Here is a 137,501-nt window from a genome sequence, read left to right on the forward strand (position 1 = left end):
TGAGGACTGAGGTGGAGAAGTCCGCCCTTGCAGGGGCCCCCATGTCCTGCCCTCAGGGAAGCCCCTCCAGTGGGAACACTCACAATGCCCATGCTTGTGATGATGTTCCGATATGTTCTCCCTTACGCACACATACACCCAAAGCACGTATTCAGGAAAAGCCTTACAAGTGCAGAGAGTGTGGCAAGGCGTTCAGCCAGGACTCCAGCCTCACCATGCATTGGAGGACGCATGCTGGGGCAAGGCCATATTGCTGTGCCACTTGCGGGAAGGCATTCCTACAGAAATCTGGCCTCGTGTGCCACAAGAGGACACACACTGTGGAGAGGCCATATGTGTGTGGCTTGTGTGCGAAGGCCTTCTGCACGCGTGGTGAGCTGAGCAAACACCAGACAGTGCACAGCGACCAGAAGCCTTACAGGTGCTCTGTGTGTGGGAAGGCATACCGTCAGTCCTCCAGCCTTGTCATACATCGCAGGACACACACAGGGGAGAGGCCATTTGTGTGTGACACGTGTGGAAAGGCGTTCACCAGTCGCAAGGACCTCACTAAGCACCAGGTGGTACACACTGGGGCGAGGCCATACGGCTGCACCCAGTGTGGCAAAACATTCACGCAGAAAGCAACGCTCGTGCGCCACCGCAGGACGCACACTGGGGAGAAGCCATACGTGTGCCCAGACTGTGGCAAAGCCTTTGCTTCCCACTCCAACCTCACAGTCCACCGCACCATCCACATGGATTTGAAGCCCTACCAGTGCACTGAGTGTGGGAAGGTATTCAGACAGAACAAGCACCTTGTGCGCCACCTCAAGACACACCAAGGAGAGGCGGAATGTGGATAATGGAATGTGTGTGATAAATGTAGCAAGATATCCAGCTGAAGTTCCACCTTGACTATCCATCATAGGCTTCACTCACAAAAGAAGGCCTGCCAGGGAGTGTAGCAGGGCGCCATCCATCTAGGAATGGCCTTCAGGGCTCAGTCCCCACTGAATGTAAGCATGAGGGTGACATGAAATTGCTCCCAAGGGGTTCAGGCCTGCTTTCAAGTGCAGTACTTCCTGCTGTAATTCCAGTAGATAGTGAGTTTCAGGGCAACCTGAGCTGTATATCATGATCATGACTTTTTTGTTGTTGGTGGTGGTTTTGGGACTTGAATTTGGGTCTGGGTGCTGTCTCAGCTCAAGGTGAGCGCTCTACTACTTGAGCCACAGTACCACTTCTGGTTTTCTGAGTGGTTTATTGGAGATGTCTCATACACTTTCTGGGTTGGCTTTGAACCTCTACCCTCAGATCTCAGACTCTTCAGTAGCTAGGATTACAGGCATGAAGCCACTGAAACCCAGAATCATGACTCTTTTGTTAATAGTTTATAAGAATTGCTGTCACAAGCCATGTGCCAGTGGCTCACGCCTGTAATTATAGCTACTCAGGAGGCTGAGATCTGAGGATCATTGTTCAAAGCCAACCCACGCCAGGAAAATCTGTGAGACTCATCTCTAATTAACCACCAGAAAACTGGAAATGGCGCTGCTGATCAAGCAATAGAGCACTAGCCTTGAGCAGAAAAGCTCAAGGATCCAAGATCAAGCCCCACAAACAACAGCAACCAAAAAAAAAAAAAAAATGCTTCCAACAAGAGCAGAACACAGGAAATTGTGACATGTACACAGCAGAGGCTCAAATGCAAACCTCACTCAGTGGACATCAGATTTCTTTGAGGAACCCATACAGGCTGAGCACACTGACCTTCTTGTGACGACCAGGGGATCCATCTGCTCTCTTGTTCACTGTGGACTCTTCCCGATCTATCAGCAAAAGAATTTCAAGCCAAGAATACAACAAGATATTTGCAAAGGAGGCAGGGCCATCCAGAATCAAGGAGTTCACCAACCCTGATGATTCTGGGCTTTGGGCCTTTAGGGCTGAGCTCTGCTGATGAAATACCCACCTTGCAGGTTTTCCTGTGTGGGGCTTTTGAAAGGCTGGTCCCACCATTTTGTGAGGATTATTTCTATGCACACTCAGGGAAAGATGAATCTTCCTTCTGAAATCAATGAAAGGTTGTGCACAGCAGAGGGGCAGGAATGGTGTGGAGCTGGGGCATGATGTCGCCCATCATTGTGTATCCTTCACCCTGATACTGCTCTTTAGAAAAATGCACCGCACTGACTGAACTACAGGGGCCAGAGAGAACAGCACAGCATGGTGTTCGTGGGAAAAGTGAGCACTAGGCTACTGGAGATGTGACAGAAGTGATGTAGGAGAATGGCGGCCTCTGCACTAAATGACCATGGCTGTCTAGCAAAGACTGCTGACCCATTTTTCAATAAGGTGAATTTACTTGCTTCTTGAGATGAAAGAGAAAACGGTTTCTAGTGTGGGGAATTTCATCAGATCTTGAATGAGAACTTTGGGGTAGCTCAGTGTCAAGCACTTCCCTAGCAGGTGCCAGATTGAGTTCAAACCACAAGAACACAAAACAGAATAGCATTTTCTCAAGGATGATTAGATAGAACTGCTGCTATTTAATTTTGCTACTTCTCTATTCAGAACATATTCCTGTGTTAGTAAATAAAATACCTTCTTTAAAAAAGTACTGAACAACTCCTGATTTTTATTTAGATAAATTTTCCTTCATTTTTGTCTAATTCTTCCTGACAGAAAGCAATGACACAGGCTCTATAAAGGTTGAGGATCTAGAATGTTCATTTGAAATCACACCTGACACAGCTTTAGGAACTTCTAAACTCTGTCCCAGTGCTGTCCACACTGAGGGTACAATGTAGTAAAACAGCAATGCCACACAAGTGGTAAAACCAGCACCCAGCACATATTTCTATATTGAAATATGTGTGGTTGCATATCTAATGTTTCCCATGAAGCAGTATTCAACATACTACATAAGAAATACAATTTATAGATATTTCTAATAATAACTAGAACAATTTTGGGGTGCTGGTGGCTCACGTCTGTCATCAGAGTTACTCAGGAGGCTTGAGATCTGAGGGCTGTGGTTTGAAGCCAACCCAGGCAGGAGAGTTTGTGAGTGCCTGGATGTTATCCCTAGCTATTTTGTTCAAGGCTGGTGCCTTCCTCTTGAGCCACACCTCCACTACTAGTTCTTGTTGGTTAATGAGAGAAAAGACTCAGATTGTCTGCTCAGGAACCATGGTTCTCAAACCCCAACTACCTGAGAAGAAAACATGCTAAACACCAGTACCGGCCTTAACTGAAATTTAAGGCATACTTTTGAAAAGTACCTCCTTGGAGCCAAGATGGCAGAGAAGTGATAGGGAGAAACCCTAGCTGTCTATATCCAGAGACTTAGGGTCTTAACGTATACTTTTCCCCCACAAGATTGAGAACATAAAAATGTGTATACAAATAGAGAAACAGGAACAGAAAGGAAAAATTGCTCATAACTGGTATGCTACAAAGTTGGAAAACCACAAAGCACCTTCCCCTAACCCCTCATTCAGTGCCAACAAGGCTGCTAGGCCACAAGAGCAGCACCATGGCTGACTGGGACCCCAGGACCTGAGCAGTGAGACTGCAGCATCCAGACACAGAAAACTGCCCCAGACCTGGCTCCTGGCCAGGTGACACAGACCAGCAACATGTGACTGGGACGTCCAGAACCAGAGAACTTTCATATCACTGTCATCAGCCCACAACCACCTCCAGATCACTGAGTACCCTGCCGGGGACCCCTTCCCCATGGAAGACCACTGCTAGTGGCAACCCTGAGATTTGGGCTTGGACCCTTCTCTCCCACCCAAGAAGGGATACCACACTTGAAGAATACAGAAAGGTCAGAGCTCTCCCCCTTCCTCTGCCCCCCGCCACCTGTTGGTTTACAGTGGAAGACCACCAGGACTCACAGTGAAAGGCACTAAGACCCTGGGTCATCCACAGCACTGGCTATTGGCAGCACCAAACTTACCGGTTTGAAGTTAACACAAACTCCCGTGCTGCTTCAGAAGCCTACTCCTCCCAAAAGTTCCATGCCCAACCCAGAGGCCTGAATCCTGCCCTCCATCCGCTTCCTCCCCAAGACTGGACCAAGTGCTCACCTGGCAATGGAGAGCTCATTGGCCTGGGACAAGGCCAACATATTTCTGCAAGTGCTTGGTGGCTGGGGGACCCAGTGTGGGCTAGTTCACCCGGGGGGTGGCCAGCCCAGGCTATGCATGGGCCACCACCTGTCAAATGCTAGCATGCCAAGTTCACAACACAGTTCTGGCAATCCCTGAGCCCAGATGCATAAATCACAATGAAAGATTGAAGAGCCGAGTGCTGGTGGCTCACGACTATAATCCTAGCTACTCAGGAGTCTCAGCTCTGAGAATCACAGTTTAAAGCCAACCTGGCAAGAAAGTTTGCGAGACTCTTATCTCCAATAAACCACTCAGGAAACTGGAAATGGAGCTGTGGCTCAAGAGGTAGAGCGCTAGCCTTGAGATGAAGAGCTGAGGGACAGCGCTCAGATCTAGAGTTCAAGCCCCATGACCAACAAAAAAGAAAAAAAAGAAAAGAAAGAAAAAGAAAAGAAGTTCCTCAATCTGGAGAGAAAATCCCATCCACCTGAGAGAAACACACAGAACCCCTAGTGGAAAGGATCCCTAGTAGAGAGAAGAAACCCTTTTAGACATCCAAGTAAAAAGATTAGACTCAATAAGCAAGGAATTCTTTTTTCTTTTTCCGGTCATGGGGCCTGAACTCTGGGCCTGGGCACTGTCCCTCAGCTCTTCAGCTCAAGGCTAGTGCTCTACCACTTGAGCCACTGAGCCACCTTCCCAGCCCAAGGAACTGATTTTAAATGCCAATAAATCAGAGAAGGAGATACATTACAATGGAAAGATAATCGGAATCACTGCAGATCTCTCCACACAAACTCTCAATGCAGGGAGAGCATGGACTGGGATAATTCAAGCCCTGAAGTACCAACTCGAGCTGTGTGGGGAAATCTGTGGGGAACACAGGTAGCAAAGATGGCCCTGAGAGGAAGTTGAGTGGGTAGAGCCGGATTTGTTTAGGTTCAGTGTGTAAACAACTCATGGAAGCTTAGGTGCATGATAACATGTGGCCTTTTAGTGATTGGTTGGTTCTATTTCCTCCCCTCCCACGCAGTCTTTTGCTTTAAAAAGGGGATGCTCCCTGTTAATAAACGAGTTCCTGCTTGACTTGACTCCCCGCTGCATCTGATTGTCTCCTGGGCTAAGGGAGGCTGGGGAACAGGCCAGCGGCCGCACTTCGCACTTACCTTTCCTCGGCCCCCATCCGTCCAAAGATGGACGAAGACCCAACATCTGGCGCCAACGTGGGGCACGAAAGGAAAAGATACCAGCTGAGGCTAAGTGGTCTTTTGGGGTGAGTGAAACCCTAAGTATGGGTAATGCTATATCACAAAAGGAGGCAGCAACATTAGGCCTAGAAAGAGTACAGGAGGACTTGGAAAGGAAAAAGGAAAAGGAACAGGTCAAATTGGACCAGGAACGCACTATCTGTGCATGCAGGGGCGGAGGCAGCTACTCAGGTGCCCCTGATGGTCCTGGGCCCCCTCCCTATTCCCCTGATTGGAAGGGAGGTATGGTGCCCTACAAGACCTTCGAGAGGGACTTGCAAGACCAGACCCCTACCCCATGGAGGGGCCAAGGGCTGGGGAAGTAACCTACTCGGAGACCTCCTCTGGAAAGGAAGGGCCACCCAAGAGCCCAGACTCTCGGCCACAGGATTCGCTTCCCCAAGCGTATCCGGTCAATGTGGCATCAGGGGCTAACAGGCCCTTGGAATGGTATCCATGGAAAGCTAAGGATCTTAAAGAGCTCCGCCAGGCAGTGGTGGAGAATGGCCCAAACTCTCCCTTGGCCACAGCACATACAAGAGAAAGGACTAAACATTCACAAGCACATTTTCTTCAATGCTTTGCCACCTTGGGTCTACTAGCACAAGTTAAAACTTATAATGGACCCTGTTTTGTCAGTAAAGCAATGTCAGAGTTTTTTGACAAATGGCATATTAATCATACTACAGGTATTCCCTATAATCCCCAAGGCCAAGCAATTATAAAAAGAAATCACCAATGTCTTAAGGAGCAATTAAAACAAAAAGGGGGAGTTAGCCCCCTATATACAGTTAACATTTTCAATTTTTCAAAAGGGGCAACTGACTGGGGACTACTAAACCCTAAGCCCCAAGTGAAAGTCAGGTGGAAGGATAAACTAACCATCCCAAAGGGCAACCAGCCCTTGAGAAGCTCTTGTGTTCTTTAACAATTACAGATGGTGATACTCTAGCTGATGGCTGTCCTGACCTTCCGGAATCCACATCAACCTCAACGGGTGACCTGGGCAGTGATCAGCACTGGCGATGCAGAAATCATCAATAGCATCACAAGAGAAGCTGTCCCTTCCATCTGGTGGCCTGACCTTCATTTTGATCACCACCCTATGTCATTACGTATGGACTGTTTAAAACATATTTTTGTAGGAACTATCTATTTTAATGTTACCTGCTCTAATTGTTCTTTTACTAATTGCTTGTACAACCACCTTTTGTTATGCGTCCTGTAAATATGTCTAAAACCTGCTCTAGAACAAGCCCCACCTCTGGACTCTAAAGTGGCAAAGACTACTATCCCATCCCTGACTAATGTTAAAGGGCTAATGACATTGTTGGCCTGGGAATGCTTTTGCTGATGGTTTTTTTAGGCCTTCCTTGCATTATATGTGCACTGCAAAACTCTTATGAGCCAGCCAGTTACATAAGATCAAGCTCCAAGTGAATAAATTTCCCCCGAGAGGAACCGCAGCCAGAGATGGGTAAGAGGGGGTGCCGGTCTGACCAACCTAAGACAGGGCCTTCAGCTTTGCTCTGAAGAAGTTCCCGATGACGGGTAAGACAGACAAGGCGATCTACCCAACCTAAGACAGGTGGGTTTGCTTCTTTAAACAGAGATGGGGTATTGGGAGCTGACGGTAAAGTTTAAAGGTCATCTTGACCCCTGTGCTCGCTTAAAGGCATGTACAAGGAACTGGCTTACTTAAAAGACACCAGGTGCCCGGGATTGCTTTGCTATGTCTGCACAGTTTGTTTTAAATTTTACTGCTTGGGACATTTCTAACTGTGGTGGGGCTAATGTTTATTATTGTGCTGGGTGGGGATGAGAGGTAACTGGGACGGGCTCTTATGCACAAGGGACCTCCAACCCCCTGCATGGCCAAATGTAATCCTGTTAAAATAACCTTTACAGAGGAGCGGAAAAAGATAACTAACTGGGAGGTGAATCTACCATTAAAACAAAAAGGGTGAATATGTGGGGAAATCTGTGGGGAACATAGGTAGCAAAGATGGCCCTGAGAGGAAGTTGAGTGGGTAGAGCCGGATTTGTTTAGGTTCAGTGTGTAAATAATTCATGGAAGCTTAGGTGCATGATAACATGTGGCCTTTCAGTGATTGGTTGGTTCCATTTCCTCCCCTCCCACACAGTCTTTTGCTTTAAAAAGGGGATGCTCCCTGTTAATAAATGAGTTCCTGCTTGACTTGACTCCCCACTGCATCTGATTGTCTCCTGGGCTAAGGGAGGCTGGGGAACGGGCCAGCGGCCGCACTTCGCACTTACCTTTCCTCGGACCTCGTCTGTCCAAAGATGGACGAAGACCCAACAGAGCTGGTGTATCTACTGAAGCTATCATTTATATTTGATGGTGAAACTAAAACTTCCCATGATAAAACTTAAAGGAATTCATCAACATTAAACCAGCATAACAAAGAATACTAAAGGAAAGTACACAATCTGAAAAAAGCATCCCAAGTCCAGGAAACATATCAAAAGCCCATAGAAGACCTATTTAGTAAGGATAGGAAGAGTAGCAAAATACAAGAAATGAAAAGGCAGGAAACATGACACATATCTCTATAATAATTAAACATTAATGGATTCCAATCCCCAATCAATATAAAAAGAGCAGGAGACTGGATCAAACAAAAAACAAAACAATATCCATCCATTTATATTCTCCAAGACATTCAGATCCATCAACCTCCAAGTGAAGGATGGAAAATGAGCTTCCATGCAAATGTATCTGCAACAAGGCAGGAGAGCCATAATGAAATCTGATAAAATAGAGCTTTTATTAAAATCAGTACTGAGAGACAAGGAGGTCATGACATATTAATAAAGGAAATGATCCATCAAGAGTCAATTACAGAGGCTGGGAAGGAGGCTCAATGGTAGAGCGCTTGCCTTGCATGCATGAGGCTCTGGGTTCAATTCCTCAGCACCACATAAGCTAAAAGAAAAAAGCTGGAAGTGGTGCTGTGGTAGAGCGCTAGCCTTGAGCTGAAGAGCTGAAGAGCTGAGGGACAGCGCCCAGGCGCAGAGTTCAGACCCCACTACCGGCTCCCCCCCCCCAAAAAAAAAAACAGAGTCAATCACAGAGGTCAATATCTATGCACCAAATAATGGGGAACCTAAATACCTCTAAAAAATAACTTTGGATTTCCAGAACAGAATAGACCAAGAGATTTTATTTATTTATTTATTTTTGTCCAGTCGTGGGGCCTGAACTCTGGGCCTGGGTGCTGTCCCTCAGCTCTTCAGCTCAAGGCTAGCACTCTACCACTTGAGCCACAGCACCACTTCCAGCTTTTTTCTTTTTGCTTATGTGGTGCTGAGGAATCGAACCCAGGGCCTCGGGCATGCAAGGCAAGCTACCTACCACTGAGCCACTTTCCCAGCCCATAGACCAAGAGATTTTAATACCCCACTCTCACCAAAGGACAGGTCAACCAAACAAAAGATAAGCAAAGGAGTCTGTGAACTAAATGACACCATAACCCAAATAGACTTAAGAGACATCTACAGAGTTCTCCACCCAACAAGGGCCCAATTCACATTCTTCTCAGCAGCCCATGAAACATTCTTCAAAACAGATCATATCATAGGACACACGAACCCAAACAAATGACACAATTCCTTGCATCCTACCTGACCACAGTGGAATGAAACCCGTTCTCAACAACAAAATATACTGCAGAAATTACTCAAGCACATAGAAACCAAATAAAGCAAGATGGGATAAAACCCTGATCACAGAAGAAATGGATAATGACACAATTGTAAGGTTCAGTCTGTGAAGCAGCTGGATGGACTGTGGTCATTTTCAATCATGGGGTGTTTTGATCAGTATTAGAGCTTTGTTTGATTATTGTTCTGCAACTCTCTTCTCTCTACTCTATTCATATACATATGTAATCTGGAGAATACAATGTAATATAATTTACTTTACACATTATATAAAATCTCCATACCAGTTGCCATTTATTGTAACCTGAGTCCCAACTAGTCACCAGTTTTTGCAGAGATTGTAGCCATGTCCAAGGGTAGTCACTAGCATCTTCCTCCTCCTGGCATGTCTTGGAAATCCTCTCCCCATATTTAGTGTCACTCCATTTCTTTTCTAGAAAGGTCAGGAGGTTGCAGCTGTCTGAGCTGTGGCTTCCTCTGGGAAGCAGTGACTGCATGGGTCGTGCCAGTGCCGCATGGGGTCACCCACAGGGCTTCCTGCTCCCTGTGTGGGACGCTGGTGCCCCAGGGATCCTGGACACGAACTGCACAAAGTCCGCAGTAATCACCTCACAGATGCTAGCAGGTTTACTTCTTAATTGTCACCTGGGAAAAGACTTCCAGAAAGTTCTGGGCTCCTGAAGTCTGCACGTTGCCAGTACAGGCAAGAGGAGAGGAAGTCAGCTCCCACTGCACCCCGCACCCTGAACTCTGGGCCTGGGCGCTGTCCCTCAGCTCTTCAGCGCAAGGCTAGCGCTCTACCACTTGAGCCACAGAGCCACTTCTGACTTTTTCTGCATATGTGGTGCTCAGGAATCAAACCCAGGGCCTCATGCATGCAAGGCAAGCACTCTACCATGGGCCACCTTCCCAGTACTTATGGATATTTCTGAGTAATTAATTGGAGATAAGAGTCTCACAGACTTTCCTTCGCAGGCTGGCTTTGAACTGGGATTCTCAGATTCAGCCTCCAGAGTAGCTAGGATTACAGGCACCCAGCTGAACTTACATCTTCATCGCAGCATTGAGTCACAAGACACAGGGACACAAAGTATGGACACCAAAACAGATGGATGGAGAAAATACTTCCATGGAACAACATCTTGAAGATAAAATGTGACTACATCCAATCAAGCACTGAAGAAACATTCCCTATCCAGGATGCAATGACGGTATATCAAATAAGAGAATAAAGTAATAGAATTTTTTTCTGGTGGGGTTGGTATTTGTGGACATTTTCCCCATATAGTCTTCAATGTCTTTGCCTCATGAAGCACAGCGTGATTCTGAAATTGCGCTTCATTGTCATGTTTAATATTCCTATGCAACCACATCTTGCAATATAAAAACCTGGGCTGGGCTCTGGTTTCACATGTGCCATTGCTATTTTATCTACACGGACCCTAACGGTGTGGAGAACAGCACAGGGACGAAGAATTTCTGTTGGGAAAAATTTGATAGAAATGAAATAAAACTCATCTGGATAGAAATCGTCAATTGCTCAGTAATTCTTTTCTTTTTAAAAGGTTATTTTATGAACTGAAGCATGGACACACTGTGAAAAGAGCAGCAGCAAAGTTTAACTGGAGTAGTTCTGTATAACCATCCTCAAGAAAATGCTATTCTGCTCGTGTGTGTCCTGAGGTTTAAACTCAAGAGCCTGGCAGCTGCGGGGAAAGTCTCCAACACTGAGTGACCCTAAAGTTCTTGTTCCACATCAGATTACTGAAGTAACAGGCCGTAGACATCCCAAAGACCACCAGGGAGCCGTTGCCGATGTATAGTCATTAGCGGTTATAGGATAGGATAAATCATACATAGCAAGCATATTATAGGTTGGGGTAGATGGGGCCAATCACAGGAATGCTGAAGGTGCTATTCCTGGACTATTTCCTGTCCTAAATTGCGTCCTGACAGAGTTGGGAGGTAACTGGTCAGGGCGGGCTGAAATTCCTGGGCAGATCAGGACGGTCTGATTTCTTAGTTATTTTTACTGTTACATTTTCTTGGAACACGAACTGACACTCGTTTTTCAGATAACAGATGTTTTCCTTAGAGTTTCTGAAATCACTGCCAACTTATTTTGGCCTCTCACTTACATTCTCGACATTTTTTTTTTTTTTGCCAGTCCTAGGCTTGAACTCAGGGCCTAGGCACTGTCCTTGAGATTCTTGTGTTCAAGTGTAGCGGTCTACCACTTGAGCTAGAGGAACCAGTTCCATTTTTTTCGGTGTATGTGGTAGCGAGGAATCGAACCCAGGGCTTTATGCATGCTAGGCGAGCCCTCTACCACTAAACGACATTCCCAGCCCCAAATTCTCTACTTTTGAAATACTTGTTTCATGTCAAAATCAAGATGAATTCGTCTTCTTAGAAGACCGGTCAGTAGTCTTTGCTACACAACAGCCACAGTCATCGTGTGCAGGGACCACCATTCTGCATCACCTTGGTCACATCCAGTCTTCCTTGCGTTCATGATCCATGGAGAATAAGTCTTTAACGGCTACGCAGGCAACGCGTGGATGGCTCACGCCTTGCTGCTGTCTGGCGGGGCTTCTTTTGGGTATGAAGCCTGCGATGGCACGTGAAGTTGGAGCGCCGGCTGCACACCATGCCACATATGTCACATTCGTACGGGCCCTCACTGATGTGGATCTGTTGGTGGCGCACCAGATTCGTCTTCCGGGAAAATGCCTTCCCGCACTCTGTGCACTGGTGGGGCTTATGTCCTGTGTGGATGGCAAGGTGGCTGTGGCGTTCTGTCTGGGATTTAAAGGCTTTCCCGCACTCACTGCACACGAACGGTCTCTCCCCGGTGTGTGTCCTCTGGTGGCGCGCCAGGTCATTTTTCTGTGCGAATGCCTTCCCGCACTGGGTGCACCGGTGCGGCTTCTCCCCGGTGTGCGTCCTGCGGTGCAGGAGTAGGGCGCCAGGGTAGCCAAACACCTTCCCACAATCCTCACACTTATATGGCTTGCATCTAATGTGAACAGCCTGGTGTGCTTCACGGGATCCACGCATGAAGGCCTTGCCACACACACTCCGGAATGGCCTGTCTCCAGTGTGCATCCTGCTATGCCGGAAGCGGCTGGAGCCATAGGTGAACCCCTTCCCGGACTTGGCACACTTCTGGGTCTTGTGTCCAGTGTGCATAACCTGGTGTGCTGCGAGAGTAGCAGGCACTCGGAAGGCCTTGCCACACTTTTCACACACATATGGCTTCTCCCCAGTGTGCATCATGCGGTGCACAGTGAGCCTGTTGGCCTTGCAGACCGTCTTCCCGCACTTCACAGAAGAATAGGGCTTCACATCACTATGGCTTCGTTTGTGAACCAAGAGACGAGAACGTGTGGAGAAAGCCTTCCAGCACACGGTGCAGTGGTGCAGCTTCTCCCCAGTGTGGCTCAGCCGGTGCCGCTTCAGGACCGAGGGGTATCTGAACACTTTGCCACACTCCCCACATTTGTGACGCTTTCTCCGAGTGCGTGCTTTAGGTGTTTGTGAGGGCAAGAAAGAACAAATGGAAGCGTTATCACCTGCAGGGATGATGTGCGTGTTCCCACTGGAGGGGCTCTCCCAAGAGCGAGACATGGGGGCCTTTGCCAGGGCGGATTTCTCCACCTCAGTCTTCACCCCTGGCCCTTCACACAGGTACGGCGGGAGCCCGCACAGGCACTCCTGGAGGGGCCGTTCAGGCACAGGCTCGTGGGCTGCTTCCCCGCATGACCCCCACCCTCCTGTTCTCCTCCGCCACTGCCTCTTCTCTGTCAACCACAAGCACCCCTTTAGCAGAAGACATTCTGTAAGTCCACCCCTTCAGTGCCGCTGCACTCCCACTCCCACTCACGTGGAGCTTTCTGAACTTCTTCCCCGGAAAACTCGTCAGTGCCTCCGTCATCATGACTTTGGGATATTTCTCCCCTACCGCTGCCCGCACTGGGTGGTAATTCTTTAATTACATATCTAGGAGACGTATCTGCAAAGATACAAAGTTCCCATCTGATTAATCAGACAGTTAAGCATTTCACACTGAGAGAGAACAAATATTAGACACATAGCAAATAGTAGACACACATTGAGGAGCCCTTTGAACTCTGAGAAATATAAAGTCCAACATTTAGGAACACAAAAGGAAGAGGATTCTTTCATTGGAAAGTCAATCATATGGAATCCAAATTAAGAGAAGGTAAGCTGGGCAATGGTGGTTCACAACTGTAAACCTAGCTACTCAGGTGCCTGACATCTGAGGATCACAGTTCAAAGCCAGCCTGGGCAAGAAAGTCCGTGAGACTCTTAGCTCAATAAATCACCAGAAAGCCAGAAGTGCAGTTATGCCTCAAACTGGCAGAGTACTAGCCTTGAGTGAATGAGCTCAAGGACATAATCCAGGCTCAGAGTTCAAGCCCCATGACTGACACCCCCCCCCCAAAAAAAAAAAAAAACCCAAACAAACAAAGAGAAGATAAGCTTTATTTCAAACATGCATCCTAATCAAGTTGAGCGGAGAACACAGGACATTCTTCCTTGGGACCCATGGAACACCTCACTACCAAAAACTATATGGTGATTATCATAACCAAAGGGAAAAGAAATGCTATCTACACCACACTATGTACAAATAAACGCCACGTATCACACAGTATATTGTAATGATTCACAGCCCACAGCACATTACAGCCAAATCAACAGGCAATATCCAATTGCAAAGCAGAGGTGGGTAATTCAGTACAATCAAAGAAAAGAAACAAAAACAATGGAATATGTGCTTTAAATTGCCTACAGGCACTCACAGCAGATTGTAATATGAACAGGAGATATCTAGCACTTATGTTACACAATACAGGCTGATTACATTTTGGTACTAGGCAAGTTACCAAAAAAAGAAACAGTAACCCGGGATAAAATAAACAAATCCTTTCCCCTTTGAAAAGAAAACAAGAGCTGGGAATATGGCTTAGTGGTAGTGTGCTTGCCTAGCATTCACAAAGTCCTAGGTTTGATTGCTCAGTAACACATGATAAAGCCAGAAGTGGCTCAACTAGTAGAGCGGTAGCTTTGAGCAAAAGAAGCTCAGGAAAGCTGGGCGCTGGTGGCTCATGCCTGAAATCCTAGCTACTCGGGAGGCTGAGATCTGAGGATCACGGTTCAAAGCCAGTCTGGGCAGAAAAGTCCGAGAGACTCTTATCTCCAATAAACCACTAGAAATCCAGAAGTGGCGCTGTGGCTCAAGCAGTAGAATGCTCACCTTGAGCTGAAGAGCTCAGGGACATCAACCAGGCCCAGAGTTCAAGCCCCACGACAGACAGACAAAACCCCAAAAACTTGTGTTGGAGAAAAAGCACAGAATATATGAAGTGGAATGTCCAGCCATAGCTCTGAAGGAAATGAAGTCAGAGAATATAGGAGATGTTGGGGTACTGCACACCCACCATTAGCTTGAGAGCTAGCCTGGGACCGCTTCAAAGCACACATCAAATGCAGTGGAGACACAGAATGGCATATTACTCTGCAGAACAGGGCACAAGTGGGGACATTCTAAAGTCCTTTAGGGCTCACAGCAGTGACACTTTGGTTCTCCTACACAAAACTTCCACTTGTGCCCAGGTTCCCCAGCTCCATTTCTGCTGCACATCTGAGCTCTTACCTGCGCACACACGTTTGGCTCGTTCCCAACCACTTAGCTCTCTAGGAGTTGTCACGTGGCTCTGTGCCATCCAGGGCTCTTTCCTGAGCTTCAACAGCGAAAGCACACTCACGCTGGGAGGGGAGACTCCTGTTTATAGAAAAACAATGCACTGTGGTCTTGCTGGAATCCCCAGTCCCATGCTTACAGGAAAAAGGGACATCACACATGGATACAAAGGATAGTTCACACATTCAGCAGACTGCCTCCATCTGAACACTTCAGAGCACACTTTAATGTGCAGACAGCAATGCTAGAACTACTGAAGTACCCAGTTTCAGATGCCCCCTCACAGACCACCAGGGACCACGATCAATGCAAACATCAAAGAGTCATTTATTGCAAGCTCGAGCCTGCAATAAACACTTGGTAACCGGTGACACTAAGAGGCCCTGAGCACAAAATTAGCATAGCTTTTATAGTATTGAACAAACAAGCTCACAAGTTCAGGGGGTTTCCACACAAGCAGTTACATAATTGGTTAAAAATTGCATAATACTGAGGTTTGAGTCCACCTTGACCACACTTCCCTTTTTCTGCTGGAACAATGGGCAATTGCTCTGTTTCTTAAAGGTGGGCAGGGTTGGTGGCAACCTGCGTTTTTTTCGAGAACTGTTCCTCTTTGGAGGTTATTCTGAGGGCAGCACAGCTACAGGTTGGTGGGGTTAATCTTAAAATGGAGTTACTTTAGCTTTTTACTACTAAGTCAGAAGAACAAGGAAATCCATCCATTGAAAGTCGGCTGTGGGATGAGTGTGGTGTCACCTGTGTGTAATCCTAGCACTCAGAAGTTCAGGGGAGGTGGCTCAGTGGTAGAGCGCTTGCCTTGTATGCCTGAGGCCCTGGGTTTGATTCCTCAGCACCACATAAGCAAAAAGAAAAAAGCTGGAAGTGGCGCTGTGGCTCAAGTGCTAGAGCGCTAGCCTTGAGCTGAAGAGCTGAGGTACAGCGCTCAGGCCCAGAGTTCAGGCCCCACGACCAGACCCCGCCTCCCCAAAAAAAGAAAAAGAAGTTCAGGGCAAGTTGAAGGGACCTTTTCTTTAAAAAAAAAAAAGAGGAGGTAGAGGGGAAGAAAGGAAGAAAGGGAGGGAGGGAAGGAAAGAGGGAAGAAGGGAGGAAGGGAGGGTTTGCCATAGTGCCTGAGCTGTAGCTCAGGACCTGCCTACGATCTGTAGAGAGGTCCTGTCTAGATGTACAAAGTCCCATAGAGGGAAAGGAAAGGAAAAGAAGAGGAGCGGAGAAAGGAAGAGAAGAAGGGGAATGGAAAAAAGAAACAAAGTAGAAGAGAGAGAAGCCTGCTGTAGCTGACATGCACATGAGCTCACTTAAGCTGTGGGACACAGAGATGCATCACAGGAGCAGGGCAAAGGAAGGGCGTGAAAGTCTGAAGGTGACATTAGCACGTTCCCATCTCTGAGTCCACAGAGCTTTACATCTAGTCATGGAGACTGGGGGCTATCCAGGCATTCAGGGGAAACCAAGGCCAAGAGTAAAATTCCCGACTTGTGCAAGGAAGGGAGGGGTGCTCACCCACAAAGACCAGGTTCCTGTAGGTGTCCAGCATGACGTCCCTGTACAGAGCGCGCTGAGCCGGGGTCAGGCACCGCCATTCCCCCCGGGTGAAATCCACCGCCACGTCTTCAAATGTCAACTGTCCCCAAGGAGAAAATCCAAAAGCATTTCACACACACACTCCCATAGACTCAAAGAATTATATGGAATTATAATCAGATGCCTGCCATGACCCAGCAATCAACATACCAGGGACAGAAGGAAGCTTCAGGATGTTACAGTTTATAATGCTGTCTTTGATAGGACATGGAATGGGAAAACCTACATGGAATTGTACATCCAAACATTCTTCTGAGAAAGTGAAGAAATATGATCTACTGTGTTAAAAAGAACCCAGCCAGGCACCAGTGGCTCACACCTAGAATCTTAGTCACTCAGGAGGCTGAGATCTGAGGATCACAGTTCAAAGCCAAGTAGAGCAGGAAAGTCTAAGAGACTCTGATCTCCAATTAACTGAACTACCAAAAAAGACAGAAGTGGGAATGGGACTCAAGTGGTAGAATAGCAGCTTTGGGCAAAAGACCTCAGGACAGCACCCAGGCCCTGAATTCAAGACCCAGGACTGGGGAAGAAATAAAAAAGAGAACCCAAAGCTGAAAAGAACAACAGCAGAGAGGTTTCAGCAAGAACACAGGAACACTTGGTGGGTGATGCCCTCCTGTGCCCATGCCCAGTGGAGGGGACAGGGATGAGGGAAGGCGTGGGGGATGTGAGCACACGTGGCTTGCAGCACCCAGGCCAGCTCTGTGCACAGGAAGGAGACGCCACACGGCTTTACCTGAGTCACAACCGCCATCCCTGCTCCTTGTCTTTCCTCCTCCTCCTCAGGTAATATCACTTTCCAGAAGTCAGTCCTGAGTGCTGAAAATATGCTGTTTAATGCTCACACCCAACATGCACTCCTTGTGTTCCAGCCCTAGCCCAGGGAGGACCTCACCGTGGGGAAGATGGGGTGGTGGGGAATGCCGGTCTTGGGGCTGGAACTCAGGAACTGGGCCCTGTGCCTGAGCTTGTTTCCTCAAGGCTGGTGCTCTACCACCTGAGGCATAGCTCCACTCTTGCTTTCTGTTGGTTAATTAGAAGAGTCTCAGGGAGGATTGAAGAGCCAAAGTCACTGAATGAAAAAGCACCAAGTACACAGTCTGAATCCCAGTCTGTGACCAAAAAACAAAACAAAACAAAACAAAAAACAATCTTTCCTGTTCAGGCTGACGTCAAACCCCTCCAACCTCACATCTCAGCCTCCTGAGTGGCAAGGGTTACAATCATGAGCCCTGCTCCCTCTACTCTCCTTGTAACTAGAGACTCCTCTTTCCCATGGACCAAATGGCTCTGCCCAATTTCAAATTGTTCTCTCCTCCCTCCTGGAAGTGCTCTCTGGTTTTCTTACACCCTGTTACCTATGTGATGTCTTGGATCTTTCTGGAGATGGAGATTCTGCCTTTCTCCATTTGCTTTCCTCTCTGCTCATGTCACTGAATCTTTGCAAAGACTGCACCCCGTTACTACTTTGTCACCTGCTATTGGGGCTCTCTCTTCTCTTCCTGTTTTCCTGATTTTCTTTCAGTCTTTCTCCTGATGATCCTTTGCCCTCACCTTCATACAGCCCCACCTACAGTTCAAGTGTAAGGAGGCAGGTCCGAGGTTCTCCTGTACCCCTCATCAGTGAGGGAAAGGATGGGGAGGGGTGGCAGTGCAGCACAGGGTAGCCTAGAGGGTGAGTTGGGGTAAGCTGAAGTGGGTAGGGGTGAGGTGAGTTGGGTATGGTTGAGGTGGGTAGAGGTTTGGTGAGGTGGGTAGGGTAATGTGAGGTGGGTAGGGGTGAGGTGAGGTGAGTTGAGGTTGTTAGGACTTGCTTAGCCTAAAGATCTTCATTTTGTGCAAACAGCCATTCTGTTGTTTATTCAGTAAACACAAGCTAACCCAGCCCTTAAAGGAACTGACTCAGCCTAGAGGAACTTACTTTGAAAAAGGAGTGCAGGAAACCAGTAAGATTTGGTCAGCTAGTTCCTGAGAACAGAGAGCAGAAAACAGGGCTGTCAGACCAGTAGAGATGCCCAATCAGTGAAAAGCACATAAGAACCTCCCCATTTCTGACCAATAAAGATGAACACCAGCTCCTGGCAGCTCTGCTCACGGTCAGCTTGTGGTGTGCGTTCTGCCCTATAAAAGCCACCAGTGAGATTGGGCAGGTGGCTCTCTCCACAGAACCAGCCTTGCCTGGGTCCGTGCAGCTTTCCATGCTTGGTGAGAAATAAATCTCTGACTTTCCCTTTCTATCAGTCTGGTTTCTCTGATCAAGGACCCCAATAAGGTGAGGTGAGGTGGGTAGGGGTGAGGTGAGGACAGTAGGGGTGAGGTGGGTGGGGTAGAGGTGAGTAGGGGTGAGGTGGGTAGGGGTCAGGTGAGGCAAGGTGGGTAGGGGTGAGGTAAGTTGGGTAGAGGTGAGGTGGGTAGGGGTGAGGTGTGGTGGAGTAGGTAGGGATGAAGTGAGGTCAGATGGGGTGGGGTGAGGTCAGATGGGGTGGGGTGAGGTTCGGTGGGTAGAGGTGAAGTGGGTAGGGGTGAGGTGGGTAGAGTGGGGGGGGGGGGGGCTGGCCGGTCCCCGCCGTTGCGCGAGCTTCCAGAAACCCCTAGAAGACCCCGGGGCGGGAGGAGCGGCAGGCGCCCGCTCGGAGCCCGCTCGGGTTCCGCCGACCCCAGGTTCTGAGGTCCGCGCTCGGCGCCGCCAGCACAGCCGCGGAGCCCCGGTCACAGCGCCCACCCGCGTGGGGTCCGCGAGCCCCGCCGGCCGCGACGCGGGGCCGCTTCGGGGCCGGCACCGCGGGCCCCGGAGAAGTTCTCCTGCCGGGGACCTCGGACCCGAGCCTCGGGGGTGCGCCGGGGGTCTGCGCCCGGGGACCCTCAGCTCGTTACGGGGTCCCGGAAGGGGGGATCGGGCCCGGAGGCCGGGGCGGGAAACTGGAGGCCCGGGCCCGGTCGGAGTCGGAGCGGGGCCGCGCCCGCCGACGCGGGGCCGCCAGGGTCCCGGCGCCACGGCCGCGCCAGGGCCGGCGGCGGTCAGGGAGGACCCGCCGCCGACCCAGACCGCCGGGCAGGAGAGCCGTGCGGGCCGCGCACACCCGGAACGTACTTACTCTGCACTTAAGGAAACTCGTGGTCCAGACAGTTAGCTCCTCTCCCCGGACTGAACTTCCTGGTCTGAGGGGAGCTGCGCACGCAGCCAGGGAGAACCGCGGGCGTGGGCGGGGCAAACGACGGTGGGGGCGCGGCCAGCAGGGGCAGGGCACAGGACGAGACTGTACTGGGACAGGGCGAGTGGGCGGGGAAGGGCGGAGCCAGAAAAGACCGGGTGGAAGGGGCCTGCCAGGAGTGTCAGGAGCAGAGGGGCGGAGTCAGGGCGCCGAGGGATGGGGGCCCTATGCTGAGCAGACCATTCTCAGCTCTGGTGAGTTTTCCTGTAGCATGTCTATTACAAGGAGCGAAAATCACAGGGACATAAGTTCGTGGCTGTGGTGAGCCTGAAAGATTAAAAATTAGAGTTGCATTTTATAATTGCTAACTGCTGATTTTGCTTCTGTAAACTTGCTTGCGCTAGCACTGACCCTTCCCCTCCCTGGAAATAAGTAAAAAGTTTCAGAGTCCAGATGCCGGCCCTGGGACAAGGTCTGTAGTCCTAGGTAAAGAACAAATGAGTATGTTCTTCTAAGTTCCTGTTTGGAAATTCCCCAAATGGGACCCAAGATAAGGACCATCTGGCGAGTCCAGCAAACTAGGTCAAATGTCAACCAATCACAAGCCTGTAACTATGTGAACTCCCCTCCAGGGTGACCGCTCCCCATAGATTTGCCCTGAGCCAACCATTTTACGAAGAGTGTTACAAAATTTCCGGTGTAGCAAAATGATTGCTGGAGTACATGGTGATTTTTAAATTGGGCCAATCCCGGAGCACCTGGTGTCTTATGCTAAGCCTGTGGTTTTTGCCTTTAAAAATGCCTGTAACCGCTGCTCGGGGCTCTCTGACCAACCGGGGCAGAGAGCCCGTTTGTGCAAACGCTGAATAAATTCCTCTTGCTTGTTGCATCTGCTGGTTTGGAGTCTTGGTTTCTGGGGCGCCTTCCCGCAGACGAAAGTATCCCAGGAGTCTGGGGTCTTTCAAGCCTACCCTGGCGAGGTGGGGAGGTTCTGATCTCCTCCTCTGCCGAAACTGCCCGCTGTCCTCCACCTGAGCTAGGTGCCAGCTGCCAGGAATCCTGGCGCACAGGTCACTTATATTTTACACCCTGTGATTTCATTTTACAGTTCTTAAAAAATTGTTACTATAACGGTGATGTACAGTAGGGTTACAATGAGGAAGTCAGGCAAGGACATTGCTTGTTGAATAATGCCACCCTTCCCTCCTTCTCCCCAGATGTTGCCTCCCGTCCCCACCCACAAGTTCTAGACTTCATTTTCCACATTTTCCAATGAGGACCACTGCTGCCTTTGTTCACCCTGTCCCTCCATTTCTGTGCCTCCCCTTACTCTCTCAAAGACAGATAAACAAGTAGAACAAAAAAGGAAAGAAAACAGCAAAAAATTTCTCCCTGGGCGCGGTGGCTTATGCCTGTAATCCTAGCTTCACGTCGTTAATGGGTTGGGAAAAAAAAGTCTACTACATTAGCTCAAAGATCAGAATTAAGCTTTATTTTAGAGGAGCTCAACTGACCAGCCAGGGACACAGCACAGACTCGGGAGCTGAGACTGTGACCCTGTGCTGCCAGAAGGCAGGGATTTTAAAGCAAAAAACCCCCACCATCAAGTGTTATTTTGCAAGGCAAGTAAGTTTCCAAGGATAAAACGCAGCAGTTAATTTTTTTTTTTTAAAGATTTACAGTACAAAAACATGATACAGGCTCACTATACAAAAACAGGATCCAGACACAGACAGCATTTGGTATTTCTGGCCAAACAGGACATGGCCCTTAGCCCCAGTCTGACTGGGATTTAGCAGAATATTTTTCCCTTATGCAGCAACCTCAGGGAGGAGTGAATTGAGCTCTAGGTCAAGGTGGCACTACTTTGGTCAAGCTAGGCCTCTACACTCAGGAGGCTCAGATCTGAGGATCGCGGTTCAAAGCGAGCCTGGGCAGGAAAGTTCATGAGACTCATCTCCAATAAACCACCAGAAAAAAACAGTTCTCGGGAAAACCGCAGGTTGCCACCAACCCTGTCCACCCTTAAGAAACAGAAAAATTGCCCAAGTATTCCAGGAACAGAACAGAACAGAATGGTTTTGCAACCATCGAACCATCAAACGTGGACCAATAGTTCAGAAAAAGGGCAGTGCGGTTAGGGTGGACTCAAACCTCGGTACATGGGCCAATAAAAAATGACTATGCAATCTTTATAAATGTTCACCAATCATGTAACTGCTTGTGTGGAAATCCCCTAAATTTGTTAAATGCTATAAAAGGTTGTGCTGAGTTTGTGCTTGGGGCCTCTTAGCATCACCCGTTACCAAGTGCGTGGGGGACCAAGCTCAAGCTTGCAAATAAACGACTCTTTTGCTGTTTGCATTGGTTGTGGTGATCCTTCGGGGGTCCCGAGTCTGTGTACAACACAGGAAATGACGAGGTTTTTCTTTTTTTATCAGTTGTGGGTCTTGAACTCTTGGCTTGGGCACTGTCTCTCAGCTCTTCAGCTCAAGGCTACCCTGTACCACTTGAGCCACAGTACCACCTCTGGCTTTTTCTGTTTGTGTTACTAAGGAACCAAACCCGGGACTTCATGCATGCTAGGCAAACACTCTACCCCTGACCCACGTTTCCTACCCTTGATAAATATGATTTCATATGCTCATAGGCATTGAGCTTCTGTTCTCCTGAGTCTCCTCCTTTGGTCTCACTGAGTGTGGATGTCTAGAGACCCATATGAGTTATCATGTCCCCATGTATCTTAGCTCTAGCTTCCACAAATGAGAAAATATGTGCTGTTTTTCTCTGAGGTTGGCTTACCTCACTTAACATTGTTTGTTCTAGGTCCATCCATTTCCCTACAAATGATTCCAAATGATTTCTTAACTTTGGTCTAAGTTTCCATTAACGTAAAAATAAATATTCCATAGCCCATATGCATTATGAATAGTTTTTTTTCTCTCTCTCTACCAGTCCTGGAGCTTGAACTCAGGATTCTGTTCCTGTGCTTTTTCACTCAAGGCTGGTGCTCTACCACTTGAGACAATGTGCCACCTGTAGGGGGGAAGGGTCTCCTAGACTGCGTGATTAAACTGAGCCAAGAAATTGACCCCTTACTGAAAATAAAGAGAGATGCAGTCATGGGAAACCATAAAACGTATTTCACAGGCACTTTGGGCCTATCTCATTCGCCTAATTAAAATTGTGCCTGCTGTGTGACATTGTGTGTCTCCCCATGATTAACTGCCCCCTGCTTCAAGGATGCAGGTGCATATGTTGTTTCTGGAATGTACAACCCTGACTTGCTTACAGTTTGTGCTTTTATAAACTATGCCTTATCCCTGGTTCCAGGTCAGTTACAGCTCCCGAGGCTGTGCTGGTCAGCTCGCTGCATTCTAATAAAGCTTCTGCTCCCAACTTTGTTCTCTGTGGTGGATTCTTTGTCTTACTCCATTACACATCTCTGGCTCTTTTCCTTATTAAATGGAGATAAGAGTGTCTCAGATTTATCTCTCCAGGCTGGCCTGGAATTGTGATACTGACCTCAAAATTACTGGCATGAGTCCACACCCAGTTTATAAATGAACTTTGCAGGGCTGGGAAGGTGGCTCAGTGGTAGAGCACTTGCCTTGCATGCATGAGGCCCTGGGTTTGATTCCTCAGCACCACATAAGCAGAAGAAAAAAAAAGCCAGAAGTGACACTGTGGCTCAAGTGGTAGAGCACTAGCCTTGAGCTGAAGAGCTGAGATACAGTGCACAGGCCCAGAGTTCAGGCCTCACAACCGGACCTCCCTCCCCCCACCCAAAAAAAAAGAACTTTGAATATCTGAGAAGTTAACATGTAACAATTGCACTATAAGACTTCAAGTATTGCCAGGCACTGGTGGCAAACGCCTGTAATCCTTGCTACTCAGGAGGCTGAGATCTGAGGATTATGGTTCAAAGCCAGCCAGGACAGGACAGTCCTTGAGACTCTTCTCTCCAATTAACCACCAGAAAACCAGAAGTAGAGCTGTGGTTCAAAGAGCACTAGCCTTGAGCCATAGAGCTGAGAGACAGTACCCAGACCCTAAGTTAAAGCCCCACCACCACTAACCAAAAAAAGGTTTGACACTTGATATTAGATTTTGTATTTTTCCATTAAATGCCTTTTGATGAATGACAATTTTATATTATAGGGAATATGTAACATTCTGAACTATGCCTGCCTTATTAAAAAGGTGTTGAGTTTACCTAACATACGCATTCTCTCAGGAGTTTGTCATTCTAAGAGAGCCTGATAGTTGTTTACAAAGCAGCTAACAATGTCTCAGAGGTATTCTGGGCTGAAAACTACTATTCAAATGGACTACTACCTCTTCTTTTGAATGCTCCTTAACTTGAAGTGGGAGAGTCATACATGGGGCCTGACTGGGTCACAGGGACTTGCCCGAGGCCCTGACACGAGCCTATCCAGCAGAGTGTGAGAAGAAATCCCCATTATAGCAACTGAAATTTAGACACACCGATTCTCCACAGCATTAAATATGTCAGGGAGAATTACTCTGGTCTTTGGTACAAGAATAGTTCTGGTAAGAATAGATTATAAAACTCTATTACTGGCTTGGAAGGTGGCTCAATGGTAGAGTGCTTGCCTCACATGCATGAGGCCCTGGGTTCAATTCCTCAGCACCACATAAACAGAAAAAGCCAAAGTGGCGCTGTGGCTTAAGTGGTAGAGTGCTAGCCTCGAGTGAAGAGCTGAGGGATAGCACCTACTCCCAGAGTTCGGGCCCCAAGATCGACCAAAAACAATAACAAAAATGCTGTATTACCTGGAGGTGTACCTCTTAATATTCTAAGAAAAAAAACATGATTTTAGCCAGGCTCTCAACTGTAATCCTAGCTACTCAGGAGGCAGAGATCTGGAGATTGAGTTCCAGAGGCGGCCTATGCAGTAAAGGCGTGAGCTTCTTATCTCCAATTGACCACCAAAAGGCCAGCTGTGGCTGCTATGGTAGAGCACTAACTAGCCTTGAGCAATAAAGATCAGGGACAGGGCCTGGTACCTGAGTTCTTATTTCAGAATCTGTTTTAAAACAACTAATTATCAAAAGCAGACCAAACAGATTTTCAGAATTTCAGCAGCCAAGTACCATGACCCTCTGGTTTCCTTATCACATGAATCATACCACAGAAGTCATGTTCTTCTGCTGTTCTGGTGTCCATCTTAGAATTTAAACTCAGTGCCTGGGTGCTATTCCTGAGCTTTTCTTTTTAAATATTTTTTGGTCATGGGGCTTGAACTCTGGGCCTGGGCGCTGTCCCTGAGCTCTTCAGCTGAAGGCAAGCACTCTGCCACTTCAGCCACAGCACCACTTCTAGTTTTCTAGTGGTTTATTAGAGATTAAGTCTCATGGACTTTCCTACCCTGGCTGGCTTTAAACTGCAATCCTCAGATCTCAGCCTCCTAAGTAGTTAGGATTACAGGCGTGAGCCACCAGAACCCGGTGGTTTTAGAAAAAAATATTATGAAGGGGATGTTCAGAGGATTTACAGTTAAATAAGCAAGTCAGGTAATGAGTAGATTGTTACCTTTCCCTCACTCTCTCCCAGGTTTTGCCTCCTATCCTCACCCACAAGTTGTAGAGTTCATTTCCCAGTGTCCAGTGAGGAACACTGCTGCATTTGTTCACCTTTTGTTCCTCCATGTCCTCTTACTGTCCCTATTGAGGCCTTGCTTGACCCAAGTAACACCATCTTGATCAGGAGCTCACTTCACTCTTCCCCTCCTCCCTGAAGTTGCTGCATAAGAGAAAAATATTCTGCTAAACTGCAGTCTGATTGGGGCAAGAGCCATGTCCTGTTTGGCTCAGAAATACCCAGATGTCTGTGTAAAGATCATGTTTTTTGTGCTGTAAATCTTAAAACAAAAAACCTGCTGCGTTTATTCTTGGAAACTTGCTTGCCTTGTAAAACAACACTTGATTGTGTTTTTTTTTTTTCTTTAAAACTCCTACCTTCTGGTAGGACAGGGTCAGAGTTGCAGTTCCGAGTCTGTACTGTGTCCCTGGCTGGTCAGTAGAGCTCCTCTGTAAAGCTTAATTCTGATCTTTGAACTTTAAGTGGTGGACTCTTTCTCTTGACCCCACATTTAGCTGGGGGCTCGTCCGGGATAGAGCCCTTAACCATTTGGAGCAGCAGACTGTGGGTTCCAGTCCCACCAAATGGGCCCCATAAAGAAGAATCTCCTGGGAAAGCCTCCAGAGGTGAGTTTGTGTGTTTGAGGTGCACTTCCTGGTTGAGAGGCCTAGAGCAGAGAGAAACTGAACCCAGTATTACTCTCTGAGACCAAGGTGGTCAAGGGATGCCTTGACCTTCTATTGATTGCCCTCTTTGGGAGGGCTAGATTATTTTCAGGGGTATCCTAATACTTTTGAATATAATCAGAGAACAAACTTTAGTAATTTCTATGCCAGTGTTTGTTTTTGCTTTTGCTTGCTGGTTTGCTGACAGGTTTAATTCTTAACATGGGACAGGCATGTTAAGACTCCTCTCTGGATTTAGTTCTGCAACATTTTAGACTTTAGGAAAAGGGCAGAGAAGTCAGGAGATCATGTTTTCCCTGGTAAATTAACTTTTTTTGGGTCTGGTCGTGGGGCCTGAACTCTGGGCCTGGGCACTGTCCATCAGCTCTTCAGCTCAAGGCAAGCGCTCTACCACTTGAGCCACAGCGCCACTTCCAGCTTTTTTCTTTTTGCTTATGTGGTGCTGAGGAATCAAACCCAGGGCCTCAGGCATGCAAGGCAAGTGCTCTACCACTGAGCCACCTTCCCAGCCCCTTAACAACTTTTTTGTCACCTACAATGGGCAACAGTTAGAACCAGATGGCCTTCTACAGGCACTTTTAACTTGTGTAAGATTTATGCCACCCAGACTGTTATTTTTGGCCACAAGGGGCATCCTGAACCAGTCCTATATAGTGGCCTGGCGGTACTTGGTGGAAGAATCCCCCAGATGGCTCAAAGCTCACCTTCCCCCAGAGAATTGTTCCACAGTGGTTTGGTGTTGAAATCAAAAGTGCCCCTCCCAACAGAAGTTCTACAAACCCAAGGACAGTGGCGACTTGCCACCCCCCTACCTGCACTTTGAATAATCTCACTGTGACCTATTCTCAGCTTGGCATTCTCTGGCAGGTAGAATAGAGAAGTCCACAGGAGCCAATGGATCCCAGTTGTCCAGTGTAGAGGCAAGCTCTTGGCCTGGATGGTTTCAGCAAGAAGTCTTTCTCGTCTGATTGAGGTGCATATTTGAGCTTCTGCTGTGTGCCTGACAAGAATTTCTGTGTTCTGCTCTTGGTGACAGCTATTCTCAAACTGTTTAGAAAAATCAGGATCTTGCTATATAGCTCAGGCTGCTCTGGAACTCTCCATCCTCTTCTGGGGTGACAGCAGGAAACAGCCCACTCAGCAGAACTCCCTGCCTGCAGTTGTCATCCTTGCTTTTATATTCTGTTGAGGAGTCCTCAGAGGCTGCACAAGGATGGATCCTGCCCTGATGCGTTCACCCCAAGGTTTCTGTTGGGTCTGAAGCCTGCAATGGCTGAGTTTGGAACTTCAGCTGAACATCTGACTCCATGTGCCACCTAAGACACATGTTCTGCACAAATGTCTTCCCACATTTTAGCAGTTGCAGGGCTGGTGTGTGGACCCCAGTGGCTGCTGTGGTTGGGAGTGGGAATGTCAGGTTTGCCTCTCTCACCGCACACCTATGGCCTCTGCGACCTGCAGTGCACGAGGTGAGTGACACGGCGGATCTCCTTGCTGCACTCCATGCACTAATGAGGCTTGTGGCCGTTGTGCACAGCCTGGTGTTTGGTGAGGGTCTGTCGTGTGCTGAATGCCTTGCTGCACATGTCACAGGCGTATGGCTTCTCCCCAGTGTGCGTCCTGCGATGGGCTGCAAGACCGGAGGCATTCTTGTATGCCTTCACACACTTGTCACACCTGTACGCTTTGAGTCCAGTGTGCACAGTCTGGTGTGCATTGAGGCAGGTACGTTTGCTGAAGGCCTTGCCGCACACACTGCAGGCATATGGCTTCTCCCCGGTGTGCGTCCTGCTGTGGTCTGTGAGGTTGCTTTTCACAGTGAACGTCTTCCCGCACTCGGCACAGCGGTATGGCCTCTCCCCAGTGTGCGTCCTGTTGTGGCGCACAAGGCCACTTTTCTGCAGGAACCTCTTCCCACACTGAGCACAGCGGTGAGGCCTCTCCCCGGTGTGCAGCCTGCTATGTGTAGCAAGGCCAGAGGCATGGTTGAATGCCTTCCCACACTCAGCACAGCTGTACGGCTTGCAGCCAGTGTGCAAGGCCTGGTGTGCTGAGAGGCTGGAGCGCAGGTTGAAGGCCTTGCTGCACACGTCACACACGAACGGCCTCTCCCCAGTGTGTGTCCTGCAGTGCACAGCCAGGCCAGAGGCTTGGCTGAATACCTTCCCACACTCGGCACAGTGGTATGGTCTCTCCCCAGTGTGCTTTCTGCTGTGGCGCACAAGCTCAGTTTTATGCGTGAACCCCTTCCCACACTGAGCACAGCGGTGAGGCCTCTCCCCAGTGTGCAACCTGCGGTGCGTGGCAAGGCCAGAAGCGTGGCTGAACCCCTTCCCACACTCAGCACAGCTGTACGGCTTGCAGCCAGTGTGCAACGCCTGGTGTGCCAAGAGACTGCGGCGCAGGTTGAAGGCCTTGCTACACACACCACACACAAACGGACTCTCCCCAGTATGCATCCTGCGGTGCACGGTGAGGCTGTAGGCCCGGCTGAATGCCTTCCCGCAGTCAGCACAGCAGTACGGCCTCTCCCCAGTGTGTGTCCTACGGTGCACAGTGAGGCCAGAGGCCTGGCTGAATGCCTTCCCACACTCAGCACAGTGGTGGGGCTTCGTCCCACTGTGCATGGTCTGGTGATTGGTGAGCATACAGAGCGCAACAAAGGTCTTGCCACACTCGCCACACCGGTATGGCTTCTCCCCACTGTGTATCCGGCAGTGAACAGCAAGGCTGGACATGAGGCTGAACTCCTTCCCACACTCTGCACAGACGTAGGGCTTCTCGCCACTATGGCATCGCTCATGATCCAAGAGATGGTAACGTCTGGAGAAAGCCTTCCCACACTGTGTGCAGAGGTATGGCTTTGAGCTGTTATGGCTCCGTTGCTTGTGATCCAGGAGATGGGAACACATGCAGAAAGCCTTCCCGCACTTAGCACAGCAGTGCAACTTCTCCACAGTGTGGATCCGCCTGTGATGCTTCAGGGAACAAGGCTGACTTCCGGATATTTCTCCATGACCGCTGTCTGCTTTTAAGGGTAATTCTTTACTTACACAGCCAGGAGAGGTACCTGCAAGATATAAAATGCCCATCTAATTAATCAGAGTTAAGTATTTCACCCTGAAAGAGAATACCACAGACAAAGCTCGCTCTCTCTGTCTTTCTCTCTCTCTGTCTCTCTCTCTCTCTGTCTGTCTCTCTCTCTCTCTCTCTCTCTCTCTCACACACACACACACACACACACCTGAGCCATATGAATGCTGAGAACCATAAAATACAATATTTATGAACACAAAAGGAATAGGACTCTTTCACTGGAAAGTAGATTATTAAGAGAAGGTAAGCCTTGTTTCAACCTATGAGTAAAACATACATCCTGGAGACAGAACTCATCAAGAAGACAGAACTCCCACCCCCACCCAACACACCTAACTGCCAAAAGACATATGGTTACATTATAAGCAAACAGAAAAAAAAGCCTATTTGCAACATATTGACTATGCACAAATAAATGCCATACATCACACAATATGTTGTAATGATTCAGAGCCAAAAGCTGTTTACAGAATGAATTAACAGGTAAATTTGAATTGCAAAGCAGAGGTGAGAAAAAGGTAAGAACACAATACAACAATGCCAGGAAAAAAACCCAAGACAAAAACACCTGCAATATATACAATAAGCTGCCTACACCCACACACAGCAAACAGAATTTAACCTTAACAGGAGATATGTGGCACAATGCATGCTGACTACATTTAGATGCTAGTCAAATTCCTCAAAGAAAAACAAAAGAGCAAGCCATGATAGTAATGAAAAAGTAATTCCCTTTAAAATTAAAAAAAAAAAAAAAAGCCAGCCCAGGAAAGAAAGTCTGTGAGACTCTTATCTCCATCAAACTACTCAGAAGAGATACCCGGGTACTGCACACCCACCATTAGCTGGAGAGTCAGCATGGGACTGCTTCAAAGCACACAGGAAATGTAGTGGAGACACAGAATGGCATATTACTCTGCAGGACAGGGCACAAATGGGGACATTCTAAAGTCCTTTAGGGCTCACAGCAGAGACACTTTGGTTTTCCTACAGAAAACTTCCACTTGTGCCCTGGTTCCCCAGCTCCCTCTCTGCACATCTGAGCTCTTACCTGCACTCACACCTTTGGCCCCTTCCCAACCATTCAGCTCTCCTGGAGTTGTCACATGGCTCTTTGCCACCCAGGGATCTTCCTGAAACTCCAATGGCAAAATCACACTCATGCTGGGAGGGGAGATTCCTGTTTATAGAAAGACAAACGCGCTGTGGCCTTTCCAGAATCCCCAGTCCCACGCTTGGGGGAAAAGGGAACATCACACATGGATGCAAAATACAGTTCACATATTCAGCAGACTGCTTCCATCTGAACACTTCAGAGTACACTTTAATGTGCAGACAGCACACAACAACTACTGAGTCAGAAGGAGGAGGAAATGGATACAAAGTCTGCCATGCGCTGAGTGTGGTGTCATCTGTGTGTCATCCCAGCACTTAGAAGTTCAGGGGCAAGTTCAAGGCCAGCCAGGGCTACAAAGTGGGAACTTTTCTCGAAAAAAAAAATGAGAAAGAGAAGGAAGATAACAGTTGGTGTGTGGGTCTACCATAGTGGTTGAAATGAAGCTCAGTGATGAGAGGACCTGTCTAGCGTGTACAAAGGAAAAAGAGAAGAGTGGAAAAAGGAAGGGAAGAAGGGGAAGGGAGGGCTGGGAAGGTGGCTCAGTGGAAGAGTGCTTGTCTTGCATACATGAGGCCCTAGGTTCGATTCCTCAGCACCACATAAGCAGAAAAAGCTGGAAATGGCGCTGTGGCTTAAGTGGTAGAGCGCTAGCCTTGAGCTGAAGAGCTGAGGGACAGCGCCCAGACCCAGAGTTCAGGCCCCACAGCCAAAAAAAAAAAGAAGGGGAAGGGAAAAAAGGAACAAAGAAGAGCAGAGAGAAGCCTGCCATAGCTGACATGCACATCAGCTTCCTTAAGCTGTGGGACACGGAAATGCACCACAGGAGCAGAACAAAGGATGGGTGTGAAAGTCCTTAGGCTACTTTAGTGCGTTTCTGTCTTGGAGTCCACAGAGCTTTACATCTAGTCATGGAACTGGGGTCTCTCTAGTCATTCAGGGGAAAAGAAAGAAAACACTCCCAACTTTTCCTCACCCACAGAGACCAGGTTCCCATAGGTGTCCAGCATGACGTCCCTGTACAGAGTGCGCTGAGCCTGGGTCAGGCACCGCCACTCCTCCTGGGTGAAATCCACCGCCACATCCTCAAATGTCAACTGTCCACAAGGAGAAAATCCAAAAGCATTTCACACACACATGCATGGACTCAGAAAAAGTATTACATGGAATTATAATCAATGCCTACCATGACAAAGCAATCAACACACCAGGGACAGAAGGAAGCTTCAGGATGTTAGGTTGTAATGGTGTCTTTGATATGACACCAAAAGGAAAACAACTATGTGGAATTGTACATCCCTGCATTCTTCTGAGAAAAGTGACGACATATGAGGAGCTGTGTTAAAAGGACCCAGATAAACATGAGGGGCTCTTGCCTGGAATCATAGTCTCTCAGGAGGCTGAGATCTGAGGATCAAGGTTCAAAGCCAACTGAAAGTTATACCTGAAGTATTAGAGCACCAGGCTTGAGCAAAACAGCTCAAGACAGCACCATGGTCCTGAATTCAAGCCCAGGGTTGGTGAGGAGAGATAGGGGGGAGGAGAGAGGAGAGAGAGATAGAGACTCCAAAGTTTACAACAAAACCAGCAATGAGGTTTCAGCAAGGACACAGGAATACTTGGTGGGTGATGCCCTCCTGTGCCCATGCCCAGTGGAGGGGACACGGCTGAGGGAAGGCGTGGGGGACATGAGCACACGTGGCAGGCAGGAACCAGCAGAGTCAGCACCCAGACCAGCTCTGTACACAGGAAGGAGATGCCACATGGCTTTACCTGAGTCATAGCCACCATCCCTGCTCCTTGTCCTTCCTCTTCCTTGTCCTTGGGCTTCCTTCGCAGGTAATATCACTTTCAGAAGTCAGTCCTGAGTGCTGAAAATATCCCATTTAATGCTCACACCCAACACATACTCCCTGTGCCCCGGCTGGGCAGGGAGGACCTCACTGTGGGATGAAAGTCCTGTGCTGCCCACTAATGGGGTGGTGGGGAATGCCAGTCCTGGGGCTGGAACTCAGGACCGGGGCTCTGTGCCTGAGCTTGTTTCCTCAAGGCTGGTGCTCTACCACTTGAGCCACAGATCCACTCTGGCTTTCTGTTGGTTAATTAGAAGTAAGAGTCTCAGGGAGGGTTGAAGAGCCAAAGTCACTGAATGAAAAAGCACACAGTTTGAGTCCCATCTGTGACCAAAAAACAAAACAAAACAAAACAAAAACCAATCTTTCCTGTTCAGGCTGACTTCACTAACCTCCATCCTCACATCTCAGCCTCCTGAGTGGCTAGGGTTACAACCATGGACCCTGCTCCCTCTACTCTCCTTGTAACCCATGACCCCTCTTTCCCTCAGACCAATGGCTTGCAGAATTTCAAATAGTTCTCCTCTCCTCCCACCTGGAAGTGCTCCCGCATTTCCTGCACCCCGCCACCTATGTGAGGTCTTGCATCCTTCTGGAGAAGGACATTCTGCATTTCTCTATTTGCTTTCCTCTCTGTTCATGCCATTGAACATGCAAAGCCTGCACCCCATTACTACTTTGCCCGCTGCTGTGGGGGCACTCTCTTCTCTTCCTGTTTTCCGAATTTCCTCTCAGTCTTCCTCCTGATGATCCTTTGCCCTCACCTCCCCACAGCCTTCCTACAGGTCAAGTGCAAGGAGGCAGGCCCCAGGTTTTCCTGTACCCCTCATCAGGAATAGGATGGGGAGGGGTAGCAGTGTAGCACAGGGCAGGGTAGAGGGTGAGGTCTGGTGGGGTGGGGTGAGGTGGGTAGGGACGAGGTAAGGTGTGGTGAGGTAGGGTGGGTAGGGGTGAGTAAGGGTGGGTAGGGGTGAGTAAGGGTGAGGTGGGTGAAGAGTTAAAGTAACTCCATTTTGAGGCAGGAGCCATTCTGTCATTTATGTTGAACTATGAGTGACCCAGAGAAAACAAATTCCAGAAAATGACCTGTCTGTGTTGAAGTTAGCCAGAGCTCACATAAATCCCAAGGACAGAGTTATCTATGGCCACAAACTTCCCTCACTTCACAGATAGCCCAAATGGTCTGATAACCCCCTACTGCCCTTTATTGCCCTGGCCCAAATGGTCTGATAACCCCCTATCACCCTAGAATGTCCTGTTAACACATCTGGTTGTGTAACTTTGTGGTTTTTGCCTTTATAAGCCCTGTGAAGGGCTGGGAAGGTGGCTCAGTGGTAGAGTACTTTCCTTGCATGCATGAGGTCCTGGGTTCGATTCCTCAGCACCACATAAGCAAAAACAAAAAAGCCGGAAGTGGCACTGTGGCTCAAGTGGTAGAGCGCTAGCCTTGAGCTGAAGAGCTGAGGGACAGTGCCCAGGCCCAGAGTTCAGGCCCCACGACTGGACCCCCCCCCCCAAAAAAAAACAAAAAAACAAAAAAACGCTCTGTGAAATTTCAGCTCGGGGCTGTCCTCCTAAGCTCCGCTGTGTTGGTGGGTAGGACGAGGCCCGAGCTGCAGCCCGCAGCTCAGCCTGAATTTAAAGCCTTGCTTTTGCATTTCGGAACGTCTGACTCTCGGTGGTCTTTTTGGTGGTGGTCCTGCGGCGTAGGCATTACAGTGGGTAGGCATGAGCTTAGGACGGTAGGGGTGAGGTAGGTAGGGTTGGGGTGAGGTAGGTGGGGGTGAGGTGGGGTGGGTAGGGGTGAGGTGAGGTTGGGTGGATAGGGGTGAGGTGGGCAGAGTTCGGAGGGGCCCTGGCCGGTCCCTGCTGCGCGAGTTCCCAGACGTCCCTAGAAGACCCCGGAGCGGAAGGAGCGGCCGGCGCCCGTTCGCGCTCCGCCGACCCAGCCGCGGAGCCGGGGAGCCCCAGTCACCGCGCCCGCCCGCGTGGGGTCCGCGAGCCCCGCCGGCCGCGACGCGGGGCCGCTTCAGGTCCGACACCGCGGGCCCCGGAGGAAGTTTTCCCGCCGGGGACCTCGGACCCGAGCCTCGGGGGTGCGCCGGGGGTCTGCGCCCGGGGACCCTCAGCTCGTTACGGGGTCCCGGAAGGGGGGAATCGGGCCCGGAGCCGGGGCGAGAGACTGGAGGCCCGCGTCGGGTCGGAGCAGGAGCGGGGCCGCGGCCGGGAGGAGCAGAAGCAGGGACCGAGGGCCGGGTGGCCGCGCCCACCCCACCCTCCCCGCGAGCAGCGACGCGGGGACGCCGGGGTCCGGACGCCGGGGCGGCGCCAGGGCCGCGCCAGAGCCGCGCCAGGGCCGGCGGACGTCAGGGAGGACCGGCCGGCGAGCCAGGCCGCCGGGCAGGAGGGCCGCGCGGGGGCTCCGGGGACCCCGACCCCGCCGTGGGGCCTGCGGACACCGGGACGCAGACTTACTCTTCCCTGAGAGACTCCTGGTCCGCACCGCGATCTCCCCTTACGCCACGTGTTTCCTGTTTTGAGGGGAGTTGCGCGCGCAGCGAGAGAGAAATGTGGGAGTGGGCGGGGCAAACACCAGAGAGGACTTGAGCAGGTGGTCCGAGCCATAAGGGGGCGTGGCGAGGGGGGCGAGAGCCTGGCCTGGGCGGGAAACGGGGAGTGGGCGGGGACTGAGCGAGGCCAGAAAAGAATGATTTGGGGCGGAGCCAGGTCTAGGCAAGAAACATGGAGTGGGCGGAGCCCTGCCTAGAGTGACAGTGGCAGGGGTGGAGCTAGGGGCGGGGTCAGATGCTGAGGGGAGTCCATGGTGTTGGTGGGTGTGGCTATGGTGGGGGGCGGGGCCAGGAACCAGGCCCTCTCTCTCCTCAAGGTTTCTTCCCTGCCCTGGGTGTTTTCCTTTGGTCTGGAGGCCTGACCTCCCGAGGAGGAGACGCAAGCTCAGCAGCCTGGTCAGCAGATGTGGCTAGGCGTCAGCATGTGAGTATGGGGTGGGGGTGCTGGTTCAGGGTCTTCAACCCAGGGCCTGGATGTGATCCATGAGTTTGTTCATCTACCTCTTGTACAAATCCACTTTTCCCGCTTTTTGGCAGTTCATTGGAGAAGTGAGTTTTATGGACTGTTCTGCCCAGGCTGGCCCAGCCTCCTGAGTAGCTAGGATGGCAGATGTGAGCCGCTAGTGCCCGGCTTGTGTTTAGATTTTTTTTTTTTTAATGTTCTTTTCTTTTGATCGGTTGTGGGCCCTGAACCCAGGGCCTGCGCGCTGTCCTTCAGCTCTTCAGTTTAAGGCAAGCTCTCTACCACTTCAGGGGCGCCAGTGACGGTCCGGACCGCGCTCAGGAGGCACGTGCTGCTTATGGATGCACTTCTGCCCCCCTCTGCACATACAGAACCAGCTGGCTTCCAAAGTCCCTCAGCGAGTGTCCAAACCCCACGGCTGCCATGGTCTGTGGGACCCCACTAAAGAGGGGGAACAGGGAGTTGGCCACAAGCAGGTGCTGCAGGATCACATCTGAGGGTCTTAACTGGCACCAATAGAAGGAAAGGTGCAGAAGATGGTAGAGAAGACAGAAATTCCCCACCACTCCACCTGTGGTCTGAGATAGGTAGATGATTCCCACAGCCCAGCAGCCAGCCGCCATGGCCATGCTGCTGGGCCCAGAGCTGGGAAGTGCTTCTTATGTGTCTGTGTGCTCGTCCAGGGGCTGGATCCAGACCTGGAGAGAGGAGAAGAGAGGAAAGAGAAAGAAGAGAGGCTGTAAAGGGAGACCTTAAAACATATTTCACATGGACTTTGGTCCTATCTTACACCCTGCCTAAATTAGAATGGCGCCTGCCCTGCAACATTGTGCATACTATCCCATGACTGGTCACCTCCTGCTTCAAGGGTGTAGATGCTTCGGTGTGCTCCTGTAATCTTTCTGTGTGTTGCAATCCTGTTGGCCACCTGTGTGTGGCCAGGCTGGACCACATGGCTTTTGCCCTTCAAAACCCCAGCTTGAGGATTCTTCGGGGTTGCAGTTTCAGCTCCCGAGTCTGTGCTACATCCCTGGCCGGTCAGCTATCCTATCCACCTCCCCAATAAAGTCATCTGTTTACATGAAGCTGTCTGTGCGTGGGGGACTCTCTTCTCTGTAACAGTTTTACCCTGGGCTGCCAAACCAGACCCACATACTCCTCTGGATTCCTTATTGGCTAATCTCGAAGCTCTAGGCCTAAGACCCAACCTCCATCTTCCTCTGTAACCGGGAATGCCCTATGTACCAGCTTGATACCCAGTCGTGCTGGCCTGAAAATGGGACTTTCAATTTCAAAATACTAACTGATCTCCACAATTTCTGTGAGCGGACAGGAAAGTGGCTGAGATTCCTTACGTGCAGGGATTCTTCTACTTATGCTCCCATCCCATCTCTCTCTCTGGCTCTCCTGCCCCCATCTCAAATCTTGCTCATGTGGCAAGATCCCTCCAAAAGCTCTCCCCCTTCTCTTCCTCTCCTGACCCTCTCAACTCTGTTATCCTCCCCACCTACGGCATATCCACCGCCCTATGCTCCATCTGACCCCACTGGGCCGAGGGTCTAATATCTCACCTGGCATTACTTCCATGTTATACTTTCCTCCGTTCTTACCATGGAGGAGCGTGAGTGAGTCTATCAGGCTGCCCGGGCTCTTGGGGACAAGATCCACCTTACAAATACAACCATGCCCATGGGAACTGAGGCAGTTCCCAGACAGGACCCTCATTGGCAATATCAGACACAGATGAAGGTCATGATGGCAGCTTGCATAGAGATAAGATGATTCAGTGCCTTTTGGCTGGATTCCGCGTGACCTCTATGATCCTGACCAGGGAGTCCACCCGGAGTGTACCCCAATAAACTTTTGATTTCTTTACCTTTACCTCCTCCTGCATGTTCTTTCCTTGCCTAAAACCTTACACACTGAAAGTCTGTGTCAGGTTTGTGGCACTCTCTGTAAAGAAGACAAAGAGACCCTCCAAGGCCATGGCCACCCCCAAGTCCAGCCCTGTAGAGCCTCCTTCCCTGTGATGAAAGGGGAAGTCAATACCACCTACTCTTTTTTTTTTTGGGTCCGGTCATGGGGCCTGAACTTTGGGCCTGGGCACTCTCCCTCGGCTCTTCAGCTCAAGGCTAGCGCTCTACCACTTGAGTCACAGCGCCACTTCCAGCTTTTTTTCTTTTTGCTTATGTGGTGCTGAGGAATCGAACCCAGGGCCTCAGGCATGCAAGGCAAGCACTCTACCACTGAGCCACCTTCCCAGCCCCAACCACCCACCCTTAATTCAGACTCTGCCACCTATGTCTGCAGTCCAAAAGGCTATATTGACTACTACAGAGTGGGGGAAGGAGACTGGGGACTTCCAACTCTTTCCTGTCTTACAAGATGGAGGCAATTGGCAGTATAGTATTTTAAATTTTAAGGAATTAAAAGAAATCAAGACTTCTACTGATCAATATGGGGCAGCTGCTCCCTTTATCCCTGATTGATAATCTGGCCTGTAGGGCATTATGCCCAGGGAGTTGGTAGACAATTGCTCAGGCCTGCCTCATTGTGTGTGTGTGGGGGGGGAGGGATTACTTGTTATGGAAGGCAGAATAGATGGAAAGTTCCGATCAGGTGGCAAAATAATAACTGCACCAACATCCCCATAATTTGACACACTGGTAGGTGCGGGTATGCTGATGTTCAGCAACAGATCAATTATCCTGGAGTTGCTTATGGACAGGTGAATGAATGTGCAAACAGGGCCTGGAAAAAGCTCCCTACTTCTGGGGCCTGGACTGAGGAGCTGTCTAAGATCAGACAGGGGCCTCATGAGGCATTTCAAGATTTTATTTCCTGCCTTCTTAAGACCGCATTGTAGTTGATGGTGAAGCTGGCACAATGCTGGTCCAACAAGTAGCTTTTGAAAATGCCAACTCTGCATGTCAGGCGGCTATTAGGCCCTGGAAGGAAACAGGAACTGTGGAGGATGCCATTCGCCTGTGCTGAGATTGGGCCCTCTTCTGTGCAGGGAGTGACTCTGGCTGCCACCCTTCAGGGGGTCCCACCTCACCATCTCCATCAGTAGATCTAGACTTCTCAGGAGACCAAAGGAAGCGGCCCTGCTAAGAGGGGGTGCTTCTGATATGAACAAGAAGGGCACTTTGCAAAAACATGCCCTCAAAATGTGGCACAAAAAGCCAACACCTCAGGTGTCTATCCCTGGTGTCAGAAGGGAAGACATTGGGCCAATGTATGTCACTCTAAAATGGACAAGGATGGCAAACCTCTGCAGGGAAACGGGATGAGAGGCCAGCCCTGTCCCTCCCCCCCAAACCATAGCGGCATCCCTGGGAGATCCCCTTCCTTGCAGCAGGTCCTGCACAACACCGCTGACCTGCCCAGACTCAGCTCCTTCAAGAAGGGGACTAATGGGAGCACTGGTCTAGGTGTATTTGGAGGGAGATCTTCCTCTGGTTGCCAAGGTCTGGGGACCTTTGCCACCTGGGACAGTAGGGTTGGTGTTGAGCAGGTTCAGCTGGACTATGAGAAGATTGATTGTTTACCCAGGTGTTATTGATAATGATTACACAGGAGAGATTCAAATCTCAAATTATAGCTGGCTTGAAAAAAGGAACCTTGCTTGTACCTGCCCATACTCCCACTGTGCAATTGATTCTGCTTCCTTTAGTTCCTCTTCCTAATAAGTCTCTTCACCCTAACCCGGAAAATCGAGGCTTTGGCTCCACAGATAAGGCCTTTTGGCTTCAGGAATTGGACAAGAGCGACCTGAGTTAGAACTCTACATAGGAGGGGAGCTTTTTACAGGCTCTGTTGGCACCGGAGCTGATGTTTCTGTTATATCTGGCCCATACTGACCTCCCTCCTGGCCAAAAGAAGGTAGCCTCACCCTGCTGCAGGGTACAGGCATGTCCAAAGTCACTCACAAAAGTTCTGCCATGTTACAGTGGCTGACCAAGGAAAGCCATTTGGGTGTCTTTCAGCCTTTTGTTTTGCCTGATCTTCCAGTAAATCTGTAGGGTGGTGATGTGTTGCCTCAGATGGGTGCTTATGTCCATAATTCCACCCCAATTTTTACTCAACAAATGCTTCATCAAGGGCATGATGGGATGTCAGGTCTAGGACTACAAGGGAAAGGAAGGTTGGAACCTTACCAGCCTATTGCAAACCCAAACAGACAGGGATTGGATTTTCTACAGGGCCACTGATAATGCAGCTTGACATGCAGAACCTATATGTTGGAAGACATCAACACCCATATGGGTAGATCAGTGGCTCTTGCCTAAGGAAAAACTTGAAGCTGCCAAGTATCTGATTCTTGGGCAACTGTCACAAGGCCATATTAAGCCTTCTACTAGTTCCTCGAACACAACTATTTTTGTTATTAAAAAGAAATCAGGGGTCTGGGAAGGTGGCTCAGTGGTTGAGTGCTTGCCTTACATGAGGCCCTAGGTTCGATTCCTCAGCACCGCATAAGCAGAAAAATCTGGAAGTGACGCTTTGGCTCAAGGGGTAGGGTGCTAGCCTTGAGCTGAAGAGCTGAGGGACTGCGCCCAGACCCAGAGTGCAGACCCCATAACTGACAAAAAAAAAAAAAAGAGAGAGAGAGAGAAAGAAAAGAAAAGAAATCAGGCCTGACATCAGCTCATCCTAGCTACTCAGGAGGCTGAGATCTGAGGATTGTGGTTCAAAGCCAGCTTGGGCAGGAGAGTCCGTGAGACTATCATCTTCAATTGCCACCAGAAAACCAGAAGTGGTGCTGTGGTTCAAGTGGTAGAATGCGAGCCTTGAGCTAAAGAGCTGAGGGACGTGCCCAGGCCCAGAACTCAAGTTCCACAACTGACAAAAAAAAAAAAAAAAAAAAAAAAATATATATATATATATATATATATATATATATGTATATATATATATATAAAGGGGGAATTAGCTACCCAGATTTCACCATGTATCATTGTATCTTTATCCATTTTTGTTTTAAATGTCTCAACAGGATGGCTTCAATGCTGTGGAGCACCATTGGGAGGGAGCTGCTATGCCCACGGCAATGGTGCTATGGAAGGATCCTTTGACTGGAGTCTGGAATGGTCCCAATCCCCTGAAGGTCTGCTTGTGTTTTTCCACAGGATGCGGAAGCGCTGAGGTGGATTCCAGGCTGGCTGGTCTGCTATGCTGAGATTACTTCAGTCACTCTGGAGAATGACCCATAGGCGGAGGGAGGGCTCTAACCTCCAGGGGTCAAGAGATAGTTGTTGGGGCAGGAAGGGCCCTCACACCTGAAACCCTATTTGTGGCTATGCTAGCATTAATTACCTGTGCCCAAGTTTCAGCTGAGGTACACTGGGCCTACATGCCTGACTCCAATTGCCTGCCCAGTGTCGAGGGAGGAGCCATTCATGAGAGTGTATCCTAATACCACAGGGCTCTTTGTGGGAGAGAGTGCTGGATTTCTGGAGCTATTTTCTAGGCCAATAGAATGGACTGGGCTGTCTGCTAGCCCACCTATTTGCATATCCTTACACGTGTAGTAAGGTATTCAGGGATAGATTATAACTCTGAGTTCCTCTGGGAGGAAAAGGTGTATGGATGAAAAAAAATGGAGCTTATGCATAACACTTCTAGAGTTGCTTTGGCAGGAGATGGTGTGCACCCCACATGGATTCCACTATGCAAGGAGGGTCTTGCAGCTGCTGATCATCAACCACCTTGTACAGCCTGTGGATTCAACATCTTGTCTACTGTTCCAGTGGTGGAAGTTCAACACCATGAACTGAAGGTCTGGTCTCAGAGGAGTGATCAATGGTGTCTTGTGGGCCACCATCTTGGTCTGCCCACATGCACAAGCTCATCCTGACATCTGGAGACTGGCTGCTGCCTTAAGGCCCACTTGTACTAATGCCTCTCACCTTCCTGTACTGCTGATTCAGAGACCTATCCCGCTTCATGGGTTTGTATAATTTATTGTGCAAGCCTATGTCATGCATCCATTCATGTTGGTAGTTGTGCAGAGTGTGGTTGTTAAGGATGGGGAGGCATTTCATGCCTCTTGCAGGAACAATTGTGGTTCTTATGAAAGACCCCAGCCGTGCTTACCCATTAGGTACCCCAAGAAAAACTGCTGCCCCTCACCCTACATACCTAAGAGAGCGGGGCAGGATACGTGCAGGCCGCTAACCAGGAAACGAAACCACGGGCCTCTGAGTCACCGCCTGCAGACTCTAGCATGACCTTAGTACATGCCTTAAAACCAGGCATTCTGGTAAAATAGCCGACCACCACATTCCTTCCTGTAAAACTTAGCCCTAATACTAGGGTGAGGCAGGATGTGATAAATCACTTGTCAAAACTAGGGAACAAACAGTTTCGGTGCATAGCGACCAGCACAGACATGTCAGGGCAAGTACTGACACGTCAGCCCCCCCCTCCCGGCCTCGCCTACCCCGTCCGGGCGATTTAACCTGACCAATCCCTACCTTAAGCGTAATTCAAAAATAACCAATCAATACCCTGTAACCATGCATCTCGCTTCTGTAACCTTGCTTCTGCTGCCCATAAAAGAGGATGCTTTCATGCATCAAGGCTCGCAAGTCTCCCGATAGACTTTGTCGCCCCGGGTACCCGGGTACCCGTGTAACCGGTTCTCAGACACTCAACCCGAACCTTGTGGATCTCGAGGTTGAGTGCACCTGGGAGCCGAGGGCTTGCCCGAATAAACCTCTTGCTGTTTGCATCCGCACAAGTGGTCTCGTTGTTCCTTGGGGAAGGGTCTCTTCAGATTGAAGGACACCCCACGCCGCTGGGGGTCTTTCACTTACTAACTGTATAAGTTATCCTGGACATTTTGGAGCTGTTAGGTTTTTAAAAACAGGTACCCGAGTAAGAACAGCACCAGCACGCACGTGGTATTCAGGTAAGGGGTAGGTTTATTCAGTAGACCTGCTGGGACCAGGCAAGGTTGGCACTCCACGTGGCTGAGAAAGGCCTGGCAATGAGAGAGAGCTGGGAAAGAGAGGAAAGAGGTAGAAAAGAGCAGAGAGAGGGGTAAGAACAGTAGCACTCACGTGGTATTCAGGTATTCAGAAGACCTGCTGGGACCAGGCAAGGTTGGCACTCCACGTGGCTGGGAAAGAGAGAGGAAAGAGCTAGAGCAGAGAGAGAGCAGAGAGAGCTAGAAAAGAAGAGCAAGAGCAAGAGAGCTAGAAAAGAAGAGCAAGAGAGCGTCTGGGCCTGGGCTAGGCCTTATGTACGGTATGGGCGGGGAAAGGTGTGGCCACATCAAATTCAGATGTGACCTCAGCGGATGCAGATGTGACCTCTTCCAGGTGTCCCAGTTGCCTAGGTAACGCAGGTAATGGGTGGAGACTTTGCTGCGAGGAGGGTGGAGTCTGCTAGCCATCCAGGAGCGGACCTTACAGGAGCATGAACAGCATTTGTTACTATGAACTCCCTTATCTTGCCTGTTAAGTTGATGGAACCATGGTATAATGATTGGGGCTTCACTTTGCTATTGAGGGGAATATTGGTTGCCAGCGTTATTGCTACCATATCACTTATTGCCAGTGCTACTGCTTCTGCCGTGGCCCTTACCCAAACCATATATACACATATACACATACATACACACATATAACATGTTCCTACTTTAACTTGAAATGTTTCTAGTGCCCTTGGGATCCACGTGGGAGTGGATAAAAATTATGGAATGATGTATGTTAATAACCAGGTAACACTGCTAAAGACTCAGTTAAAAATAACATGTCATGCTAATTATCAATACATCTGTGCTGCCCTTCTTCAATAGAATGGAAATGTGACTTGGATCAATATCCAGCAACATATTCAAGGACTCTGGTCCCCAGATAATTTGAGCTTTGACTTGATGCAGCTTTAGGGGCAGATATTTGCTGTTGGCCACTCCATCCTAAAGATAACAGACGCTGAAGACTAGGCTGCATTAGTTCTCCATTCCCTGCAGGCATTCAACTGAGGAAATGTGTGACAGCATTCCTTTTGGTATTTCTTGGACATTTTGCTATTTGTGGTTTTGATATTCCTTTCCCTGCCATTCTTCCTGAGATGTATGGTCCATTCTTTGCCCAGCTCCAGGCTGACAGATACTTGCTCAATTTAAAAAATAAAAAGGGGGAGATGTTGCAGACCCTAAGGTGGCAGGAGCTGGCAAGGTGTGAGCAAAGGCTCCAGCCATTGACTCCAACCCTCAAGGCTGCAAGTATTTGCTTTTTTATTTGAGGAAGTCTTTCTCTGCTTTGTGCCTGGGGGCTTATCTGAGGGAGAATGGTGGATAAATAGAAATAGATTGAGGAAGGCTAGGTTCTATCTGCACTTGTGGGCGTGGTGGGTCCTGAAACAATGTGATGTAAGCATTTGGTAAATATAGAAAGTGTATATAGCTGAGACTTTTTTTTTTTGTGCTAGTCCTGGGCTTGAACTCAGGGCCTGTCCCTGAGCTTCTTTGGCTCAAGGCTAGCATTCTACCACTTGAGCCACAGCACCACTTCAGGCTTTTTCTGTGTATGTGGTCCTGAGGAAGCAAACCCAGGGCTTCATGCATGTGAAACGAGCACTCTACTGTAGCAGGAAGACCCCTACTCAGGCAGGCAAGCCCACCTAGTCGTCCGGAGTGACAGAGCCCACCGCAACAAAGTTGTTAATAAAGAAGCAACTTTATTGAGAAGGTTCTACACTGACCAGCCAGGGCTGCAGCACAGGCTTGGGCATTGATACTGTGACCCTGAGCAGCCCACATACTTAGGTGTTTTTTGTTTTTTGTTTTTTGTTTTTTTGGGGTCTCGTCGTGGGCCTGAACTCTGGGCCTGGGCGCTGTCCCTCAGCTCTTCAGCTCAAGGCTAGCGCTCTACCACTTGAGCCACAGCGCCACTTCCAGCTTTTTTTTTCTGCTTATGTGGTGCTGAGGAATCGAACCTAGGGCCTCAAGCATGCAAGGCAAGCGCTCTTAACACTGAGCCACCTTCCCAGCCCCATACTTAGGTTTTTAAAGGTAAAATTCACAAGGTCAAGCCTGGTCATGCACAGGTGACCAATGAGATCCTAACACACACAAAGGATTGTACAGTCATACCAGACCAAACACAGGTGGCTAATAGGTGGAGTTTATGTAAGCATGTGCAAAAGGAAGGGTTTACCATAAGCATGTGGTGTCACCAGTTGGAGCCAGACTGCAACCCATCTGTTTTATGGGTCAGTCCTTAACTGAACACTTAAGGTGGGTTAGGTTGTTTAGGGGAAGGGGACCTAGAGGCATTCTTTCCATTCCTAAAACTGGGCTGGTTGGAGCCAAGGTCGAGTTAACCTTGTTTAGAGGTTTTTTTCCCCTGAAATCCCTAAAACAAAGGCAAAGCCTGGAAAGAAGCTGTACCAGCTTGAGTCTCCTCTCAGGGCCTACTTCACTACCACTTAGGCACCTTCCCAGGCCTATAAGTGACTTTTGCTGAGAAAAAGAGTTGTCCCTTCAGCCTTTTCTCCGTCTCCTTCATCAATCACCTTGCCCCTTGGGAGCCCCTGTTCATGCAGCAGCTGGACCGAGGCACAGGAAGGTCCTTGAGACTCTTATCACCAATTAATCAGCAAAGATCCTGAAGTGGAGCTGTGACTCAAGTGATAAAATGCCAGCCTTAGCCGGGTGCCTGTGGCTCACGCCTATAATCCTAGCTACTCAGGAGGCTGAGATCTGAGGATCTCGGTTCAAAGCCAGCCCAGGCAGGAAAGTTCATGAGACTCTTATCTCCAATAAACCCTCTAGAAAACCGGAAGTGGTGCTGGGGCTCAAGCGGTAGAGTGCTCGCCTTGAGCTGAAGAGCACAGGGACAGCGCCCAAGCCCAGAGTTCAAGCCCCACGACTGACAAAAAATAAAATAAAAAATAAAATGCTGGCCTTGATCAAAAGAAGGTCAGGGATAGTGCCCAGGCCCTGAGATGGAGAAATGAAGCTTCTGAACAGTGGTTTACTAGGGAGAAAAATGAGCCTGGCCAGTGAAGTATGAATGCTGAAGTAGGCCCTGAGAGGAGACTCGAGCTGGTATAGCTTCTTTCCAGGCTTTGCCTTTGTTTTAGGGATTTCAGGAAAAAAAAAAAAAAAAAAACCTCTAAACAAGGTTAACTTGACCTTGACTCCAACCAGCCCAGTTCTTGGAATGGAAAGAATGCCTCTAGGTCCCCCTCCCCGTAACAACCTAACCCACCTTCAGTGTTCAGTTAAGGACTGACCCATAAAACACAGAGGTTGTAATCCGGCTCCAACTGGTGACACCACATGTTTATGGTAAACCCTGCCTTTTGCACATGCTTATGGTAAACTCATGCTTATGGTAAACCTTGCCTTTTGCACATGCTTACGGTAAACTCCACCTATTGGCCACCTGTATGTGGTCTGGTATGACTGTACAATCTTTTGTGTGTGTTACAATCCCATTGGTCACCTGAGTGTGACCAGGCTCAAACTCATGGATTTTGCCTTTAAAAACCAAAGCATGGGGGCCGTTCAGGGTCGCAGTATCAGCTCCCGAGCCTGTGCTACGGCCCTGGCTGGTCAATGTAGGAACCTTCTCAATAAAGTTGCTTCTATATTAACAATTTAGTTGAGGTAGGCTCTTTCACTCCAGATGACTAGGTGGGCTTGCCTGCCTGAGTAGGGGTCTTCCTACTACAGATGGATTGGGAATAGATTGGAATACTATTATAGTTTGTATATAGTAGGATACTATATAGTAGGAATAGTAGTATAGAGTAGGAAAAGTTTGAGTCTTCCATAATATTTTTTGTGAGATAATAAGTCAGTCTTTACAGTCATCGGTAAACACTGAAAGCTAATCCTCTTTAAAGATTATAAATGTATCTTAAACCTGCAGTTCATACTGTGAAACTGGGGGTGCTGAGTTCTAAGGTCCCGGGGTAAGAAGATGTAATTAATAAGCTTAATCAGATGTAATTGATAGGACTATTGTGAGTGTATAATCTGTGTTTTAATGGGGTATCACATACCAGGTGCATGGGTGTTTAATTTGTTGTATTTAATTTTAATTAATTCCTCTTAGTAGGAAAAGGGGCTTAATGTTTGAACTTTGAATGTCAATAAATGAATTATGAACCTAGCACTAAATTCTCACTTTTTTCTTTTTAGACAATTCTAAAGTTAGTTGTTTTTTTGTCGGTTATGAGGCTTGAACTCTGGGTCTGGGCACTATCCCTGAGCTCTTTTTTTTTTTGGGGGGGGGGGTGTCCGGTCGTGGGGCCTGAACTCTGGGCCTGGGCACTGTCCCTCAGCTCTTCAGCTCAAGGCTAGTGCTCTACTACTTGAGCCACAGTGCCACTTCCGGCTTTTTTCTTTTTGTTTACGTGGTGCTGAGGAATCCAACCCAGGGCCTCATGCAAGGCCAGCGCTCTACCACTGAGCCACCTTCCCAGCCCCTATCTCTGAGCGAACACAGGGCCTCAGGCATGCAAGGCAAGCACTCTACCACTGAGCCACCTTCCCAGCCCCTATCTCTGAGCTCTTTATCTTAAGGCTAGTGCTCTATCACGTGAGCCACAATAGCACTTCCCAAGTTCTGGTGGTTTATTGGAGATAAGAGTCTTACTGGACTTTCCTGACGGGATTGGTATTTTTCTTTTCTTTTCTTTTTTTTCAGGTAAGGGGTAGGTTTATTCATCGTTCTGGCTGGCACCAGGCCATGCTGGCCCTCCACATGGCTGGGAAAGGCTGGAAAAGAGCTGGAAAAGAGAGCTGGGAAAGAGAGAGCTGGGAAAGAGAAAGAGCAGGGAAAGAGCTGGGAAAGCCAGGACTGGTTTTGAACTGCGATCCTCAGATCCTAGCCTCCTGAGTAGCTAGGATTACAGGCATGAGCTACAGGTGCCTGGCTTCAGACAATGCTGGGGTACAAAGAAGAATCAGGGTCTCCCCTAGTTTGGCCGCTCTCTCATAAGCTGGGGTCAACCAGAGGGAAGACCTCTAGTCTCAGGGTTCCGGGCTGGAAGAAGTGTGGGTGAGGAGGCAGAAATTCTCCCTTTAGAGTGAGAGACTTTATGACCCAAAACAGCCTTCTCTACTGCAGAGAGACATGGCAGGCGGGCAGCCGCAGGCCTGGGCTCTGGGAGCCAGGTGAAGCCAGCAGCACTGGGCTGGCTCCTGAGACTCCATCTCCTCCAGCAGAGCTGCTCTGCTGACCCAGGCTCCGCCCAGGAGCTGCCCCTCTGGTCTACAGGTGAGTCACAGGCCCACTGACCATGGACATGTTGCTGAATTCAGTGGTGTTTGAGACCAGCAGCAGACTTGGGCTGAGCACAGCTTTGGTGAGGAGGAAGCACCACCTTCCATGGGGAGACTGACATTCTGATCCTCAAGGGCATCTTGTCATTGTCTTCCAGTAGCTCTAGCATGGGTTTCCATTCACCAGGAGGGTTGAATGAAGATGATGCTTCTTCATCTCGTTCACATTCCATGGTCATATGTGATCATGGGGCTACAAATATTCCATGGACACCTGTGGTCATTTGACCATAATAGTCCATGTACACACATGGTCATGAGACCACAAATATTCCATGTACACCTGCCCCAGCTGTGTTCCCTGGCCAGCCCATTCCTATCCTTCCCCTGTGGCTTTGTCATGCAACTGGGTTCAATCTTGAATCCCTGCTCCTAAGGTGATCCCTTACCCAGAGTGTGGAACCTGGGGACTCTACTACAGGCTGCGCCTTTCCAGTGGCAGTGAACACAAGTGCTCGCCTCTTTTCTCAGGATGTGCGTGGCAGCGCTGTCGTTTCTGAGATGCACATGGGTACTTCAGAGCTGCAGAGGGCTCCGTAGATAGGGGTCCAGGAGGGCAGCAGCTGAGGTCGTCTCCTGCGGGAGCAGTGATTTTCCCTTCACCTGGGGTGGCAAGCCAAGTTCTCAGTAAACTTTTTCTTTTCCCCCATGTGACAATTACCAAGACACTTTTCACTTTCTTGTGGGTGCTTCTCCAGGGGGCTGGGGAGTGGTGCAGTCGCTTACCTCTCCTGGATCCCAGTAGGCCAGCAGGAGACACTAAGGCCTGAAGAGAGATGACTGTAAACAACCTCAGCAGTGTGTAAGCCATGTGTTCCCAAAGTTTCTTATCCAAAGTGTCCCTTCCTATTCTTTTTCCAGTTCTGAGACTTGAACTCAGGGCTTGGGCACTGTTCCTGAGCTGCTTTTGCTCAAGGCTAGCACTCTACCATTGGTGCCACATCCAGCTTTTTCTATGTATGTGTTGCTGAGGAATTGAACCCAGGGATTCATGCATGCTAGGCAAGCAACCTACCACTAAACCACATTCCCAATCCTCATCTCAATCTCATTTTGTTTTACCATCATATATTCTGTTAGAAAAGAAAAATTGAACCCCGGGCTGATGCAATCTCCAAAACCTGATATCTGGAATCAAGGTGCAAAGACAGCCTGGTAAGGAATGTCCATGAGATTTTTTTTTTGTAGGTCATAAGGCTTGAACTCTGGGCCTAGGCGCTGTCCCTGCACTCTTCAGCTCAAGGCGAGTGCTCTACCACTTGAGACACAATGCCACTTCCAGTTTTCTAGTGGTTTATTGGAGAGTGTCACGGACTTTCCTGCCCGGGTTGGCTTTGAACCGCAATCCTCAGATCTCAGCCTCCTTAGTAGCCAGGATTACAGGTGTGAGCCAGCAGCGCCCACCTCCCATGAGAGTCTTCTCTCCAATGAACCACCAAACAAAGCAGAAGAGCTGGGACTCAGTGGTAGAGAGTGCTAATGTGGAACAAAAAAAGCTCTGCAACAGCATCCAGGCCATGAGTTCAAACCCCCAGATTGGCATGAAAGAAAGAAAACAGAATGAGCCATTTCTGTGAAGGATTTTTTTTTTGGGGGGGGTCCAGTCGTGGGGCCTGAACTCTGGGCCTGGGCGCTGTCCCTCAGCTCTTCAGCTCAAGGACAGCGCTCTACCACTTGAGCCACAGGGCCACTTCCGCTTTTTCCTTTTTGCTTAATGTGGTACTGAGGAATCGAACCCAGGGCCTCAGGCATGCAAGGCAAGCGCTCTACCACTGAGCCACCTTCCCAGCCCTGTGAAGGATTTTTTTTGTAATAATGATCATTTTTTGAAAAATGTTTTCATCCCTAGAAACCTCATTTGGAGACTTGGATGTAAGCATTTGATGAATATTCCTGAAAGCAGAGTGACGAGTGATGTCCAGTGTCACTCATTTCTCTGCAGACACCATGGAGCTTCTGGGTTGTTTCTTGGCTGTGGTGAATAGTGTCGCAATGGATATGGTGTTCAAGGATGTACATTTCCTTAAGAATATGACTAAGTATTTCATTTTCTATTCTTAATCTCATTTGGTTGCATTATAATTTATGCTGTCAGAAGTAAATTGAGCAGGGCCCTAGTTGCTCACGCCTGGAATACTGGCTACCCAGGAGACTGAGATCTGAAGATAATGGTTTAAAGCCAGCCCAGGCAGGAAACTCCGTGAGACTCTCATAACCAAACTCCCAGAAAATTGGACGTGGTGCCATGGCTCAAGTGGCAGAGTACTCACCTTGAGCTGAAGAGCTCAGAGACAGCGCCCAGGCCCAGAGTTCAAGCACCACGACTGAGAAAATAAATTCAGTTCAGAAATGACAGTGTTAAGTTCTTGGGGTGTGCTTGAGGGATGCCTCCGGTGTTTGCAGCCCAAAGACCACACATATGTGAAAAGGACAACTGAGAGCTGCACACACAGCAATTGTCCATGTGTCCTGAGAAGTGAGATTTTCCTCTTCCTGATCCCGGCCAAGCAGAGGCATGAGTCACTCAAGTCCTGGCTCAGGGGCAGAAAGGGACTCACATTGCAAAACATCCTGAAACTGTAGCCACTGCGCTCACCAGAAGCCGGCTGGGCATGTGCAAGCAGCCCAGGCACTCCAGGGCAGCAGGATGTCCGTGGAGGTTTGGACTCCAGGAAGGACGAGGAAGGGCTGAAGCAGCTGCTCCTGTACCTGTCAGTTTCTCTGCTGGTGTCTCACAGGATTATCCCCACAGAGCCCCTAAGTGTCCCTCATGAGTGCCATGGATGGCATGTCTGTGGTATGACCTGCACCTCCAACAGTGCCTGGGTGGCAGCTCTGCTCAGGAGACGAGGGTGAGAGACCTTCAGATGCTCCAGGACAGATTCTGAGGTGTCAGCCTGCACCCCACGCGGGACAGAGAGGGGATGGCAGAGAAGGTAGGAATTGCACTCAAGTCCACGCTACAACTGTGGTCTAAAAATCATTCCCACAGCCACACCACCGCTGTCATGCGCGGGGCACTCTGCAGGGAGCCGGGGAGCCTGCCTGGAGACACAGGCTGTGGGATGCCAGTGGGTACCATGGCAATGGAGCCCAACATCTCCAAGTCCTGTAGGTCTCACCTGAAATACTTGATCAGTGACCAGAGCTAAGAGGCTTTGGCTAAGACTGGATCATCACTGTAGAGCACAGCTGAGTCCCCACAACTCTGGGGGAAATGGGTGATAACTTCTTTTTTTTTTTTTTTTTTGTCGGTCGTGGGGCTTGAACTCTGGACCTGGGTGCTGTCCCTCAGCTCTTCAGCTCAAGGCGAGTGCTCTACCACTTGAGCTACAGCGCCACTTCCGGGTGATAACTTCTTCATTCTTCAGATTATGAGCTGGGCATCTGCACTAATTAAAAAGAAGACTCTGTGCATAGAGGGAAAGGATTTATAATGTCATGTTCTGACTGTGGGTACCTGGGATCTTCATACTGGATGAGTAGTAGGACAGTGCCAGGAGCGCCAGTTTCCCAAGCCTGCTGAGCTGGATTCTTTTTTTTTTTTGGGGGGGGGAGGGTCCGGTCCTGGGGCTTGAACTCTGGGCCTGAGCTCTTCAGCTCAAGGCTAGTGCTCTACCACTTGAGCCACAGCGCCACTTCCAGCTTTTTTCTTTTTGCTTATGTGGTGCTGAGGAATCGAACCCAGGGCCTCAGGTATGCAAGGTAAGCGCTCTACCACGGAGCCACCTTCCCAGCTCCATGAGCTGGATTCTTAAGACAGGGAGTTTTAAATTGGGACAGGTACTGGTGACTCTTGCCTAACATCCTAGCTACCCAGAAAGCTCAGATCAGAGCATCATGGTTCAAAGCTATCCTGGCCAGGAAGTCCATGGGAATCTCATTTGTTTTTTTTTTTGTTTTTGTTTTTGTTGGTCGTGGGGCTTGAACTCTGGGCCTGGGCACTGTCCCTCAGCTCTTCAGCTCAAGGCTAGCACTCTACCACTTGAGCCACAGTGCCACTTCTGGCTTTTTTTTTTCTTTTTGGTTATGTGGTGCTGGGGAATCGAACCCAGGGCCTTATGCATGCAAGGCAAGCACACTACCACTGAACCACCTTCCCAGCCCCATGGGAATCTTATTTGTTAATGAAGCACAATAAAGCCAAAAGTGCAGCTGCGGCTCAAATGGTAGAGTGAAAGAGCTAGCCTCGAGTGAAAGAGCTAAGGGACCAGGCCATGAATTCAAACCCTAGGAGTGGGAACCCCCCCCACACACACACACACAATTGTGGTTTTGTTTTTATACATTCTTATTTACATGCTGACCTGATGATAGGTGTCATCAGGTAAATAGTTACACACCCAGAATGTTCTCATCTGTTCTCATCTGGTGTGAGCACCTCTCCAAACCTTCATGTGACGTTCTTGGCCCTTATAGATTCTGCCGTCTGTTCACAATGGCAGCCATGCGTCAGGCTCGTCTTGTTTGTAAAGCTGCTAACTGCAGTGCAGGAGGTACTCCAGGGAAGGTGGGTAGTCAGACCCTGAGCTCAGGGTGCAGGGTGCTGTGGGAGCTGACCTACCCTCCCCTCACACCCACAATGATGATCTCACCTGTACTGGCAATGTGCAGATTTCAGGAGCCCAGAACTTTCTGGAAGCCTTTTCCCAGGTGACAATTAAGAAGTAAACCTCCTGCTAGCATCTGTGAAGTGATTATTGCGGACTTTGTGCAGCTCGTATCCAGGATCCCTGGGGCACCAGCGTCCCACACAGGGAGCAGGAAGCCCTGTGGGTGACCCCATGCGGCACTGGCACGACCCATGCAGTCACTGCTTCCCAGAGGAAGCCACAGCTTAGACAGCCGCAACCTCCTGACCTTTCTAGAAAAGAAATGGGGCAACACTAATTACGGGGAGAGGATTTCCAAGACATGCAGGAGGAGGAAGATGCTAGTGACTGCCCTTGGACATGGCTACAATCTCTGCAAAAACACACAGGTGACTCAGTTGGTATGGAAATTTTATATAGCATATAAAGTAAATTATATTACATTGTATTCTTCTACTACCTATGTATATGAATAGAGAGAAGAGAGTTGCAGAATAATTAAACAATGCACTAAAAGTGATCAAAACACCCCATGAGTCAAAATGACCAGTCCATCCAGCTGCTTCACAGACTGAATCTTACAATTGTGTAATTATCCTTAATTTCTTCTGTGATCAAGGTGTTGTTCCATCTTGTTTTATTTGCTTTCCATGTGCTTGAGTAATTTCTGCAGTATATTTTGTTGTTGAGAACGGGTTTCATTCCACTGGGGTCAGGTAGGATGCAAGGAATTGTATTAATCTTCTTATATTTGTTTGGGTTCTTTGTGTGTCCTATGATATGATCTGTTTTGAAGAATGTTTCATGGGCTGTTGAGAATAATGTGAATTGGGCCCTTGTTGGGTGGAGAACTCTGTAGATGTCTCTTAAATCCATTTGGGTTATGGTGTCATTTAGTTCACAGACTCCTTTGCTTATCTTTTGTTTGGTTGACCTGTCCTTTGGTGAGACCAGGGTATTAAAATCTCCCACTATGGGGCTGGGAAGGTGGCTCGGTGGTAGAGCGCTTGCCTTGCATGCCTGAGGCCCTGGGTTCGATTCCTCAGCACCACATAAGCAAAAAGAAAAAAGCTGGAAGTGGTGCTGTGGCCCAAGTGGTGGAATGCTAGCCTTGAGCTGAAGAGCTGAGGGACAGCACCGAGGCCCAGAGTTCAGGCCCCATGACCGGACTCCCCCAAAAAAATACCCAAAAAATAAAATAAAATAAAAAAATAAAATCTCCCACTATTATTATGTATGGGTCTATTCTGTTCTGTAAGTCCAAAATTATTTTTTAAACATATTTAGGTTCCCTATTATTTGGTGCATAGATATTGACCACTGGGATTCACTCTTCATGGATTATTCACTTTTATTATGTCATGACCTTCCTTGTCTCTTCATACTGATTTTAATAAAAGGTCTATTTTTCAGTTATCAACATGGCGACTCCTGCCTTCCTTTTTGTTGTTGTTGTTTTGTTTTTTGGTCATGGGGCTTGAACTCTGGACTCAAGGCTAGCTCTCTACCACTTGAGTCACAGTGCCACTTTCGTTTTTTTTTTTTTGGTGGTTTATTAGAGATAGTCTCATGGGCTTCCCACCAGGGCTGGCTTTGAATCACGATCATCAGATCTCAGCCTCCTGAGTAGCTAGGATGACAGGCGTGAGGCACCAATGCCTGGCTTACTCCTACCTTCTTGCAAGTACATTTTCATGAAAGCTCTATTTCCATCCCTTCACTTGGAGGTTGACTACTCCTGCCTTCTTGCAGGTACATTTGTTTGGAAGCTCTTTTTCCATCCTTCTCTCAGAGGTTGATGGATATCTTGGAGAAAACAAATGGATAGATCTTCTTATTATTTTTTTGATCCAGTCTCCTGTTTTTTCTAGTAATTGGGAAATGGAGTCCATTAATGTTTAGTCATTATAGAAACGTGTCATATTTCCTGTCATTTCTCTTGATTTCTTATAGCTTGCTACTTTTCTCTTCCTGTCCTGTCCTTACTAAACAGGTCTTCTATAGACTTTTAATATGTTTCCTGGACTTTGAATGTTTTCTTCAGATTGCATACTTTCCTTTAGTATTTGTTGTAATGTTGGTTTAATGTTGATGGATTCCTTTAATTTTTGTTTGTCTTGGACGGTTTTAGTTTCACCATCAAATATAAATGATAGCTTCAGTGGATACACCAGCTTGGGTTGGCACTTCAGGGCTTGAATTATATCATTCCAGGCTCTCCTTGCACTAAGATATATCTCCTTCTTTGATTTATTAGCATTTAAAATCAATTCCTTGCTATTAAGACTAATCTTTTTACTTGGCTGTCCAAAAGGGTTTCTTCTTGGATCCTTTTCACTAGGGGATCTGTATGCTTCTGTCAGGTGGGTGGGATTTTCTCTCCATATTGGGGAACTTCTCTTTTCTTATTTGACTGGATAGGTTTTCCGTGCCTTTAGTACTGAAATGTTCCCCTTCATGGATCCCAATTATGTGTAAACTTGATCTCTTGGCCAAGTCTGCCAATTCTTGGATTTCCCTTTGATAGGTTTTGAATGTTTTTTCCCAGACTTTTGACTTTTTGTTCAAGCTCCTGTTTTATCCTCAACTCCTGATACTGTTTTCTATTTCACTTATTCTGTTACCTAGGCATTCCTCTGTGGTTTGCATTGAGAAAATCAAACCTTTTATGCTTCTGAGTTTTCTTTGTTTTTTCAGCTCTGGGTCTGGGCACTGTCCCTGAGCTCTTCAGCTCAAGGTGAGCGCTCTACAATGCCACTTCCAGGTTTCTGGTGGCTCATTGGAGATAAGGGTCTCATGGACTTTCCTGCCTAGGCTGGCATTGAACCACAATCCTCAGATCTCAGCCTCCTGAGTAGCTAGGATTAAAGGTATGAGCCACTGTTATCCTTCTGTCTTTTTTGTTGAGATCAGCTCTCATAGTGTTAACTTTGTCTTTTAATGAGTTAATTAATGCCTCTATTTTTATCTCCAACACTTTTTGGGAGCCCCAGATCTTCTCTGTCATTTCTTCTTTGCACACTTGAAATTGTTTTTGCATCTCCCCTTTTATTTCATTGGCCGATTCTGTCATCTCTTTAATGCTCCTTTTGTCATCTCTCCTTCTCTCTCACTGGGGTCCCTCCCTTGACTTTTTGGGTTTTTTTTTTGTCCTCATTATGCATGACTCTTGTCATCTTTCATTGTGATTTATGCATCTGGCCTCAGAGATTGCAAGAGCTGTGGTGTGAGCTTGGCGTGCTAACGTTTGACAGGTGGCGGCCCATGCTTGGCCTGGGCTAGCCTGCCCTGGGTGAATTAGCCTATTCTGGGTCCCCCAGCCAGCAAGCGCTTGTACAAGTGTGCTGGCCTTGCCCCAGGCCAATGAACTCTCTGCCTGGTGGGTGCTTGGTCCAATTTGGGGGAAGAACAGGTTGGGGAGGTGGGTTCAGGCCTCCAGGTTGGGCATGAGGCTTCAGGAGGAGTGGGCTTCTGCAGCTGCACAGAATTTGTCTGTGTTGACTTCAAACCAGTGAGTTTTTGCTGCCAACAGCCAGTGCTGTAGATGACCCAGGGTCTTAATGCCTCTCATTGTGAGTCCTGGTGGTCTTCCACTCTAAGCCAACAAGTGGGGGTGGGGGGGGCAAGGGTTCTGGCCTCTTTGTCTTCTTTAAGTGTGGTATCCCTTCTTGGGTGGGAGAGAGGTGTCCAAGCTCAAATCTGTGTTGCCACCAGCAGTAGTCTTCCATGGGGAAGGGGTCTCCAGCAGGGTACTCAGTGATGCTGGAGGTGGTTGTGGGCTGACCGGTGGTGATGTTAACATTCTCTGGGTCTGGGCGTTGCAGTCACATGTTGCTGGTCTGTCACTGTCTGCACTGGCCAGGCACCAGGGATGTGGAGTTTTGTGTCTGGATGCTGCAGTCTCACTGGTCAGGTCCTGGGGTCCCAGGAAGCCATAGGGCTGCTCTTGTGGCTTAATAGCCTTGTTGGCTCCAAATGAGGGTTTAGGGGAAGATGCTTCATAGATTTAGTAAATAAAAGACACATGACTACATTCTCAATAGAGAAGGAGCAAAACTGAATAGCAGTAATTCTTTATAATCATCCTTGAGAAAATGCTATTCTGGTTGTATGTGTTCCTGAGGTTTGAACTCAGAGCCTGGCACCTGCTAGGAAAGTGCTTGACACTGAGCTACCCCAAAGTCCTCATTCAAGATCTGATGAAATTCTCCATGCTAAAAACCATTTTCTTTCAGCAAATTCATCTTCTTAGAAGACTGGTCAGCAGTCTTTGCTACAGACAGCCATGGTCATTCAGTGCAGAGGCCGCCATTCTCCTACATAACTTCTGTCACATCTCTAGTCTCAGCAACCAAGTGCTCGCTTGTCCCATGAGCACCATGCTGTGCTCAGTTCTCACTTTCCCCTGTAGTTCAGTCAGTGCGGTGCATTCTTCTAAAGAGTGGTATCAGGGTGAAAGACACACAATGGTGGGGGACATCATGCCCCAGCTCCACACTATTCCCTACCCCTCTGCTGTGCACAGTCTTTCATTTATTTCAGAAGGAAAACTCACCTTTCCCTGAGTGTGCATAGAAATAATCCTCACAAGATGGTGGGACCCTTTCAAGAGCCCCACACAGGAAAACCTGCAAGGTGGGCATTTCTCCAGCAGGGCTCAACCTAAAGGCACATACTCAGAATCATCAGACTTGGTGATGTGAACTCCTTGATTCTGGACAGCCCTGCACCCTTTGCAAATATCTTGTTGTATTCTTGGCTTGGAATTCTTTTGCTGATAGGTCGGGAAGAATCCACAGTGAACAAGAGAGCAGATGGATCCCTGGTCAAGCAGAAGTAAGTATGCTCAGCCTGGATGGTTTCCTCAAAGAAATCTGTTCTGGTGTCCACTGAGTAAGGCTTGCATTAGAGTCTCTGCTGTGTACATGTCACATTTCCTGTGTTCTGCTCTTGGTGACAGCAATTCTTATAAACTGTTCACAAAACAATCATGATCAAGCCAGGCACTGGTGGCTCCCGCCTGTCATCATAGCTACTCAGGAGGCTGAGATCTGAGGATCATGGTTCAAAGCAAGCCCAGGCAGGAAAGTCCATGAAACTCTTATCTCCAAAAGACCAGCTCAAGTGGTAGAGTGCTTGCCTTGAGCTGAAGAGCTGAGGGACAGCACGTAGACTCAGAGTTCAAGCCCCACAACTGACAAAAAAGTCACGATCATGCTATACACCTCAGGCTGCCCTCAAACCCTCAAACTCACTATCCTCTGCTGGGATTAAGTAGGAAGCACTGCACTTGAAAGCTAGCCTGAACTCCTGGCGAGCAATTTTCCATCACCCTCATGTTTACATTCAGTGGAGACTGAGTTCCAAAGGCCATGCCTGGATGGACGGTGCACTGCTACACTCCCTGGCAGGCCTTCTTTTGTGATTGAAGCCTGCAATGGATAGTCAAGTTGGAACTTTGGCTGGATACCTTGCCACATGTGTCACACACATCCCGCCTCTCCCTGGTGTGTCTTGAGGTGGCGCACAAGGTGCATGTTCTGTGTGAATGCCTTCCCACACTCATTGCACTGGTAGGGCTTGAATTCTGCATGGATGGTGCGGTGGGCTGTGAGGTTAGAATGGGAATAAAAGGCTTTGCCACAGTCTGCGCACACGTATGGCCTCTCCCCAGTGTGTGTCCTGCGATGGCGTGCCAGCTGTGCATTCCGCGTGAATGTCTTCCCACACTGGGCACAGTGGTATGGTTTCACTCCAGTGTGCACAGCCTGGTGCTCAGTGAGGCTCTTGCGAGAGCTGAACGCCTTGCTGCATGTGTCACATGTGTACGGCTTCTCCCCCGTGTGTATCCTGCGGTGGCGCACGAGCTGTGAGTTCTGTGTGAATGTTTTGCCACATTGTGCGCAGTGGTATGGCCTCGCCCCAGTGTGTACAACCTGGTGCTCGGTGAGGCTCTTGCGAATGGTGAATGCCTTTCCACAGGTGTCACATGAATATGGCCTCTCCCCGGTGTGCGTCCTGCAATGAATGGCAAGGCCGGAGGCATGACTGTATGCCTTTCCACACTCGGAGCACCTGTGAGGCTTCTGGCCGCTGTGCACTGTCTGGTGTGCAGTCAGGTTGCCATGTGTGCTGAAGGCCTTGCTGCACAAGCCACAGGCATACGGCCTCTCCCCAGTGTGTGTCCTGTTGTGGCGCACAAGGCCAGATTTCCGTGTGAACGCCTTCCCACACCTGGCACAACAGTACGGCCTCTCTCCAGTGTGTGTCCTCCTGTGCACGGCGAGGCTGGAGTCCTGGCTGAATGCCTTCCCACACTCGGTGCAGCGGTGCAGCTTCACCCCAGTGTGCAGGACCTGGTGCTTGGTAAGGCCAGAGCGCACAACAAAAGCCTTGCTGCAATTTCCACATGGGTAAGGTCTCTCCCCAGCATGGCTCCTACAGTGAACAGTGAGGCTGGACAGCTGGTTGAACACCTTCCCGCACACTGGGCAGCGGTGTGGCTTTACTCCACTATGGTGTTGTTCATGAACCAAGAGATCAGAAAGCTTGGAGAAACCATTCCCACACATTCCACACTGGTAATGCTTCATGCCTCTGTGGCACTGCACGTGAACCAAGAAACAGGACCGTGTGGAGAAAGCCTTCCCACACTCAGTACAGTGGTGGAGCTTCTCCCCAGTGCGGCTCTGCCGGTGATGCACCAGGGACAAGCGGTAGCCGCATGTCTTCTCACCCTCTCGGCACTTGTAAGGCTTTTCCTGAATGTGTGCTTTGAGTTTACGTGTGCATAAGGGAGAACATGTCGGAGCATCATCACATGCATGGGCAATGTGTGTGTTCCCACTGGAGGGGCTCTCCCCAGAGCGCGACATGGGGACCCCCTCGAGGGCGGATGTCTCCACCTCAGCCCTCACCCTTGGCCCTTCACACAGGTATTGCGGGAGCCCACGCAGGGGCTCCTGAAGGGGCCGTCCCAGCCACGGGCTCATGGGCTGCTTCCTCGCATGACCCCCACTCTCCTGCTCTCCTCCGCCACTGCCCTCTTCTCTGTGGACCACAAGCACCCCTTTAGCACGGCCTTCAGTGCTGCTCCACTCCCACTCCCACTCACGCAGAGCTTTCTGGATTTCCTCGCAGGAAAACTCATCAGTGCCTCCGTCCTCATGACTTTGGGTTATTTCTCCCCTACAGCTGCCGGCATGGGGTAGTAATTCTTTAATTATATGCTTAGGAGAGGTACCTGGAAGATATAAAGTTCCATGCTGATTAATCACATAGCTAAGTATTTCATGCTAAAGGAGAGAATGCTACAGAAAAAATTACACAGGCACAGAGGAGCCATGTGAACTCTGAGCACAGAAAATCCAATATGTAAGAACACAAAAGGAATAAGATTCTTTATTATAAATGGATCATATGAAATCTACCTTATGAGAAGGTAAGCCTCATTTCAAACAACCTATGAGGAAAGCAAATCTCACTGACAGGAACACAGGACTTTCCCCTGGGTCCCACTACATACTTAACTCACAAAAGCCCTATGGTGATATTGTAACCAAAGGGAAAAAATGCCTATTACAACATACTGAATATGTACAAATTTATGCCACATATCATATAATATGTTGTAATGGTTCAGAGCCCAAAGCAGTTTACAGAATAACTGGCAAGTTTGAATTTCAAAGCAGGGGGAAGAATTGCAATACAATTTCAAAAAAGGGAGGAATTCAATACAATGCCAGAAAAGAAACCAAAACCAAAAAAGCCTGGACTACATGCTATAAACAGCCTACATATATTAGTAGTGAACAGACTTTTAACATGAACAAGAGGTATCTAGCACTTATGTTGCACAATACATGCTGAGTACATTTAGATGCCGGTAACAAAACATACAAACAAAAAAGTAACCCATAGCTGGGCACCCGTGGCTCACACCTGTAATCCTAGCTACTCAGAAGGCTGAGATCTGAGGATCGAGGTTCAAAGCCAGCCTGGGCAGGAAAGTCCGTGAAACTCTTATCTCCAATAAACCACTAGAAAATCAGAAGTGGCGCTGTAGCTCAAGTTGTAGAGCTCTCGCCTTGAGCTGAAGAGCTGAGTGACAGCGCTCAGGCCCAGAGTTCAAGCCCCACAACCAAAAAAAAAAAAAAAACAAAAACCATGATAAACTGATAGGCTATTTCCTCTTTTTTTGGGGGGGGGGGTCCGGTCATGGGGCCTGAACTCTGGGCCTGGGCACTGTCCCTCAGCTCTTCAGCTCAAGGCTAGTGCTCTACCACTTGAGCCACAGCGCCACTTCCAGCTTTTTTCATTTTGCTTATGTAGTGTTGAGGAATCGAACCCAAGGCCTCAGGCATGCAAGGCAAGTGCTCTGCCACTGAGCCACCTTCCCAGCCCGAGCTATTTCCTCTTAAAAAAAAAAATACAGGGGGGAGGATGGGAAGGGATGGGAAGGGGAAACAAAGGAGGAGGCTACAATGCTTGATAAGAAATGTATTCATTATCTTGCCCACGTAATTGTAACCCCTCTGTACAGTATTTTCACAATAAAAAAAAATACAGGGCTGGGAAGGTGGCTCAGTGATAGAGTGCATGCCTTGCATGCATGAGGCACTGTGTTCGATTCCTCAGTACCACATAAGCAGAAAAAGTTAGAAGTGGCGCTGTGGCTGTCGCTCAAGTGGTAAAGAGCTAGCCTTGAGCTGAAGAGCTCCAGGACAGCAACAGGCCCAGAGTTTATGTCCCACAACCAACCAACCTCCCCCCCCCCCCCCGCCCCGGCCAAAAAAAATGAGGCAGGCCACTGGTGGCTCAGGCCTGTAATCCTAGCTAGTCAGGAGGCTGAGATCTGAGGATCACGGTTCAAAGCCAGCCCAGGCAGGAAAGTCTGTGAGACTCTTATCTCCAATTAATCTCCAGAAAACTAGAAGTGGCATTGTGACTCAAGTGGTAGAGCACTTGTCTTGAGCTGAAGAGCTGAGGGACAGTGCCCAGGCCCAGAGATCAAGCCCCATGACAAAAAAAAAAAAAAAAAAATGTGTTGTAGAAAAAGCAATAAATACAACAAGTGGAATGTCCATACAGCTCTAGGTGTGGATCTGAAGGAAGTGAAGTCAGGGTATGAAAGAGATGCAAGGGTACTGCACACCCACCATTAGCTGGAGAGCCAGCCTAGAGTGCTTCAATGGACACAGAAAATGCAGTGGAGACACAGAGTGGCATATTACTCTGCATAACAGGGCACAAGTGTGGAAATTCTAAAGTCTTTTAGGGCTCACAGTAGAGACACTTTGGTTTTCTACAGAAAACCACTCCCATCCAGGTTCCCCAGCTACATCTCTGTACATCTGAGCTCTTACCTGCACTCACACTTTTGGCGCCTTTCCAACCATTCAGCTCTCCTGGAGTTGTCACGTGGCTCTGTGCCACCCAGGGCTCTTCCTCAAGCTCCAATGGCAAAATCACACTCACGCTGGGAGGAGAGACTCCTGTTTATAGAAAGACAATGTGCTGTGGCTTTTCTGAAATCCCCAGTCCCACATTTATGGGAAAAGGGGACATCACACATGGATGCATCACACATTCAGCAGACTACCTCCATGTGAACACTTCAGAGGACACTCTAATGTGCAGACAGCAACGCAAGAACTACTGAGTCAGAAGCACAAGGAAATAGATACAAAGTCAGCTCTGGGCTTAGTGTGGTGTCATCTGTGTGTCATCCCAGCACTCAGAAGTTCAGGGGCAAGTTTAAGGGCATCCAGGGCTACAAAGTGGGACTTTTTCTCAAAAAAAAAAAAAAAAATGATGAGGAAGAGGAAGAGAAGGTAGAGGAGAAGAAAGGAAGGAAGGAAGGAAGGAAGGAAGGAAGGAAGGAAGGAAGGAAGGAAGGAGGAAGGAAGGACTGCCATAGTGCTTGATATGTAGCTCAGTGATGAGAGGATCTGCCTAGCATGTACAAAGCTCTAGAGAGGGAAGGGAAGGGAAAAGGAGAAGAGTGGAGAAAAGAAGGGGAAAAGGTGAGGGGAAAAAAAGAACAAAGGAGAGCAAGAGACAAGCCTGCAAAAGCTGACATGCACAGGTGCTCACTTAAGCTGTGGGACATAGGAGGCAGGACAAAAGAAGGTTATTAAAGTCCGAAGGCCACATTAGCATGTTTCTGTCCCTGAGTTGGTAGACCTTTATGTCTAGTCAAGGAACGTGGGGCTTTCCAGGCAGCACTCAAGGGAAACCAAGGCCAAGAGCAGAACTCCCAACTTGTGCAGGGAGGGGTGCTCACCCACAGAGACCAGGTTCCTGTAGGTGTCCAGCATGACGTCCCTGTACAGAGCGTGCTGAGCCGGGGTCAGGCACCGCCACTCCTCCCGGGTGAAATCCACTGCCACATCCTCAAGTGTCAACTGTCCACAAGGAGAAAATCCAAAACCATTTCACACACAGTCCAGACTCAGAAAAAATATTAGACAGAATTATAATCAATGCCTACCATGACAAAGAATTCAACACAAGAGGGAAACTTCAGGATTTTACAGTTTGAAAAGTTTCTTTGATATGATACCCAAAGCAAACAAAAAACAAAAAAACAAAAAAAAAATGACATGGAATTGTACATCCCAGCATTCTTCAGAGTTAGTGGGGAAGTATGATGAACACGCCTAGAATCCTAACCAGTCCAGAAGCCAGAGATCTTAGGATCAGGATTCAAAGCCAACTGGAGCAGGAAAGCCCATGAGCATCTTTCCTCCAATAAACTACCAAAAAGGCCAGAAATGGAGCTGTGACTCAAGTGGTAGAGCAGCAGCCTTGAGCAAAAGAGCTCAGGACAGCACCCAGGCCCTGAATTCAAGATGCAGGGCTGGGTGCTTGGTGGGGAGGGAGACCAAAAGCTGAAAAGAAAACCAGCAGAGAGATTTCAGCAAGAACACAGGAACACTTGGTGGGTGATGCTCTTCTGTGCCCACACTCAGTGGAGGGGACAGGGCTGAGGGAAGGTGTGGGGGATGTGAGCACATGTGGCAGGCAGGTGTCAGCACAGCCAGTGCCCAGGCCAGCTCTTTGCACAGGAAGGAGACGCCACATGGCTTTACCTGAGTCACAGCCGCCATCCCTGCTCCTTGTCTTTCCTCTTCCTCCTCCCTGGGCTTCCTCCTCAGGCAATACCACTTTCCAGAAGTCAGTCCTGAGTGCTGAAAATATCCTGTTTAATGCTCACATACAACAACACCCTCCCTGTGTCCCGGCCCCAGCCCAGGGAGGACCTCACCATGGGGGAAGATGGTCCTGGGCTCATTCCATACCACTCATGGGGTGATGGGGAATGCAGGTCCTGGGGCTTGAACTCAAGACCTGGGCACTGTGCCTGAGCTTGTTTACTCAAGGCTGGTGCTCTACCACTTGAGTCACAGCCCCACTCTGGCTTTTTGGTGGTTAATTGGAGCCAAGATTCTCCTGGAGCGGTTGGACGTGTGGAGGGGTTGAAGCACCAAAGCTACCGAGCAAAAAAAGCATCAGACACCAAGTTTGAGTCCCAGTCTGTGGTCTAAAAACAACAACAACATATGTATGGGACTTTCCTGCCCAGGCTGACTTCAAACTTCCATCCTCACACCTCAGCCTCCTGAGTGGCTAGGCTTACAACCATGGACCCTGCTCCCTCTACTCTCCTTGTAAGCAGAGACCCCTCTTCCCCACAGACCAAATGGCTCTGCACAAATGCAAATTGTTCTCCTCTCCTTTCATTCGGAAGTGCTCCCACATTTCCTGTACCCCGCCACCTATGTGGGAATTCGGGGCTGGAGGGCCGCGGCTGGGGCCGGGAGTCGTGGCCTTTGTCCAGACGACTTGGCCTAGGGCCCGGAGGCCGGAGAGGCGGGTCGGGTCCCAGACCCCAAGCCGGGCCCGGAGGACCGAGTGGAAGACGGTGCCAGGGGCCGGCTGTCCAAGAGGGCTGGGAAGAGCCGCGGCCGCGCCCACCCCGCCACCCTCGCCCGGCTCGCAGCGACGCGGGGTCGCTGGGGTCCGAGCGCCGCGGCCGCGCCGGGCCGGTGGAAGTCAGGAAGGACCGGCCGGAGACCCCAGGCCGCCGGACAGGAGAGCCGCGCGGGGGCTCCGGATACCCGGGACGCAGACTTACTCCTCCCGGAGAAACACGCAGTCCGCACCGCGAGCTCCCCCTCACACCAACCGACTCCTGGTCTGGCGGGTAACTGCGCACGCAGTGACAGGGGGCGGGGCAAACACGGAGGGAAACGTGAGCTGGGGGCGGGCTAGAGGGGAGGGCCAGGAAGAAACCAATGAAAAAGTGGAACGGGCATGACCAGAACAAAACCCAGTATATAGGACCAGTACTGAGGGTTGGTGGGCGGGGAATAAGACTGGTCTGGGCCAAGAGAGAGCTAATAGGTGAGGCCATCCTTGACTGACAGTGGCAAAGGGGGTGGAGCCAGGGAGACTCTAGGCCTCAGAGGAGGCTGCCAGGGCAGGCCTGGGGCTGAGGCGGGCCTGGCGCTGGGGGCGGAGTCAGTGTGTGGAGGAAGCCCGGTGCTGGGGGCCAAGCTGTGCAGAAATGAATAAAACGCATATGGATAGAAATCGTCAATTGCTCAGTAATTCTTTTCTTTTTAAAAGGTTATTTTATGGACTAAAACATGGATTCTGAATAGAGCAGCAGTAAAGTTTAACAGCAGCAGTTCTGTATAACCATCCTCAAGAAAATGCTATCCTGCTCGCGCGTGTCCTGAGGTTTAATCTCAGGAGTTTGGCAGCTGCTGGGAAAGTCTCCAACACTGAGTGACCTACCGCTGAGCCACCTTCCCAGCCCCCGTGGAGAATACCTCCCGCGTGGATGGCTCTCGCCTTGCTGCCCTCTGGTGGGGCTTCTTTTGGGTGTGAAGCCTGCGTGCAATGGCACACGAAATTGGAGCGCCGGCTGCACACCATACCGCATGTCACACATGTAAGGGCCCTTGCCGATGTGTGTTTGTTGGTGGCGCACAACTTTTGTCTTCCAGAAAAATGCCTTCCTGCACTCTGCACTGGTGGGGCTTGTGTCCTGTGTGGATGGCAAGGTGGCTGTGGCGTTCTGTGTGGGATTTAAATGGACTCTCACCGGTGTGTGTCCTAAGGTGGCACGCGAGGTCATTTTTCTGTGGGAATGCCTTCCCACACTGGGTGCAGCGGTGCGGCTTCCAAACACCTTCCCACAATCCTCACACTTATGTGGCTTGCATCCAGTGTGAACAGTCTGGTGTGCTTCAAGGCAGCCATGCGTGCTGAAGGCCTTGCCACACACGCACTCCAGCATGTCCCCAGTGTACATCCTGTTGTGCCTGAATGCCTTCCCGCACTTGGCGCACCTGTGGCGTTTGAGGCCAGTGTGCACAGCCTGGTGTGCTATGAGGGTGGCACGCTTGCGGAAGGCCTTGCCATACTTTTCACATGCATATGGCTTCTCCCCAGTGTGCAGCCTGCGGTGCACAGTGAGCTGCTTGGACTTCCGGAATGCCTTTCTGCACTCAGAATGCAGGTAGGGCTTCTTGCCACTATGGCTTCACTTGTGAACCATGAGAGAGGAATGTGAGGAGAAAGCCTTCCCGCACTCTGCACAGGGTTGGCGCTTCACACCACTATGGCTTTGCTCATGAACCAAGAGAGGAGAACGTGTGGAGAAAGCCTTCCCACATGTGGCACAGAGGTGCAGATTCTCCCTGGTATGGCTCAGCTGGTGACGCTCTAGGGCCATGAGGTAGCTGAACACCTTGCCACACTCGCTGCACTCATAACACTTTGCCCCAATGTGTGCTTTGGGTCTATGCCTGAGTAACAGATGGAGGTCTCATCACCTGCAGGGACAATGTGTGTATTCCCACTGGAGGGACTCCCCCAAGGGCGTGACATGGGGGGCCTGGCAAGGGCGGACGACTCCACCTCAGTCCTCACTCCTGGCCTTTCACACAGGTACGGCAGGAGCCTGCGCAGGGGCTCCTGGAGGGGCCGTCCCAGCCACGGGCTCATGGGTTACTTCCCCACGTGACCCCCACCCTCCTGCTCTCCTCCGCCATTTAGCACAGCCTTCAGCGCTGCTCCACTCCCACTCCCACTCACGTGGAGCTTTCTAGACTTACTTGCAGGAAAACTCGTCAGTGACTCTGTCCTCATGACTTTGGGGTATTTCTGCCCTACCACTGCCTCTGCTGGGTGGAAATTCTTTAATTATATATCTAGGAGAGGTACCTGCAAGATATAGAGCTCCCATCTGATTAATCATAGAGTATTTCATGCTGGAAAACAGAATACCATGGCAAAAATGACAACACACACACACACACACTGAGGAGTCCTATTTATACTGAGAAACATAAAATCCAATATTTAGGAACACAAAAAGAATAGGATTCTTTTATTGCAAAGTGGATCACATGGAATCCAATTTAAGCTAAGCCTCATTTCAAACAACCTGTGAGAAATACTTACATACTCAGCAAGTTTGTGGACAAGAAGACAGGATTCCAGGAAGACAGGATTCCCCCCGACCCTCCCCGTGACAGGGTCTCATGGTACACCTAACTCACAAAAGCCATATGGTTATATCATAACCACAGACGAAAAATGCCTGTTTACAACATACTGACTGTGTATAATTAATGCTACATATCACACAATGTGTTATGATGGTTCAGGGCCCAAAAGCAGTTACAAAAGGCATTAACTGGCAATTTTCAATTGCAAAGCAGAGGCTGGGGAAAAAGAGGAAGAATTCAATATAAGAATGCCAGAAGAGGGCTAGGAAGGTGGCTCAGTGGTAGCGCTTGCCTTGCATGCTTGAGGCCCTGGATTCGATTCCTCAGCACCACATAAGCAGAAAAAAAAAGCTGGAAGTGGCGCTGTGGCTCAAGTAGTAGAGTGCTAGCCTTGAGCTGAAGAGATGAGGGACAGCGCCCAGGCCCAGAGTTCAGGCCCCACCACCAGACCCAAAAAAAAGAAAAAGAATGCCAGAAGCTGGGTGTGGTGGCTCATGCCTGTTATCCTAGCTATTCAAGAGACTGATATCTGAGGACCACCATTAAAAGCCAGCCTGGGCAGAAAAGTCCATGAGACTCTCATCCCTAACAAACCACTCAGAAAACCGGAAGTGGCGCTGTGGCTCAAGTGGTAGAGTGCTCACCTTGAGCTAAAGAGCTCAGGGACAGCGCCCAAGCTCAGAATTCAAACCCCATGACTGATTAAAAAGAAAAAGAAAAGAAAAAGCTGGGCACTGGTGGCTCATGCCTGTAATCCTAGTTACTCAGGAGGCTGAGATCTGAGGATCACGGTTCAAAGCCAGCCCGGGCAGGAAAGTCCATGAGACCCTTATCTCCAATTAAGCACTAGCACACCAGAAGTGGCACTGTTGCTCCAGTGGTAGAGTGCTAGCCTTTAGCTGAAGAGCTGAGGGACAGCAGCCAGGCCCAGAGTTCAGGACCCACAACCAACAAAAAAGAAAAAAAACACACACCTGGAATATGTGCTATAAACTGCCTTCACCCCGCTCACAGCAAATAGATTTTAACATGAACAAGAGATGTCTAGCACTTACACTAAACAATACAGGCTGATTACATTTAGATGATATTCAAGTTAATAAAAAATGAAGAGTAACCCATGATAAAATAAACAAGTAATTTCCTCTTTAAAAAGAAACAAATAAAAAGAAATTGTGTTGCAGAAAAATAACAAAATATAAGTGGAATGTCCCACCACCTAGCTCTAGTTGTGCATCTGAAGGAAATGAAGTCAGCATATAAAAGACATGGCTGGGGCTAGGTGCTGGGGGCTGAGGAGGCTGAGCTCTGAGGATCACGGTTCAAAGCTAGCACAGGAAGGAAAGTCTGTGAAACTCTTATCTTTAATAAACTACTCAGGGGCTGGGAAGGTGGCTCAGTGGTAGAGCGCTTGCCTTGCATGCATGAGGCCCTGGGTTCAATTCCTCAGCACCACATGAGCAAAAAGAAAAAAGCCGGAAGTGGCGCTGTGGCTCTAGTGGTAGAGCGCTCGCCTTGAGCTGAAGAGCTGAGGGACAGCGCCCAGGCCCAGAGTTCAGGCCCCACGACCCGACCCAAAAAAAATAAATAAATAAACTACTCAGAAGAGACACTGGGGTACTGCACACCCACCATTAGCTGGAGAGCCAGCCTAGAGTACTTCAATGGACACAAGGAATACAGTGGAGACATAGAATGGCATATTACTCTGCAGGACAGGGCACAAGTGGGGATATTCTAAAGTCCTTAGGACTCACAGCAGTGACACTTTAGTTTTCCTACAGAAACTCATGCCCAGGTTCCCCTGCTCCATCTCTGCACACCTGAGCTCTTACCTGATCTCACATCTTTGACTCCTTCCTAACCATTCAGCTCTCCTAGAAGTGTCATGTGGCTCTGTGCCACCCAGGGCTCTTTCCTGAGCTCCAACAGTGAAAGCACACTCACGCTGGGAGGGAAGACTCCTGTTTATAGAAAGACAATGCACTGCCGGGTGCCATGGCTCATGCTTGTAATCCTAGCTACTCAGGAGGCTGAGATCTGAGGATCACGGTTCCAAGTCAGCCTGGGCAGGAAAGTCCATGAGACTCTTATCTCCAATAAAGCACCAGAAAACCGGAAGTGGCGCTGTGGCTCAAGTGGTAGAGCAGAGCGCTCGCCTTGAGCTGAAGAGCGCAAAGACAGCGCCCAAGCCCAGCGTTCAAGCCCCGTGACTGACAAAAAAAAAAAAGAAAGAAAGACAATGCTCTGTGGCCTTTCCGGAATCCCCAGTCCCACACTTACAGGGAAAAAGAGACATCACACATGGATCAAAGGATAGTTCACACATTCATCATACTGCCTCCATTTGAACACTTCAGAGGACACTCTAATGTGCAGACAGCAACGCAAGAACTACCCAGTCAGAAGGATGAGGAAATGGATACAAAGACTGCCATGAGCTGAGTGTGGTGTCATCTGTGTGTAATCCCAGCACTCAGAGGATCAATGGCAAGTTCAAGGCCAGTCAGGGCTACAAAGTGGGACCTTTTCTCAGAAAAAAAAAGCAGGGAGGAGGAGGAAAAGGAGGAGGAAGAAGAAAGGAAGAGAGGCAGAGACACCTGAAAGGAGGAAGGGAGGAAGGAGAAGGAAAGAAGGAAAGAAGGAAGGAAGGCAGACAGGAAGGGAGGAAGGAAGGGATGCAGAGAGGGATGGAAGGAGGTCTTCCATTGTACCTGCCGTACAAAGCTCTAGAGAGGGAAGGGAAAGGAAAGGGAGGAGAATAGAGAAAGGAAGGGAAGAAGAGGAAGGAAAAAAAGGAACAAAGGAGAAAGGGAGACAAGCCTGCCATAGCTGACATACACACAAACTCACTTAAAACTGTGGGACACAGAAGTGGCCCATCGGAGCAGGACAAAGGATGGGTGTGAAAGTACTGAGGCCATGTTAGTATGTTTCTATCTCTGAATCCAGAGAGCCTTTACATCTAGTCATGGAACTTGGAGCTCTCCAGGCATTTAGGGGAAACCAAGGCCAAGAGTAAAACTCTGATTTATGCAGGGAGGGGGTGCTCACCAAAGGAGATCAAGTTCCCAAAGGTGTCCAGCACGACGTCCCTGTACACAGCGCGCTGAGCCGGGGTCAGGCACCGCCACCTCTCCCGGGTGAAATCCACCACCATGTCCTCAGATGCCAACTGTCCTGAAGGAAAAATCCAAAAGCATTTCACACACATACACATCCATGGACTCAGAAAATGGATTACATGGAATTATAATCCGATGCCTACCGTGACAAAGCAATCAACATGCCAGGGATAGGGAAAAACTTCAAGATTTTACAGTTTATAATGGTGTCTTTGGTTTGACATGGAAAGAAGGGAGGGAAAGAAGGAATGGGACTTCCCTAGTGCTTGAGATGGCACACAATGATAAGCTACATGAAATTGCACATCCAGGCATTCTTCTGAGAAAGTGAGGAAGTATGATCGTGTTAAAAAGAACCCAGCCAGGGAAGGTGGCTCAGTGGTAGAGTGCTTGCCTTGCATGCATGAGGCCCTGGGTTTGATTCCTTAGCACCACATAAGCAAAAAGAAAAAAGCCGGAAGTGGAGATGTGGCTCAAGTGGTAGAGCGCTAGCCTTGAGCTGAAGAGCTGAGGGACAACGCCTAGGCCGAATTCAAGCCCCGAGACTGGACCAAAAAAAAAAAAAGAACACAGCCAGGCACCAGGGCCCACATCTGGAATCTTAGCCACTCAGGATGCTGACATCACCCAGGTCCTGAAATCAAGCCCCAGGACTGCGGAGGCAATAAAAGAGAAAACCCAAAGCCGAAAAGAATACCAGCAGAGAGGTTTCAGCAAGGACACTGGAACTCTTGGTGGGCGTGTGCCCATGCCCAGTGGAGGGGACAGGGCTGAGGGAAGGTGTGGGGGATGTGAACACACGTGGCAGGCAGGTGTCAGCACAGCCAGTGCCCAGGCCAGCTCTTTGCACAGGAAGGAGACGCCACACGGCTTTACCTGAGTCACAGCCGCCATCCCTGCTCCTTGTCTTTCCTCTTCCTCCTCCCTGGGCTTCCTCCTCAGGCAATACCACTTTCCAGAAGTCAGTCCTGAGTGCTGAAAATATCCTGTTTAATGCTCACATACAACAACACTCTCCCTGTGTCCCGGCCCCAGCCCAGGGAGGACCTCACCATGGGGGAAGACGGTTTTGTGCTGCTCACTCATGGAGTGATGGGGAATGCAGGTCCTGAGGCTTAAACTCAGGACCTGGGCCCTGTGCCTGAGTTTGTTTCCTCAAGGCTGGTGCTCTACCACTTGAGCCACAGCCCCACTCTGGCTTTTTGGTGGTTAATTGGAGCTAAGATTCTCCTGGAGCAGTTGGACGTGTGGAGGGGTTGAAGCACCAAAGCTACCGCGCAAAAAAGCATCAGATACCAAGTTTGAGTCCCAGTCTGTGGCCTAAAAACAACAATAACAACAAATGTATGGGGCTTTCCTGTTCAGGCTGACTTCAAACCTCCATCCTCACATCTCAGCCTCCTGAGTGGCTAGGCTTACAACCATGGACCCTGCTCCCTCTACTCTCCTTGTAAGCAGAGACCCCTCTTTCCCATGGACCAAATGGCTCTGCACAAATGTAAATTGTTCTCCTCTCCTTCTATTCGGAAGTGCTCTGGGGTTTCCTGCACCCTGTTACTTATGTGATGTTTTGGATCTTTCTGGAGATGGAGTTTTGCCAGTCTCTATTTGCTTTCCTCTTTATTCACGCAACTGATTTTTTGCAAAGCCTGCACCCCATTATGTACTTGCCACCTGCTGTTAGGGCTCTTTTCTCTTCCTGTTTTCCCTACCCCATCACCCCACCTGACCTCTACCCAATCTGATGATCCTTTGCCCTCACTGTAAAATGTGAAATCAGAAACAGAACAAAGTTACAATCCTGAAGCTTATCACCAGCTGTACTGAGTTACCATGTTAGTCAGGAGCTTATAATAAAAATCATTTCTGGCCAGGTGCAGGTGGCTCATGCCTGTCATCCTAGCTACTCAGGAGGCTGAGATCTGAGGATCATGGTTCAAAGCCAGCCTGGGTTGCAAAGTCCTTGAGACTTATCTCCAATAAACCACCAGAAAACCAGAAGTGGCACTGTGGCTCAAGTGGTAGAGCGCTCACCTTGAGCTGAAGAGCTGAGTGAGGGACAGCACCATAGTTCAAGGCCTAATAACAGAAAAAAAAAATCATTTCTCTAAAATAGACTACCTCTACTCAAGGTTACGTTTTGACTTTTTTTTTTCTTTGCCAGTCATGGGGCTTGAACTCTGGGCCTGGGAGCTGTCCCTCAGCAATTCAGCTCAAGGCTAGCTCTCTATCACTTGAGCCACGTAGCACCACTTCTGGCTTTTTCTGCTTATGTAGTGCCTAGGAATCGTATCCAGGACCTCATGCATACAAGGCAAGCACTCTACCACTGAGCTACTTTCCCAGCCCCATGTTTTGGCTTCTTTTTTTGGTCAGTCGTGGGCTTGAACTCTGGGCATGGGCTCTGTCCCTCAGCTCTTCAATCTTCAGCTAGTGCTCAACCACTTGAGCCACAGCACCATTTCCAGTTTCGAGTGATTTATTGGAGATAAGAGACTTTCCTGGGTTGGTTTTGAACTGTGATCCTCAGATCTCAACCTCCTGAGTAGCTAGGATTATAGGCGTGAGCCAAGGGCACCTGGCTCTGTTTTGACTTTTTGTAATCAATTATCAATAGCATTGATAGTATCAGTCATGCTGACCAAGTCAAGATTATGTTTTGCCTATGCTGTTTTGCTTCTGTAAGCTTCCTTTGGCAAACACCACCTGCGTGAAATCCCTTCCTATAAAAATCCCCATTGAGTAGCTAGGATTACAGGCTTGAACCACCAGAGCCAGGTGCTAGCTTTGAGCTGAAGAACTGAGGGACAGCACCCAGTTCAATCCCCACGACCGACAACAACAAAAAAATCCCCAGGAAAATCAAACTGGGCTGTTCTCCAAAGCTTTGGGAGCTGGAGACAGTCACCACGTGGCTAATAAAAGGCTTCCAGGGAGATAGACTGAGTGCTTCCTCCCATCGTTGGTTCCAATTCCCACGGGCCTAGTTAGTTGGGATACTCCATCACCTATACAAAGCCCCACGCACATGTCTGGTGTAACAAAGGCAGGCCTCAGGTTCTCCCAAACTGTGGGCTGGCCCAAGAGAGGATGGGGAGGGACGCAGGGCAGGGTAAAGATTGGGGGAGGGGGATGTGGGGGAGCGAAGTAAGCTGAAGTGGGGTGGGGTGAGGTGGGGTGAATGGGGTGGGTAGGGGTGATGTGGGGTGAGGTGGGTAGGGGTGAGGTAAGGTGGGATGGGAAACCGGAGGCCAGCGTCCGGTGGAGCCGGGAGGAGCCGGGTACAGGGGCCAGAGGGCTCAGGAGGAGCCAGGGGCCGGCAGGTGCCGAGGGCCGGAGTGGAAGAGGGGCGGGGGAGGAGCCGGGAGACGGGACCCCGCGCGCACCGACGGGGGGGGGGGGACGCCGGGGTCCGGGCGCGGGGGCCGCGCCAGGGCCGGCAGATGTCAGGGAGGACCGGCTGGCGAGCCAGGCCGCCGGGCAGGAGGGCCGCGCGAGGGCTCCGGGGACCTGGATCCCGCCGTGGGGGCTGCGGACACCCGTAGGACGCACACTTACTGTGACACCAGAGGAGACTCAGGAACCGCACCGCGAGCTCCCCTCTGCGCCACGTGCTTCCTGGTCTGAGAGGGGCTGCGCGCGCAGCCAGAAAGAGGGCGGACATAAGGGGCGGAGCAAAAAGGGAGGGAATGTGATCTGGGGGAGGGGCCTTAAGGGGTGGGACGTGGGACGAGACTGGCCTGGACAGGATAGGACGAGAGGGCGAGAAGGGGCGGGGCATTCCAAGGCCAGAGACCGAGTGGGCGGGGCCTTCCTGGATTGACAGTGGCAGAGGGGGTGGAGCCAGAGGAGACTCCAGGCCTATGAGGAGGCTGCTAAGGGGAGACCAAGGTACTGAGATGAGGCAAGGTACTGGGGGCGGAGTCAGGGCGCTGAGGGGCGTGTCCACGACTCTGAAGGGCGGGGCCAGACTCTGGGGGGCGGGGTCCCGGTGCTGAGCAGCTCCACTTGGGGCTATTTCTGAGAAGTTCATTGCACATAAGAGTCTCACAGACTTTCTTGCATGGGCTGGCTTCGAACTGCGACCTCAGATCTCAATCTCCTGAGTAGAGAGGAGTCCGGGCATGAGCCACATGCGCCCGCCTGAACTGACGTCTTCACTGCCGCGTCGATTCACAGACTAAGACCCAAAGTGTGGATACCAAACTGGGTGTTTGGAGAAAATCCTTCCGTGGAACAGCATCGCGGTTCCTCTTGAAGATAAAATGTGACTCCATCCAATCAAGCATTGAAGAAATATCCCCGATCCAGGGCGCCAAGACGGTGCGAATATCCAGGAGGATGACAGCGCGACAGAGCGGTTGTGCTGGGTAACTGGCGTCCCTGGACTTTCTCTGCGTGCAGGCCTCAGGGTCCTGGCCTCACGTGCACATTGAGATCCTGAGACAGTGGCTCACACGCGTTTCTAGTCCCACTGTGTGCGTGTGTGTAAAGGGACAATTTCTGGTCATCTTGGGTTCAGATGCTGAAGAGAAGAGCGTATAACGCTGGTGCCTGGCTCCTTTAGTCCTTGTTGCTCTGGAGGCCGAGATCTGAGGATCTGGGTTCAAAGCCAGCCTGGACAGGAAAGTCCATAAGACTCTTATCTCCAATAAACCACCAGAAAACCGGAAGTGTCACTGTGGCTCAAGGGGTAGAGCCCTCGCCTTGAGCTGAAGAGTGCAGGGACAGTGCCCAGACCCAGAGTTCAAGCGTCACAACCAACCAAAAATATTTTTTGTAATTGTTGTTATGAAGGTGATGTACAATAGGGTTACAATTACATAAGTCAGGGAAGGAATACATTTCTTTTTGGACAATTTCACCCTTTCCCTTGCTCTCCCCAGATTTTGCCCCCCCCCCCCCCAGTCCCCACCCAACAGTTAGTTCTAGACTTCATTTTCCACATAGTATGCAGTGAGGACCACTGCTGCCTTTGGACACTCTGTGTCCCTCCATTTCTGTGCCTCCCCTTACTCTCCCAAAGACAGATAAACAAGTAGAACAAAAAGAAAACAAACAGCAAAAAAAAAATCTCTTGTTTTCTTTTCCTAGAGTTCCTTTCAGTAAATATTATTTCATATGCTCACATTGTCATAGGCATTGCTTTCTGTTCTCCTGAGAGTCTCCTCTTTTGGTCTTGCTGAGTGTGAATGCATAGAGACCTGTGCAATTTACCATTTGCCCATGCATTTTAGATCTAGCTTCTACATATGAGAGAAAACATGCTGTTTGTCTCTCTAAGCTTGGCTTACCTCAATTAACATGATTTGTTCTAGGTCCATCCATTTCCTTACAAATCATTGTCTATCATTTCTTAACTTAGGTCTCCCCTAAGTTTCCATTGATGTAAAAATAATTATTCCATAATTCATATGAATTATGAAGACATTTTCATATTTCTTTGTTGTTTTGTTTTTTGGTCATGGGGCTTGAACTCTCGGCCTGGGCACCATCTCTCAGCTCTTCAGCTTAAGGTGAATGCTCTACCACTTGAGCCACAGCACCACTTCCGATTTTCTAGTCCTTTATTGGAGTCTCATGGACTTTCCTGCCTGGGCTGGCTTTGAACCGTGATACTCAGATCTCATCCTCCTGAGTAGCTAGGATTACAGGCATGAACCACCAGTGCCTAGCTTCATATTTCTTTTCTATACCAGTCCTGGGGCTTGAACTCAGGGTCTGGATTCTGTCCCTGAGCTTTTCCACTCAAGACTGGTGCTCTACTACTTGAGCCACAGTTCTGATCTCTGGCTCTTTTGCTCATTAATTGGAGAGAAGTGTCTCAGATTGACCTTACCAGGCTGGCTTGGAACTGCAATACTCAGACCTCAAAATTACTGGCATGAGTCAGCCCCAGTTTATAAATAAACTTTCATATCTGAAAAGTTAACATGTAATAATTGCACTATAAGATTACAAGTATTGGGGCTGGGAAGGTGACTCAGTGATAGAGTGCTTGCCTTGCATGCTGATTCCTCAGCACCACATAAGCAAAAAGAAAAAAGCCGGAAGTGGCACTGTGGCTCAAGTGGTAGAGTGCTAGCCTTGAGCTGAAGAGCTGAGGGACAGCGCCCAGGCCCAGAGTTCAGGCCCCATGACTGGACCCCCCCCCCAAAAAAAAAAAAAAGATTACTAGTATTTCCCGGTGCTGGTGGCTCAGACCTGTCATCCTAGTTACTCAGGAGACTAAGATCTGAGGATCACAGTTTAAAGCCAGCCTGGGCAGGAAAGTCCTTGAGACTCTTATCTCCAATAAACCACCAAAAAACTGGAAGTGGCGCTGTGGCTCAAAGAGCTCTAACCCTGAGTAAAAAAAATGCTCAGGGAAAAGCCGGGTGACAGTGGCTCACACCTTTAATCCTAGCTACTCAGGAGGCTGAAATCTGAGGATTGAAATTCAAAGCCAGCCCAGGCAGGAAAGTCCATGAGACTCTTATCTCCAATAAACCACCAGAAAACCAGAAGTGGCGCTATGGCTCAAGTGGTGGAATGCTAACCTTGAGCTGAAGAGCTGAGGGACAATGCCCAGGCCCAGAGTTCAAGCCCCATGGCTGACAAAATAAATAAATAAATAAATTATATGTATATATATATATATATATATATTTGTAGCTTTGACACTGGATATCTGATTTTTCCACTAAATGCCTTTTAATGAATAACAATTTTATATTATAGGGAACATGTGGCATTCTGAACTATGCCTGCCTTATTAAAAAGGTGTTGAGTTTTATTTTTTATTTATTTTTTTATTGTGAAAATACTGTACAGAGAGGTTACAATTAGATGGGCAAGATAATGAGTAGATTTCTTATCAAGCATTGTAGCCTCCTCCTTTGTTTCCCCTTCCCATCCCTTCCCAGCCTCCCCCCTGCCCCCTAAAAAGGTGTTGAGTTTATCTAATATACGCATCCTCTCAGGAGTTTGTCATTTTGAGAGAGGAGAGCATGATAGTTTACAAAGCAGCTAACAATGTCTCAGAGGTATTCTGGGCTGAAAATTGCTATTCAAATGGACTACTACCTTTTCTCTGAATGCTCCTTAACTTAAGCCAGAGGAGAATAACAGCCTGACTGGATCGTGGAGGGCCTCCATGAGGACTTGCCCGTGGCCCTGACACAAGAGCCCATCTGGCAGAGTGTGAGAGGAAATCCCCATTGTAGCAACTGAAATTTAGACACACCGATTCTGCACAGTATTAGATACATCAGGGAGAATTACTCTGGTCTTTGGTACAAGAATAGTTCTTTTTTTTTTTTTTTTTTTTTTTTTTGTGGGTTGTAGGGCTTGAACTCTGGGCCTGGGTGCTGTGCCTCAGCTCTTCAGCTCAAGGCTAGTGCTCTATCACTTGAGCCCCAGCACCACTTCCAGTTTTCTGAGTGGTTTATTGCAGATAAGAGTCTCACAGACTTTTCTGCCCTGGCTGGCTTTGAACCTTGATCCTCAGATCTCAGCTTCCTGAATAGCTAGGATTATAGGTGTGAAAGAATATTTCTTATAAGAATAGATTATAAGGGGCTGGGAAGATGGCTCAGTGGTAGAGTGCTTGCCTTGCATGCCTGAGGCCCTGGGTTCGATTCCTCAGCACCACATAAGCAAAATAAAAAAGCCGGAAGTGGCACTGTGGCTCAAGTGGTAGAGTGCTAGCCTTGAGCTGAAGAGCTGAGGGACAGCACCCAGGCCCAGAGTTCAGGCCCCACAACCGGACCCAAAAACAAAAACAACAACAACAACAAAAAAGAATAGATTATAAGCTGGGCCCCGGTGGCTCATGCCTGTAATCCTCATCCTCAAATTGTATGCTTCATTTTCAATATACTATCATTGAGTACCATTGCTGCCTTTGTTCACCCTTTGTCCCTCCATTTTTGTGCTTCCCCTTCCCCTCCCAAAGATAAATGAACAAGCAAAACAAAAAGAAAATAAAAACGGCAATAAAAACAAAAAAAAAAAAACTTTGGACTGGGAAGGTAGCTCAGTGGTAGAGTGCTTGCCTTGCATGCATAAGGCCCTGGGTTCAATTCCTCAGCACCACATAAGCAGAAAAAGCTGGAAGTGGTGCTTGGCTCAAGTGGTAGAGCGCTAGCAGCTCAGGGACAGCGCCCAGACCCAGAGTTCAGGCCCCACAACGGACAAAAAAAGAAGAAAAGAAAAAGGAAGAAACAAAAAAAAAAAACCTCTTCTTTCCATTTCCTGGAGTTCATTTCAATAAGCATTATTTGGGATGGTCAGGGGCTCGGAGGCCTTGCGCCTTTGTGTTCCTCCCCTCCGTCTCCTTTGGTCTCGCTGTGTGGGAATGCCAAGAGTGCTGGATAATTGGTCATCCCTGAGCTTTTCTACTCAAACCTAGCACTCTGCCATTTGAGCCACAGCTCCACTCCTGACAGTTTTGGTGGTTCGTTGGAGATAAGAATCTCACAGACTTTCATCCCTGGGATGGCTTTGAACCACAATCCTCAAATCTCAGCTTCCTGCATAGCTGGGCTGACAGGTGTGAGCCACCGGCTCCTGTCCTGGCTCCGAAGTCTTTATGACTGCTGGCCCCGTAGGTTGTTCAGGGGCCATCAGACATGGGTGAGGTGTCTGGGGCTCTCATCTCCCTTCCCAGTCAACCCAGGCCTCAGGAGCCCCTGCTCCCTCCTCCACTCCTCTGCCCGCCAGCAGTGTGAGCGCCTTCCTTCCCTTCACCCCTCGCATGAGCTCAGCCACCCCTGGGCAGGGACAGCTGGTGAGACAAAAACACGCAGGGCTGACCTGACTCTGTCCTGCCTCCTGTCCACCACCTGTGGTGGTGTGGTGGGGCGCAGGTGGCAGTGTGCAGTGTGGCGAGGAAGGAAGGCACCCACAGAAGATACGGCTGTGTGAGGCAGTGACCTCTCTCCCTACAGACACAGCTGCGCAGTTCCCACGCTGTGTGTGACAGTGGTGGCAGAGCTGCCTGGGAGACTGCCCAGGACCCACCACCCTGTAGCAAGGACAGCAGGAAGCCAGCAGTGCCTCGCTTGCCTCTGTGTCCACGGGAACCAGGGCTCACTGAGTTCACCAGTGAATCCACTGTTACAGCTGATGCTGGGGTATAGAAAACATCGCAGAGGGGGCTGGGAAGGTAGCTCAGTGGTAGAGTGCTTGCCTTGCATGCTCGAGGCCCTGGGTTCGATTCCTCAGCACCACATAAGCAAAAAGAAAAAAGCCGGAAGTGGCGCTGTGGCTCAAGTGGTAGAGCGCTAGCCTTGAGCTGAAGAACTGAGGGACAGCGCCCAGGCCTAGAGTTCAGGACCCAAAAAAAAAAAAAAAGAAAACATCGCAGAAACCCAGAAATAAGTATCTAGGTTGAGGCCCCAAATAAAAGACTCTGCCGTCTACCTGGGCACCGGTGGCTCACGCCTGTCATCCTAGCCACTCAGGAGGCTGAGATCTGAGGATTGCAGTTCAAAGCCAGCCTGGACAGGAAAGTCTGTGAGAATTGTATCTCCAATAAACCACGAGAAAACCAGAAGTGGTGCTGGGGCTCAAGTGGTAATGTGCTCTCCTTGAGTGAAAAAGCCTTGAGTTGAAGCCCCATCACCGTCCAAAACAAAACAAAACAACAAAAGGAAGTCAATCCATGCAGATCCAGCAGAGCAGTTCCAGAGGGAAAAGCTGCCAAGGCAGGAGAAGGGCAGGAGAAGGCAACACTTTAAGAGAAGGGGGGCGGGGCTAGGAAGGTAGCTCAGTGGTAGAGCGCTTGCCTTGCATGCATGCATGAGGCCCTGGGTTCAATTCCTCAGCACCACATAAGCAGAAAACAAAAAGCCGGAGGTAGCGCTGTGGCTCAAGTGGTAGAGTGCTAGCCTTGAGCTGAAATGCTGAGGGACAGCACCCAGGCCCAGAGTTCAGACCCCACGACCGGACCTCCCCCCCCAAAAAAAAAGAGAAGGGAGGGGTACATGGAATCCAGAGCCCAGGGTCTGGAGATTCGGGTGCTTTCCCTCCCACAGATGGGAATTCATGGTTTCCTAGCCAAGCACCATGTCTGAGCCTGCAGTGTCCTGACCTGTCCCCAGGGGGTGCTGATGTTCTTGGTAAAAGTGCTCTCTCCACAGGAGGAGGGGTGAGGAAATGGGGCAGGAGGAAGGAAGGAAGGGAACTGGAAGGATCTGTGTCCCAGGTACCCCAGCAGGAGCGAATGATTACAGGACACAGGGTTATGTGTGCACAGGGCACAGGTGTGTTTGCTTTGTTTTTAAAAGATAGTACGTTTTCAGAGCTGGGAAGCTGGCTCGGTGGTAGAGTGCTTACCTCACATGCATTAGGCCCTAGGTTAGATTCCTCAGCACCACATAACCAGAAAAAGCCGGAAGTGGCACTGTGGTTCAAGTGGTAGAGCGCTAGCCTTGAGCTGAAGAGCTGAGGGACAGCGCCAAGGCCCAGAGTTCAGGCCCCATGACTGACAAAAAAGAAAAAAAAATGTAAGTTTTCAGCCAGGCGCCAGTGGCTCACACCTGTCATCCTAGTTACTCAGAGGCTGAGATCTGAGGATCACGGTTCAAAGCCAGCCTGGGCAGGAGCATCTGTGAGACTCTCATCTCCAATTAACCACCCAAAAACCAGAAGCTCAAAGTGGTGGAGCCTTAGCCTTGAACAAAATAGGCCCAGGGACAGTGCCCAGGCCCTCAGTTCAATCCCCAGGACTGGCAAAAAACATTTAAAAAGATGTAAGTTTTCTAAGTGAGCATAGAGGTTCATACCTATAGCCATTGCTACTTAGGAGGCTAAGCCAGGGGTCCAATGCCAGAAGGTAGAAGGAAGGGAGGGAGAGCAGGAAAGAGGGAAAAGGAAGGAAGGAGGGGAAGGAGGGGAAGGAGGGAGGCCTGTGGGGAGCTTACTGGTCAGCCTCATTCATGCTATAAGGGTTAGCAATCATTTTAGAGATAAAATATCATCGCCTGAGGCCTGGAGATGTAGCTCAGTGGTAGAATACCTGTAAGCATGTGCAAGGCCCTGGATTTAATCTCCAACAACACACACACACATACACACACACACACTTGTACAAGATTCTCACTGGACCCCCTAGGTGATATTATGGTTTATGGAGTCATTCATTCAATAACTACTGGTTTATTCATTAACTCAGTAAACACAGTGGTTACTATTTTATCTGTAGGGGGAGGATCTCTTGGTGAATCATGTAGACTAGAGCCTCTGCTTTTGTGCCATTCTCCATTCTCATTATTTGAGAGAACCTGGATCAGGGACCAGAGACCCTTTTCTACTGAAAATAAGAGGAAGCTGGAAATGAGATGAGGCATTACCCACCTCAGGCTCATCCTGTGTGGTTTGCTCCAATCAGGGCATCCCGTTATGCAGATGAGTCTTCTGTGGGGCTAAGACGGCTTTCAATAGGTTGCTTACAACAAGGGCTCAGCAGAACAGTATGTTAACAATACTTAATCACTGAAAATTTTCAAAAGGATGCTTATCACCCCAGAGTCTTTTAACAATATTTGACGATGCTGTAGCAAAAGTATAGAAGTTATTTCTGTCTCTGTCTCCTAAAGAGAGATGGATTTCTTTTTTTCTTTTCTTTATTTTTCTTTTCTGGTCCTGGGGACTCAGGACCTAGGCTCTGTCTCTAGACTTTTTCACTCAAGTGCTCTACCACTAGAGCCACAGCTCTACCTCTGCCTTTTTTTTTTTTTTTTTGTAGTTTACTGGAAATAAGAGTCTCATGGACTTTCCTGCCCCGGCTGGCTTTGAACTGTGATCTCAAGATCTCAGCTTCCTGAATAGCTAGGATGAGAGGTGTGAGCCACGGGGGGGGGGGGGGGGGGGGGGGGGGGGGGGGGGGGGGAAGGTGAGCTCCTGGCACCACTGATCAATCAGTCCCTAAGGAATGTAGCCCAAAGTCGGTCACCTTGTCATTGGTCTGGGCCGAGTCCTCGCTCAGGGCCCTCTCCAGGCTGGTGGGCAATGAGTGGATGAGTCTCTCGCGGAAGTCCTGACCCACGAAGACATAGAGCATGGGGTTGAGGCAGCTGTTGAAGAAGGCCAAGGCACTGGTGGGGTTGATCAGGAGCTCCAGGCTCTGGTACTTCCCTTCCAACAACCTTTCTTTGAGCCAGATTGTGTCTAGAAGGGCAACCAGTTGGAAGGGGAACCAGCAGATGAAGAAGGAGGCCACGACTGCTGTGAGGACGCGCAGGGGCCGGTTGGACGTCAGCAGGCCTCTCCTATGGATCCTGGCGGCGAGGAGCCCATAGCAGACGGCCACCACCGCCATGGGCGCGCTGAAGCCGACGAGGAAGCGGACGGCTCCTCGGGCCTTCAACACAGGGATGGCCACCCTGAGCCTCTCTTCCCTCGTGTCGCCCCAGGCCCTGAAGCTGAAGGTGCAGTACACGTTCCCCACAGGGTCGCTCACGGTGGTTAAGAAGATGATCACCGGAAGGGTGAGGACAAGGGCCAGAACCCAGGGCGCCACAAGAACCTTGCGGGCCAGGCCCACTGAGCGGGAGTTCTGGGCCCAAATGGGATGCAGGACGCACACGCAGCGGTCCAGGGCAATGAATGCGATGAGGAAGACGCTCCCAAACAGGTTGACATCCACCACGATGTGGACGAACTTACAGAGGAACCAGCCAAAGGGCCACCTTTCCTTCATGGCCACTGAGACGATGAGGAACGGCAGCGTGGAGGTGAAGGAGAGGTCAGCCACAGCCAGGTTCAGGTAGCAGAGCGTGGTGACGGAGCGGGCCATGCGGAAGCCAGCCACCCACACCACCAGCCCGTTACCGAGCACGCCCAGCATGAAGGTGACCGCCAGCACTGCCAGGGAGAGCACCCACAGCACCGTGGAGTCCTGGGGGGTGGACGGCACCCCCATAGAGCCGTTCAGGGGAATGGAGAAGTTGGGTTCCATGATGCCGCACCTGGAACATTCCAACTCTGGGTCAGTTCAGCAGAGGTGGGGTGGGGGGGGGAGGGAACCCTGGGGAGCCTATCCACCCCAGGGGGGGGGGGGTGGGAGGGCACAGCTGAGCCTTGGAAGCCAGCAAAACCCGCAAACAAAATGGAGCTCTCTTGGCTGGTCTTTCTATTTTGTTTATTTATTTATTTAGTCAGTTGTGGGATTTGAACTCAGGGCCTGGGTGCTGTCCCTCAGCTCTTCAGCTCAAGGCAAGCGCTCTACCACTTGAGCCACAGCGCCACTTCCATTTTTCTGAGTGGTTCATTGGAGATCAGAGTCTCATGGACTTTCCTGCCTGGGCTGACTTTGAACCGAAATCCTCAGATCGCAGCCTCCTGAGTAGCTAGGATGACAGGTGTGAGCCACCGGCTCCTGGCTTCTATTTTTCTGTACAGCTGTAAATGTGTCATTTTGATGACAAAAGGTAAACTGTAAGAATTGATGTAGTGATCCAAGCTACTCAGGAGGCTGAGATCTGAGGATTGTGTTTCAAAGCCAGTCTGGGCAGGAAAGGCCAGGAGACTATTATCTCCAATGAACCACCAGAAAAGCCATAAGTGGTGCTGTGGTTTAAGTGAGTCTTGAAGTGAGCGGAAGTCTTGAACAAAATAAGCTCAGGGACAGGCCTCAGGCCCTCAGTTCAAGCCTTGGCACACACAAGGAACATATGAGTGATTGCACATGCACGCACGCACGCACACACACACAGTGAAAACGGGAACCTTGTTCTTTCACCAGCTTCCTCTTGTGCTGACACCACAGGATGGAATCAGTTATCATGGAGTGTCAGGAACTGCTGTGTTCTACTCAGCTCTCAATTTGAGCCAATCATCCTAGCCAGTGAGAAGGAACAGGAGCAGTGGGAGACTTGGGAGGCTGGTTGGGCGGGGCGGGGGGGGGGGGGGGCGGGGAATGGAGCCAACTTTCTGAACCAGAATCACTGGTGGAAACAGATTTGAACCCGCCCACCTCTGCTCAAGCACGAAGATGTGTTCAAGTTAAGTGCTGGCTTATGCTGCGTCCTGGAAGATTTCCATTCAGGACCAGGCCTTCCTTCTTGGAAGGCAAATGGAAGCTGCATCTATATGAAGACTAGTGGAAACAGGATCCAATCAGAAAGAAAGACATGCGATTGAGAATTCTTTATACTATCAAATGCTGTGTGTGTGTGTGTGTGTGTGTGTGTGTGTGTGTACGTGCCAGCAATGGGGGTTGAACTGTCATTTGGCTCTTTTGCTCAAGGCTGGCATTCTACCAATTTGAGCCACAGCACCACTTCTGGTTTTCTGGTAGTTAATTGGATATAAGAGTCTCATGGAGGGCTGGGAAGGTGGCTCAGTGGTAGAGCGCTTGCCTTGCATGCCTGAGGCCCTGGGTTCGATTCCTCAGCACCACATAAGCAAAAAGAAAAAAGCCAGAAGTGGTGCTGTGGCTCAAGTGGTAGAGTGCTAGCCTTGAGCTGAAGAGCTGAGGGACAGCACCCAGGCCCAGAGTTCAGGCCCCACAACCGGACCCCTCCTCCCCCCCCCAAAAAAAAAAGAGTCTCATGGACTTTCCTGCCCAGGCTGGCTTTGAACTGCAATCCTCAGATCTCAGCCTCCTGAGTAGCCAGGATGACAGGTGTGAGTCTCTGGTAGGGCCTAGCTGGCCCTACCTGTTTCTTACCCCTCCTATGTCCACTCAGACCCCTATACTCCTCAGTTCACTACCATCTGGGGACTTTGCATGCTCTGCTCCTGATGTTTCCCAGCTTGAATTTTGTGTCCTCAGGGGTCTCATCTGACATGAGATATAAGGCAGCCTCCCCTGATTTTTTGCCTAATTGCCCTTTTGTTCCTGTATTGCCCATCCCCCCAGACTCTGCTACAGGAGGCTAACTCTACAACACTACCAAGTTCATTTGGCCCTGTCCCAAAGCCCACTTTCCATAGAAACACAGCGGGATCAGGAACACCAGCCATGTACTTACAATTTTTTTTTTTTTTTTACTTTGTTTCACTCAGTTACCTAGGGTGACCTTGAACTTCTGATCAGCCTGTCTCTACTTTCTAAGGGCTGGATTTTGGGTGTGGACCACCATACCCAACCATCAGTTTAACAATTTCCTAAAGATTATGTCCAAAACAAAATTTTAAAAAGCAAGTTAACACTCTAGGTGAGCTGGTGGCTCATGCTTGTAATCAGGAGGCTGAGATCTGAGGATCATGGTTCAAAGCCAGCCTGGGCAGGAAAGTCTGTGAGACTCTTTATCTCCAGTGAACCACCAGAAAACCAAGAGTGGTGCTGTGGCTCAAGTGGTAGAGCACTGGGCTTGACCTGAAGACCTGAGGGACAGCACCCAGTACCTGAGTTCAAGTCCCAGAACCAGAAGAAAAAAAAACTGTAGGAAAATTAACCTATTTTATTTAACTCATTGTAACCCAAATATCATTGGAATATGTTACCAAAATAAAAATGATTGATGAGATTATGGATTTTTTCCCATATTCATTCTTTGACTGTATCAAGTGCATTTTGTAGTTGCTTTTGCATTTTGTAGGCAGCTGGGGCCCCGCAGGACAGGCCTGTGTGGGACACAGAACGGGTGTGGAACCCAGGGCAGCTCTGCCTGCAAGTCCTGTCTGTCCTACCACAGGCCTTCAAACAAGTTTTTTTTTTTGGTCAGTCGTGGGGCTTGAACTTTGGGCTTGGGCGCTTTCCCTGCATTCTTCAGCTCAAGGCGAGCGCTCTACCGCATGAGCTACAGTGCCACTTCCAGTTTTCTAATGGTTTATTGGAGATAAGCATCTCACGGACTTTCCTGCCCAGGCTGGCTTTGAACCATGATCCTCAGATCTCAGCCTTCTGAGTAGCTAGGATTACAGGCATGAGCCACCGGTGGCCAGCTCAAACAAGTTTTGAATGGTCAGATCCTCCCAACTTACCACGGACTGAGGCCTCTTCCTGAGCCTGTTCCTCAGCTTCTGTGGAGCCAGTCAGGTTCTCAGCCTTCAGCTGGGGCTGCCGGGAAGGACGAGGAGGAATGAATGAGGAAGAACGATCAGGAAACACAAACTTGGCCTTCCTTAAGGCTCCCTCTGTGGTCTGCTCCTGGGAAAGGACAATCCACACATCCGATATCCAGCCAGCCCTCCAGATGTTCAAAGGCCCTTAGAACAGTTGAAGCAGTTGATGGGCGGGAGACTTGTGCAACTGAAGCAGAGATTTCCTCTGTGGGGGGCGGGGCCCAGCCAGCCAGCCTGATGCCATTTCCCGTGGGCTTTGCCGAGATTTTGCAATGGGGGGGGGGGGGGTGCCACCCTGAGGGGAAGCCATTTCCATCTTTCCTCTTTTCTCCACCTCAAGAACTTTCCCCAGCACACATTGCCTGTGCCATTCTGAGCAGGCTGGGGTCATGGTTTGCAAATCCGGGGAGTGCGGTCTGTCTGTGCGTTCACACACATTGGGAAACAGGTGGTCAGGAGGAACTGGCACCCCATGAGCCCAGCTTCCAGAAAAGCGGTCAGATTTTGAAAGACTTCCAAGACAACTTGGGCCCTGGTAACTCACACGTCTGTAATCTCAGCTCCTCCAGAGCCTGTCGGAGGATCCCAGTGTCTAGAATTGGATCTCTCTCCTCAGGCCCTGGAGGGTGTGTGTGTTTGCTTGTCTTGGTAGTCCTGGGGTTTGAACTCAGGACTTTGGATTGAACAGGCAAGGGCTTGACCAAGCCACGCCCCCCCCTCTCCAGCCCTCAAACACTTCACTTCTTCTTCTTTTTTTTTTTTTTTTTTTTGTCGGTCGTGGGGCTTGAACTCTGGGCCTGATTGCTGTCCCTCAGCTCTTCAGCTCAAGGTGAGCGCTCTACCACTTGAGCTACAGCACCACTTCTGGTTTTCTGGTGGTTTATTGGAGATAGGAGTCTCACAGTCTTTCCTGCCCAGGCTGGCTTTGAACCGCGATCCTCAGATCTCAGCCTCCTGAGTAGCTAGGATTACAGGCGTGAGCCACCAGCGACCGGCACACTTCACTTCTTAAAGGGCCCAGCCCACTCCTCAAATTCCAGTAAAACAGGGGTAACATTGGTATGTTCTAGGGGTCATCGTGAGTCACCCGGGGAGTCCTGGTTTCCTATTTCCTCTTGCCCCTTTGGTTTTACTTCCTCTACCCTGCCCTATTTATCTAGAGGTATCTTCTGCTGATGTCACACCAGCTAGCCGTTCTCCCGAGACCAGGACTTGGAAGGAGCCTGAGCGAGTGAGCGAGCGAGCAAGCAAGAGAGAGAGTGAGCGTGAGGACCCCAGCTGCTGGAACATCCAGGTTGGGAACCCATTCTTGCTGGGTGGGGAGTGAGGGGATGGGCACTGTGTTGCATGATGAGGTATATAATCAATAGGTCTGGAGCGAACCACAGAGAAGTGAATCCCAACAACAACAGCAGCACTCTTTGTGAAGGAGAGTCAAGGAAAGTAAAGAGGGAAGTGAGACTGAAGAGCCATTTTGTGAAGGGTAAAGTGTTCCCACTCATATTATTATTAGGAATGATAGAGAGAGCTTATCAGCCAGGTGTTCGTAGCTCTCACCTGACATCTTAGCTACTCAGGAACCTGAGACCTGAGGATCTTTGTTCAAAGCCAGCCTGAGAAGACACATTGGAAAGATTTTTTTTTGTCAGTTGTGGGCCTTGAACTCAGGGCCTGGGCACTGTCTCTGAGCTCTTTTGCTAGTATTCTACCACTTTGAGCTACAACAACTCCACTTCTGGTTTTTGAGTGGTTAATTGAGAGATAAAAGTCTCTTGGGGACTTTTTTGCTTGGGCTGGATTTGAACCAAGATCCTCAGATCTCAGCCTCTTGAGTAGATAGGATTACAAGCATGACCTGTAATGAATCAGCAAAATGCTGGAAGTGGAGGTATGTGTGGCTCAGTAGTAGAGCTCCAGCCTTGAACAAAAAAGCTGAGAGAGGTCCTGAGTTCAAGCCTAAGTACTGGCACCAATATCTATCTATCTATCTATCTATCTATCTATCTATCTGTCTGTCTGTCTGTCTGTCTGTCTGTCTGTCTGTCTGTCTGTCTATCTATATGTGTATACATATATGTGTACATGTGTGTATACACACATATACAAACATATTGGTGCTGCAGAAAGATGTGAAGGAATAGAATGTTTTTGAGGGATTGGGCTGGTCAGACTTGGAGTGAGGATGGACCTTGGACTCTGACACTTGTTTCCAGAGATCAGTGGAAATACAGGTGTACTTCACCACACCCAGCTGGCTTCTTTTACTTTTTTCTTTCTTTTCCCTCCTGCTGGTCCCTGGGGCTTGAACTCAGTGTTTGGGTGCTGTCCCTGAACTGTTTTATTTCATTAGTGGAAACTGTCCCTGAACTCTTTTTTAATGGTAGATTTATTTATTTATTTGTTGGTCATGGGACTTGAACTCTGGGCCTGGGTGCTGTCCCTCAGTTCTTCAGCTCAAGGCTAGCACTCTACCACTTGAGCTACAGCACCATTTCCGGCTCTTTTCTGCTTATGTGGTGCTGAGGAATCGAACCCAGGGCCTCAAGTATGCAAGGAAAGCACTCTATCACCATCTTCCCAGCCTGGTAGTTTTAGTTTTTACTTTTGGTTGGTTGTGGGGTTTGAACTCCAGACCTGGGCACTGTCCCCAAGCTCTTCAGCTCAAGGCGAGTGCTTTATCACTTGAGCCACAGCGCCACTTCTGTCTCTCTCTCTCTCTCTCTCTCTCTCTCTTTTTTTTGGTGATTTATTTGAGATAGGAGTTTCACGACTTTCCTGCCCAGCCTGGCTTTGTTTGACCTGTGAACCTCAGCTTTCAGCCTCCTGAGTAGCTAGTATGACAAGCTTGAGCCACCAGCAGCTGGCTTCATTCCTTTTTATGGTTGAATAATATTCCATTGTATGGACATACCACAGTGTGTGTGTGTGTGTGTGTGTGTGTGTGTGTGTGTGTGTGTGTGTGTGTGTGTGCGCGTGTGTGCATGCAAGTGCTTTCTCACTGATGGACGCATGGGTTGTTTCTGTCTTCCAGCTATTGTGTATAGCCTCAGCTGGATTGCCTGCCTTCCCTGTACTCATTCTTGCCCAGTGTTTCCCTCTGAGGGGCAAGGTTCTTTTCCAAGCAAGTAATCTGTCTAGTGGACAGGGAAGCCCACCTGACAAGAGCTTGGCAAGCTGTAGATATGGTTAGCTGCAGGGGTGGGGGGAGAGGGGGCATAAGGCAAGCTTGAGCCCCCTGCTGGTCAGTGTGGTGAGGAAGGTGAGGGAGAATGAGAGGGAGAGGGGTACAGGCTGAAGGGTGGGGAGGGGGGAGCCGGTTTGCAGTTCCCCATCTCCAATCTGCCCCTGGCTACCTTCTAGGTGTGACGGGATGGAGGCCAACTTCTCCCTTCCTACCAATGCCTCCGCCCCGGCTGCGCGGGCCGTCTCTGCTGGCTACGTGGCGCTGGATGCGTTCTCTTACTTGGTGATGGCAGTCACCTTCGTGCTGGGCGTGCTGGGCAATGGACTGGTGGTGTGGGTGGCTGGCTTCCGCATGGCCCGCTCTGTCACCACGCTCTGCTACCTGAACCTGGCTGTGGCCGACCTCTCCTTCACTTCCACGCTGCCCTTCCTCACGGCATCCAAGGCCTTGGGCCGGTGGCCCTTCGGCTGGTTCCTTTGCAAGCTCATCTTCACCGTGATAGATATCAACCTGTTCGGGAGCGTCTTCCTCATCGCGCTCATCGCCCTGGACCGCTGCGTGTGCGTCCTGCATCCCGTGTGGGCCCAGAACCATCGCACGGTGGGCCTGGCCCGCAAGGTCATCGCGGTACCCTGGGCATGCGCTCTGCTCCTCACCCTGCCAGTGATCATCCGCGTGACAACGGTGCCCCAAGCCGGAGGACGAACGGCCTGCACCTTTGACTTCTCGCCTTGGACCCGGGACCCCGCAGAGAAGGCCAGGGTGGCGATTGTCATGCTGACCATCCGTGGGATCATCCGCTTCATCGTGGGCTTCAGTGCACCCATGGCGGTGGTGGCTGTCTGCTACGGGCTCATCGCTGCCAGGATGCGCCGTCAGGGCCTGCTCAGGTCCAGCCGGCCGCTGCGTGTCCTCTCGTTCGTGGTGGCCGCCTTCTTCCTCTGCTGGTGCCCCTACCAGCTCGTGGCCCTCGTGGCCACTGTCAGGATCCGGGAGCTCTTGGGCGGCGTGGGGAGCGATCTGGCAGTGGCTGTGAATGTGACCAGTGCCCTGGCCTTCTTCAACAGCTGCCTCAACCCCATGCTCTACGTGTTCATGGGGAGGGACTTCCGCCAACGGCTGCTCCACTCACTGCCCGCAGCGCTAGAGAGGGCCCTGAGTGAGGACTCCGCCCAGACTAGCGACACAGGGACCAATGATGTGGCACCTCCCGCAGGAACTGAGGAACGGGCAGTGTGAAGGCAGGAGGACGGGCTCCCTATCCCACTTCCTGCCTCCACTTACCTCGTGTCCACCTTACTGTCTGCTGAATTTAGGGTCAGCCATGCGTAAGGGGGAAAAATACACTCCCTGATTTGGGGGAAAAATACAGTAGACTGCCGGGTGTCCGTGGCTCACACCTGTCATCCTAGCTACTCAGGAGGCTGAGATCTGAGGATCATGGTTCAAAGCCAGCACAGACAGGAAAGTCTGTGAGACTCTGATCTCTAATAAACCCCCAGAAAACCAGGAGTGGTGCTGTGGCTCAAGTGGTTAAGTGCTCGCCTTGAGCTGAAGAGCTGAGGGACAGCGCCCAGGCCCAGAGTTCAAGCCCCATGACTGACAAAACAAAAAAAGAACTATAGAAGACTGCAGGGGGGCAGAAGAAGAGCCAGTCCAAGCAATTGGAGCCAAGGCCAGGTTTCAGAGGCTCTGCTCCCAGTGACGGCCTCGACCTGTCCCCTGTGGAGTCACACACGTGGCCCCAGGCAGGATTTCAGGTCCCAGTTTTCCCAGGAGACTTGCACATGACCAGATTGGGCCCCAGAGCTGGCCAAGTGCCCAGTCAGAGGGGTAAAAGGCATAGGGTGAGCACACCGGGGCTGCGTGGTGCCTGAGATTGAGCCTGAGGCCTGACACTGCCCACAAGAGTGCCTTACCCATCTTGACAGTCCCACAGACACCTCCTGGAGACTCCCCCATGATTACCCACCACCACCACACAGAGCTCCAGGGGGTGCTCTCCCCTTGCTCATCTTTCCCTTCAATAAATCTTTGCCTTCTGATTTAGCCCTCTGTGTCCCCTACTCATCCTTCGAGACCACAGGCAGACAAAGGCCCGGCGTGGCTGTGTTTTGATTTCACTGCCACTGATGTCTTTTGTTTTTAATGGGGAGGGAGGGAGCATCTTGGCCTTGGGACAGTCAGAGGCGAGGAAAGCCGAGATGCCAAAGTGACCCGGAGACAGCTGCTCTCCAGCTCCCAGTCCGACCTCAGCGAGCTCTCCTCTCCCAGAGGAGATGCTGTGGAGCAGGGCTGGCTTCTTCTTTCCTTTTCCTCCTCTTCCTCTGTCAGCGCATCCACTGCCACCTGCCATGCACCTGCATGGAGCCAGCTCCCTTTCCTCCTCCCCCTCTCCTCCCCCCACCCCCCCACCTCCCCACCCCACCCCCCCCACCCCCGCCCCACAGTTAGGGGCAGTTCCCATCATGCAATCTCCCAGTACATAAGCCTTCCCTTTCCTACCACCACCACCCAGGCTGTTGGGAAATCAGGATGAACCTCAATTCCTGTTACCCAAGCAGCCCCCAAGTCTGCCCACTCTCCCCACCCTGCCCCCCACCTCCGACTGTGGGGAAATTCCTGAAGCTCAAGACTTGCTCCCTGGCAGGCTGCCAAAACTGCAGTGGGGAGGGGTCAAGTCCCTCAGCAGATCCAGGGTTGGGAGGGGAGCTGTGGGGCCACTGGGGGGAAGCGGAGCTTCCGCTGTGAAGACAGGGCTTGCTACCTCACAGGAACAAGGAGGCCAAAGCACAAGGAGGGGCATAGGTGGAATGCCAGGTGTGGCAAGTTAGACTCTGCTTCGCAAATCTACCAGAGACGTCCATGAGTGCCCTCTGCACTGGACCTAACAGCAAGCCATGTATGCTGGAGAGAGGAGAGGGGGAGAGAGAAGAGGGAGGGGGAGAGAGAGAGAGAGAGAGAGAGGAGAGAGAGAAAAGGACAGAGGAAGCCGGGTGCCGCTCACGCCTATAATCCTAGCAACTCAGGAGGCTGAGATCTGAACCTATTTCAAAGCCAGCCGGGGCAAGAAACTCCGTGAGACTCTTATCTCCAACAAACCACTAGAAAACTGGAAGTGGCACTGTGGCTCAAGTGGTAGAGCACTTGCCTTGAGCTGAAGAGCTGAGGGACAGCCCCCAGGCCCAGAGTTCAAGCCCCATAACCAGCAAAAAAAAAAAAGGAAAGGGAGAGGAGAGAGGGGAGGGGAGGGAATGAGAACAGAAAGGGAGAGAAAAAGCAGAGCAGGAACATACACATCTGCAGGGCACAGGCCTGGTGGGGTTCTGAGATTAGAAATGAATGTGAACAGTTCCATTGTTTAGACATATGTCATTTGCAGGGAATTGATGGGCCTAGAAGGGACCAGGTCTTGTGAGGAAAGCCAAGCGCTGAGACAGGGTGCACATTTAGTCTCTCATGTGGAAGTTAGATCATACAACTGGATGTGGTAAATTCCACAGGACCCTAGACATCACACACACACACACACACACACACACACACACACACACACACACACACCCCGAGTCAGACTAAAGGAGGATCCCCTTAGGGGAGGAAACCAGTGATTGAGCTTCTCTGGACAGTTAAAATACTATTTATAAAGCCGGGCACCGGTGGCTTACACCTGTCATCCCAGCTACTCAGGAGGCTGACATCAGAGGATCGTGGTTTAAAGCCAGCTCGGGCAGGAAAGTCTGTGAGACTCTTATCTCCAATAAACCACTAGAAAACCAGAAGTGGCATTGTGGCTCAAGTGGTAGAGCACTCGCCTTGAGCTGAAGAGTGCAGGACAGTGCTCAGGCCCAGAGTTCAAGCCCCACGACCGACAAAAAAACAAACAAACAAGAAACTATCAAAACGAATTCCAAGAACTGAAAACATGGAGTTTTATTGTTGTTGTTGTTGGTGGTGTTTACTTTTGCTTTGGGGTGTTTTCTTTTTTGTGGAAATAAATGATTTTATTTATAAGGAAACAATACCACCAAGAAAACTGAGTATACATGAAAGAGACTGCAGGAATAATATTAGGGTTTTTACTCTCTCTCTACCTGTTGATGTGATTGTATTTCTTTTTTTTTTTTTTTGGTCAGTCGTGGGCCTGAACTCTGGGCCTGGGCGCTGTCCCTCAGCTCCTCAGCTCAAGGCTAGCGCTCTACCACTTGAGCCACAGCACCACTTCCGGCTTTTTTCCTTATGTGGTGCTGGGGAATCGAACCCAGGGCCTCATGCATGCAAGGCAAGCGCTCTACCACTTGAGCCACCTCCCCAGCGTCGTGATTGTATTTCTTGATATTGAAACTCTCCTCTTGTTATTCTTATTGTATGTAATCCAACTCTGTTTATTACTATGTATTCAATGTGGGAAGTCTAGCTTCAAAATTGTGTAAAGTTTTTTCCTTTTCAATCACAATATTGTCAGTATCAGGGTACACTGTGTTCATCATCATCTTCATCAAAATTATTATTAGCATTATAAGTGCCAACTATTGAAAGTCTGATATGTATCTATGATTTTGCTATTGTCTTTTGATTAATAATTTTAATGTTACCACTGTGCATGCATCCATATTAAAATTTAGAACAAATTAAGTAACAAAAAACTAAGCCAATACAGGTAACTTGACTATGTGCTTATAACAAATTATGGAATAATTTTTTTAAATTTTTTATATATATTCTTATTGTGAAAATACTGTACAAAGGGGTTACAATTATATGGGTAAGATAATGAGCACATTTTTTATCAAGCATTGTAGCCTCCTGCTTTGTTTCCCCTTCCCATCCCTTCGTATCCTCTCCCCCCCCCCCCCCCGGCCCCCCACCAAAGTTGTAAAGTTTGTTTTTCGACATAATGACTTGTACATCTCATTGTTGCAATGGGTCCTCCTGTATCCCTTTTTTAACAATTTGTTTTTTCTTTTCCCCTCCACATATAACAACATTTGGGGTTGTTTTCTAAGGGGAGGGGACAAAGAGGGGCACAGACAGGGCAAGAGGAATGGTGGACAAATGCAGCCCTGGGGTTCAGCATACACTACATGGGAAATGAGCTGTGCCATAGTGGGAAGATGTGGGAGGAGGCTGGTGGAGGGGGAAGGAAGGGGTGGGATTGCCCCAAACAGAAATGCACTTATTTCTTCTCTGTATAATGCACTAGAAATAACAAATTATATTCTTTCTAAATATTCTTTCTAAATAAAAAGGGAAGTTATGTCATAAAATTTAACAGTGAAATCAGTAATACCAAAATACAAAAGTAATAAAATCCACAAACTCACCACTTCCTAAATATCTGGCTACTGTCGATGAACAACGAAACTCCATCAGACGCCTTCCTAATCTCCACCTCTGCCTTGCTCATGGACATAGACAAAAACCCCTGTGGTGGGGACACGATGCACTCCCTGAGGACGGATGGTCCCCACTTTCCTGTCTGTGGTCTTCCTGTTGCCACTGGAGTTAGACTGAAAGATATCTGGAGCTGGAGAGACTGGAGGGCCGAGGGTGAGATTCTTTTCTTTTCTTTTTTTTTTTTGTATGTCAATCCTGGGGCTTGAACTCTGGGCCTGACCACTGTCTTTTTTTGCTCAATGCTGATACTCTACCACTTGATCCACAGCTCCCCTTCAGGCTTCTTGGTGGTTAATTAGTGGTAAGAGTTACATGGATTTTCCTGCCTGGGTTGGTCTTGAACCTGAATCCTCAGATCTCAGCCTCTTTAGTAGCTAGAATGACAGGTATGAGCCAATGGTGCCAGGCTTTCTTTAATTTTTTTTTGCGGGGGAAGGGAGGAGTTGATTGTGTGGCTTAAACTCAGGGCCTGGGCACTGTCCCTGAGCTCTTTTGCTCATGGCTAGCACTCTACACGGAGCCACAGCACCACTTCTGGTTTTTTGAGTGGCTAATTGGAGATAAGAGTTTCCCAGGGACTTTTTTGCCCCAGCTGGCTTCAATTGGTGATCTTAGATCTCAGCCTCCTGAGTAGCTAGGATGACAGATGTGAGCCACCAGTGCCCGGCTTTCTGTTTTTATTATCATTGATTAGTTGTGTGAGGGAATTTTGCCTCAGTGTGTCCATTTGTACACATGAGGCATGGTGACAGTCACCTCCTCTGCTGGCCCTCACCTTCCAGGGGTGTCCTCCCTCTCTGGGGTGCCCTCTGCAGGCAGGGGGGGAGGGAACCAACAGTCCTCATCCTGGCCAGGGGTTTCCTAGGCGGCTCAGGGGTTTCCCGGAATCTGGGAATCTGGCAGGAACGGCCTGGCCTCATTCTAGCTCAGCCATTCTCTCCAGACTCCAGTGGGAGCCCACGGCTCAAGCTGTCAGAGTTCCTGGAAGTTCTTTGAAAACTGAGATTTTTGCCAATCCTGAGTACTGCCCGCCCAGGGGTCCCCTGCCCCCACCCCGTCATCTCTGGGAACTCCTCATCCCCCCTTCAAATGGGGACAGAGGGGGTTCCCAGGGGCTGAGCTCTCTCCATCCTCCTCCTTTCTCCTTTCCCCTCTGCCTCCCTGGGAAAAACCAGGATCTGAGAACCTGACTCTGTCCAAGAAGAATCCTAGCCAGGCCACATGGTTCATAGTTCAAATCCGACCTGGACAGCACAGTGCATGAGACTCATTATCTCCAATAAATCACCAACAGGGCAGAAGTAAGTGGAGCTGTGACTCAAGTGGTAGAGCACCAGCCTTGAGTGGATCAACGTAAGGGACAGTGCCCAGGCTTTGAATTCAAGCCCCAGGGCTGGCACTAAATAAATGAAAATTGAAGAGTTCTGCACTGGGGACCCCGTGCCTCAGCCCACTCGGTCTCAGTGGAAGGCACGCAATTTCTTCCTCACTCTATCTCCACCCTCACCCCCTAACCATCAAATCAACCTTGACTGCTGCCTCCTCTGGGCAGACACCCTGATGTAGCAGGGTTGGATCATTCCTGCCCTGGCGTGGGGTCCTCTATTTACACAGCTGCCTCCTCCATCAGATTGGGCTCTCCACAGGGCAGGGCCCTGCTGAGTCACCCTGTGAGCCTGGCATGGCCTAGCCCAGCTGGGGTATACACGGTCCCTGTGCTGATCTCCATTCTGGACTTCTCTCCCCTACCTCTTCCCTGGGTCCTGTGAACCACTGACTCAGGTCTGCTCCTGATGGCTGACACCTCAGGAAAGCCCCAGCCTGCACTGCGGGGAGGACTCTGGGTGCGGTAGTTGGGAGATAGGGCCGGGGAGAGGGTCTCCGCCAAAGTGGGGGCACCCAAGCTTTGGTCCTCCATCACTGGTTCTTATCTTTGCTGCTTCAGGCCCAGGTCACCTATTGCTGCAAGGAATTCTGGGAGACCAGACAGGGCTCTAGGGGCCAGACGGCTGGATGCAGAGCACAGCCTGGGGCTGGGACTTCCGGTGGAGGAAAACACGGGGCCCTCAAGTCCCCTTCTCCCCTGCTTAGGCAGGCTCTGGTTTTAGAAACATCTGGTTTTATACAGCTGCTCCGCCTGACAGGCAGGGCAGGGTCAGGGTCAGGCAGCCAAATGCCCAGCTTCTGGGTGGAGCCTGCTCTGTACCCTCCCATTGGCCTCTACGCCTAAAGATCATCCTCCACACATAGCCAGACCCCAGGGCTGGGCGATGCCCCAGCAAGACTTGGCCCCACGGGGCTTTTTTTCCCTGATGGCCAGGCTCAGGCGATGGCTGGACCTGGCACCAGCTGGGGAAACCCAGGGCGTGAGGACTTGGCTGTGTGAGGAAAGCTCACTGGAAGAGACAGAACAAGAATCCGTGCAATACACAACGTGACTCACAGCCGGGGAAGTTGAACAGAACCAGAGGCAGGGATGTGGCCGCTGAGGGACCAGAGGCAGGCAGGCAGGCAGATGGACGGACGGACGGGCAGACAGACGGGCAGACAGGCAGACAGGCAGACAGGTGGGTGGATGGGGAGATAGACATGATAGCTAGAAAGATACAGAGAAAGGCGGGGGGAGGGGGGGCAGGGAGAGAAACACACAGGAAAGATGAGAAACTCCGAGTGTCACCAATAAGAAAGTCAGTGAGGATGAGACATGTGGAGACACGCAGAGCAAAATAGAGAGGATGGTGGGAGGAGAGGAGAGGGAGAGCAGAAAAAAGGAGGGGAGGGGAGGGGAGGGGAGGGGAGGGAAAGGCAAGGGAGAATTTCAATGATTAGAATCTGGAGAGCCAGAGACTCAGACCTGAAGAATGGCCAGAAAGAGCCATCAGTATACCTGTTCACAGTAAGAGAGATCAGCACACCTGTTCACAGAAAGAGCGTGGACAGCCATAGTCTCAGAAAAAAAAATTATATATATATATTTTTTTTTGGGGGGGGGGGGTTCCGGTCATGGGGCCTGAACTCTCGCCTGGGCACTATCTCTCAGCTCTTCAGCTCAAGGCTAGTGCTCTACCACTTGAGCCACAGCGCCACTTCTGGCTTTTTTCTTTTTGCTTATGTGGTGCTGAGGAATCGAACCCAGGACCTCATGCATGCAAGGCAAGCGCTCTACCACTGAGCCACCTTCCCAGCCCATCAGATAAAATATTTTAAAGGGAAAAAATTCCTGAAAAGGTGGCTGTGGAAGAGTGACATTTATCACTGGTCTTCTAGCCCTGAGAAGCCAGGGACCCAGATGTCCCAGGTCCCCAGCTCTTCCCTACCCTTCCTCTGACGCAGTTTCCCCAGTGTGTCAGGACGAGGAGAGCCTAGGTCATTCCCTGTAAGTAGCTGACCAATAAATGAATCAGTTCCAGTTCTAGACCTCAACTCTCTACTCCAGACACTGGCACATTGTGTGTGTGTGTGTGTGTGTGTGTGTGTGTGTGCCTGGCATGGGACAGACACATTCACTCCTGGAAGCTGTGCCTCACAGCAAGCACATACACACATACAGTCACACACACACACACACACACACACACACACACACACACGTGTACGCTTTTTGTTTTTTTGTTGTGTCTGAGCTGTGTTCCCAGACTCCCAGACTAGGGACAGGAGGGGTGGGGGGCAGGGAGATGCAGCATGGGGGGTGAGAGGGGAAGGAGAGAAGAGGGGAGGGAAAGAGAGGGGCAGGGAAACGGGAGGAAGAGAGGGGAAGAAAAGTGGGGAGAGAGATCAGGACAGAAATACAGAGATACAGAAAAAGGGAGATAGATGTGGGGAGGACAGGGAGGGGCGGGGAGGAGAAATGAGGAATTGGGGAGCGAAAGGAAATACAGGTCTGGGGCAAGGTTGTCATGAGGGGACTCCACAGATCCAATCAAGAAGGGAGAAGGGGAACAGAGGAGGGGCTGGGGGGGGGCAGAGGGTCGGGTGGGGCAGGAGGCCCGTCTGGGGGGGAGGGGCAATGGCGGGAAGCGGGTGGGGCTGCCTGGCTGCCTGACCTCAGAGCCCCTGGCCGGACTTTGCCTGACGTCAGCTCCCCGTCAGCTCTCCATCACCTCTCCTCCGCCCCCGCCCGTGCCGGTCTTCAAATGACCCCACCAGAGCCGCACAGGGCAGAGACTGCAGTCCAAGCTCAAGACCAGAGAGGGAGAGGACCCCGTCGGACCACAGCGATGACACAGGTGTGTGCGCGCGCATGTTTGTGTATATTCACGTGTATGCATATAGGGAATGGGCCCCTACCTGGAGATCTTGAGTGCCAGGAAGTGTGTGTGAGTGTGTGTGCTGGGACAGAATCTGTGAACTCGTGTGTGCACAGGTGCATGGCAGCACACACAGATGAGGCTGGTAAGGTCCGAGTTGCTGCACAGGTTTAGTCAGCTATGAGTCCTGGAAGGCCCTTGAGCCCCGGGAATGGAGGAGAAAGAAAGACAATGAAAGAATAACGAGCGAGCTGGGTGCTGGTGGCTCACGCCTGCTATCCTAGCTATTCAGGAGGCTGAGATCTGAGGATGATGGTTCAAAGCCAGCCTGGGCAGGAAAGTTCATGAGACTCTTATCTCCAATTAACCACTCAGAAAACAAGAAGTGGTGCTGTGGCTCAAGTGGTAGAGCACTCACCTTGAGGTGAAGAGCTGAGGGACAGCACCCAGGTCCAGAGTTCAAGGCCCACAACCAACAACAACAACAACAAAAATACAAAAAAAAAAAAAGAATAAAGAGTGAGCCAGACAGACAAGCAGCCGGGGACGTGTGTCTGTAGCACATGAATCTGATGTTCCATTTCGTCTGTTCAACAAATGTGGGGTTGAATCAAATAAAATACCCAGATCCAGCTGCTCTCAGCCTGGGGGAGGGAGGGGAAAGGCAACTACAAGTGACTCAGTTTCATCATAACAGTTTAACTCCTCTGTGTGTGTGTGTGTGTGTGTGTGTGTTGTGTGTGTTGTGTGTGTGTGTCTATGTGCTGGTCCTGGTGCTTGAACTCAGGGCCTGGGCACTGTCCCTGAGCTTTTGTGCTCAAGGTTAGTGCTCTACCACTTGAGACACAGCTCCACTTCTGGCTTTTTGGTCATTCACTGGAGTTAAGAGTGTTATGGACTTTTCTACCTGGGCTGACTTTGAACTTCGATCCTTAGATCTCAGTCTCCTGAATAGCTAGGATTACAGGTGAGCCAGTGGTGCCTAACCTAACTATTTCTTCTGGAAGCTCCTGGTCTGTCCCTTGGCCCCAGAGCCTCTGTGTGTGTGTGTGTGTGTGTGTGTGTGTGCGTATGTCTGTGTGTGTGTGTGTGTGATCTTGCCTTTCTGCTGCCAAAGGGTGGGTGTCCTGTGTATCTGAGGTCTCTGCCGATGTGCGTGGCATGTGTGTGGCAGCGGTGTGTGTGTCACAGGATCGCTGCATTCTACCTGAGACTTGGAGCCTAAGGTCACCTTGCAGTCAGTGTGTCCCTTGTTGTGTGTGTGTGTGTGTGTGTGTGTGTGTGTAAAAACCTCTGGTTGCTGCTTGAACTTCAACCCTCCAATCCCCTCCCCTCCCACGCCACCTCCAGCCAGCTACAGCAAGGACTGATGTGAGCGAAAGGATAGGAGGATCATTCTAGAAGGAAAAATAATTGTTACTGAGCAGTTAAAATTTCTACCTCCAGCTGGGCATTGTATCTTCCACCTGGAGTCCCAGCTGCTTGAGAGGCTAGGCCCAGAAGCTCAGGGTGAGCCTGCACAAGATAGCTTGTTGTTGTTGTTGAAGACATGCTGTTAAACTGGGCGGTGCCAGTGGCTCATGCCTGTCATCCTTGCTACTTAGGAAGTTGAGATCTGAGGATCATGGCTTGAAGCCAACTAACCCAGGCAGGAAAATCCATGTGACTTTTATTTATTTATTTATTTATTTATTTATTTTGCTGGTCCTGGGGCCTGAACTCTGGGCCTGGGCGCTGTTCCTCAGCTCTTCAGCTCAATATTAGTGCTCTACTATTTGGGCCACAGTGCCACTTCCAGCCTATTCTGCTTATATGGTGCTGAGGAATCAAACCCAGGGCCTCATGCATGCAAGCCAAGCACTCTACCACTGAGCCATCTTCCCAGCCCCCATGTAACTCTTATCTCCAAAGAACCACCAAAAAAGCTGGAAACAGAGCTGTGGCTCAAGTGGTAGAGCAGCAGTTGTGAGCAGAAGAGCTCAGCGACAACACCCAGGCCCTGAGTTCGAGTCCCAACACACACACACACACACACACACACACACACACACACACACAAGCCTAGAGGTCTTCCCGGAGGAGGTCAGAGGAGGCCAGCATGGAAGGCTCACCTTTCCTTTCCCTTCTCTGCTCCACGCAGGATTCGCCCAAGCCCTCTGGGCCTGCGCACCGCTTCTCAGGCCTGGCCCGCCGGGTGCTAACCGTGGCCTTCGCCCTGCTCATCCTGGGCCTCATCACTTGGGCCTATGCGGCGGGCGTGCCCCTGGCCACGGACCGCCACGGCCTGCTGGCCTTCGGTCTCTACGGCGCCTTCCTGTGCGCGCACCTGGTGGCGCAAAGCGCCTTCGCCTGCCTGGAGCACCGGCGTGCGGCGGCGCGGGCGCGGAGGGCCCCGGGCTGGCCGGGGGGCGCGGGAGGCCGTGTGCCCAGCGTGGCGCTCACCATCTCGGCCTACCAGGAGGACCCGGCCTACCTGCGCCAGTGCCTGGCATCGGCGCGCGCCCTGCGCTACCCGCGTGCGCGGCTGCGCGTGGTCATGGTGGTGGACGGCAACGGTGCCGACGACCTCTACATGCTGGACATGTTCCGCGAGGCCTTCGCCGACGAGGACCCCGCCACCTTCGTGTGGGACGGCAACTACCACCGGCCCTGGGAGCCCGCGGCCGCGCCAGCTCCCACACCTGGCGCCTACGGCGAGGTGGAGGCAGAGGATCCCGGGAGGCTGGCGGTGGAGGCGCTGGTGCGCACGCGCCGCTGCGTGTGTGTGGCGCAGCGCTGGGGTGGCAAGCGAGAGGTCATGTACACGGCCTTCAAGGCGCTGGGCGACTCGGTGGACTATGTGCAGGTGGGTGCCCGGGTGACCGGGGGGCACGAGGGGGGCTGCGCCCACCCGCCTGCCACCACGGGGCGGGGCCGGCCATCCACAGGGGACACCATCCTGGGCTCATTCAGGCCCTCAGGACCTGGCCATCCCCAGCTGCCTGGCCATCCGTCCCATGTAGTCAAAGCCGTGTCGGCGAGTCAGGAAACTGGCTCACCTCCTGTCACACATCCCAGCTACTCAGGAGGCTGAGATCTGAGCATCGCGGTTCGGTTGGAAGCCAGCCTGGGCAGGGAAGTCCCTAAGAGTCTTACCTCCAACGAAATACCAAAACCAAGCTGGAAGTGGAGCTTAGGTTCAAGTGGTCGGACAACAGCCTTGAGCACAAAAGTTCAGGGCCAGTGCCCAGGCCTGGAGTTCAAGTCCCAGGAATGGCACAAAAAGAAAAGAAAAGGCGGGAAACAAAGGAAGGAAGGAAGGAAAAGAAGGGAGGGAGGGAGGGGCCGGCTCTGGCCCTCCCGTCCCCCGGCCCTCCCCCCCCCCCCCCCCCGTGCCCATCGTCCCCGCAGTCGCTGGCCGGCGTGGCGTGGGGGCTGGGTCTGAGCGTGGCCCTCCCGCCGCAGGTGTGCGACTCCGACACCAGGCTGGACCCCATGGCCCTGCTGGAACTGGTTCAGGTGCTGGAGGAAGATCCGCGCGTGGGGGCCGTCGGGGGGGACGTGCGCATCCTCAACCCCCTGGACTCGTGGGTCAGCTTCCTGAGCAGCCTGCGTTACTGGGTGGCCTTCAACGTGGAGCGGGCGTGCCAGAGCTACTTCCGCTGCGTGTCATGCATTAGCGGGCCGCTGGGTGAGCGCGGGCTGCGAGTGGGCGCTGGGGGCCATAGACGGCTGGGGAAGAGCGTGGTGACCTGGCCGGGGGGCGGACGGGGCTGGGTCGGGGACGCCATGGGGGGGATGGCCGAAGCTGAGTCTGCCTCCCCCTCTCCCCCCGGCCCTCCGCCTAGGCCTGTACAGGAACAACCTCCTGCAGCAGTTCTTGGAGGCCTGGTATAACCAGAAGTTTCTGGGCACCCACTGCACCTTCGGGGACGACCGGCACCTCACCAACCGCATGCTCAGCATGGGCTATGCCACCAAGTAAGCTGGTGGGAGGGGGGGATGGTGGGTGAGGCCGACGGTACCTGTGTGCGCATGCGCTGGCATGTGCCCATGCTCCAGCGTGTGTGCCCATGAGCGCATGCACGCTGATGTCCAAGTTACTTTCCCCATGATGGGATTTACCAAGTTAGATCTAGGAAGGAGAGAGGAAGAAGATACTGTGGGAGTGGAGGGGGACATCTAGCCTGGAAGGAATGAAGTATTAGTAGAGGATGGACAATACCCTGAGAGGCAAGGATGACCTCTGCATGGAGTCAGGTGACCCACCAGCCAACCGTGGATAGCCATTCGAACCATGTGACCCCTCAGGCCAGTTTAAGTGGAGCAAAGGGGAGAGCCTAAACTCCAGAAAATGTTGTTATTTTGGTTGGTGGTGGGGCTTGAACTCCAGGCTTAGGCACTGTCTTTGAAGTGGTTCATTGGAGATATGACATGAGTCCCATGGACTTTCCTGCCCAGGCTGGCTTTGAATGGTAATCCTCAGATCTCAGCCTTATGAGTAGCTAGGATTATAGGAGTGAGCCACCAGCACCCAGCCAGTAAATGCTTCAAGAAAAGAGAAGTTGATTCTTAGCGGGGCTGGGATGTTATGAGCTAGGTCAAATGAAGTTAAGAGCAGAGGGAGTTCCCCAAGAAAGCCAGACCTAGTGGGAGATCCACAGGGACTTTGGGATATAGCAGCAGGGAAACAAATAGTACACGGTGAGAATCATTCACTCAACAAATACTCACACCTGGGAGATGGTGCCTGTAATCCCAGCTACTCAGGAGGTAGACATAGGAGGATCACCATTTGAAGTCAGCCCAGCCCGCTCCCCCACCCAAAAAAATCTGAGACTTCATCTGGAAAACAAACTCGAAGCTAAGGAACCAGGGCATGCCTCAAGTGGTAGAGCATTTGCTGAACAAGGGCTCTGAGTTCAATCCTCCACACCAATATCAAAAAAGGGAGGAGGGGCTTACAATCTGTACAATCTGTTGAGCTCTGGAGACACAGCAGTAGGCAAGAAGAGAAATCTGTGCCCACATACTGGGGAGACAGAGCCTTCAAGGGGGAAGCTCTAGCATCAGGAATGGTTCTGGGAGTTATTTGTGATGTCTGCCACAGGAAGGGACCCAGCCACTCCCTAGAGAGTTTCTCACATAGGGTCTGTCCTAGGTTGTAACTGGGCCTGGAGTTGCTCCTCCCTGTTGGGCCAGCCAATAGCAGTAAGTGCAATCATATTAGTAATATATTAGTAATGGTGTCAGGAATCATACGCCATTACTGACGTCAGTGGTTAATGGTATTTAGTCATGGTATGATGAACCAGTTCTCAGAACCTGGCTTTTTAATCCTCCTGCAGTCCTGACATCATGGGGTTAGGAACTAAGATGCTTTATCAACCTATTTTTATATGAGAAGATGGATGCCTAGAGAGGTTTAAAAACAAAACAAAACATAAAACTTGTTCCAGGGCTTGGGGGTGTGTGTGGCTCAAGTGGTAGGGTGCCTGCATAGCAAGCCGAAGGCCCTGAGTTCAAATCCCAGTACTGTTAAAAAAATTAAAAAGCCAGGCATGGTGACTCACACCTTTAATCCCAGCTATGTAGGAGACAGAGATCAGGAAGATGGGCAAGTAGAGGCCAAAATGGGGGGGGGGGTAGAAAGACCCCAGCTCAACAGCCAAGCAGGTACGGCCTTGTCCTGCAATCCCAGGGTCTACAGGGCTACTGGACAGCCCTGGTATGCAGCATGAGGCCCTCTCTGAAGGAGGGAAGCTGCGCTCTGGTGGCTCAAGCCTATCCTAGCTACTCAAGGAAGCTGAGGTCTGCGGATCAGGATTCACAGTGAGCCTAGGAAGGAAAGTCCCTGCCGCTCTAATTTCCACCAAAAACAAAACAAAAAAGCCAGAAGCAGAGCTGTGGCTAGCGTTGGTGGGGCAAAAGCTCAGAGACAGCGCCCTGGGCCCCAAGCTCAAGCTCCGGGCTAGTAATAATTAGGGTGTGTGTTGGGAGGAGGCTGAAGGCTGGCAGCTCTGTGCTCAGTGATCGGAGCTGGAACCGCGCCTGGGGGCGGGGGGAGCTGACAGCTGGCAGCTGGGCACCGGGCTGAGGACCCCCCCACCCTCATCATCCCCGCAGGTACACAGCCCGCGCGCGCTGCTACTCAGAGACGCCTGCATCCTTCCTACGCTGGCTCAGCCAGCAGACACGCTGGTCCAAGTCGTACTTCCGCGAGTGGCTGTACAACGCGCTGTGGTGGCACCGGCACCACGCGTGGATGACATACGAGGCGGTGGTGTCAGGCCTGTTCCCATTCTTCGTGGCGGCCACCGTGCTGCGGCTGTTCTACGCGGGGCGACCGTGGGCGCTGCTGTGGGTGCTGCTGTGCGTGCAGGGCGTGGCGCTGGCCAAGGCTGCCTTCGCCGCCGCGCTGCGCGGCTGCGCACGCATGTTGCTGCTCTCGCTCTACGCGCCGCTCTACATGGGTGGCCTGCTGCCCGCCAAGTTCCTAGCGCTCGTCACCATGAATCAGAGCGGCTGGGGCACATCGGGCCGCCGCAAGCTGGCGGCCAACTACGTGCCTGTGCTCCCGCTGGCGCTCTGGGCGCTGCTGCTGCTGGGCGGCCTGCTCCGCAGCATCATCTGGGAGGCCCGGGCCGACTGGAGCGGCCCAGCCCGCAGGGCCGAGGCCCTGCACCTGGCCGTCGGGGCCGCGGCCTATGCTGGCTACTGGGTGGTTATGCTGACCCTGTACTGGGTGTGTGTGCGCAGACTCTGTCGGCGGCGATCGGGCGGCTACCGAGTTCAGGTGTGAGCCCCCCCGCCCCTCCACGCCATAGGCCTTTCAAAGCCCAGGACCGTCTGTGAGGGAAACTCGCTGGGCCTCAGTTTACCTCCTCTGCGAAGGGAGGATACCAGGACTGCAGTGGGGCTGGGACTTGTGGATCTCTGGGGAGGGGTATTTATTCTTCAGGGTATAGGGATTTAGGACGGGGACCAGGGAGAAGCCCTCCCACCTTCCTCCCTGTTCTCATTTCATCTCTGTTTGTACTGTGATTTGGATGTCATAAAGAATTTTATTTATTTTCTTCAGAGTGCAGCCTCTCTTTTATCTTAGGAGAATGGAAGGGGCTGCATGCAGGTTGGGGGGCTCTGGACTTAGTCTACAATGAATGATCTACCTCTCTCCAAAGACCCTCCCTCCCTGGCTGAGTACTGGGGTTTGGGCTTGGGGCCTTGGATCTCTAAGCAGATCTCTACCACATGAGCCACATGGCCAGGCCTTTTCACTTTTAGCTTTTTTCTTTCAGATAGTTAATTTTTTTTTTTTTTTAAATCAGGGTCAGCCTCATCCTGAGATCCTCCTACCAATGCCTCCCCAGCCTTTCTGTTGAGACAGCCTCAGCAGCTTGTCTTGCCCAGGCTGGCTTTGAACTGTGACCTTCCTGGTGTCCACCTCCTGAGTAACAGAGTGTACAGGCTTGAGCCATCCCACCTGGCTTGTTGAGGTTCAAACTTGTACTAATGATACTGATTCCTGGCCAAAACAAAACAAAAACAGTAAGGATCCAGACTTGAAATATACTCTTTATTTTAAGGATGGAGACAGGAGGATGAGGGACCAGTACCTTGCTAGATGCCGCTGAAATACCACCGACAGAACATCCTGGGGAGACAACAAGGCCTGGGTGGGAGGAGGATGGGACAGGGCAGAGGTCCTGGGACTGGGAGAGTCTCAAGGGTGGACTGGGCCGGGACACCAGGGCCTGAGGGAGGAGGCAGGGCTCTGGATCTGGACCCCAGGACCCAAGAGAGGAGGCTGAGGACCGGGATCGGCACGCCCACTCACCACACCAGCACCGTCAGGCTGGCGACCATGACGGCCACCAGGGCGGCCAGCAAGCACAGGTCCTCCCATGTCAGGGCCCAAGGATTGGTCAGTAGCTCTCCCAGGCCGGGCTTCCAGGGCTCCACCACTTCCGGTTCCTTCCGCGACCAGCGCACCACTTCCCGGAAGGTGACTTGGAGCTCGGTCTCCGCGCGCGGGGGCGGGCCAGTGACTGCGGGGCGCGGACGTCAGCAGGCCAGCCCTCGCCTCGCCTCCCGCTGCCCGGCCCCGGCTCTACGCCGCCCGCACCGTTCAGGAAGAAGTAGAGCCGCGCCACGGGGCGCACGTCGTGTCGGATCACGCAGGAGTAGGTTCCCGCGTGGACGGGCTTCGCCGGGCGGATCCGCGCCACGGACCCTCGGGCCCGCGGCAGGTCGCGGAAGTAGGACATGTCCTGAGTCCGGACCTGCGGGACCGTGGGCTGAACCCTGGACTGCGAAGCCCGGGGCGCGGAGACCCAGGTCCTCCCAGCAGGGCTCCCGCCCCGCCCCCGACTCAGCTCCCGAGCCAAGCCCCGCCCCCACTCGCAAGGCAGACCGCGCCCCCTCCTCGGTCCCGCCCCTAGCCTCCCGGCCTGGTGCCGCCCCGCGGCCCTTCCCGTTACTCCTAAATTACTCCTGACCACAGTGCCCCAGCCTTGCTCTGTTCCAAGATTCCGGGCCCTCCGCTGGCAGAAAGCCTGTGTCTAGGCCGAGCGGAACTCCGGGGCCTAAAGCCTCTGTCTGGACCTCCCCTAGCCTTGACTCCGCCCCTGCACCCTGTTAGCTGGGCGAGGCCCTAACCCCTCCCAAGTGTTACTAAACTCTCTCCTGGCCCCGCCCAGCATTGACTCCGCCTCCAGGCACTGCAAGAGCCACCTGGCCCCGCCCCTAGGCCGGGAGGAACGTAGGCCCTACTCCCACATATCACTAAAGCTTTCCGGCCCCGCCCTCGACTCCGCCCCTCTGCCCTGGTTGGCTGGGGGCACGAAGTCCCTACCGCCCCACTAGAGCCCGCCCGGCCCCGCCCCTCCGCTCTGGTTGGCTGGGAGGCTCGTAGGCCTCCCCTTCCCTCCCCACTCCACTGAAGCCCGTCCGGCCTCGCCCCGACTCACACCACCTTTGGCGAACTTCCAGGAATAGGAGATGTCTTCCTTCGGCAACTGGAAGTCCACAACACAAGAAAACATAGCCTGGTCCCCGCGGTTGACGGTCACGTCCTTGACTGGAGATAACGGGGTCTCTCCCGCGGGGCTCACCCTAACCCGAAGCCCCCCGTGGGGGGGGCTCCCAAGCACCCCAGCCCGCCCCTCACCTGGGCAGTTCAGCGGGAGCTTGCAGATGAGGGAGTAGCACCCGTCGCAGATGAACCTCCGGGTGAGCTCCTGGACGCCTGCGGGTGCGCACGCAGCTCTGGCCTCGCTGCTGTCCCCACCCGGGGGTCCCCCGTCTGGGGCTCCCTCCGGGCCCCACCCCCACCCCCTTAAATCCCGCAGGCCGAGCCTGAGACTAAGCGCTTACCACAGGGAGGGACGCAGGCCGGGACTGTGGAGGAAGGAAGGGAGATCGCGGTGGGGACCCTACCTGACACGCCCCAGAAGATGGTCGAGGGGCTGACCTCTTCCCAACAGGGGGCTAGGCCAGACCTACAGCAGCCCACCCAGAGGGACAGGGCCAGGCTCAGGTCTGCAGCTGGCCATCTCTGAGTGTCGGGAAGAAGGGACCAGGTCCCCAGGGTCAGCCCTGTCACACTGCCCCCAGGGGGCGGCCTGGATGGGCCAGGGTGAGACTAGAAGACCCAGTTACAGAAAAGTTGGGGCAAGGTTAGTAGCCAACTGAGGGGGCCCAGGTGGAGAGGACATGGTTCTGCGGGTCCAGGGCTAATCACAGAATGTGTAGGCTGCAACAGGAGTCCCCCCCACCCCCTACCCGCCTCACATACACAAGGGCTTGGCTTAAAGGTCAAGCCATAGAGGTTGGACTGAGCAGAGTAGACTGGGGTCTCAGGTCTGGGGTTTGCCTCTAAGGCCCCGTGGGGAAGGGGGTTGGGCCACATCTTATTTTACCTTTTTTAAGCTGTAGAATGGCCTTCTTCATTTCTTCTGCAGCCTTGGAGAATGCTTTTGTATAGAACCCTGGAGGATGGAGCCAGGCCCTTGTAGAAACTGTGGTCATGTGTCTGTGCCCCCTCCCCTCCATGAGTCTCTCTATCCTTGGTTTGTGCTCCCACCCACCCTTCTACCAGGAAGGCTGACAAGTCTCAGGGCCTCCTCCTCCTCCTCCCTCCAGAGTCTGTTTCAGATGGAGAGAAGCACACTACATGTATCTTGTTGCAGGCTGGGTGGCTGAAGGCATGGCTCAGGAGGTAGTGTGCTGGCTTAGAAAGCAAGCACATGTTCCCAAGTTCAAACCACAGGATCACCACGAAGAGATAAGCAACCAAAACAAATGTCTATTTCTAGAAGACAGGTTAAAAAAAATTATTTTGAGCCTGGCACCAGTAGCTCTCGCCTGTCATCCTAACTACTCAGGAGGCTGAGAGCTGAAGATCATGGTTCAAAGCCAGCCGAGGCAGGGAAATCTGTGAGACTCTTTCTCCAATTAACCACACCAAAAAGCCAGAATTGGAGCTATAGTGCAAGTGGTAGAGCATCAGCCTTGAGTAGAAAAAACAAAAAACTAAGAGTCAGAGCCCAGGTCCTAGTACCAGAAAACACACACACACACACACACACACACACACACACACACACACACACACACACACACACACACACACACACACACACACACACACACACACACACACACACACACACACACACACACACACACACACCCCTTGTTGAAGGAAAAGGTAATGACCAAATTCCTCACCAAGGCCTACTATGCCCTTTACAGGCTAGCCCAATTCCCTCTTAGTCTTTGTTCCATCCCTCTGTCCACTTCTCTGTCCCTTAAGAAAGTTCCACATTTGCTGGGTGCCGGTGGCTCATGCCTGTAATCCCAGCTATTCAGGAGGCTGAGATCTGAGGATCTAAGCCAGCCAGGGAAGAAAAGTCCATTTAGACTCTTATCCCCAATTAACCACCAGAAAACCAGAAGTAGAGCTGTGGATCAAAGTGGTAGGGCACTAGCCTTGAGCAAAAGAGCTCAGGGACAGCACCCAGGCTTCATGATCAACAACAAAGAAAGTCAGGAAGGAAGGAAGTCAAGAAGGAAAAAAGGAAGGAAGGAAAGAAGGGAGGGAAGGAGGGAGAGAGGGAGGGAGAAAAGGAAGAAAGAGAATACCCCACAATCTCTAGCAGGCAGGGCCTTTGCACATGCTGGCTGTGGTTTCTAGCACATCTCCCCCCTCCCCATTTCACACCTCAAGTGTCATGTCCTCCAGGATTTTCTCCTCTCTACAATCTACAGTCTAATCAAGTGCCTTTTTATCTCTCATGCTTGGCTCTCATCAGCTTGTGATTATACATGCCGCCTGTGTGCTAATCACTTAAGTCCATCTCTTAAGTAAATATGGCTTCCTTTAAAGCTCAGTCCTTCAGAACCCCAGAGAGGGCCCCCACGTCTTAGAAAGGGCTCGATAAATATGTGTAGAATGAATTCCTGAGTGCAAATGGGAGTGGAGACCACAAGCAGTGGCCTACGGCCCAACTCTATTCCTTAGCTGTGTTGTACTTGGCTGGGAATAGTGTGGGTTTTTTTTTTTTTTTTTTTTTTTTTTTAATGAACTGGTCGCCAACATATAAAATTTGGGAAAACCATATAAAATGTTTGACATCTCTTAAAAATTTCTGGAAAAAGCAGTAACTCAGAGACCAAATTTCCTTTGGGCAGCTACGCTCCATCCTCTGCTCTGGCCAGCCACTTTATCTGTTTCACATCTTATTCCTTCTTTCAGGACCACTATCTTTGCCAGTCTGGGTTCTGCCCAAACACCCCAGGGCCTTTGCACATGCCGGCTTCTGTTTCTATAGCACATCTAGCTTGCAGATTGAGGGTGTTCTAGCATTTTCCAGGGGAATTCTGCAGAGAAAATGAATGGCTGGACTGACCTCGTGGTCGAGATGGCTTTAGAAATCAGACACCAGGCAAGGCGTTGAGAGATGAATCATACGCTTTCTCCTTTCTGCCACCCCTGCCAAATTCATGTGTTGGAATTCTGAACCCCCACTGTCCAAGATTATGACTGTATTTGCAGAGAGAGCTCTTGATGGGGTGATGAAGTGAAAATGAGGTCATTAGGGTGGGTCCTGGTGCAGTCTGACTGGTATTCTGGGAGAGGAAGTGACTAGGAGGCAAGGAGACACTGAGGGAAGACTGCTGGGACTCAGGGAGACCACGGCCACCAACAGTCCTGTCCGGAGGCCTCGGAAGAAACCGTTCCTCTGCCCACACTGGCACTTGGATCTCGAGCTCCTCATCGCCACGATTTCTACAAAGCAGTGTCTGGCAGCTGTCTATTGACTCCACTTCCTGGGGGAAGAGCTCCCTTCACTCACCTAGCTAAGGGATTTCACTGTGGGGCTTTTCTTGCTTTTCCTTGACCAAGTTGACAGCCTTTGAGAAGAGAGGAAATGCCACGTGAGCCTCAGGAAGGAGCTTTAACAAGGAGAGGGTACCTGATCCTTTTACCCTGAAGCCTGAACTTGGTTTCTTGTTGTTGTTGTTTGGGTTTAGGAAGTACTGGAGTTTGAATTCAGGACTTTGTACTCACTAAGTAGGTGTTTGACCACTTGAGCCACTCCAACAGCCCCTTTTAGTGTTATTTCAGAGGTAGGGTCTCACATTATATCCCAGCTAGTCTAGACTGCTGTAAAGGTGAAGTGGATTGCTGGGCGCTGCTGGCTCACACCTCTAATCCTAGGTACTCAGGATGCTGAGATCTGAGGATTGCCATTCAAAGCCAGCCCAGGCAGTAGTCTATGAGACTCTTATCTCCAATTAACCACCAGAAAACCGGAAGTGGCACTGTGGCTCAAGTGGTAGATCACTCACCTTGAGCTGAAGAGCTGAGGGATAGTGCCCAGAGCTAAGTTCAAGCCCCACAAGCAACAAAAAAATTTTAAAAAGAAAGAAAAGATGAAGTGGATTTATAGTTCTAGTAAACTGGAAGCATAAGGAAGTATTCCCAACCGGACGAGGGGTGTGGGAGAGACAAGAGGGAGTGTGGAAGGCTGTTGTAAAATCTCACTACGAGTGACGAGCTACTACAAACGCATGAAGGGTTTCCAGTTCAGAACATCTGAGTTTGAGTCCTGGTCCTTCCGTCTAGGAATTTCACACCCGAGTAACCCATTCCAAGCCCTCATCCTAAGGGACCTTGGCCACGTGACTTAAAACTTCCTGATCCTGGGTTCCCTCTCTCATAAAACAGGATGACAGAGTAGACCTCCCAGAGCAGGGGGACAGAGGATTAATGCGTGTATACTAAAGTACCTTCCGTCCTGCATGACTGAGAAAGCTGCAGCTGAATGGCACCATTTCTTGTTTTGTTTTGGTTGTGGGGCTTGAACTCAGGGCCTAGGCCCTCTCCCTGAGCTTTCCTGCTCAAAGCCTTCTACCACCTTGGCCCACAGCGCCACTTTTGGCTTTCTGTGGTTCATTGGAGATAAGAGTCTCAAGGACTTTCCTGCCCAGGCTGGCTTCAAACCATGACGATCCTCAGATCTCAGCCTCCTGAGTAGCTAGGATGACAGGCATAAACTCCTCGTCCTGGCTGGCAGTGTTATAAAAAGTCATGATGAGAGGCTGGGAAGGTGGCTTAGTGATAGAGCACTTGCCTAGGATGCATGAAGCCCTGGGTTCAATTCCTCAGTACCACAGTCACAGAAAAAGCCAGTAGTGCTGTGATTCAAGTGGTAGAGTGCTAGCCTTGAGCAAAAGCTCAGAAACAACACCCAGGCCCTGAGGACTGGCAAAAAGAAAAAAAAAGTCATAGTGAGTTAACTGTGAGCACCATCTGGGGAAACTGATGCTAGGAAAAGGGCCCGAGATTCCACAGCCACACCCAGCCGGGCATGAGACAGGGGACTTGGTTTCCTTCACACCCTAAGGACATCTATCACCCATATGCTTGTGACTAGAAGTGTTTCCAGTTTTGGGTAAACACTTGAGAGCTACTCGCATACAGGGAATGGGCTATCTTGAGGAAGCTGCTCAGATCTAAGCATAGCAGCCACTGTGTCTCACGTCTGTCCATCCACCTGGCCCGCAGGGCCCTTAGGTGACGGATAGAGGACTGTAACTTCCATCTGTACCTGACTGGTAGGTGGAGGTGGTCATGGGGAGTCACGTCTGCGCCCCGTTATCCCGCCACAGCTTTATACTGAGATGTCACCTGCAACCACCAGGAAGCAACAGCTAGGGGGGTGGTACCAGCTCCTTAGTCCTTCCCCACCGGAAGTTGTCCATCAGTCCCCATTCATCTGAGCACAGGAAGTCATCTATGTTCTCACAGGAAGTCATCCATCTGCCCACGGGAAGTCATCTATGTTCTTATAGGAAGTCATCCATCTACCTACTGGAAGTCATCTACCTTCTCACAGGAAGTCATCCATCTGCCCCCAGGAAGTCATCTATGTTCTCACAGGAAGTCATCCACGTTCTCACAGGAAGTCACCCATTTCCCCCTACCTGGAAATTGTCCCCTCTTGACCACCTGAAAGACACCCATCTCTCCTACTTTAAAGTTATCCATTTTTCCTACCTGAGAGTCCTCCATCTTCCCACAAGAAGTCATCTGCCTCTTTATCTAGAAACCTTCTCCCTCCTCCATCTGTATCCAATTGGTCTAGGCCTTCTCCAAACATTTCCTAAATCTGCCCTTTCCACCTAAGCCTCAACTTCCTTATGTGGGAAGTGGGGCTTTTATAAATCCCATCCCAGAGGCTGGTGTAATGGGGTGAGATAGTCTTTGGTTGGATAATTACCGCAAAGAACCTCCCAATAGATAGGGGCGGGGGTGGGGGGGGGAGTTCTGTTCACCTTTAATCCTCTCTCTCCATCCTTATGCACGGTTAGGATGACTTGGCTCGGTCCTCCGCTAGGCCCACCTGGACCACTGTCTCCTTTCTGTCAGGGAATTTCTCTTTGGTTTTCCCACAATGTCCTGTGCCCACAGGCTGACAGGGGGATCACATTCAGAGCTAAGCACCATCCTGGTTCAGTGTAAACATCCTCCCCAAAATGCTCCCATCCCAAAAGATGAGGTCCTTCAAAGGGCTTTCTGAGACCAATACCTCAGTGGCATAGGGGTATCTATAGAAATGTCCTCTTGGGGGCCCAGCTGCAGATCTACTCCTGAGAAATAGAGGGAAGACCCAGCCATCTTCATTGTAACAAACTCTCAAGAGATTGCAACAAACTCTCAAGGAAGACCTTCACTGTAACACTCTCAAGAGACCATAAGGAACTCTCAAGAGATTCTGTTATACACTGACTGATACCAGGTGGTCCCTGGCCATCTCCCTGAATCTACTGCTCTGATTTCATCTCCACTACGGTCTCACTGGCCTCAGGGCCTTTGCACTCACTCTTGTTCCACACAAGAACTCTTCTCAGATTATCTGGTTCTCCCCCATCACCCCATTCAAGTCTTTGCTCAACCGAAAATTTTCATTTACACCTCCGACCAACCCAATCTTCAACTCCATTCCCTTCTCTGTTTTGCTCCACAGCAGCGCTCAACTGACAAAGTAATGACTGTGTTTATTGCCCATGCCTCCTGCTTCATGATGTAAGCAACATGCAGGTAGGTGGCTTAAGCCCCTGCTGTGTTCACCAGCTTCTCCCAGCTGCCCAGCTGCTCCTCACCAGGCCACAAAGCATCCCTCCCCACCCCCATCCAGGACCTTTCTAAAACCCAGAGCAGACCTGCCCTCCGCTTTCCTATACTTGTTCCAGACCTTTTCAAAACCCCTGGTGAAGGGCAGGGGCAGGGAAATTGTTACGTCTTGCAGATGGGGAAGTGGAGGCCAGGAGACATGTAGGCACCAATCTGTACCAATCTGTAGCATAGGTTCCGTGGGCCTGTCCTCACCATACTTTGGACTCTGGGTTATTTCTATGCCTCCCTCAGCTCCTTCCCACCATCTGTGACCCCACCTATGACTCCCACCTACTTCCCACTGATGACCCCATCTCCAACCCCACCTGTGACCCCATGTGCCTCTAGGCATTTCCCAGTGAATACCCTTGGGTGGTTCCCTTCCCAGGTGCTGTCCAAAGCAAGGGTCCTCTATTCATCTGGCCCCAAGTCCTGGCAGGCTCCAAACTCAACAGTCCCCCTGCCCCCCAAGCACTCACCCTTGGCCACAGCTGTCTCCTGCAGGGAGTGCACCATCTGCGTGAAGGAGTCGTGCAGGTTGTTTCGCTCATCGTAATCTGAGGACCAGTGAAGGGCAGGGCTGGGCAGGCAGTGGAGCATGGAGCACAAACCAGGTCCCAGGGCTGACATCCTGTGGCTCTGACTGCGGCCCCACAAGTCTCCAGCACCCTCTCTCTGAGTCTCCTAAGTCCTCTTCTTTAGATGTCTTCCCTTTCTACCTCCAGCTCTTTCCATGTTTGTTAACTCGGCCTCTGTTCTCTGTGCTTCTGCATCTCTGCCTGTCTGCATGTCTGTGTCTGTCTGTCTGTCTATATCTCTGAGTTTCTCCGGGCCTGCCCAGCCCCTCCCTAGGGCCCTGGACTCTCACTGATTTCCGTTTTGAGCAGATCCTTGAAGGCCAGCTGGAACTTTTCGTCGCATACTTTGGTCTTCCAGGCCTTCATCCCGACAAACATCTGGCAGATGCGGATGCGCTCCTTGTCCGTGACGAAGCACATGAGGCAGGCCCGCGTGCACGCCGGGCAGACCAGCAGGCCCAGGAGGAGACACGCCCCAGCGCGCACCAGCCCCAGTGCCATGCTGGAGCTCTCTAGCTCTGCTGGAGGAGCTGGTGACCTTTGTGAGGTCACAGCAGGGGAGGGCTGGGCGGCCTGAGGTCAGAGGTCACATGTCAGTGAGGGGTCACGTGTCAGGCTGTGTGTGGAGGAATGTCGTCAGGGGTCATTAGTCGGCCTAGGTGTGTGGCTGGGCCAGGCGCCAGGCTCCCAAGATCCCCACCTGTGACCCTGCATGTCCTCACAGGTTAAAGGGTCTCAGGGACCCAGAGGCCGGCAGCGCAGAGGATGGTGGATGGGACCAGCTGTTGGCCAAGGGGCAGGGGCCGGGGCAGGGGGACAAGGGACAAGAGACACAGGTGTCAGGAGACAGAGACAGAAATGGGACACAGAGGCCGGAGGTCCAGAAAACCACTGAGGACAAAAACAGAAGAAAGAGAGGCAGGGCTATGGACAGTGGAGGAAGCCCAGCTCTACCCAGGGTCAGGGCAGCAACAGCAGCGATGGCAGCGTGGGTCAGGGGGAGAAGGCCCCGCAGCAGGCAGGGCGTCCCGTGTGGCAGGGCGCAGCCTGGGGAAAGCTAGGAGGCCGTATAGTGATCTCCTTGGGTGTCTTCCTCAACTATACAACCTCCTACCTCAGCCCGGGGGGCGCGGCAGGCGGACAGATGGACGGACGGGAGGCCGGGAGGGCCAGGGAGGGTGGGGAGGGCCGGGGAGCCCCCAGCCGTGGAGGCGAGCCCCCGACACGGACCCACAGACACGAGCTTGTGTGCGGCGAAGGCCCCGCAAGGTCGGTTCTACGGGTGGGTGCCAGGACCCAAGAGCCTGGGCCCCCGGCCCCCTCCTCCCCAAGGAACCCCGGAGCACAGACCCTGGGGTCCCAGACTCACTTCTCCCTCAGACCCAGGGGTCCAGGCCCAGCCTCCTCCCTCAGACCTAGGGTTCCAAGCCTCATCCCTCCTCCCTCAGACTCTGAAGACCCAGACTCATTCCTCCTTCAGACCCAGGGGTCCAGGCCCAGGCCTCCTTCAGACCCAAGGGTCCAGGCCTAGGCCTCCTCCTTCAAATCCAGGGGTCCAGACCCCAGCCTCTTCCCTCAGACTCAGGGGCCCAGGCCCCAATCCTCCTCCCTCAGACCCAGAGGTCCAGGCCCAGCCTCCTCACTCAGACCCAGCCCAGACCCCAGCCACCTCCCTCTGACTCAAGGATCCAGGCCTCATCCCTCCTCCCTCAGACCCTGAAGTCACAGACTCACTCCTTCAGACCCAAGGGTCCAGGCCCCCAGCCTCCTCCCTCAGACTATGAGACCCAGACTCACTCCTCCTTCAGACCTAAGGGTCCAGGCCCTAGCCTCTTCCCTCAGACTCAGGAGCCCAGACCCCAGCATCTTCCCTCAGACCCAGGGTTCCAGGCCCCAGCCTCTTCCCTCAGACTCAGGAGTCCAGACCCCAGGCTCTTCCCTCAGACTCAGGGGTCCAGGCACCAGTCCTCCTCCCTCAGACCCAGGAGTCCAGGCCCAGCTTCCTCACTCAGACCTAGCCCAGACCCCAGTCTCCTCCTTCAGACTCAGGGATCCAGGCCTCACCCCTCCTCCTTCAGACCCTGAAGTCACAGACTCACTCCTCCTTTAGACCCAGGGGTCCAGGCCCAGCCTCCTCCCTCAGATCCAGAGGTCCAGCCATCTGATTGTCTCCCACAGCCAGGCTGCAGGGGGGCAGCAGTGTAGGAATGTGGCCTGCTGGGTATGGCTGTTCTCCCTCCCCTTTCTGGTCCAGGTTGAAGGGGGGGGTGCAGTTTGAACCCCGTCCCTTCTTTCTCCTCTTGGCATTCAAGAGGATGACAGTGATGCACCCAGCGCACTGGGGGTGCACACCACAGAGCCCCAGGCTCTCCGGCTGCCTCCCCGGCCCGGAAAAGGCTGAGAGAAAGACCGGGCAGCGTGGGGTGGGCCTGTGGGCAGCCGTTCTCATGCCATGCTTAGAGCTCAGAGCTGGTCCACCTGGGTGGGTGTCCCCCACTCCCCACTCCCTCTAGTTCTGGGGCTCCCTGGCTCCAGTTCTGGGGCCCTTGTCTTTCTCTCCACCCGCTGCTGCTTTACCCCACCTTTTCATCCTCCTCCCTCTTCCCCAGCCTGCTCTTACCTGGCTCTGGACTCCTGCACGAAAAGCTCGCTCTGTCCCTGGGCAGTCGGCTGTCCCTGCACCCCCATCGGCTCGCCCTAGCCCTCCCCCCACCTCCCTCCCTCCCTCCCTCTCTCCCACCTTCTGTCTTTCATCCTCGCGTCCCTCCCTCTCCTGGCTTTGTCTCTCATTCTCCTGGGCCCTCTCCTCTCTCATTCTTTCCTTCAATCTCTCTCTCCTCCCCACCTCCCTCTCTCCCTCCCTCTCTCCCCCTCCTCCTCCCATTTCCCAGGTCTCTGTGTCTCTCCCTTTCTCCTTCCCTCCCTCCCAGGTCTCTCTCTCTCTCTCTCTCTCTCTCTCTCTCTCCTCCCTCCCCTCCCCCATCTTCCCTCCCCCCCATCTCCCTCCCTCCTCTCCCTCCCTCCTTCTTGCAGCTCAGAGCCAGGTCTGGAGCTGGGGGTGGGGTAGGGGTGGTTGGAGAAGGGGCCCCGGGCTGGGGTAGCGACCTGCTGGGGGGGGGTAGAGGAGAGGCGGGAAGGGGGCGGGGGAGGGGGCGGAGGCCCGAGCCGGGGTCCTCTATCCCCCTTCCCTGCCTCCGGGGCGGGGGCGAGCCAGGCCCAGGTGGGGAGGAAGGGAGGGGAGGAGGCACCGAGGACCCCCCCCCCCCGACCTGGCCCCGAGCCCGGGCCTGGGCTCCCGGCATGCCCCGGGGCCGCCTGGGGCCTGGGGAGGGGGTGCGGCGCGCGGACCAGAATCCCCGAGATGGCGGGGACCCCGCTTCTCCACGCCCCGAGTCGTCTCTTCCTGGGGAAACTGAGGCGGGAGGGGGGGGGGGTGACTGGTTCAAGGTCACCGCGCCGGGCCGGGCCGAGCCGCCGGCTGCGGGGCCGCGGGGCCGGCGCGGGGCTGCGGGCCGGGCCCCGCCCTCCGGCCGACCCCAGGGAGCCCCCGGGGTCAGAGAGCAGACCCAAACAGTCTGGCACCATGGCAACGCCGGCCCCGCCCCGCGCCCCGCCGCCCGGGCTCCCGCCGCGGCGGGCGGCGCGCACGGCGGGTTCGGGCCCCGCCCGGCCCGGCCCGCGGAGCCCGGCGGGTTCGGCTCCCCGCCCCCCCGGGGCGCCGGCCCGGGTTCCCCCGGGGGCCGCCGCCGCCGCTGTCCACGGCGCGGGCCCGAGCCCCGCCACAGGCCCGGACGCCGCCCGGCCCGGCTCCGGCCACCCTTGACCCCGCGGCCCGGGCCTCCCGGCCGTGTTAACCCCCGCGCCCCCGGCGCGCCCCGCCGTCCCCCGCCCGGAGCCCCGGCGACACCCGCCTCGCGGGCCGCGAGCCCCGAACCCGGGCCCCGGCAGCACCGGTCCCTCCCCCCCGACGTCCTCCCCCTCCCCCCCCCGCGCGGTCCCCGCAGACTCACTGCTCCGCCGCTCCCGCGTCGGGGACCGGGGTCCCGGCGCCCCCGGCCGGCGCCGCGCTCCGCTCCCACCCCGCCCGCCTGCCGCGGCTTCTCCCCGCCCCTGCCCCCCGCCGGCTCCCGGCCCCGGACCCCGCGGCCGTCCGGCCCCCTCCCCCGGCGCCCCCGCCCCGCCCCGGCGCTGGCCGCGGTCCAGGGGAAAAAATTCCACCCGGCCCGGGAGGCGGAGGCGGAGGCGGAGGCGGAGCGGGCGAGGCCGGCGGCGGCGGCGGCGGAGGACAAAAGAGCGGCCGGCCGGGCCCCACCGCCGCCGCCGCCGCCGCCGCCCGCCGGGCCCGGGCCGCCCCCCCCCCCCCCGCCCGGGCACCCCGCGGCCCCGGGCCCCGGGCCGGGCTGAATACCTGCCCGCCCCCCTTCTCCCCCTCCCGCCCCCCCTCCTCCACCCCCACCCCCTCCTCCCCCCTCCCGCCCTCTTTTCTTTTCTGCCTCCATCCTGGCTCTTCTGGCTTTCGTGTGATTCATTCTCTCTCTCTCTCTCTCTCTCTCTCTCTCTCTCTCCCTCTCTCTCTCTCTCTCTCTCTCCCTCTCCCTCTCCCTCCCTCCCTCTCTCCCTCCCTCTCTCTCCCTCCCCTCCTCCTCTCTCCTTCCCTCCCTCCTCTCCCCTCTTCCCCCCCCCCCGCACCCTTCCGCGGCGGGGTCCGCACTCCTCCCCCTCCCGGCCCCCTCCTCCTCCCTCGGAGACGCGGAGGTGAACGAGACCTAGGCCCGCCGGGCGGCCGCGCGCCTCGGGGTCGGGCGGTGGGTGCGGCGGGGGACCCGACCCTCCGGAGGGCGGGGCCGCAGCGCCGAGCCCCGCCCCTCAGACCTGGGGGTGGGGGACCTGGGGGCCCCCCGGCCTGGCCCGGGGCGGGCGGGGCTCCCGCGGGGGGGCGGGGGGCGGGGCCGCCGAGCGGCGGGGAACCCGGGGCAGGGGGCTTGGAGGGACGGGGTCCCCCAGCACACCCCAAGTCAGGCCTGTGGGATGCGGGGGACGGAGGTTTAGGGGCGAGGACAGGACAGAAGGGGTGAGGCCCAGAATGGGAGGGGGAGGGAGCTGGAGTCCAGCCAGGGACTGAGTCCCCTGCCCCCCACCCCCCGTTGTTGCCGGTGAAGAGGATGGTGGAGAAAGAAGATGCTGATGGCAGCGCGGACCCCGCGGCTGGGGAGCTGGGGACGCGGCGGGCGCGCGGCTGAGAGGAGCGGCGGCGTCCGGGTCCGGGGTCCCCTCCGCCCAAGGTCCCCTCCGGCCCCGGGGTCCCTCCGTCCAGGGTCCCCGCCGCCCGTGGTCGTGGCATTGACGCCCCCTGTGCCCTTCCGGAGGGAGGCACAGCCATGACCGCCCTGCCTGCGTGTCCCCCGTGCAATCGCTGCATTCTACACCCCAACCACCCGTCCCCCCCAAACCCATGGGCGGCCTCATTCATTTTAATGGCTTCATAGTATTCCATCTATGTATCCGTAATTCATGCAGCCCGTGGAGAGCTGGGGAGGTCGAGTTTTCTTGAGTTTCTTGATTTTCTATTCAAACCACAGCTGGGTTGTTTTTTTAAAAATATGATTTCATCCAATGTTCCCTAAACCCAGATCGATTGGTAGATAGATCCTCTTAGAATTTGTTGAAAAGGCTTACCCTAAACATCTCGGGTCTACGGTTTTATTTCCCCCTGTTTCAATCTGTTGCCCATCATCCACTGCAAATGGAACAACTCCAGCATCTTGGGTTAAAATTGCACATGGTTTCAGTCGGGTCAGCAAGTCACCACCCAACCTGGGACCTAAAGTACCCCTTTCTAGCTGGATCTGCGCCCAGCAGGCCACTGTCTGGTGGTAGTCCCCCATAGTCCTCTGAAGGGCTGGGGCCCATGGACATAGCCTCCAGTGGAAAATCCAGGCCTCCTTACACTTTACAAAGTCGGCTCTGGGCTTCTGGAGCAGGATAACTAGTCAGGAAGACTCCTGCCCTGACCTAGGTCTGAGTCCAGGGCTTGTGTTTGTATCACAGGCTGGAAGAGACCCCTCAGGACCATGGAAAGAATGATCAGGGCTCCACAAATGCCTGACTAGTAGGACAATCAACAAACTGAAAGAACATATTCATCTGGATGGCCGGAAAGACTCCTATGAGTTAGAGATATCTTTTGCGTGCTGGGGTCCAGGTGGGAGTATAGCAAGTCTGATTTCCATTGTCAACTCTATTTAAAAGGGTCATTCACATTGGTTTTCCCTATTTTGGTGGTGGTGGGGGGCCGTGGCAGGCCGGATTGATCATGGGGTTTGAACACCAGGCCTAGGTTCTGTCTTTTGAGCTCTTTTGCTCAAGGTCAGCGCTCTAACACTTTGTTGTGTTTTTTGTTTGTTTTTTTTTTGGGGGGGGTCCGGTTGTGGGGCCTGAACTCTGGGCCTGGGCGCTGTCCCTCAGCTCTTCACCTCAAGGCTAGTGCTCTACCACTTGAGCCACAGCCCTACTTCCGGCTTTTTTCTTTTTGCTTATGTGGTGCTGAGGAATCGAACCCAGGGCCTCAGGCATGCAAGGCAAGCACTCTACCACTGAGCCACCTTCCCAGCCCCGCTCTAACACTTTGAGCCACAGCACCACTTCGGGATTTCTGGTAGTTCATTGGAGATAAGAGTCTCACAGACTTTCCTGCCTGGGCTGGCTTCGAACTGCAATCCTCAGATCTCAGCCTGCTGAGTAGCTGTGATTATAAACATGAGCCACCAGTGCCCAGCTGTTCTTGTTTTTGTTTTTTTTGCTATACATATTCTCACTGTGGATTCTGGGCTGGCTTCAACACACAATCCTCAGTGTCTCAGCCTCCTGAGTGCTGGAATTGCCAGCATGCCTCCCCTGCCTAGCTCCCCACAAGTTTCATTCTTTGCCGTCGTAGGGCACACTGTCTTCATAAATGAGCAAAGGTCTCTCTGGTCTTCACACACACACACACACACACACACACACACACACACACACGCACTCACGCACGCACGCACGCACGTAGGCACGCACCCAAAGGAAGTTTTCTAAGCTCACCCTATCATCCATTTTTCCAGCTTCCTACTTTCTGTGAGAGACAACCTCCATGAAAACAAAGGGGAGAGAGAGCCTGGGTCATGTTCCTATATACTGACCTGTTTAACAAATGCTGGGAGTAGGGGGACTGACTACTCAGGAAGTGGCAAAACTGTGGGTCCCAGACAAGAAAGGAAAGACACACACACACACACACACACACACACACACATACACACACACACGAGGCTATCTGGTACCTGCCCTGCCCTCCTTCATCCCGCCAGCACCTTGATGCTAGACTGCCCAGAAATCATGAGGAGAAAATTTCATTCCCACACTCTGATCAGGTGGTTTTGTTGTTTTGGTTGTTTTTTTTTGGTCGGTCATGGGGTCTGAACTCTAGGCCTGGGTGCTGTCCCTCAGCTCTTTAGCTCAAGGCTAGCACTACCACTTGAGCCACAGCACCACTTCCAGCTTTTTCTGCTTATGAGCTACTAAGGAATCAAACCCAGGGCCTCATGCATGCGAGGCAAGCCCTCTACCACTGAGCCACCTTCCCAGCCCCCCATAGGTCTTTCAAGAAAAAGTGTTATTTGAAAATTATTTTCATCTCTAAAGATGAACTTCAGAAAGATTGACAACTTTGCTGGCTTCAGCTTGAGGTGGATATAAAACCCTCTAAAATAATGCCTAACAATTGGCATGATAAGTCAATATTTTTTCTCATCCAGACAAACTAATGAAGGAGCAGGAGAAGAGGAGAGCGCTGGCAATGACGTATGGAAAACACATGCTTTTCTCACTAGTGGAACTTCAAGAAAAATCCAGAAAAGAGAAATGCTTTCTAGTTTGGGGTCAAATTTTCGAACTGTCAACTTGGCTATATAATAGTGCCAGGGATTTTCAAGAGGGGAAAATGAAGGATTTATAAGATTTGCCAAGCTACGAATCATAAAAGGTTCTTTCAAGAAAACATGCTTTGAAAAATTACTTTGGTCTCAAACTATACATAATACACATAATTTTTGTATGTCATTATGTAGTAATACATAGAGTAGCCTACTTCTTATATGTAAAGGCATGAGGAAAAAAATCAGGTGCCTCTTTTACTTGATTAATGACTAACAAGTGTTTCTGCTCGGCTACTGTGAAATTTCTAGGTCTTAACACATAATGATATAGTGACTAGGAACTGTGGAATGTATGAAAAGAATGAGCCAGATGCCAGTGGGTCACAACTGTCATCCTAGCTACTCAGCTAGGCTGAGACCTGAGGATGGCAGTTCAAAGTCAGCGCAGGCAGCAAAAAAACGGGAAGTGGAGCTGTAGTTCAAAGTGGTAGAGCAATAGCCTTGAGCACAAAAGCTCAGGGAACAGCGCCCATGCCCCGAGTTCAAGTTCCACGACCAAGAAAAAAAGGGAAAAAGAACAGAAAGATGGGCATTGTCATTGGCAAAGACCCTGAGCAGGATTAGACATGACAAGCACAAGGCCACATACATAGGCCAGGGGCCCCCTGGAGCTGGAGGTAGAGACCGTGGTCTGAGGCCAACCTTGGGAAAATGCTAACCTTGGGATATTGTTGAAGAGATAGAGCACTTCTGTGGAAAATGTGAAGCTCTGTGACTTCAATCTCTAGTATGGCCAAATAAAGGAAAGAAATTATACACATATTAGCATTTCCTCATAGTCATTGTTAGGTGTCCAGAAAGAGTGATTCTTTTCACTGCCAGTCCTGGGTCTTGAACTCATGGTCGGGGCACAGCCCCTAAGCTTCTTTTGGGCCTTGAACTCTGAACCTGGGTGCTGTCCCTCAGCTCTACCACTTGAGCCACAGCCTCACTTCCAGTTTTCTGGTGGTTTATTGTAGATGAGTATCACGGACTTTCCTGCCAGGGTGGCTTTGAACTGTGATCCTAGATCTCAGCCTCCTGAATAGCCAGGATGACAGGTGTGATGCTTGGCCAGAGTGTTTCTTTACCATAGTTTAACCCCTCCTCCCCAGGGGATGTGGATCTGACAATGGATGGATCCAACAGGTGGGCCTTGGGTGTGGCAGATTTACTCAGGAAACCTACTGTGGAAGCATCGTCATTGCTCTGCTAAGACACAGCACTAGATGTGCAGCTACTCAAGGCCAGGAGGAGATGGGAACCCAAGATACTAGTTCCATGGCCCCTTTCTCAAATGGTTCCTCCACAGTCTCCACTTCCTGTTGTTGGTGCCCTGGTCTAAATCTCAGAGGATAAACGGGACCTAGTGACAGTGACCTAGTGATGGAATGTCATTTCCAAGATTCATGACAAAAGGCTGACTTTTGTCTTCCTGGTGAATGGTGCCTGGCCTTCTTGGATTGTTCACAACTTAACAGCCAATGAAGCAGGCTGTTAGAAGGTAAGCTGCCATTTTGGAAACACTCCTGGAGCCAGGAACTGAGGGAAGGCCTTGGCCCACTTCCAGTGAGGACGAGATGCCAGTGAACTTAGAAGTGGGTCATTGCCCAGAGGAGCCTTCCCACGAGGCCACCAACCTTGAGGGTGGCTGCATGCAAACCTCTGAAGCAGAGGCTCAGGCTAAACCATGATCAGATTCTGGGCCCATGGAAATAATAGGATAATAAATGCATGCTGTTGTAAGCTGCTTAATTTTGGAGTAACTCATTATGTAACTAAATGCCTGTATGGTTTTGACATCTTGGAAGTAAATTGCCTTGTTCTGTGGTCCAACTTCTCATCCAATAGTTAAGGACATAATCTCCCAAGCAATGATGTTACACAGAACATGTTCAGGTACACGGAAATCTTAGAACAAAATAAAGGATGGCAAGATTTTCTTTCTTTCTTTTTTTTTCTTTTCCAGTTTCCAGTACTGGGGCTTGCCAGTATTAGGGCCTTGGGCTTCCCCTTAACTCTTTCATTCAAAGCTGGTGCTCTACCACTTGAGCCATGGCTCCACTTCTAGCTTTTTGGTGGTTAAATGGAGATAAGAGTCTCTTAGACTTTCCTTCCCAGGCTGGCTTTGAACCACAATCCTCAGGTCTCAGTTGCCTGAATAGTTAGGATGACAGGTGTGAGCCACCAAAACCTGGCAAAATCTGGTATTTCCAATGTGTGTCTTCAGTTGGGAACACAAGGCCTGGGCGTTATCTTTTCATTTTTGTTTGGTCTCTAAGTCAGCCGCAGCCTATCCAGCCCTCTGTCACCAAGGTGACATGGTGCCACTTGATCTCCCAATGCTTTGCCCTCTGTCTACCCTCACTATTTTCATTCCACCACTGGTAATATTTTGAGAGCCATAATACAGCAAGAATGACTAAGGAGCTTGAAAACAAGACAATTCCAGAGCAAGGGTCCAGTGATAGACTGGAGAGGTACAAATGGAACTAAAGTGCTTTGATGTCTTCACTCAGAGAGGCTTTGATAAGTCAACACCAAATTCCTTAAGGATACAGATTATATATTAAGATAAGCAATAAATATAGAAAGGAAGGGTAAGAATCCCAAAATGGTAGAAATACCCAGTTCTAAACATACATAGAGCTAAGTTGAAAGCCTGATGTAGTAGAGCACTGGTGGCTCACGCCTGAAATCCCAGATACTCAGGAGAACAATATTTGAGGATCGCAGTCCAAAGCCAGCCAAGGCAAGACTCTTATCTCCAATTAATCACACAAAAGCCAGAAGTGGAGCTGTGGCCCAAGTGGTAGAGTGCTAGCCTTGAGTGAAAAAAGTCAGGGAAGGCTGGGAAGGTGGCTTAGTGGTACAGCATTGCCTTGCATGCACGAGGTCCTGGGTTTGATTCCTCAGCACCACGTAAGCAGAAAAAGCCAGAAGTGGTGATGTGGCTCAAGTGGTAGAGCTCTAGCCTTGAGTTGAAGAGCTGAGGGACAGACAGCGCCCAGGCCCAGAGTGCAGGCCCAACAACAACAAAAAAAGTCAGGGAAAGTGCCATCCTGAGTTCAAGCCCCAGGACTGACATGTACTCCCATTACCACCCCACCCCCCATCCCCGACACACACACACACACACACACACACACACACACATTGTGATGTAACTGGACACTGACTCAGTGACTGCTTCAAATCATTTTTTTCTAGTTGATTCTAGAACTACCATATTAACTGTAAGAACACATCTTTTCCCATGGTTATACTTTTTGTTTCTCATTTGTGGCTGCATCTCACGAACACTTTCTGAACAGTTGGAACTTGTTTCTCTTTGGAACTTCTGTCATTATAAGAGTTATAGTCAACCCAGGCACTGGTGGCTCATGCCTGTCATCCTACCTACTCAGGAGGCTGAGATCTGAGGATCATGGTTCAAAACCAGCCTGGGCAGGAAAGGTGGTGAAATTCATCTCCAATAAACCACCAGAAAACCAGAAGTGGTGCTGTGGCTCAAGTGGTAGAGTGCTAGCTAGAAGGAAGGAAGGAAGGAAGGAAGGAAGGAAGAAGGAGAGGGAGGGAGGATTGGTTGGGCGCCAGTGGTTCAGTTATAATCCTAGCTCCTCAGGAGGCTGAGATCTGAGGATCCAGTTCAAAGCCATCCTGGGCAGAAAATCTGTGTTTTGGTTTTTGTTCCAGTCCTAGGGCTTGAACACAGGGTCTGGATGCTGTCTCTCGGCTTCTTTGTGTTCAAGGCTAGCCCTCTACCACTTGAGCACCACTTCTGGATTTTCCTGAGTAGTTTATTGGAGATAAGAGAATCCTGGACTTTCCTGCCTGGGCTAGCTTTGAACCTGGATCCTCAGATCCTCAGATCTCAGCCTCTTGAGGAGCTAGGATTATAGGTCTAAGCCCTAGGTACCTGGCTAAGATTCTTATCTCCAAATAGGAAAAAAAAAAAGCCAGAGCAGAGCTGCGGTTCAAATGGTAGAGTGCTAGCCTTGAGCACAAAAGCTCAGAGACAGAGCCCAGGCCCTGAGTTCAAGCCCCAGGACCAGCAACAAAACCAAACCAAAAACTGTTGTCGATCAGAAATCATACATCCCAGCCCCTAGGCCCTATAGCCAGACTATTGTTTTCCCTTCAAGCCCAGCAAGGAGAGGGGTGAGCAGGGCTCTGGCTGGACGCCCTCTGAGCCCTTATAGAGCACCTGCCTGCACACCCACTTGCCCGCCGTGACCCCTGGCTCTGGAGGCCGCAGGCTCAGGGGTCACTGGGTAGTCACCCCCTGGGGTAAGAGGCCTCCTTGGGCTCTGAACTTGGTACTGTGTCCTTCCAAGAGTCAAGAGCCCAGGATTCCTCCAACAACTTCCTTCTCTTTTGGTGAAGTTCATCCAAGTTAGTGTCCCTCTTTCGGTCAAGAATGTCTGGCATCAAGAGTGAGCAGCGTGGCTGCGTTCCTGTCGGTGCTGGCACACACCGACTCACAAAATAAATATTCACATCCACGGATGGGAGCATGCGTCTACCTGATCTCCAGCTCCGGTCCAGTGCCCACAGGGGTTGGCCTGGTTGTGTGAATCCCTTTCCCTGAGAATAAAAGCCACTTTCCCTGCTACGGTTGATGCAATTACTTGTTTAGTCATGTCTCCCGAGTGTAACTATTTCTTGTCTGGCCGGCTGCCCCTTCCCAGTGTGGCTCTGCCCTGACCGTACTTCCTCCCCTGGTGATGCCAGCCCGTCCCACCTCCCCACCTGCTCCAGCCCTGACACTGAGTGTACAAGAGTGTGCAAATATCTTCCTTGCCCCCTTTTCTGTCACTCCCCGGAAAAAAAAAAAAAATCCACCTTCTTCTAGAGACACCAACTTCGTATCACAGATGCTTTGCCTTGAGATGCTCCTGGTCAGAAAAGGAAGGAAGGGAAAAGGAAGGAAAATGAAATAAGAACTAGGAGGAAGAGGTAGAAGAGGATGAAGAGGAGAGAAATAGTACTAGCAGTATTGGGTATATCTCAAATGCCAAGCTGAGGGGCTGGGAAAGTGGCTCAGTGGTAGAGCGCTTGCCTTGCATGCATGAGGCCCTGGGTTCGAGTCCTCAGCACCACATAAGCAAAAAGAAAAAAAGCCGGAAGTTGCGCTGTGGCTCAAATGGTAGAGCGCTAGCCTTGATCTGAAGAGCTGATGGACAGCGCCCAGGCCCAGAGTTCAGGCCCCATGACCAGACCTCCCACCCCCCAAAAAACAAAAAACAAAATCAAATGTCAAGCTGAAGAGGAAACACAAGGTTAACTCCAAAATTGTGGGGGGGGGGAGGGTGTTCTGGGGCTGGATCTCAGGGACTTGTACTCTAGCTTGCCTTTTTCTTTTCTGTTTGATAAAGATTATTTTATAAGATCAGAGGCATAGAGGCATTGCACTTTTTTTTGCTTGGCTTTTTCCCTCAAGGTTGGAGCTCTACCACTTGAGCCACAGCTCCACTTCCAGCTTTTTTGCTGGTTCATTGGAGATAAGAGTCTCATAGACTTTCTTGGCAGGGTTGGCTTCAAACTGTGATCCTCAGATCTTAGCCTCCTGAGTAGCTAGGATGACAGGAGTGCATTACCAGTGCCTGGTCTCTTCTTTTTTCCCCCCAATTATTTTTTATGCTACTTTTATGTTCCTATGCTATGTGTGGGAGTTAGGTTGGCAGAAGGCGCTGCAGCCCTGCTTCTAGCTGGGCTTCCCCCTTTACCACCCCCTCATCTTACCTCTGGACGACTGCTCCTGGTCCGGCAGGGGGCAGACTTGGAATGTGTCACCTCGGGGCCTCTGCATTGGCTGAATCCACCGCTGGGAGAAGAAATGAGTAAAGCTCTTGCTAAGGGGAATCTGTGTGAGGGATTATTACATCTGTTTCCCCAGAAGTCACAAGGTCAGATCCCACCAGGTGCCATGGAATGCCAGCTCTACACATATTTTAAGAGAAGGTAGGCATTCAGATCACTGGGACAGATTTCCAAATTTTAAACTCTAAGCAGTGCATTAAAAATATTTCTGAGCAGGGTGTTGGTGGCTTATGCCTGAAATCCTAGCTACTCAGGAGGCTGGGATCTGAAGATCGTGGTTCAAAGCCAGCCCAGACAAGGAAAGTCTGTGAGATTCTTTTTTTTTTTTTTTTCTTTTTGGGTCCGGTCGTGGGGCCTGAACTCTGGGCCTGGGTGCTGTCCCTCAGCTCTTCAGCTCAAGGCTAGCACTCTACCACTTGAGCCACAGCGCCACTTCCAGCTTTTTTCTTTTTGCTTATGTGGTGCTGAGGAATCGAACCCAGGGCCTCATGCATGCAAGGCAAGCGCTCTACCACTGAGCCACCTTCCCAGCCCCTCTGTGAGATTCTTATGTGCGATGAACCAGCAAAAAAAAAGCCAGAAGGGGATCTGCGGCTCAGGTGGTAGAGCACCAGGCTTGAGCTGAAGAGCTCAGGGACAGCACCCAGGCCCAGAGTTCAAGCCCTACAACTGACAAAAAATAATAATAATTCTGAGCCATGCACTGGTTTCTCACACCTGTCAGCTACTCAGGAGGCTGAGATCTGAGGATCATGCTTCGAAACCAGCCTGGGCAAGAAAGTCCCCAAGACTCTTATATGCAATGAACCAGCAAAAAGCCAGAAGGGGAGCTGTGGCTTAAATGGTAGAGTGTCACCCTTGAGCAAGACAGCCAAGCACGAGTAAGGTCCTGAATTCAAGTCCAGTACTGGCAGAAAACGAATAAGTAAATAAAATAATAATTTAAACATGTATATGTCCAACCTAAATACAAGAGGCTAAGCTAGACATTTCCAGGGCATAGCGCTGGAATCCCTGGACTTATGTATGTATCATGGGCTTCCAGTTACAGTGAATCCATAAACATAAATAAATAAATAAATAAAACCTTTCACCCTATGGTTAAGAAAAAGGCAAGGATGTCTTCCATGTCCTCATCTAGTAGATGTCTCTAGACTGAGGGAGAAGAATAACATGGCAGAGACAGGCAAGCGCCATTGTTTACGAGACCATGGTGTACACAGGAAAGTCCCACACATTTGTGACATTTGTGACTCTTTTAAATTATGCTTTTTCTCGAACGTCCGGTGGCTGGCAGGCCACCAGCACTGGCCACCTTTTCCTCTTCCCTGTCCTCTCTGGCCACTGAGACCTCATTTAGCAAGTGGCCCTTCCAGTTGACTGTCCCCAGAAAACCCTCCCTCCCTCCCCGGGGAACCTAGGTCTTGTCATTGCAGCAGCATCCCGGAAGGGTGAGCTGGCTTCCTGGCTACAGCCCTGGGTGTGGCAAGGGACACCCCAGTTCCTCTTTGGTGGGTGGCTGCAGTTCCCCCTTGAGCAGTGATTTCCTGTTGTGGGCCCCACATGCCCTTGCGCCCTTCATCTCACATGGGAGGCTGGACAGGAAAGGGTGCTGACCAGTGCAGAATGGGGGCCCTGCTGTGGCTGCTGCTGCTGCCCTTGCCCCTGCTGTGGGCTGGTGAGTGGGCCGAAGGAGGGGGGCAGGGCAGGGCAGGGGGATGGGATGCAGCTGAAGTCTCTCCCCTCACTTCTAGGAACCCTGCAAGTGGAACAGGAGTTCAACCTCCGAGTGCCAAAGCTGGTGACAGTGCAGGAGGGCCTGTGTGTCTCAGTGCCCTGCACCTTCTCCTACCCTCAGTATAAGATGGGGGCCTCCCACCAGCTCTACATCTACTGGTTCAAGAGTGGGTACAAGACAGAACAGTATCCTGTGGCTACAAACGACCCAAACATAAAGGTGGAAACAGACACCAGGGGCCGGTTCCGGCTCCTTGAGCATTCAAAGAGCACCAACTGTTCTCTGCACGTCAGTGATGCCAAGCGTGGGGACAGAGGGAGCTACTTTCTCCACATAGAGGGAACAGGGAATACAAGATACACTTACAGAGAGACGAGGCTGACGCTGGAGGTGACAGGTAAGCTGGGAGCCAGGGCCCCCTGGCTTGCTGAGACCACCGCACCAGGATGTCTTTTCTTTTGGCGGGGGGGGGGGGGGGGGGGGGGGGGAGGGCTGTTCCTCAGCTCTTCAGCTCAAAGCGAGTGCTCTGCCACTTGAGCCACAGCGCCACTTCCAGTTTTTTGGTGGTTTATTGGAGATACGATGGACTTTTCTGCCCGGGCTGGCTTTGAACCATGATCCTCAGATCTCAGCCTCCTGAGTAGCTAGGATGACAGGCGTGAGCCACCAACGCCCTGCTGACATCTGTGTCTTGAGGTCAAGTGGTCAGAAGGCATGGGTCCTGAGTCACTGTCCACTCCGAGGGTCTCCAGAGACCTGGGTTCAGGTGTCTACTCATCTCCTCCTCAGCTCTGATGGAGAAGCCAGTGATCCACTCTCCAGAGCATCTGCCGTCTGGCCGCCTGGCACAGCTGACCTGTGGTCTTCCAGGACACTGCGAAGGGGGCCGGCCTCTCACCTTCTCCTGGACCGGGGATGTCCTGAAGTCCACATACCCCAGGAATATCCACAGCCCTGTGCTCACCCTCGTCCCACAGGCAGAGGACCACAACACTAGCCTCACCTGTCAGGTGGAACTGCAAGGAAGTCGTGAACGTACAGAGAGAACCATCCTGCTCAACGTCTCCTGTGAGTGCTGGACAAATGGCTGGTGGGGGGGGGGGCGGGAAGTAGAGGGGGGAGGGAAAGAGTGAGGGTGAATAGGTTCTTGGTGTGTGTGCAGGGAGGCAGGGGGTCTGGGCAGGATCTTTCTATCTAGATGCTCCTCAGAACATCAGCATCCTCATTGCTCCGAACGGCACAGGTAGAACTTTCTGTCCCCTCCAGCTCTGGATGGGTTTGTGGGCAGAGACTGCATGAATCACATTCTAGGAGAGGGGAGACATGAACCCCACCCCACCCCGCCCCATGCATGGCTGTGCACACTCACTGCACACACATGGGGACAGTTACCGTGAGATGATGTCACACCCTCCCTCCCCCACCCCTGCCTGGCCCAGTTCTTACATGGAATCCTTGCCCTTCCACTCACCCACAGCTCAGCCCCCCCCCCCCCCCGCCCCTCTGTCCCATTTCTCATCATCCAGAGGGGCTTGGCCCCCTCTGAGGACCAAAGGGGCTGACGCAGGGTGGGGAGAGGGATCCGACCCTGGAAGGAGATGGAGCCATCCTCTCCCTCCTTCCCTTCCTCTTCTCCTTCTTCATCTGCATCTCCTCCTTCCCTTCCAACTCCTTTGCCATCATTCTCCCTGCAGCCTCTTGCCCACCTCTCCCTCTTTCTCTCTCTTATTCTTCCTGCAAACTCTTTTGTCTTTCTGTCCTCCAGACTTCAGAAGTGTGCAGAATGCCTCCCTTTCTTCAATACGGCCAGCACCTGTGGGTGCACTGTGCTGTGGACAGCTAGCCCTCTGTACCACTGGGCTGGTTCTGGGGGGGGTCTCAGGCTCCCAATGCCTTCCCACTCTCCCCCACAGGGACCCTGGAGCAGGGTGGAGATGGCAGCCAAAGGGCTGCACCTTCGCTGGGTTCCCAGACCGGCTCTGTGAGCTGTGTGCCGGCAGGGGGACTCCTGCTGACCCTCTGCCTTCCTCCTGCAGATCTCCCTCAGCTGCTGGGCCCCTCCTGCTCCTGGGGGGCCGAGGGGCTGCACTGCACCTGTGCCTCCCGCGCCTGGCCAGCCCCCACCCTGCAGTGGCGGCTGGGGGAGGCGCTGCTGGTGGAGGGCAGCGGCAACAACACCTCAGTCGCTGTCACCTCCAGCTCGGCCAGGCTGTGGGTCAACAGCTCCCTGAGCCTCCGCCAGATGTTCAGCTCCAGCCTGGAGCTCAGCTGCCAGGCCCAGAATGTGCGCGGAGCCCAGAGCGCCCTGATCCTGCTGCTGCCAGGTCAGGGGCCTTTTCTAGAGGGATGCAGGAGGGGGGGAGCAGGAGAGGGGACATGTGGGGGGGATGGGCGTGGGGGAGGGCTGGCGGGGAGGGCGGGTAAGCTGGGGCCTGGAGTGAGTTCCCGGGGAGGATGCTGTAGAAGAGAAGGTCCAGAGAATAAGTCCTCTCCCCTGCCCCGCACCCCCTCCTACTTTTCCACAGGGAAGCCAGTGCCCAGGTCGGAGGCTCCGCTGGCTCTGGCCGCCCTTGGAGGTGCTGGGGCCACCATTCTGCTGGGTCTATGTCTGTGCCTAATTTTCTTCTGCATGTAAGTCCTGGTCCCAGGGGGACGTGTTGGCACTGAAGGACTGGGCTCCAAGGACAGGACCTGGCACAGATGAGGAGAGTGACCCCCCCAGATGCTAAGGAGCCCCCTCCAATAAGGAGAGACAGGGAGATGGGCATGAAGACAATGGGGTGCAGAGCACACAGAGGCGCCCTGTCTTCGCTGGGAGTCCCCCACATTATCCCAATGAGCTTGAGCTGTAAAGCTCTTACTGGCCATGGGTCCGGTTAGGCCCAGGCCCTGAGTTCAAGCTCTGGAACTGGTGCAAAAATAAAGTGTATGACTGAAAGACTTGAGGTCCATTCACACACAGTCATGCACCCATCTCTACAAGGTCAGAACTATTTCATTAGCCCACGATAGAGAACATAAACACCTGGGCATCATTTACCAGGATTCAAGGTTTCAAGATTGATCCACACTGGTGCACACACACTCCTTTCTCTTCCAAATAACATCGAGTTGCATAGAGAAAAACATGTCCACTTCTCTCTCACTGGCTGCATCTACTTTTGGGAAATGGTGAAATCATGGTGGGATGTTTGTGGGGTGGGGCAGGAGCCTTCTAGAACAGAAATTCAGTCTTAGAGGACCTTGGACAAAGCTCTAGGTGCCTGGGGCTGGGAGTCTTCTGTCATAGGTCCATCTGGCCTCTGTGTCCAGTTCAGGGGGGCCTGGAAACCTCAGTCACCCTTTTGCCAGCCTTAGTGGGGGGGAAGAGGTAGCCCACTCTCCTGTTCCTGAGGCTTCCCAGCCCACAGTCCGCTCTTCTCTTCCTGTAGAGTGAAGATGTACAGGCTTTGCACAACTGGGAGACCACAGGGCACAAAGGATGAAGACCCTGTGATGGGTACGGTCAGCTGGGTGAGTGACCAGACATCATCACCCCAACGCTGTCCCTTGGCTACTTGTGTACGGTGTGTGCCAGTCCTGGGGCTTGAACTCAGGGCCTGGGCGCTGTTCCTGAGCCTCTCTATGCTCAAGGCTAGTGCTCTAACATTTGAGCCACAGTGCCACTTCTGGCTTTTTCTGAATAGTTTATTGGAGATAAGTCTCATGGACTTTCCTGCCCAGGCTGGCTTTGAACCATGATCCTCAGATCTCGGCCTCCTGAGTAGCTAGGATTATAGGTGTGAGCCACTGGTGCCTGGTTGTTTTTGTTGTTCGGTAGTGGGGCTTGAACTCTTGGCCTGGGCACTGTCCCTCAGCTCTTCAGCTCAAGGCGAGCGCTCTACCACTTAGCTTCAGCACCATTTGTGGTTTTCTTTTGGTGGTTCATTGGAGACAAGACTCACAGGGACTTTCCTGTTGTGGCTGGCTTTGAACCACAATCAGATCTCAGCTTCCTGAGTATCTAGGATTACAAGTATGAGCCACCGGCACCTTGCTGTTTTTTTGTCCTTCCTGTACACTTTTCATTGCTATTATAAATGTTATCTTAGATAATGAACTCCCTTAATATTGCTAGGATGCAGAATCAAAGCATTTTTTTAAACATGTGAGGATGTTTTGTGATTAAAATAAACACAAATTGGTGGTCTTGGTTGCAGTTACAATCTGGCTGCTTTAGCAGCCCCAGAATTATTAAGCAAACTTGATATGTTTATTGATAACATCCCATCAATGGAAAACATCTTCAGATTTGTCAAATGACTGCATTCTTGCCGTGGCTGAGTGCAAGTTGGAGGTGCTTTTCATTTCCCCCTTGCCAACACGGTGCTTCCACTACCCACGGTGGAGTTCCCATCCTAGAGTCCTCTGGGGCCGGCCTGCAGCTCCTGCTCCCCAGTGACACCCACCTCTGCCCAGTGGGCCCAGTGGCCAAGGACTGTCTTTATTTCCTCCACAAATGCAGCAAGTGACATTTAAATTACATTTGACTTCTGGTAGTGCTGGGATTTCAACCCAGGATCCCCTCACCCTCGCCCCCACCCCCATCTGCTAGGCAGGTACTCTACCACTTGAGTCAGGACCCCGGCTTCTTTTTGCTTTAGCTATTTTTCCAGTAGGATCCTGCTTTTCTTCCAGGTCAGTGTGGGGAGGGGAGGACCGTGGGGGGAGACTACCAGGAGATGGAAGGAGATGGGAAATGGGGAAGAAGTGGGATAAGAAAGAGTAAGGGAGTAACAAGAGTAACTGGGAGCTGGGTGCCAGTGGCTCATGCCTGTCATCCTAGCTACTCAGGAGGCTGAGATCTGAGGATCACAGTCAAAGCCAGACCAGGAAAGAAAGTCTGTGAGACTCTTATCTCCAATAAACTACTTAGTAAAAGCCAGAAGTGACACTGTGGCTCAAGTGGTAGAGTGCTAGTCTTGAGCACCAAGAGGTCAAGCCACATGACTGCACCCCCCAAAAAAAGAGAGTAATTGGGGTATGTGTGAGAGACTAAATGGAAGTGTCATAATGGAACCTCTTACTTTGTACAATTAAATATATGCAAATAGAAAAAATTACTCATCACACAGACCCCAGGGAGATGAGGTAAGCATATCTCTTCTCACAGGACCAATGGGAAGAGAGAGAGAGAGAGACAGACAGACAGACAGACAGACCTGACTTTATTGAGCTTCAGAATGTCACACCACCTCAATCCTTTTAGGAATTCTGATAGTGGATTTGGAAGGACCACATACAACTCCCACAGAGTCACGCTGTCACCAAGAGGTGGTCCCTGCGCAGCCAGTGGGGTGGGTGGCGGCCAGCAGGGCGCAATAGGCAAGCAGGCTACATGTAGCTCTCAGAGGGAACTAGCTTCCTCGAGGTGACCGCAGACCACAGCTTTCTGGATTAGAAAGTGAGAGGAAAGTGAGGAAACCGACAGCCAGAAACTGCATGGGGGATGACTGAGAAAGGTCAGTTTACATTCAAAATGGATCTTGAGCCAATATAAAAGTATAAGAAATTCCATCATGCAATTTTTTGGGGAGGGGGGAAGGGCTGATCCTGGAGCTGAACTCAGAGCTGAGTCTTTGAGGTTCGTGTTCCATCACTTGAGCCACAGCTCTCCTTCCTGACTTCTTCTGAGTAATTTACTGAGGATAAGAGCCTTACAGACTTTCCTGCCTGGGCTGGCTCTGACTTTCCATCCTCAGACTTCAGCTTTTGGAGTGGCAAGAATTACAGGTATAAGCCACCAGCACTCAGCTTGTCTCTATTCTTGTTGTGACTCTTTTTTTCTTCCTTTTCAGGGATCCAAGCAGAAGCCCTCACCAGACAACCCTGGGGGCCAGGCATCACCTGTTATCACAGATCCACAGGAACTCCATTACGCTTCTCTCAGTTTTGGTGGGATGAGCTTTCAAAAGTCTTGAGACCAGAGAGTCACAGAAAACAGAGAGTACTTAAAGATCAAGACAAGCAAGTGAGGAGGGCCTCGGAACTCAGCCCTGGCCCCAGGGCCCGTCTGACCAGAAGTCAGAGGTAAACCATGGAAGTACCCAGAGCCCCCGAGACAGCAGTAACTTCTGTCATAGCATCCTCAAGCAGAGCAGAACTAGAGGACACCTGGTGGATTGGACAGACAGGCTCTAGCACTTTCTAAGGCATGGCTTTTGTGAGTTCTTACAAGGATTTATTTTAGCAAAACAAGAGAAGGTAGGGAGAAATGGTCAGACAAACATTTCAATGCTACACCCAGGTATCTTGATATCCAGGTTTAAGTTAATACATACTCTCTCACCAATAAAAAGCAGAGGCTGGGGAACCCTAGGAATCACTGGGCAGATCTAGGGCCCTCTCTGGCCTTTCTTGACAACGATGTGTCCAAAGAGATCCTTTCAGCCAGCACGGGAATCTGCTGGACGGGGCCACACCCACCCTGTGGTCTACTCATTCCTGTTCTCTGGGGCCACCTTTCCTGAAACCCACCACCCACCACCTCCATCTTCACCACCAGGAACTCACCACACCTCCTCTCCTCTGGCTTTCATGCTGTTCGAGCACAGGCTGAGGGAGGGGTGCAGTGGAGGTTCAGGCGAGGCAGGACCTCACAGGCCTAGTTCCTCAAGGCTGAGTCCGGAGAACGTTTTTCACTGTTGAAATTAAGTGAACAACTAGGTGTCCAGAACCACTCGGTCCCACACAAGTGACCATGTCAGTCCCCGACTCTGCAGTGGTCACAAGAGAAGCTGGCCAGCTCATTTCTGGGGGACACTGGCTCAGTATCCAACGCCCAAACCTATGACTAATGAAATAGTGGAGTTGTTTATTTTAAATCACACCTCCTGAGCTCAGTCCCAGTCTCCATCCTCACCTGGGCCCGCGGGGACGGCCTTGGCCTTGGCCTCAACGGTGGCGGCGGCAGGGGTGTACCCCGGCCCCCCACTCCCCGGCCCCACCTCGCCCAGCCTCTCATCCAGCCCGCGCCGGCCCTTGTCGATGGCCAGGCGCGGGCGGCCGCGGTTGAGGCTGTCCAGGAGCGCGCAGGCCTGGCAAAGTGCGCGCGGCTGGCCAGCGTCCCACAGCGGGAGCAGGCGCCGAGGCGCGGGGGGCGCGCGGCGGGGGCCAGCGCCAGGCGCTCGGCCGAGTGCACCAGGTCCAGCACGGCCCACGGCCGCGCCGCCTCCGGGCGCTTGAGCAGCTGGCGCGCGTGCCCGCGGAAGAAGCGGGAGAAATAGCGGAGGCGGCGGAAGTGCGCGTACAGCACCCCCTCCTTCTGCAACGCCAGCTGCAGCGGCCGGCAGCGCGGCAGCGCGCAGCCCTCGCCCGCGGACCTCAGGCCCCCGCCGCGCGCCAGCCGCCCCGCGTCGCCCCGCAGGAAGTTCATGAGCACCGTCTCCGCCATGTCGTCCGTGTTGTGACCTGGAGGCGGGAGAG

General features: G+C 51.4%; 8 protein-coding genes and 1 long non-coding RNA gene across 15 annotated transcripts in view; 6 read left to right on the forward strand and 3 right to left on the reverse strand.

Moving 5' to 3' along the window:
• Positions 1 to 1,137, forward strand: part of LOC122125816 (zinc finger protein 160-like) — a 6,317-nt gene extending 5,180 nt beyond the window's left edge. The window contains exon 6 of the mRNA XM_042700441.1: positions 1 to 1,137. This exon is cut by the window's left edge and continues 327 nt beyond it. Coding sequence (XP_042556375.1) covers positions 1 to 845 — 845 coding nt within the window. The 3' untranslated portion in view covers positions 846 to 1,137.
• A 9,010-nt stretch (positions 1,138 to 10,147) lies between these two features.
• Positions 10,148 to 63,137, reverse strand: Znf615 (zinc finger protein 615). 6 transcript variants are annotated; one of them, XM_042700436.1, is made up of 8 exons: positions 19,466 to 19,556; positions 18,292 to 18,338; positions 17,266 to 17,442; positions 17,107 to 17,182; positions 16,287 to 16,407; positions 14,718 to 14,846; positions 12,921 to 13,049; positions 10,148 to 12,561 (listed from the first exon to the last, which is right to left on the reverse strand). In XM_042700436.1, exons 4-8 carry the CDS (start codon positions 17,122 to 17,124, stop codon positions 11,570 to 11,572), a joined length of 1,389 nt encoding a protein of 462 aa, XP_042556370.1. In that variant the 5' UTR covers positions 17,125 to 17,182; positions 17,266 to 17,442; positions 18,292 to 18,338; positions 19,466 to 19,556; the 3' UTR covers positions 10,148 to 11,569. The 6 variants fall into 6 exon arrangements, with proteins under 6 accessions (XP_042556370.1, XP_042556369.1, XP_042556371.1 ...); XM_042700435.1 differs by having other exon boundaries at positions 17,107 to 17,189; XM_042700437.1 differs by having other exon boundaries at positions 17,107 to 17,189; positions 17,266 to 17,482.
• LOC122125818 lies at positions 58,423 to 65,483 on the forward strand. Its single transcript, XR_006150781.1, has 2 exons — positions 58,423 to 58,476; positions 65,343 to 65,483. It is a non-coding gene; the product is annotated as an uncharacterized LOC122125818 (long non-coding RNA).
• A 15,872-nt stretch (positions 65,484 to 81,355) lies between these two features.
• On the reverse strand, positions 81,356 to 85,603 carry Fpr2 (formyl peptide receptor 2). The gene is made up of 2 exons (XM_042700433.1): positions 85,377 to 85,603; positions 81,356 to 82,414 (listed from the first exon to the last, which is right to left on the reverse strand). Exon 2 carries the CDS (start codon positions 82,402 to 82,404, stop codon positions 81,361 to 81,363), a length of 1,044 nt encoding a protein of 347 aa, XP_042556367.1. The 5' UTR covers positions 82,405 to 82,414; positions 85,377 to 85,603; the 3' UTR covers positions 81,356 to 81,360.
• Positions 85,604 to 86,668: 1,065 nt separating this feature from the next.
• On the forward strand, positions 86,669 to 90,081 carry Fpr1 (formyl peptide receptor 1). The gene is made up of 2 exons (XM_042700431.1): positions 86,669 to 86,751; positions 88,818 to 90,081. The coding sequence occupies exon 2, from the start codon at positions 88,828 to 88,830 to the stop codon at positions 89,878 to 89,880; it is 1,053 nt and encodes a 350-aa protein (XP_042556365.1). The 5' UTR covers positions 86,669 to 86,751; positions 88,818 to 88,827; the 3' UTR covers positions 89,881 to 90,081.
• Positions 90,082 to 100,383: 10,302 nt separating this feature from the next.
• Positions 100,384 to 105,066, forward strand: Has1 (hyaluronan synthase 1). The gene is made up of 4 exons (XM_042700077.1): positions 100,384 to 101,130; positions 101,730 to 101,955; positions 102,113 to 102,245; positions 104,391 to 105,066. The coding sequence occupies exons 1-4, from the start codon at positions 100,384 to 100,386 to the stop codon at positions 105,064 to 105,066; spliced, it is 1,782 nt and encodes a 593-aa protein (XP_042556011.1).
• Positions 105,067 to 105,826: 760 nt separating this feature from the next.
• Positions 105,827 to 117,215, reverse strand: Spaca6 (sperm acrosome associated 6). The gene is made up of 10 exons (XM_042700078.1): positions 117,148 to 117,215; positions 116,627 to 116,710; positions 114,818 to 115,065; positions 114,429 to 114,506; positions 108,185 to 108,253; positions 107,640 to 107,663; positions 107,234 to 107,511; positions 106,390 to 106,546; positions 106,102 to 106,312; positions 105,827 to 105,918 (listed from the first exon to the last, which is right to left on the reverse strand). Exons 1-10 carry the CDS (start codon positions 117,213 to 117,215, stop codon positions 105,885 to 105,887), a joined length of 1,251 nt encoding a protein of 416 aa, XP_042556012.1. The 3' UTR covers positions 105,827 to 105,884.
• Positions 117,216 to 117,827: 612 nt separating this feature from the next.
• LOC122125558 (basic proline-rich protein-like) lies at positions 117,828 to 119,767 on the forward strand. Its single transcript, XM_042700079.1, has 2 exons — positions 117,828 to 118,775; positions 119,687 to 119,767. Exons 1-2 carry the CDS (start codon positions 117,828 to 117,830, stop codon positions 119,765 to 119,767), a joined length of 1,029 nt encoding a protein of 342 aa, XP_042556013.1.
• A 10,110-nt stretch (positions 119,768 to 129,877) lies between these two features.
• Siglec5 (sialic acid binding Ig like lectin 5) lies at positions 129,878 to 136,443 on the forward strand. Of its 2 annotated transcripts, none has more exons than XM_042700491.1 (7): positions 129,878 to 129,977; positions 130,054 to 130,434; positions 130,827 to 131,105; positions 132,074 to 132,361; positions 132,563 to 132,668; positions 133,469 to 133,550; positions 135,875 to 136,443. In XM_042700491.1, exons 1-7 carry the CDS (start codon positions 129,887 to 129,889, stop codon positions 135,995 to 135,997), a joined length of 1,350 nt encoding a protein of 449 aa, XP_042556425.1. In that variant the 5' UTR covers positions 129,878 to 129,886; the 3' UTR covers positions 135,998 to 136,443. The 2 variants fall into 2 exon arrangements, with proteins under 2 accessions (XP_042556425.1, XP_042556427.1); XM_042700493.1 differs by having other exon boundaries at positions 130,908 to 131,105.
• Positions 136,444 to 137,501: the final 1,058 nt, after the last annotated feature.

Source organism: Dipodomys spectabilis, unplaced genomic scaffold, assembly GCF_019054845.1.
Source record: "Dipodomys spectabilis isolate Male_0828 unplaced genomic scaffold, ASM1905484v1 ptg000266l, whole genome shotgun sequence".
Lineage (NCBI taxonomy): Eukaryota > Metazoa > Chordata > Mammalia > Rodentia > Heteromyidae > Dipodomys > Dipodomys spectabilis.

What these genes read in the sequence shown, in the direction of transcription:
- Fpr2 (XM_042700433.1), bottom strand. Translation starts at nt 82,404, where the DNA reads ATGGAACCCAACTTCTCCATTCCCCTGAACGGCTCTATGGGGGTGCCG.
- Znf615 (XM_042700434.1), bottom strand. Translation starts at nt 63,107, where the DNA reads ATGAGCCCAGGACCATCTTCCCCCATG. An exon ending in CAGGACCATCTTCCCCCATG is followed by an intron (nt 63,004 to 63,080) that starts GTGAGGTCCTCC and finishes GGATATTTTCAG; the next exon opens with CACTCAGGACTGACTTCTGG. An exon ending in CAGGAACCTGGTCTCTGTGG is followed by an intron (nt 61,306 to 62,096) that starts GTGAGCACCCCT and finishes TTCTATAAACAG; the next exon opens with GAGTCTCTCCTCCCAGCGTG.
- LOC122125558 (XM_042700079.1), top strand. Translation starts at nt 117,828, where the DNA reads ATGCCCCGGGGCCGCCTGGGGCCTGGGGAGGGGGTGCGGCGCGCGGAC. An exon ending in AGGCGGAGGCGGAGGCGGAG is followed by an intron (nt 118,776 to 119,686) that starts GCGGAGCGGGCG and finishes TTGCCGGTGAAG; the next exon opens with AGGATGGTGGAGAAAGAAGA.
- Has1 (XM_042700077.1), top strand. Translation starts at nt 100,384, where the DNA reads ATGGAAGGCTCACCTTTCCTTTCCCTTCTCTGCTCCACGCAGGATTCG. An exon ending in ACTCGGTGGACTATGTGCAG is followed by an intron (nt 101,131 to 101,729) that starts GTGGGTGCCCGG and finishes CTCCCGCCGCAG; the next exon opens with GTGTGCGACTCCGACACCAG. An exon ending in ATGCATTAGCGGGCCGCTGG is followed by an intron (nt 101,956 to 102,112) that starts GTGAGCGCGGGC and finishes CCCTCCGCCTAG; the next exon opens with GCCTGTACAGGAACAACCTC.
- Fpr1 (XM_042700431.1), top strand. Translation starts at nt 88,828, where the DNA reads ATGGAGGCCAACTTCTCCCTTCCTACCAATGCCTCCGCCCCGGCTGCG.
- Siglec5 (XM_042700491.1), top strand. Translation starts at nt 129,887, where the DNA reads ATGGGAGGCTGGACAGGAAAGGGTGCTGACCAGTGCAGAATGGGGGCC. An exon ending in GCTGACGCTGGAGGTGACAG is followed by an intron (nt 130,435 to 130,826) that starts GTAAGCTGGGAG and finishes TCTCCTCCTCAG; the next exon opens with CTCTGATGGAGAAGCCAGTG. An exon ending in CATCCTGCTCAACGTCTCCT is followed by an intron (nt 131,106 to 132,073) that starts GTGAGTGCTGGA and finishes TTCCTCCTGCAG; the next exon opens with ATCTCCCTCAGCTGCTGGGC.
- Spaca6 (XM_042700078.1), bottom strand. Translation starts at nt 117,215, where the DNA reads ATGGGGGTGCAGGGACAGCCGACTGCCCAGGGACAGAGCGAGCTTTTC. An exon ending in GGAAGTTCGCCAAAGGTGGT is followed by an intron (nt 106,547 to 107,233) that starts GTGAGTCGGGGC and finishes ACGGTCCCGCAG; the next exon opens with GTCCGGACTCAGGACATGTC. An exon ending in AGCCTGACGGTGCTGGTGTG is followed by an intron (nt 105,919 to 106,101) that starts GTGAGTGGGCGT and finishes TTGTCTCCCCAG; the next exon opens with GATGTTCTGTCGGTGGTATT.